The sequence below is a fragment of the Amphiura filiformis genome, chromosome 8 (genome assembly GCF_039555335.1).
Source record: "Amphiura filiformis chromosome 8, Afil_fr2py, whole genome shotgun sequence".
NCBI classification, from domain to species: domain Eukaryota; kingdom Metazoa; phylum Echinodermata; class Ophiuroidea; order Amphilepidida; family Amphiuridae; genus Amphiura; species Amphiura filiformis.
Genome location: NC_092635.1, coordinates 56,002,547 through 56,127,526, shown reverse-complemented (window position 1 = coordinate 56,127,526; position 124,980 = coordinate 56,002,547). Strand labels below are relative to the sequence as shown.

Genomic DNA, 124,980 nt, shown 5'->3' with positions numbered 1-124,980 from the left:
AAATTCTTCACATACCGTATTTCGTCAAATAAACGCCCCCAGGGGTGTTACATTTTCCCGAGGGGGGGGGGGGGCGCTTATTCAGGGTCAATTTTGGAATGATAATTCCCGTTAACATCATTAGGTAAACTTAAAACTCACGCTAAAATGATGAACTATGAACTAGAAACACTGACTTCTGGTTCACTTCCGGGTTTCCAATCCAGATTTTCGCCAAAAAGTGACGCTATTATCGACCATGTGGGCAACTTGGTAAGCTTACTACACAAGATAGCATGGAAATATCAGCATTTTTGAAACATCTTGGCTGAAAAAGTGGTGGGGGGGGCGCGTTTATTTGGGGGGGGTTTATTTGAGGGGGGGACTATTTGACGAAATACGGTAGTTGTCTGTTTTTCAACCAGATTGAATCCTCTTTCTACAGCAGAAAAAGGCAAAATAAGAAGCTTGGACAATTTCATTTTTCATGCCAGTTTTCTAAACTTGTTTTAAGGGGCATTTCGTGATCCACAGCCGCATACCCCACTTTCCTTAAATAAAGTTGAGATTTTTTTATACCACAGGAAACCTCTGGCTTAATGGCTACATAATGTTTATGTATAAAAAAATTCTCGCAGACTAATTCCTTTAGCAAAAATATCACCAAATTTGAATTACATTCTGGTGTACCAGAACGAAATTACACACAGTGGACTATGTAGCAGTGCATTACACATAATCATGCATGTTGGAAATAACCTTTTTGCATGGATACCTACTGAAAAATGTCATAAAAAGTGGATGATAGGATCACGGAATACTCCTTTAATTTCAATTTGGAAGTTTTTACATGTTGGTTCCTTGACTACCATCTTTATACTCCTGCTAGTTCTAATGACTACCAAATCAATTGTATTGGTCCTAACAAATTTATTTGAGGTTCATCATATAGAGGTTATCCGTGATCTATAAGCTGCATATCCTATCAGCGACTGCTATACCTTGTTTAGGACTTTCAAAAGAAGAACCTGCATGTGCAACCATGACTGCTTCAAAATAGCCCGCTAAAGTCATGCAGGGAACTCCGAGGTCGTGCATTGAATTGGTTTGAATGAGGAATACTACGGGAATCAGCGCCTTTTGTTAGAAGTCACGCATGAGTAACATGGATGACCTCTATTCCTGCTTGTAAGCTGCTGATAGTCTATTATACAATAAATTAAATGTCATATTCTAGACAGAATTGAGTATACCTAAGCACAGGAGGAAATTACGACTTAGGAAGCCAAAAATGCACCACGATTTTCCAAAAAAGGCAACCCAAAAAAAAAGGGGGGGGGGAAGCACAAAATTGTTCAAATTTATTAAGAAGTTATAGAAATTACTTGTTACTCAAAGGTTGGAACCACAGAAATACTACTTTTTCGCAGCTGGATGAAGTTGTACATTTTAATACTTTACTGTACTTTTTCTTCTATTGAACAGCTAGCACTGCATGCTAATTCAATGGTCTCTGGCTGTTCAATAGACACAACAGTAATTAAAACGCACAACTTTATCCAGGTTTGTGAAAAAAAACTTGGAATTTTTAACTTTTAAAGATTTTTTTACCAGCAGTATTTCTTCAGTTCCATCCTTGAATAACAAGTAATTTAGGGTCTATAAAAGATTTTAAAAAAAACACCCACAATTGCACCAAAAAAAAACCCCGCAATTGCGACTGCTAATACCGCAATCTTATTTTCCTCCAGTGCTTAAGTATACCACTCATACTCATTTTCTAATAATATAACAATTGTATTTTGTAGTTTTGTAAACAGTTTGTATAAAATGGAAAATTGTGCCAAATTTATGTTGTAACTACTCTGTACTACACTGCAAAATTCCTGGCGACATAGTGACTATATCGCACTGGAACTCTAAAGTCACTACCGCCGTCACTCCAGAATAACCTACCTTATGGTGGCCGACGGAGTCACTACAGGAGAGTGACTACATCGGAAACAAGGCAGTAGGGTATTATGCAGCAGTGTCATCACGCAGTGACTACAACTGCTAGCCTCCGATGTGTTACCTGCTCGATGCCGCATCAGCGACGCATGATGTACACCACTGAGTAGATTCCGACAGTGGTCCACATCTTGTAGTCACATCAAAGTGACTTCCGTAGCCAGTGCCCCCGTGCGTCGCCTGCTCGGTGCCCAGTCGGCGAACTTCAAGGTGACTACACTGCCAAAAGGTCGTTGACCGAGCCCTGTTATGAGTTCGAACACTCTGGGGGCGCAGCAGTATATCTACAAAATACTGCGTTGATGATGACAAAATCGCGTATCATGCTTGTTTACTGCTTGCATACGCTCATGAATGGAATGAGTTGGTTTTATAATTAATTGATTGATGCATGCTGTACACTGGGTCCGTGGCTAGCTGTACTGCCGTCTTTGTGTTTTTTATCGTGCTTTTGCATTCTTTATCATTTAGGCCTATATTTCAACTGTGAGACTTCCGATTAATTTTGTTTCGTTTATTTATTGTTCTCTTTTGTATATTTTAATTCTTTTCGTGCTGCATGTTTAATAATCTCATCAACTGCGTGTGTTTTATTTGCAGTTCTTGTTCTTGGTTTATTTGTTTGTTTCATTTCAAACGTTTTTATTTCCTTTATTTGTTTGTTTGTTTTCACACAAAACTTATATCATTGCTTTGTTTACTTCAGTGGTTAGATGGCATGTTTTGCAATCAAATTAGGCCTATTTTTCATATTTTTGCATGATAACGTTATAGGCCTATTGACACTTTTTTTTTATTTAAAATAAATTGTGTTAAAAGCGATATTAATTTTATTTTCAGCGAAGTTAGCAAAAGTAGGCCTATGCCTATAGGCCTAGCATTTTCAATTTATACATTTTGATTTGCCAAAGCTTCACTTATGTTGAAGCAAGAAATTTTCTGTTAATTGATTTATAGGCCTAGCATGCATTTTGTTTTACTTCTTGTCACTTTCCTGAATAAAGGCCTACTACAATTTATACTTTTACTGCCGTAAGTTTATGCAAAACTTTGGCTTGTGCTATTTTCTTTTTCCGTTTTTCAAAATGGTGTTTTTTATAGGCTTATTAGTTTGATTTCTTTTTCATGTTGATTTTTTTTACGTTATCAAATTATGCGACTCGTAGGTAAACTTTTGTTTGCTGTGTATTTTTGTAAACTTGATGCGTGCACTTTTTAAAAATAGCTACGGTAACTTGTTTTTGTTGCTTGAGTTTGATATTCACTTAAATATATTTCACTAAATTTTGTTTTTATTATTCACATCAACATAGGCCTATTGCAGTGTTTGTTTGAAACTGTGTCTTATTTTTTATCACGCAAATATTAATGCTTGTTACAAATTATTATTGTTATAATTATTATTATTAATTTATTTTACACATTTAGTATTTTAATTCATCAATAGGCCTACATGCTTCTTATAATATTCCTACTTTTAACTTCTTTAATTGCAATTTTCCTCAAGTTGTTTTCTTTCAAGTGTTTCTTTGTTTCTTCCATTCTTTGCATGTTTATTGGTTTCTTCATGTTTATTTATTTCTTATTTTTTTTATTTATTTAGTTATTCAAATAACTTGACCACCAATTAATAAAAATGTATCTTATTCATCATGTTAGTTTATTGAATTATACTTTGTTTACTTATCATGTTTATTTCTTTTACTAACAAATTTATTTTATTCATCTAATATTTCCTTATTTTTAAAGTGCAGTTTGTAATTTCCCCCCTAATCCCTTAAAAAGCAAGAAATAAAGAATATTAATTGAATAAATCAAGAGAATATAAAAATATGGCAATAAAAGCAAAACCGGCAACCCAAAACCCCGGTACTGAGCACCCAGGCACAGTCGCGTAGTCACACCGGTGTGACTCTCCTGCGAAGTCACCGCGCCGCGAAGTCCCTCTGTAGAAACCTGGCTGGCTAGCTGGCTATTTCGGACCGGCGATATGGAAAACCGAGGTGTAGTTTCCGATGGAGTGACATTCTGGTGACATCGGCGTCACACAGATGAGAATCTTGCAGTGTACATGTACAATGTATATTGCTGATATGTAGAATGTTATTTTTGATCATATCAATATTTGATAATAAATATTTTGGATGTACAATAATTGTGTTTTATTGTTAATTCTATGTATTCTAAACTGAGCTCAAAAAGAAACTTATAATTTTTCACAAGGTCATATCTTGAAATCCTGTCCATCAAATTGAACCAAAATTACACACAGATTTACTTCAATACTCTACTCTTAACACATGTCAGTAACCAAGCAGTTATCCAACTGACACAACAGCAAAATGCACTGACATGGGACAGCTTCCTGGACCACATTCACAGCCCAGCCGTTTCATGAAAAAAGTGTATGAAAAGCAGAAAGCAGCACCGTTTTATCATCTGTGCAAGGATCTTGTGTGCATTCTCACAGATTTTTTGTCCTGGGTGCCAAATGTTGGGCTGTGAAAGTGAAGGAAGTCCAGGAAGCTGTCCCATGACAGTGCATTTTGCTGTTGTGTCAGTTGGACAACTGCTTGGTTACTGACATGTGTTTTGAGTAGAGTATTAAGGTAATCATGTGTGTAATTTTGGTTCATTTTGATTGACAGTATTTTAAGATATGACCTTGTGATTCACAAGTTGTAAAAAAATATAAGTTTCTTTTTGAGCTCAGTTTAGAAGTAGAAGGAGGCAAGAACAGGGTAAACAAAATTATCTACCAATGACATACTCCACACAACAGTGAGTGTACTTTGCAAAAATAATAGTGAGCTCTCCAAATGTAAAATCTACAATCAAGAAAATAAATAGTTGGCACATCTTGACAACATGTTGGAACTTTTCATTGCGCTCCGATACCATAAAAACTTGATAGTTAGCATATGTGCTTACTATCGAGCGGTTTTAAAACATGCAAACATGAAGAGCCCCATCCACAAAAGTGTAAAGGGTTTTGAGCAAATCATCGATACACATAGTTATATACGAACAAGTAAACCTGCAAATGTGTGTCTCAACCCCATTAGCTCAGTTGGTAAAGCGCCAGACTTTTGTACAATTTCATGTTTTCAAAAATACATATATGCTAACTATCTAGTTTTTACGGTAGTTCAGTGAAATCAGTACAAGTATTGTTGATGAGAAGCAAGGCATTAGCCAGAGGGGTGTCTTTAGGGTGTCCAAAATACCTGATTCTACAAAATCAGGGTGTCCACTTCCTATTCACTATATTATAAAAATCAGAATTTGAGGGTGCCCAAATTAAAAACAGGGCGTCCAAATGACACCTAGATACCCCTCTGGCGCCTTGATGAGAAGTACAAACCTTCCCCTTTCCTCCTCAATCAATGTTGGGGAGACTGGAGAGCCCGATGGAGAAAGTGCTTTCATCAACATTGAACTGATGAAGAGGGGTGGCCATTTACATTTAGTATGCCAGAGTGTGCCAAAATTAAGTTCACTGATTGTAGTCTTTTGTACAGCACAGACAAGGCAAATTTTACATGCATAAGTGTGTGCGCACTTCTGTTAACTTCCGTACGCATATACGCTGTCAAAGTGTGGATTCATCACAGATTAACAACGGTTGGCTCCTGTACAAAGGTCTAGGAAGAGTTGTTGAACATAATATGAAACTGGCAATCTACTCAAATGTGCCTCATGAATCTGTCACCAAACGTAGTCTATCATCGCATTAGGCCAAAAAAACCTGTAGCAGGTCAAAAAAGTCAAATGCGAAATCCGTTTTTTTTTAAATCCATGTCTTAAAATGACAAAAATACCTTTTTGCTGCAAATTGGAATGGGAATATACAGTGGGTCTCTCCAACACACACACACACACAAAATCATATTCTAGAATGTTTATGATCCCCTTTCAACCTGCAGATTAAAAAAGTTTTTCACTATGCTTGTTTGTTGTGTAATGTGTAAATGTTTACTCCAGTAGTGTTTTATATTATTTTTGTGTGATTTTTCCGTTTTGTTTTTGTTTTTTTCTTTGAAAAGTAAAAAAAAAGCCATCAAAACGTAATGCTTGCCGCTAGAGGAAACAAACTTGTTTTTTTTTTTTCCTTACTGAAAACAGACTAAAGCTGTTTAATTCAATCAACTAAATGTGACTACAACATGTGAGGCTCATGTGATGAGATTACGCCTAATCAGAAACAAAAATAAAACAGATACATTCATTTGCTTTTTAGTTATTTTTAATGTGCTTTTTTATGCAACATTAACCAGAAAATATTGGTAAGCTAAGCTTACCGAACCATTATGACATTCGTTTTTTGTAAACTTTGCAAAGAACATGTAAATATTACGCATTTCACACAACTGAAATTCCCCTGCCCTTTCTCTCCACAGAACTGACCCGAGTTCCGATTTTTTTTGAAATGTTAAAAATAAATAATCTATTTCAACTGGTTTTATACTAAAATGGTTTGTCAAAAGCAACCATAATACAATTGTAGAACTCCCAACTATGGAGTAAATACACAAAGTTTGGAGTGATTTTGTAAAAATTAGAGGGAAATTTAAACATAAACCATAAAATGCAGATTTTAGTAAATGTGTTTCATACATTTTAACATTGGCAGAAAGAATAATAATGTATTGATTATCACTGTATTACACAATGCATCCAGAGGAACAACTGTTTGGAATTTAAAGAAAAGGTAGGTTCAGGACCCGAATGTTGAAGGAAGGAATCTACAGAAAATCATGAATTTCTTGTTTCTCTAGATTCTGTTGGCAGCTTTCAAATGAGTCATTCGAGTTTCAGTTGAATGCAAAATAAAAGTTGATGTCACTTGCGATACCCCAGACAATGGTCTGATGTTGTAAGAATAAAGAGGAAGCCCCGCTAGAGCAGTTCTTCTGCAGTGAACCAAACCTGCCTGGTTATCAAATTAATCAGTGACAAGGTTAATTGATGTTTTGATGTTATTGCATCAATTAGCACCTATCAAATTCAGAAATAACTTTGACACTGATTAATTTGATAACCAGGCAGGTTTGGTTCACCCCAGAAGAACTGCTCTGGTGGGGCTTCCTCTTTTAGTGTAGATGTTCAGTATTAACATTGCTACAGTGACTAAGTTACACAAATACATCCCAAGGACCAAATATCACAACCACACACAACCACCTGGTACACATGGTACAAGCTAAAAAACACATCATAAGCCTCACACATACCCACACAAAACACTTGACCGGTTTAGGGACTTGTCATGAGTGTGGGTGCTTACAATGTGTACCAGGTATTTGTTAAAAACATGGCCCTATTCTTGTTACATTATGATATGCACATGCAATGTTATGGCTTTGGATAAACTAGCAGCAAGTGGCCTTATTGCATATTAATGTATTTCGAGGGATTAGTACCAGAAAATCCTATCTGCAATAGCTGCCCTATAGGCATTTGACCATTTCTGCATTCTATATTGTACACAATCTAAAAATATGGCACTTGGCAGCTATTGCAGATAGGGCTTTCTTTCCCTAAACCCTCATTATGTATTTGTAGCATAAAATAATATGTAGGAGAGAAAGTAGACATCGGAGGTTTGGAGCAAGAAAACTCTATCGGCAATAGCTGCCAGGTGTCAGATGTGTACAATATAGAATGCAGAATTATCCAAATGTCTATGGGGCAGCTATAATGGTAGATAGTGCCTTCTGGTCCTAAATCCACAATTTGAACTATTCTCAATTTAGAAATTGAATGACCAGGCAAGGACTGATGTTACTTGAGGCATCTTGCAGTTGAGATGTCCAACTACAAAGGTGGACAAGCTGAAGATGTTTCTATTGAGTCAAAATATGGTGGCCAAGTTGAAATCCATACACCCCCTATGGAAGACATGACCTACCACACAGGGGTGTAGATTTCAAATGGAGTCATCCATTCAGGTCACCCCATTTGAAATTCACACTCCTTGTGTGGAGGATTAAGGTCATGTCTTCCACAGGGGGTGTATACATCTCAAATGTAATAGCATATTCTTGTGTTCTCCTGGTGATAAGGATCAGAATGGAATGCTACAAGTATAGTACTGAGAAAGTAATATTTCAAACATTGCATGTTCTCATACTAACAAGAATGAATGTATACCTGTATACACTTCATGACACAATTGGGCTATTCCATTTGAAATCCACACTACCCCTGTGTAAGATTTTGGAAATATCTTCCACAAGGGGAGTATGAATTTCAAATGGATTTAACACATTAGCAGCACTATTTGAAACTCACCCTCCCTCTGTGGAAGATTCATGTTGAATCTTTCTCAGAGGGTGTATGAAATTCAAATGGAGCTGCCTAAATGTGCTAATTACATTTGAAATTCATACTCCCCCTGTGCCAGATATTTCCATAATCTTCCACAGGGGGTGTATGGATTTCAACTGGAATAAGCTAAATCGGCATTAAAATTCGCAGTGCATTGTCGAACAGTTTTTGCAGTTTTGGGACACTTCGCCCTCTGACCTATCGGAGAAATCAAATATTTCCAATGATAAATTATTACAATAATATATGAATGAATAATAAGTAATTTCCCTGATAGGTCAGAGTTCAAAGTTCAAAACTGCTCAGCGAAAACCGGAAGTTGCAATGCCGACAGGGTTATAGCCCAATGTTTTGGATCTGTAACAATTTGTTGATAACATGGCTCCTGTTGTTTAGTAAATTACAATGGAGTACTTTTTTGGTATCTCAGGTTTGTCACTATAAAACTGAAAAACCCAAGACAATGAGGCCAACAATTTCACAATAAACAAATAACTCAGTTGAAAGCTGCACAATTATCACAGATAGTGAGATGTACATCGCCACTACAGCAAAGTTGAAACAATGGAAGGCTTGAAATAATAACATGGCTATTTGTGGTGTGATTAAGCAAAATCAGTCTGAAATTGGACATATTCAATTATCAGTTTCTTATAGGATTGTAGAAAGCATTTGCAAAGCCACATTTTGTAGAAAACACCATTGAAATTGGAAAACCAGTTCAAAAGATAAAACAGTTAAACTGATTTTCCAAAACAATAGGAAACGAAAAGAAAAATATTTCCTTTGTTTGGTTATATCTTAAAATCAATATTTCCTAACTTCTGACTGATTTTGCTTGATCACATCACATTTGTTATCTATGTTGAATAAAGGATATAAAAACCCAACACAACACATTTTTGTGGGGGCCAATGGGGGGTGGGGAATAATATTAGAAATAACTGCTTGGAATGGTTTCTGTCCATTTTAAGTTAAAGTGAATGAATCCCACAGGCTGTTTTCGCTATTTAACATGGAGTTTAAAGTCATAATATGACTTCTTGTCGAACTTTGCTCTGTAGACCTACAAACACAACAACTTTAGCCGATTCCATTTAGGTCCAAGTTGGGACTTGTGTAAACATTATAAATATGCCAAAAAATCAGGTTTGAAAAAATGATAAACAAATTTCCTATTATAAGATCATACATATTGCTGTAAGTCCAGAAAGGAGCAATTAAACAGGTAAGGAAAGCCCACAGGGGGCACCAATTAGAAGAAGGGTGCTAATTTGGTAGCCTAAAGTACTAATTCACCTTTTTCGTAATTGACCACTTCGCGTTTGACTCTGCTAACTCCAATTATGCCGGAGTTAGCTAAGCAGAAAACTGAAAGCGTGGCCAAAGATGTAAATTACATACTCCCAATTACGCAAAGTTAATTTGCCAAGTAACTATAAGGACTATCTAGCTGAGACTTGATACATGTAGTACAAGTACAATAGAAGTACCGCACTGACGCGAGTATAGTCCCACCCCGTTTTTTATTTTTTCGGTTTTGTAGTGTCCCTGGACCTAGACCTAAATGCTAGGGTCATTCATGGTTGACCTAAAAAATAAAATAAAAAAAATTCAAGATGTTTTGTATTTTTAATATGAAAATTGATAATTTGTTTTCATGTCATACTCTATGAATGATTTCAAAATGCATTGAATTTTAATGCATTTTGAAATCATTAATAGAGTATGACATGAATACAAATTATCAATTTTCATATTAAAAATACAAAACATCTTGAAATTTTTTTTTTTTTTTTTTTTTAGGTCAACCATGAATGATTTTTTTTCTCGAAAATTTGGGGGTGGGACTTTACTCGAAGGTGGGACTATACTCGCGTCAGTACGGTATATTAGGTTTAGCATTTTGCTAATTTTAATCTGCATCATTAATAAGACGCTATTAGAGTTCATTTTAATTTTTCAAGAAATTATCCCTAAATAATTATGCAGATTAAAATGAGCAAAATGCTTTGTACCAAGTCTCAGCTAGATAATCCTTTTAGTTACTTGGCAAATTACCTTTGCATAATTGGGTGTATATAATTTACATCTTTGGCCTCGCTTTCAGTTTTCCACTTCGCTAACTCTGGCCTAATTGGAGCTAGCAGAGCCAAATGCCGCCAACGGCAACAAAGTGGTCAATTACGAAAACGGTTTATAAAGATAATGTAGACCATTATTCCAACTCAGAAGACACAAGCAAACTTGATAATTACCTTCAAAGTTACTATTAACTTAAATTTGGTACCTTATATGCCATGTGAAAAAAAAAATTACAAATGAAATAAAATGACAGGAATAGTTGGCCGGTAAGAGAAAAAGGTCAAAGGTCAGATACTGGTAGGAAAGGAAGGGAAAGGGAGTAAACAAGCAACAGGGTAATTTCTACAACACATAGCTATCTTTTACACAGTACTTTGTGTGCCACTTCCGGATTTCAAACAATTTTTATGTACGTGCTTTTTTACCGATGCAATCCATCTTGTCAACATATTTATATAATACTGTACTCTTACTTTATTGGAGTTACAATTCATACACATCGTTATAATTTCTACATACTGCTGAACCCTTGATAACTATAGACCGTCCCTTTGTATTATATTATCCATAGAGGGCAACATTACCAATTTCTGTACTGTGCCGTGCTGTTTTTAACATGTTCACTACCCATAGTACCCTCCTTCAGTGAATAGCTTAAGCTGCTTCACAGGTTTAATACATATAGGGATGGTATCTAGTTATCAATTATTCAACAGTATATGAAGAGCTTATTTCCAAACCGTGTTAAGTCCACAACCATAAGTTTCTCATTTACTTGTGTGACACAATCACAATTTATACTTTGACAAGTTCGACATTAGCAACAATAAGTTGTACCAACAACAAGCCATTTACCACAACAATGCTGGTTAACAATATGCAGACTATTGTTCTCATTTGGGAATCAAAGGCCTGACACAGTACTGTTACTGTGCATCCATCCACTGTTTGCTTTGTAATGGTGCATCCAACTGAAATTATAATACCTATAGCATCACAACCCATAGCAATATCGCACAGGTAAATCAGACACATGTGTTTGTGGACTTAACACGGTTTGGAAATAAGCTCTTCATATGGATATCACAACGATATGAATACTGTGGTGTGTACCACTGCAGCACACCATATGCTATTATTCTCCAGATTATGATAAATCATTTCTAGCAAGAAAATGTGCATTTTGACCAATTTCCTTGCAAAGAAACTGAGAGAACCAAAATGTTTTAGGTAGTGTGCACATATTTATCTGACCTTAGTTCCAAAGGGCTATTCTAGTTGATATCCATACACCGTACCACATGACCTTAATCTTCCACACAGGGAATGTGCATTTCAAATGGGGTTACTTGAATGGGTGACTCCATTTGAAAATTACACCCCCTGTGTGGGAGACTACGGTCATGTCCTCCATAGGGTGCATGGATTTCAACTGAATAACCCAAAGCCTGAACTACTCTCCATAGCTTGTAGTTCAGCACACACTAGCTAACATATAAATACATTGCATCTGATTACAGATAGAAATAAGAGAAAATCCAGACTCCCTGCCATCTTTTTTTGCAGTTATGGAGGAAAATTTGTGGGTATTTGTGTTTGCCCAGAGTGAAGTTGGAACTAATCGCTACTTAGGCGTGACACTCACAGAGTAGAGGTATATGATAATACATCATGGAGTTGCAAGCAGCACAAATGCACATTTATCGGAAGATACCATGCAGAATTGTTTAGGTTTGTTTTGTTGGCAAGGATCCAAGTACACTTTCTCCATGGCCGATGGCTTTATCACACAAGGTGCAGGGCCTAGAAATCCGTAACAGTGTGCACAAATCCATTTGGATTATCACAAAAGAATTTTGATACAATCCTCGATTTGGGGGGATTCAGTTGCTTCAAAAATGAGATGTATTATGCATCAAGTAGGCAAACCATGGTCAAACACAGCACTTTATGCAAGGCAATTTTTCCTTGCTCTGGCCTCTGTAAACTGTCCCCAGTATCTGAATGTTTATGTGAATCCACATGGGTCCACGCAATTAATGTTTTATGTGAATCATTGCGCGAATCGATTTGCGGATTCGCATCGGATTTCTGAGCCTGGGGTGGCATAGGGAATCCAGATTTCCATTATTATCTATTCCTGTGTCTCGGATACAACAACATTTTAGGGCTCTTCCATTCAAAATCCACACTCTTCCTTGTGACACTGCTATCTCATTTCCAGCTGAACTATATATGGTCAATCCCAGTGTATTATTTTGTGTGATTTCTGCTCAAATCCAGCTGAAAATGGTGCAAAGTGTTGAAATCCAATTGGATTTAACACCAATTGGGCCCCAAATTAGGAAATTCTATGCCAAATTCAAACATCTTGCACACCTTTTCCATTGTTTTTGACAGAAAAGTGTTGGCTCTGGAATGGCTCAAAAAATTTGGTTGGAATTCCAATTTCTTTATGGGGAGTATGGTTTTTAAATGGAATAGCCCATTTCAGTGTTAATGAGATAAATATGACATCTACTAAATCAGAGTTGCCAGTCAGTGTTGTCAAAAAATCCTGAAATGACAAAAAATTTCCTGAAAAATGTACTTTGCCCATACATTTTGTACAGGATCGTCCAACTAAAATTTCCTGAAATCAGGAAATTTCCTGAAGACTGGCAACACTGCTGAATGTAATAAATACTTCTAAAAAATTGCACCTTCAGTAACCAGATGACTCAGTTATCAACTGAGCTTAAAACAGTATGTATGCTAACGATGTAAGGCTTGAATGACAATTTCTAACCAGATAATGCTAAACTTTATCCTGTTAAAGTTTGAAGAAATCTTTCAAATAAAACGTGGTTTCGACGGACTGCAACCCAAATTGGATCACCACCCTGTTTGCATGGAAGATGAAACGGGCAAACAAACAAACAAACAAAACAGCAGACTTTTCTTTCTTAAATAGCAACAAACATAACCTTAAAATAGTACAGAACCAAACCAAGACACTTTTGACGAGAGACAATTTCTGTCTTGGGTCAAGGGTCATCTTGGAGAACTACAAGAACGCAGTAATTGAGCACCTCATTTGATATTTTGGAAGATATTTTGGCGTTTTAAAACTGCACCACCAGAGAGACAATACAATGCGATGACGAAACCGGTATGGTATAACAAAATTGACATGAGCACACTGTGTTTTGTTGTAGTTTTATGTATTGTAGAGAACATTGTTACTTCACAGTTAATATATGCTACCAACTGTTGAACAAGATGTACTTATTATTACCAAATGTCCTTTCATCAACACAGAGCGCACTGCCAAATTTTGCATTCCACACCTCAACCATTTCCGTAAAAACTGGGAAGGCCAATCTTCCAATGTTAGCTTCTTAATACAGTTTAACTCCCAAAAAATTGTTTGTTTTAGTCAAAAATTTTACATCAATATAACACTGACTTAGGACCATAGCACCTAAGACTATCTTTTCAGGAAGAAAAAACTGGTCGTTACATGACCACATCCAAGAATCCACAGATCCTTTTTTCGTTGATCACACGACGACTAAGTAAACATGCGATTGGTCAATTTTTGGTTGACCTAGGCATTTGATTGGTCGGTTAGAGTCTAGTAAGCTGCTGCCAGAGACTTGCAGGTACAATACTTTCCAGTTTTTCCAAAAGAAAACTGAATGGTGCCGACAACGACGACAGGAACTGTGTAAAAAAAAAAGGCAAAATAATTGGAATTAGAATAAACACACATATTCAATCATATAATAGCTGAGTCCTGGTTCCGGCTAAGTTCCAGCTTAAGTCCTGCTACCAGCACTTTAGAAAGTCCTGCTGGAACCAAGACTCAATCTGGCCTTACCAGACTTTTTTTCCTTGATTTTAAGAAAATTATAAAAAATTTCCTGAAAATACTCTTTAATAACACCATTGCCAAAATTCAAGACGGCCTTCTTCATCTTGATCGAGACATGTACACCCACACCAGAAAACAAGGCAAAATACTGTAAAAATTATGACCCCGAAGTCAAATTACAAGAAAAGTTGGCGAAATATCAGGAAAAAGATACGATATGGCACTGTATTTTGTTGAAAAATATACTGAAACGGTCAATATTTTGAGTGAAAATGAGCTTGCATTTTCACAGATACAATGATGTAGTATTTTCTGTTTAACTTTCATACGGCAGTGACGCTGTGTGAAGGACGACACATTGGGACAAAAATTATTGCCCGATTCCTGAATTTGTATCCTCAACAGGTCACATTATGGCACTCACGTGCGTGGAATGACACCCGTTGCCCGCTATATTTCACCCTTGGCTACTAGCCCCCTCTGACTTGCATGCCCTGGATTACTTACTGCTTTGGCTATGACTCCCATGGGTTCAGGGAACTGATGTGTGAGCAATGCCAGTAATGCTGTAAACGTACAAAGACCAGCTGTAAAAAGGATGAAGAAAGGCAGCTCCTTTTTGGGATATACTGAAACTTCATGGAACGCTGTAATAACAAATGGTGATAGATAAAATCGCAAGTTTTTAAAAAAGAATTTAAACAACAGTCATAACTCATTATACAGTTACACAGTGCTATGAGGACAAATGGACATTTACACAAGCAGGGTTGTGACCAACCTAAATTTAGTGCCGGGTAATTTACTTACAAGGAAACACCTGTCTGGGACATGTGTTAGTGCACCACCTATTGACCAAACTGCGATACAACAATGGCTGTCGTGACCGATCGACTGAATGTTACGACGGCGTTGTATGTCGCTGCAAATTGTAGTTTTACATGCATTTTTTATATTTTACATTTTTCAATTTTGTCCTGGTCGGAAGGAAGCTTATTTTGATTGAGTGCTGGTCAGCAACTGCTAGTGGAGGACACTACCACCCCCCCCCCAAAAAGGTTTGTCTAATGCAGTGTGATTATCCATATCTACGAGGGGTATCAAAAGTTTTAGAAATGCCCAGAAGTGAAAGAGCTATATCAATGAAATTTTGTCAGTGCAATCACTGGTCCTTATGTACACTATGATGCAAAAATGGTCTCATAAGAATGTTTACTTTTTTTAAAGGCGCTAGATGTCAGTACCTGCCTATGTAACCACATAACCAGCAAAATGGAGAAAATTGAGGCATGTAGCATGATTAAGTTCCATTCTAAGGGTTACAGTGCCCAAAAAATCTGTGATGAAATAAAAAATTCATTTTCCAAAAAGCAACAGTGACAATATCACAATCACCACCGAAGATAACTTTCATTTCATCATCGATTTTCTGGGCACTGCAACCCTTCAAATGCAGGATCTTAATAATGCTGCTTGCCTCAATTTTCTCAATCTTGCAGTTTATGCGCAGTAACTGGGGCAGCAGGTTATTAGCATCTAGCGTCTGTAAAAAAGTAAACATTCTTATGAGACCATTTTTGCATCATAGTGTAAATAAGGACCAGTAATTGCACTGACAAAATTTCATTGATATAGCTCTTTCACTTCTGGGCGATTTCTAAAACTTTTTGATACCCCCTCGTATATGTGGTCTGCACTTTAACCCTAACACCCAAAAATCTTACAAAATCTTACGATGAAAAAATCTGCGCATGCATGAATCCCAGGGTCTGCGATGACGCAATCACCCTAAGTGTTATATGCGTACGGAATTGCTGGCCGGGCAGCAATAACCCGTGTAGCTACCGGTCCGTGATCGTGTGCTTGGCATGCGAGGGGTCAAAGGTTCGACTCCCGGGGTGCCAAGTCAAAATTCTTCTTCTCCTTGACTTTTTCGGATCTTCTTTGACTTCCGATCCCAAAAAGCAGGGTCCAGTGTTAGGGTTAACGGAAGAAAGCAAGGAAGAAACCCCCTTTGTTTACCTGGCTTCTGATGAAATTGATCTAGTTAAGCATTCTTGGAGCAGCTACACTATTTTTGCAAAGACCTTTCAAACTGACTGACCACTTATCCTGATCATCATGCACAAAGAACTAAACCACACATACATAATGCAATGCTACACGGCCTGTTTGGCGAATGAGGTGCCATATCGAGCAGTGCGAAGGGTCTTTACAAAATACTGTAGGCAAACAATTTTGTACTTCTTAACAATTAAGCATGTGGTTTTGATTCAATGGTTTGTTTCAGTTGAAATCCTTACATGCCCTTTTGAAGATATGACCTTAATCTCCCATACAAGGGATGTAGATTTAAAATAGAGTTACCCATTCAGGTAACCCATTTGAAATCTATACTCCCTATTTGTATGGGCGTTACCCATAGGGTAGAGCCATACTTCAATTTTGTTTTGCAATATTTGTTCGCACGTTTAACGGGTTATCTAGCCACTGTGTAGATTGAAAGTTGCAGGGTATATAGTATGTATGCGAATGAAGAAGTAGATAGATTTTCTATAATAATATGTCTTCAGGAGAGGAGAAATGTAACAAAAACAAAAACACCTAAGTCCGTCAAATGCACGAATAAAAATATGTGTATAGTATAGGCCTATGCACCATTGGGGAATTGCCGCAGCTGATTAGAGTCGTTCATTTCGTGCGGTACATGATTAGAGTCGTTCATTTCGTGCAGTAAATAGCGGGCAATGGGTGTATTTTTTGTTTGCTTTTGTGTTGCTTTTTGGAAATGCTCACGCTCTCTATAAAGTCGTTCATTTGTTTGCACAGACCTAGTCTCCTACACAGCCAATTTATGTTGGGCGATCCGAACAAACATTGTGATAGCCACATGTTACAGCCTGGCCCGAGGCACAGACTATCAAGTGTTTATTTACCAGTGACCTTCAATAAAATCAATACTGTAGTACAAACATGCTATATACAGGGTGTCCCTGAAAGAACTGTATCGTCGGAAACTTTGTTTGGGTATTTTAACGCCACAACTAAACAAAACTAAATACTGGGTGCAGTTGAGCAATAAATCAGCTATCACATACTTTTTGAATGTTGACAAAAAGACAAAATATTAAGATTAGAAATTTAATAAGATGGCATAATCACTGCGCATCATAATTTTTACTTCATTTACGGTATAAAACATACATCTTTTGACTCATTATGACACCAGATTTTTTTTCTTTTTATGAGAAACAAAAATCCTTCCAAACTTTACATAGAGCCAAAAATTTACAAGATTAATTTTTTTATTTTGGCATAACAATTTAGGGAATTTGGTTTTTTTTTTTTTTTGTTTGTTTTAATACGCAATCACTCGGGCACACCTTTCCAACGAAAAATGAAAACTTTAATCTCAACATTTAATTTTGAGCATGGAGAAAGGAAATCATAATTTCCTCTTTGCCTGTTTCTCCCTCCCCATTTTCCCCTTCTGTTTTTCTTCTCTTTTTTTTTTCATTTTGCTTTTCACCTTTCCACATTTTTTCTTCTCAGACAACCCTTGTTTACCAATAGTAATAAATTTTATTTAATTTATGACGACACAGCATTCTGTCATCCCTGTCTAGCCCCGCTCCAAAGGTCTGACCTGGTTGGTTAAACCGGCGCAGGCCAGATGTCAGAACTGCAAATCAAATGCAGCAAGGTAGAGGTTGTAATATCGTGCACATAGCTACCTATACCTTGCTGTGTATAGTGAACAGAGCACGTGTATTTTGCTCACTGGCAATTGATACAAACCAAAGGTGTCAATAAATGGGACAGTATGAATGGATCATTTTCGAAGTTTATGTTGTGATGAAGTTTGGAAGTCAACATGTGCGATGAGTATTTAGGGTCTACAGGGGTTTTAACAACATGGTGTTATCGCCTAAACTTGGTCAGTTGTATTTGTAGTTGATGTTCTTACAGAGCTGAATAGATTTCGGGGTCATCCAAGGTCACCCAGGGTTCTTCTGAGGTCAAATTACTAAAAACTGTCATATGGGCACGAAACTTGATGGGTATAGTCAACACTTAGAGTCAAATTTTGGAAGGTCATTTTGGGGTCATCCGAGGTCACCCAGGGGCATCTGAGGTCAAATTACTAAAAACTGTTATATGGGCACGAAACTTGGTGGGTTTAGTCAACATTTAGAGTCAAATTATTGGAAGGTCATTTCGGTGTCATCCGAGGTCACCCAGGGGTCGTCTGAGGTCAAATTACTAAAAACTATCATAACAGCATGAAATTTGGTGAGTACAGTCAACATTAAGAGTCACATTTTTGGAAGGTCATTTTGGGGGTAATCCAAGGTCACTCAGGGGTCATCTGAGGTCAAATGACTAAAATCTGTCGTATGGGCATGAAACTTAATGGGTAGAGTCAACATTGCTAGAAAACTGTCTATACATACAAAAACTTCCAACACACGGCTCTGGTTGTTTTGGTAAAGCAATACCAACACCTGTTGTGAACTCGACACCACGAGGGGATATCCCATATCCCAACCTGTGCTCTGGGCATCTTGTAAAACATAAACATTACACAGCTGTGCGGCCTATTACATTTCCATATTATTTCCTTCTTTAATCACCCCACACTTCGCCCATACATGGTTCTGAAAAGAAACTCACATTTAAACACAACCACTACCATACCATCACCCAACAACCTTACACACCAACCGCGTATGCCGAAAACCGCGCAACCCAAGAACCGCTCTATTTTGGAGTTTAAGTTCATGTCTTCCAGAAGGGGTGTAAGGATTTCAACAACTGGAATAGCCCATTTGCAAAACAAAACTTTTGAGTATATCACTGACTTGTCAATGATCATTGTGATTCAATGCTGTCACTAATATTATCCATTTATATTGTAATCAATTATCTTAAAGGTGAACCTCATTGAAAATAAAGTTATATATCAATGGAAAGCTTATAATGTCAGGATACTAAAAATTATTTTTTCCGATCTTTTTGATGGCCAATAAAGCTGAATAATTAAAAAATGATTGAATTTTTGGTCTTTTTAAGGCGCCCAAAAAGCACCCAAATCAATCGCTCTATGACCTTGAGAATGCTCGTGACGTAAGCTCAGGGTTCGCAGATCACGTGATCCTACTCGGAAACATGTAAACAAGACTTGCTTCCTGTACTTTGCAAGCTGCCCGGCAAGTCTGATTTTCACAATAAAGCTTGAAATTAGAGGAATCTTCAAGTTGCTGGTTCCTTCTATATATATTAGAAATAATAGAATTATCGTCAACACATAAATTTTTCCATAAATTTTTGACAAAATCAGTCATAACTGCCTGGGTATAATTGGGTAATTGAGTTTGAATTTCGCGCTGGGATCAATCCCATGCGCAAATGCTTGCTGCTACCGCTCATGTCACGGACTGAATAAACATGATCGAATAACAAATTAAATACTTGTTTGTGACATTCCCTATTCTTGATTCATTTAAAATATCTGATTAAAAAAAATATCGTCTTGCAGTAATCAAAAAATAATAAAAATTACCGATTTCATCAAATCCAGCCCATATAAAGGTTTTCATATTTAGCGATTATGTAATACATTCTTTCCACAGAATCGCGATTGAAAGAAACAGCTACTCGGGCAGATACTTTATTATAAAATAAATACAATTTAGGCTTAGTAGACCGTTATTTGATGGAATTCTGAAATCTGAATAAAATTAAAATATTGTCACTTGTGTCACGATTCTTTAATGATAGTACAATCAGTGTACGGTACTGAAAAAGTGAAACATTCATGTTTTATGGATTACCGAACACGATGCGTAAATAGCTGCTGAAGTGCAGGGACGGATATGCACAAACACAGCGACTCGCTTCGGGGCTTAGTCCTCTGGTAGCACTTGAGCTGCATGGGGTGTTTCAGCAGATTTGATCAATCGCTCCCTTATATTTGGAACATTTACAGGAATAAATTTTGCTGATGAAGTAGCAATAAGTTGGAAATATCAGAATGTGAATATCAAATCGGTCATTTTGTCTGCAAGTACAGTACAGTCGCGGATACTGAACACTCGGCGTAGTGAGACTCTGGTGAGACTCAGTCAGTCACTGAGCTCATCCCGTATGTATCTATATACGAGTTCGCCTATCATACATGACCGGCCATGACCGGTTGTAAAGCTAAGAAATAATTAAAAAATCCTGTACATGTACCTTATTCTATTCCTTCATTTTCTCATTGTGATAAGTTCATCTCAACTTGGTGTGACGATCTGAACTGGTAGCACTAGCAGTTATTTTTTGCAATCTGTTTTCATTCCGGCTCTTGGTGAATCTTCGTGCTTTACTGCAATATTCCCTATGCACATCGTGGATGGCTTGGCCTATCCCAAATCACCCGGCCAGCACTTTTACCATTTTAAAATCCACACACTTTATTCAGGAACTTCATTCTTGATTTGATCATGATATTTCCTTCATGTTATTCTTATTTTATTGAAGATATTTTTCATGTAAAGTAAGTTGACAATGACTGAATTCGTGCATTGGCCCTATGCATGCCACAGTAATACACGGACATTGTGTTTACAATCAAACCCGGGAGTAACTGTGTGTCCCTGGGCTGAAGGCATCAACGAAAGCGCCCAATTTTAACGATTTCGTTTTGTAATTTAGGGGGGGGGGGGTGCCAATATCCAATCTTTGCATGGAGATTATGTCTAGCCTGGTACGCTATGCAAATAAAAAATATTCTTTTCTGCTTCCTGGCATCATACGCTTTCCATTGATATATAACTTTATTTTCAATGAGGTTCACCTTTAAGAGTTTTTGGTAAACTCAAAAGGTAGATTATCACTAAGTCCATTCTCTGCCATGATTGTGTATTGCCAGACACATGGCAAACTTTGATTTATAACGATAATGCGCGGAAAGAGCTTCCATGTGCAAACATATTTCGTAATATTCAAGCTTACAGACACTAATACCAATGAATGCCATTTATTCCCTCATGAATATACACGATATGCACATGATCCAATCATTTTCTGTTATTTGTAAAAATGCAAATGGAGGTCATTAATATGAATAATATCTCACAATTGACAGCAAAGTGCGTAATTGTTAAAATATCGCACACAAATAAACCTCATTTGCGTATCATTTCTTAACATGCAAACAAGCACGGTCATTGTGTGAAATCGTCTGGGTTTGTGTTGGGCCTCGGTATGTTTCCTAAGGAGTATTACCTTGGCCCAAAACAAACCCTTCCGATTCTCACAATGACCTCAAGATGGTGCAAAGTTATTATTGTGTAAGTGGTAGACTATTTTGGTCCCATGTATCCCAATCCAATATGGCAGATTTATCATGGAGTTACATACAGAATATTTGTAGCTTGGGCTCTCTTTAGTGCACCTCATCTCAAGTTGAGAGCAATGCCATGTGTGTATTTCGCAGTGGCAGGTTCGAATCACACGCTAACCTTATCGGCAGGGTGCATACATATGAGTAGAAGGGCCGTTTGTCCGCACCTGGTAATGCAACCGCGTAAATGTGACCTGTCACATCAAAAGGACCCTTATGTCGGTGCTACATGTGTCTCTTTTCCCACATTGCTGGGAATGAATATTAAACAATCATAAGTGGCGGCCAATTCAAACCATCCTCATGTCAACAAGGTTCAGGAATGCCCTCTCATTGTTAATGATTGGCTAATACATACCTAGACAAAATACAGTGCTTTGTATCCCACTAATTGAACAGGGTGTAGCTAAAGCAAGCAAAATCTTGAGGTTTAAACAAAGCTACAAGCTTATTATCCTCTTCAACAAAAGGATTAATGATCGGTTTCAAATGCATTTGACTGGGACTATCAAATGAGATATATGTAGCACCGACTTATAGGCCCGTTTGATGTTACAGGTCACAAAATGCATTGATGACGGCAGTTTCAACCTAGGAGAAAAAGAAGACACAGTATAGTCTAACTAGTTCTTAGGCATTACTCTGACTTACTTGGTAGTAGCTCTCTGTCTACACTTTCTGTACAACTTGGATAAGGGTAAAAGAGATGCCCTTTTTCCAACGGATACGGGATCATACGAAATGTGCCTTCCCATGTACAGTGGAGAAGTTGGAGAGCGCCCTCCACTCTCTTCCAGTGTGGCAAGTGGAAGAAGCTATATGCGATGGCTTCGCTGTCCCCTCGCTTCAAAATATGCTCGGGCGGCAGGATAAGGCTCTTCATTTCCAAAAGATACTGCGGACAGAATGCCAACAAACAAAATGGTTAATTAAAAATCTCACTATAGAATGACTACTGCTACACGTAATGAGACGTGATGCATAGAGAGCATGTTGCCAGACCTACAACAACTACCTGGCAGACTTAGTGAGTCAGCTGAAGGAAACAAAAAACTTGGTGCATTGGTAAAGTCTAAAAGATGTGACCAATTGGGCGTGGCACCAAGAGATAAGGATTAAGTTTTAGGGTTAGGATTAGGGTTATAGGTAATAAATTAGGGTCAAGGTTAGGATTATAGTTAGGGATGCTGACCACAAAAGTTGCTCCAAAATCTCCATATAAATGTTTAAGTGATCAGAGATGCCAGTAACTTGCCAAAATAATAAACTCATAACATAAGCACATTTCGTGGATCCCTACTGAACCACTCTAAAAAGAGGATGCTAAAATTACAATGTCCCTTTTCAGTAGTAAATGTTTGCCCTGTGGACAACTCTTGTATCGCACTTCATCTAGTCGTATGCCTATACGACGACTGAAACTTATCCTCCTCTCCATCGAAATTAAAGCGGAAAAACTTGCTTACCTTAGGTACATGTGGATTGAACTCAACAGCCCTGTGTATAGCTTCTACAGCATTCATCTCAGCTGTTGTTAAGCCCCTCTTGGACGCTACTTCTGGAGAAAATCTGTGACAGTGACAAAATATAAAAGAGAATTCCAAGTTTGACCATGTGATACAATCGATGAATGCAAAAAAACCATTTCTGTATTTATTAGAGTATCTCTCGGATTAGTAGCATCATGATTATTATTATCATGATTATTATCATGAATTTCATGATTATTATCGCTGCTAACCAAGAAAAAAGTAACTTTTTAAGCAAATGATTATTATCGTTTTCAGTTGTTTTGTTAACCATGCAAAATAGTATTGCTTGAAAATTCCATGCTTGGATTTTGGACACCTAATGCGCATAAAATGGATTAACATTATATTCAATCACATCGTATGTATTTTAAATGGAACTGCCTGACGTGTTCATTCCATTTGAAATTCAAACTCCCTCTGTGAAAGATACTTCCAAAATCTTCCACAGGGGGAGTGTGGATGGAATAGCCCATTATAGGAACTTCATTATGCTTATTCTGTCTCTCCTATCAACAGACATTGAAAATAAGCATATATCTAGGCTATTCCAGTTGAAATCTATACACCCCATGGTGAATTTCAAATGGAGCTACCCATTCAGTGTCGTCTGCTCCAAAATGGGCTGTTCTAGTTGAAATCCATACACACCCCATGGAAGACATGACCTTAATCTCCCACACAGGGAGTGTGAATTTCAAATGGAGCTACCCATTCAGTGTTGTCTGCTCCAAAATGGGCTGTTCTAGTTGAAATCTATACATCCCCTATGGAAGACATGACCTTAATCTCCCACACAGGGAGTGTGAATTTCAAATGGAGCTACCCATTCAGTGTTGTCTGCTCCAAAATGAGCTGTTCTAGTTGAAATCCATACACCCCCTATGGAAGACAGGACCTTAATCTCCCACACAGGGAGTGTAGATCCAACACTGTAGATCTCAAATGGAGTTATCCATTCAGGTAGGTCATCCCATTTGAATTTGTATGTAGAAAATTGAGGTCATTTCTTGATAGAAGGTGTATGGATGTCTCCTGGAACAGCCTATTCTGCAGGTGGGGAGTGAAGGTCAAGGTTATTCAAGCACAGTAATGTCCAAAAGAATATGATGAAATTGCACCATCCTTAAACTATGACAAATTTATGCAAATTGAATTGTTATCAATTTTCATCTTATATTCTTAAGCAGGCTGATGATGTCATCATATTTGGCACGTACCCACTCCCTTACTTTTATCTATTTTCCCCTTGCCCTCCCCATCTATTTACTTGTCGCACACTGCTCTTGCTTTCAGTAGAACTGCTGTGTAGCAAATAGTAGCAGACTTAAGCAGGCTGATGTCATCATATTTGCAGTGGTGTAGCTAGGGGTTGTGGCGCCCAGGGCTAAGGATACATAATGGTGCCCCCATCCATGAAACAATTTCGCATAGAGCGTGAAGAAATTTTGAACAAATAGGGCCTACCACTGACTAATTTTGGTTCAATATCGGTCTTAATTAAATTGATCTTTCAAATGACTACTTGTGCTGAAATTTTGACTCTCATCGCTTGGAGGGGGCGCAGAATCGATGCTGAATTGGTCAACGCCACTGCATATTAGCAAGTAAAGCCCCTCCCTCACTTTTGTCTTTGCCCCCTCCTCCTACTTACTTGTCACACACTGCCCTTGCTTTAAGAAGAGCTGCTGTGTAGCAAATCGTAGCAGACTTCGGCAGGCTGATGTCATCATATTTGGCAAGTAAAGCCTGCACATCGGCATACAACTGCATTTCTAAAAGAGATTCTATGAGATTCTCATGAATCTGAAACATGCTGACAACAGGAAACTCCTTGATGAGCTGAAAATAGAGAAAAGTAATGGGCACATAAAAGTTATAGTTAATCTTTTGCTCATTGGTGACATCAATTATGAAATTCCAGGTGTTAAAATTGCATGCCTTTAACGTCATGCATGATATATTATATGTGACATGATCAAGGGGAATGAGTCACATGTCGACCCTGGTCGAAAATGAGTTTTACATATGATTCTAAAGAGGATATTTAGAGCTTTCAGAAACTGAAAACCCCAAGTTTATACGACTTTTCTTTGCGAAGTTATGTCACTTTATCAATCGCTGAAAACAATAGAAAACAAAAGAATTTTAGCACTTTCTTTGCCAATATCTCAAAATCAATGTTAGCGACATCCGACTCATTCCCCTTGATCGTGTCACATATGCTTACACAATTTTGTCCTTCACTAAATCACATCAACGCTATAATAATTACAGCTGTGCATATTTTAATTACCAAAAGAATGTACTTTCAGATGCTAGTTTAATATTACATATGCCACAAAAGGCCATGGCTGAAAGAACAAGTGACATTTTGTATGTACAACATATTAAAGTAAACTCTTGAATTTTGGATCCCATTAGCAATATAGTCACACCTGCATGGTTGTAGAGCACTTAGAAGCATGGATAGGTGACTGTCATGTGCATCATAGTAATTATTTCCCCCCAAGATATAATAATCATAATAATAATTAATACATGTATACTAAGGCTATCATCTGAGCATACAACTCCTCTTTCATCAAACGTTTGACAAACATTAAGCGATCACAAATGTTTACCAAACGTTTACGAAAAATATTTTGTGATCAGAAATTGTTTGCCAAAAACGGCTGTGTAGTAGTCATATTGAGAATACTGCTTTAGTTGTGATTAGTAATACAGTTATTCCCACACCCAACTCTGCATAAAGATATACATTAAAATTGAAGAAAAAAAATGTCCGACCCAAACTTTCATACCCCCTTGAAAATCAAATGGTGCACCCCTTAGATATTTTACTGTATCAGATATCATCATACTTCAACATGGAACTTATTGCTCTATAATATAAAATTCAGTCACCTAAAATGATGACTACCTTTCACAGGGATGTGCAACAAATCTGGGTCACTGTGAATTCACAGTGACCCAGATTTGTTGCACATCCCTGCATACATCTATTATTTAAAAACATAGCAATGAGCACAATGAATTGGGCAATTCCAGTTGAATCCATACACCCCTATGGAACACCCGACCTTAATCTTCCAACCAGGGGGTGTAAAATTCAAATAGAGTCACCCATTCAGGTAATCCCATTTGAAGCTCACACTCCCTGTGTGTAAGATTAAGGTCGGGTGTTCCATAGGGGGTGTATGGATTTCAACTGGAATTGCCCATTATCTATAGATGGACAAAGTGACCTTGATCTGGTCTCATCATAGATCACTTAATTCATGAAAAGAAAATGGGACAAAACCATGTCTTTGATAAAGAGGCAGATATCTAGTTGCGTAAAAGCACGAAGCAGAATCTCTGGCTAGCTGGCTAGAATCACAGCTGCCTTTTTCCCAGCGAACATGAGACTTCCGAGACTTCATCAGAAATGAAGAACTTCACAGTCCTACGAAATGATTTTTATCTGAACTTTATGTCAAATTTTTATTGTGATGTTTAGAGTATGGTTTGCAGATTCACTGAAATGAATGTTTATTGCTTGTAGCTTTTATATCATGAAATTTGATTTACATCACTCAAAAATCAAAATTTATTCATTATGCATTAAAGTCTACATGTCAGCGTTATAAAGAACAATTGTGATGATTGGCTGAAATACCAATATATGAATATTTACCTCCAATCAAAATTATCTTACTTCTGCAATTAGCAATGATTGTTTCTAAAATGGTCAGTGATTGGATCTTTTTGCAAGTGGCCCTGATATATTATGATAGTCTTTAAATTTCCGAATTGAATACAGTTGTATTGGTGGTCTAGTGGTATGATTTTCGCTTGGGTGCGGAAGGTACCGGGTTCAATTCCCGGTAAGCCAAGTAGAATTTTTTTTCTTCTTTTTCTGTCTATTTTTAACACAAAATTGTTTACTTTCATTTGAAAATGTACATATTGCACTGGAAAATATATTTTGTGGCCTTTATTTTTTTGGAAAAGGTACTGCATGGATGCAAAAAAGAGCCAAAAATGCATCTCAGATATTTGCTAATTTTTTTGTTGACAACTGGTCCATGTTTGTCGACAACCAGGAAATTGCTATGTCGACAATATTGAAGACGACAGCCTTGCCGACAACAGGTCTTGTCGACAACATCCCTACAATCAAGCAGGATAAGCATGATGAAGAACAAACCCGACACTTACATCCCGCATCATTTTAACTGCTTCTTTTGTCCGCCCTAGTCTGCGCATGCACATAGCTAGTCGCCGCTTGACATACACCAGGACATTAAGATCTCTCCCTGCAATGATAAAATAGGGAACAATAAAAGAAATTGAGTTGATAAAATTCTCACGACAAAACAGACCAAATGCTCTTCAGACATGGTTTGACCAGATTGGAAGCAGTAATCAGGTTGTGAAAATGACACATAAATATCATCGAGTGCCAGAAGTGGATAAGTGCAATAGCTGCTATGTGTAGCTGCCATGTGTAGATGAGTACAATATACATGCCAAATGCTCACAGGGCAGCTATTGCACTTACCCACTTCTGGCACTGAGCAGTCGTAATGCAGCAACGGTGTCAATGTCATCAAATGCTTGCTGTTCTATCTTATGGCATTTTTGGTCATATTTGTGACCAAAAAAAAAAAAAAAAAAAAGAAAAAAAAAAAAGCGGAAATTGTTCACAGGGCAGCTATTGCATTTACCCACTTCTGGCACTGTACAGTGGAAATGTTCTATAATGGTTAGTTGTTATTCATCAGCACGCATCCACATGCCGTTATCTCGCCACATAATGTGATTTTCATTCATATGCAACACATTAGTCCCTCTTTAGTGCAGTGGTTAACACAGATGCTGCACCCAGGGTGTGCTATTTCCTGCCATGGAGTAATTACAACTTTGTAGGTCCTGGCAGAAAGCTATTGCGTCTTTGTTACGACGACACTGAGTGTGTGATGGACTTGATAGTGTTCACACTTACTCTACTTAATTATATCCGTTTCACAAAGTCTTATAATTACTGAATGTGTGATTTAATAACATATTGGTCTATCTATTCCAATTGAAATCCATACACCCCCCTAGGAAGACATGAGCTAATAATATCCCACACAGTGGGGTGTAGATTTCAAATGGACTCGCCCATTTCAGGTAACTCCATTTGAAATTCACACTACCTGCGTGGAAGGTTACGTCTTCCATAGGGGGTATGGATTTCAATCAGAACAGCCCATTCTTAGTCTGAATCAATAAATATCATGACATTTGGAAGGTCGGGTATTGTAAAAACATTTCAGGGCAGGTTGTAAGTCCTTTTGAACTTTTCAAAAAGCAACATCATGGACATTAAGCAAACCATCACCTCTAGAGTAAAAGTTCACATAATGTATCTGCATTTCACATTCTGATCAAATATATACACCAATCCGACTAGGCCATTACTGCGGTGTCCCCGACGTAAAACTGCAGTGTCCCAAGGTCGGGGGTTCCATCAATTACTTGCTAGTGTGCTATACAGAATTGTACACAACAGTGATTGAATTTCAATAAACGATCATGAATTGATTGAACAAATTAAATCTCCCGCACTGGTACATCTGTGGTTCCGTCAATAGAGGGCCAGATACAGTAAACGCTTCTTGGATTGGTGTAATATGATGAAAGTTGAGACATGTAAACATGCAAGTGCCAGTTGCTTTGCACTTTTTAAATAGCAAAAGATGAAGCTGAAACGGCCATAGGGCCAATAAGCCACCTTTATATTGCAACTAGGTTGAACATTCTAGTTTTTAAAATGTTATATGAATGTTATATTCATTAGGGAACAAATCAAAATTTGACGACATCCTATGAATGAAAGTGCTTTTGTTTTGAGGCTGATCCCCTCTCCTCCCTGTAAAATTAGTGTGAAATATTGACAACCCCAACATATCAACTTCAGTCAATATTTTAAGTAGTTTTTACAAATGTGTTCAGACTTTTTGATCCACCCTAACGAAAGGACCTTCATTTGGATGCTATCAACCTTTTGGTTTGTTCCCTCAGTGACGAGGCCTAATAAATCAATAAAATAAATAGTTCCAACTTACAGGGTATCACCCTTATTCCATGGTACATTTTCAAGTCTGTATCCTCAATTGAAGGAAAACACACCCCTGTTTTTCACCCTAAACTGCGGACTTACCTCCAACCGAGGACAGTCCTCAGTCTCAAACTGCTGCAAAAGACCTCAAATGCATGCTAAATGCATAATAGTGATATTTGCTCAAAACCGCGGACCATGCGTGTAAAAACTACAGTCAGCAGTTGATGGATAAAATTCCGTTTCGTAAAAAAATCTGCCATTTTAGTCCACGGTTAGGCGATGAAAACACAATACACACGTCCGCGGTTGATAGCAATTACACACTCGGTTGGCGGCAAACACACACAGGGGTGTGTGTCCACGTGCATATACTCACATCCCACACATGCACATACTTACTATGTATCTTTTCATGCGTAGGACTGTGGTGCTGTAGACCCTGGCTTTTCTTAAAATTTGTGTCAGCAATTTTAAGTGCTTGCCGAAACAATTTTTCTGCTTCTACAATTGTGGTGGATTCTTCCTCAGCGAGGAGAATCAAAGCGGTTGCACAACTGCAGAGAGAGAATAAGAATGTCAAATTTACAGAACTTTAGAATGTTGTTGCTCAGTGTAAGAATCAATCTTGATTCTTGCAAAGGAACTTGGGGGAATCATTTGATTCTCACAATGTTTTTGTGTAATCTTTGAAAACTAAGAATCAATTTTTATTCACATGTATTTATTTTAAATTGTTACAAGAATCAATTTATGAATTCTTTAAGAAATGCAAACTATTTTATTTATTTCAAAATTACTATGAAAAATATTTTGCTTCAAGAAAACATTTAAATGCAATACATATTGAGACTTGTGAGTAAGTTAAATCACTAGGATATTTTGGAGCATTAAACATCAAAATTACATTCCTGGTGGTTTCTTGGTAAATGTTTAACAAACTGTTTAGGCGCCGTTTTTGATTATTTTGGTATTGTGTTCTAGACATTATCCTTTTTGAAAGCTTTTCTTCGATTTCTTGGAAACTAGTGAGAATTGTACATGCATTTCTACACCACTATATACCATTGTACGCCCGGGGTGGGGGTGGGGTTACTCTCACACTAACGTGCTACCCACCCGCGTCCGACCACCTCTGAAATGCACCCTAAATGGTGAATTTTCAAATAACTAAATTGCACCCCTTAATGGCGAAACACATGCAAAATCTAACCTATACCCTAAATGGCGTAGCACATGCAAAAACCATAGTACCCTAAATGGCGTCAACTGAGAAATATCTAATTTATACCCTAAGTGGCATAAACAGGTAATTTGATACCCAAGGTGTCTTTTACATGCACAAAGGTAACCAGAATCACTTAAAAAGTGGTGATTTTTATCAAATTGGTGCAAACTCACTCAAACAATAATATTACTAACCCTAAACGTCTTAGGATTTGGCTGAAAAAGGACCCTAAATGGCGATGCCTTCTGAAAAAGTACCCCTTTTTCAAAAAGATGTCGACGATGCTGTGTGGTGAAAAACATACCCTTTTAGAAGTTTTTCTTGGACGTAAGCGCATAGCAAGTCAAGTAGTGACTTCCCCCTGGGGCCCGGGGGGATTGTACGCTCCAAAATCACTGACATAACTGCCTTGGGGAAGTAAAAACTTACTCTGTTCCTTTTTCTAGAGCTTCATGTGCTGCTTTGATCCTATTCTGTGGATTTCTTTCTCGCCATGCTCTAAGCATTACTGCAATGGAGAGAAAAATAACAGGAAAAAGTGAAGATTAATAGTACATTGTACATTATAGAATAGAACAGGAAATCATCCGTATCATTCAATCAATATGGGCTTCATTCTTTTCAAAGAATTTCCTTCTCCACAGCATGCTCATTATCTAAAATGGAAAAGGAGAAATTAGGTACCCAAATAAAAAATACAAATGACAATATGCACATGGTTAAAATGTTACTGCCTTTTCCATGTGGAATTCATTCTCAAGCTCTAAAGAAATACTGCAATGGACAAGTGATCCTTTATGATCCAAAGTGATCATTAACCCTTACCCTACCCATGTTTTTTTTGCTTTTGGAAGGGAAAGAAGAAATGAAAAAGGAGGGAAGGTGAAGAAAGAAGTCACTTGGTACCCCCGGGATTCGAACCCGGGACCCCTCGCATGTCACGCACAGTCGCACACGATCACCGACATGTAGCTACCGAGGTTTGGCTGCCCTGGGCAGCAATTCGCTGGGTACATATGACTTGGGCTGATTGCGTCAATAAGTCAAGTGGAATGCATGCACGCAGAGTGGTTTTAATAGTGAGCTTTAGTGAAACTCAGTTGGGTTAGGGTTAGGGTTAAGGAGGCCTAAATCTATGAAAAACATGCATATTAACCCTAATCATACCCGTGGTTTTTTTGCTATTGAAAGGGAAAGATGAAACGAAAAAGGAGAGAAGGTGAAGAAAGAAGTCACTTGCTACCCCCGGGATTCGAACACGGGACCCCTCGCATGCCACGCACACGATCACGGACATGTAGCTACCGATGTTTGGCTGCCCCGGGGCAGCAATTCCCTGGGTACATATGACTAGGCTGATTGCGTCATCAAGTCACGTGGAATGCATGCACGCAGAGTGGTTTTATAGTGAGTTTTAGTGAGACTCAGTTGGGTTAGGGTTAACCCTAACCGAACCAAACATCAAAAAAGCTCAATTCACAAAGCATCTGCAAGCGGGTATCCCACGTAATGCGATTACGTCATCATGAGAACAGTCGTATGTTCACATAAAGCTTCCCCAACCAAGGTAGACCCCTGTGGCAAGGTATGGCCGTGCCCATGTCTGGCACCCGAGGGGTCCTTGGTTCAAAACTGCACAGAGAAAAAAGTTTTCTCTTGTTCTTTGTTTCTTCCTTCCTTCTTTCCTCCCCCTCACCAAAATAGGCCTGGGGCGTTAGGGTGATCATTACTACATGCAGTAGAACTGGCTCAGAAAGAATACACATCAAAATCATACTGAAGCTGCAGTGTTGACAATACCGGCCGGACGGGTGCACCAGTTATATTAAAGCTCTGAATATCACATAACACCAAATCTCTTCATGTTTGTTGGGATTGTAATAGGGGACATTCCACCTTAGAGAAATGCTACCGATGACAACATACCTGACAAAGTTTATACACAATCAATGACCTTTCAAAATGGCAAACCGACCACTGGACAGTTTTGCGCTGCATTAATTTTCACAATTTTCACACTCCAAACAGCTACCAGGAAAGTAGCAACGTATGAATATATTCCTTTTGTGTGTACATTTATGTAATGAAATTTAATTATGCAAATTTTAAAAACGAGCGAAACATATCAAATTAGACAAAGTACAAAAATTCAATCACATGAAAATGTCCGCTTGACAGTTCCACTATCCCATCTTCCCTGCAGTCACACACCTGAATCACTGACACTATTGAACCGATGCAATTCATCAACAAAATTTTTTGCATCCATGTCACTTAGAGCATGTTTATACCGAACACCTTGCATTACCATGCTTTCACCTTCACCCGCATTTATTCACCGGGTCGTCTCTACTGCGCTGTAAATGCAGGGTAACGATTCACAACTCATGTATTTACTTTGTTATGTTTTTTATAAATACAAGGAAAGAAAATCCAGATTTATTAACTCTAACTGCTCTATTTTATGGATTTTATTTCACTCGTTTCCGCAATTTAAAAGGACAGAAAATCTTTGCAGTCGCACAATTTGTTAATGCACAGATACGCTACGCATACGCAACGCTTATCTGCATGCGCGGTGCATCTTATGGAAGCACCACGGAAGCATTGATTTCACAAAAACCTAGCAGTCAAATGGCTCCGTTTTAGCTGATAAAATGTGAATTTTTTCAAGTTCTTTCCCCCGATTTAAACATCAAGATATGAAAAGATTTCGCCCAAACTTCGCAAGGGGCTGTGGATTTACACGATGTTCACGTAATGTAAGGTAGAACTAGAAACGTCGCGGTTTTCCACGCAAGGCGTCGAATGGGATGCCTCCACCCTGATGACCCCAAAATGACCTTGCAATGACCCCTTGGAGACCCTGAAATGAACTTCCAAAAATTTGGCTCTAAATGTTGAGTGTACCCACCAAGTTTCATGCCCATACGACCAATTTTATTAATTTGACCTCAGATGACCCCTTGGTGACCCCAAAATGACCATCCAAAAATTTGGCTCTAAATGTTGTCTGTACCCACCAAGTTTCAAGCCCATACAACCAATTTTATTAATTTGACCTCAGATGACCCCTTGGTGACCCTGGATGACCCCAAAATGACCTTCCAAAAATTTGGCTCTAAATGTTGTCTGTACCCACCAAGTTTCAAGCCCATACGACCAATTTTATTAATTTGACCTCAGATGACCCCTTGGTGACCCCGGATGACCTTCCAGAAATTTGGTTCTAAATGTTGACTGTACCCACCAAGTTTCATGCCCATAGGATTTGAACTGTCCATATGAGACCAAATTTACAAGTTGACCTCAAATGACCTTTGACCTCAGTATATGACCTTGAACCCCACCCAAAAAAAAGTATCCAGGGTTTCTGACCATGACCAACCTATCCTGAAAATCTGAAGTCAATCCGCCCATCCATGCCCTAGATACAGCATCCGGACGGACGGAAGCACGGAAGGACGGAAGCTCGGACATTGTAAAACAGTATGCCTCATGGTGGAGGCATAAGAGGCATAAAACGACCTTTATTTCAATGTTCATTTTCTCGGTAAAATGACGATTTAGGTACACGATAACTCAATAAATACAGCATCTATAGGTAAGCAAATATGGTCATCATAAAAAGCATGATCGACTTTAGAAACGGTTTTCTCATTTTTTTATATTTTGGTCTTTTTTATTTTTTATATTTTGCCTTGTTATGGTCAATATCTCAAAAAATAAGGTCAATATCAAAAAACTAAAAAAAACTTTTTGGAATGGTGCCTCAAGACTAAGAAAAAACAAAACAAAACTTTTTGGAAAGAGTGTTTTTTTGTTATGATGTACCGAACAAAAATTGCCAAAAAATCACTTTTTTGTGATTTTCTTTTCATAATTGTTGTTTTTACACCAAATCTGTATTTATATTGTGATTCATTGATGTCTTGCCTTTATAAAAATGTATACTTTTATATGTCTTGCGTGAATAATTACAAAGTTATGGCACTTTTACTACATGCATGTCTGAGAGTACACAGCCTCCTTAAATTGACTGTTTTACTTCATTCTTAATGCTTCTACATCTTTTGGATACAATTAAAATACCTCTATGATGTTACTTTATCTATTGCTAAAAATTCATCTTCAAGGTGCAGAATTCAACAGGTTTGTTTCCCATGATTTTACCAATTTTTTTCCGTGAAATTTTCACATGTAAAAACATGTTTTGATTTTTTGTAAATATCTGGTAGAGTTGTGCATATGACTAGCATTCCACTGGTACTTTATCATGGGGTATAGCATTTCTTGGAATTAAAAAAAATCAATTTAAATAAAAAAAAATTTAAATTAAAAAAAAAAATCCGATTTTCAACAACCCTGTCAGAAGATCTAATTTATTCCCGTACACAGTCTGTAGACAATGCAACACCATGTGAATGCAAATGTACACTTGTCATGTCCACAGCATCCGCAATCTGTTAAACGACATCTTAAAGCTGAAAACCGTCTCATAAAATCTATCAAAAGGTGACTTAGAGTCAAAACGTGAGCGACTCAATTCTAATCAAAGTACGCGTTGAATATTTGAGTCAACAGTCTTTAGTCATGCCCAGACTGCATTGTCCCCCTTTAAAAGCCCTTCATCCACTCAAATAGATTTATTTCTGTCGCATGCTATACATGTACTTCTCCGTGTACTTGTTATCATGGCAGGCAGGCAGCAGACACTAGCCGTCCTATTCCGTTGTATTTCATTGCCGATTTTGATTCAGTGTGTTCACCACGGGCATTCTTCATCTTGCTATGTTAATGTAAACATGACGAGGTTTTCATATACATAACATGCGGCAACATGTTACAATGCGCTATAGTACCGATATATTTAAAAGCGTATATTTTTTGCGTAAATGTTATTTTACTAGTAATATTTTGTCTATTATGTGAAAATTATGATGTTTAAAAAAAGCAGCGGATTTTTCAAGTAACTTACAGTGTCGTATAGTAGGCTCAGTTGTCAAATACATAAATTGTCAATTTGAGGAATAATTACATAATTTATTTTGCCATAGGCGGCAAAATATCTGAAAACGTTTTAATATCACTGGTACACCAGATGTTATATTTAGAAAACCAGTTTAATTGATTTTCTATTATTTAAGAAAAAAAAATACATTTATAACAGAAATTAAATTGCTGAATACAGTTTTCATAAAAATCAAAAGGTTTTAAGTGAAACAAGGCACTAACTGCAATAGCTGCCAGGTGTCACTTTTTGTAGATTGTGTACAATATAGAATGCAGAAATTGTCAATGTCCACAGGGCAGCTATTGTAGATAGGTCTTCTTGCTCTAACCGCTCAAAATGCAAATGAGTTGGAATAAAATTTCATCTGACGGGAACTTCTATTTATACTTCATTTAAAGTGTGTACAGATCATTGAGCTTTTATGGGGTGTTGTTTTACCAGAATAATCCAAAAATATTACCGTATTGGTCCGAGTATAGTCCCATTCGTTTTTTAGGTGAAAATTTTTCACAATTGGGGGGTGGGATTATACTCGAATTTAAAAAAAAAATTCAAGATGTTTTGTATTTTTAATATGAAAATTGATATTTTGTATTCATGTCATACTTATTAATGATATCAAAATGCATTGAATTTGAATGCATTTTGAAATCATTAATAGAGTATGACATGAATACAAATTATCAATTTTCATATTAAAAATACAAAATATCTTGAAATTTTTTTTTTTTTTTTTTTTTTTAGGTCAACCATGAATGATCCTAGCATCTAGGTCTAGGTCCAGGTCCAGGGACATTACAAAACCGAAAAAAAAAACTTAAAAAAAAAAAAAAAAAAATTTTTTTTCCAATTTCTGGAATTTTTCGAAAAATGGGGGGTGGGACTATACTCGAACGTGGGACTATACTCGGACGAATACGGTACTCTTCTCACATAGTGTAGCTCAGGGGTTGTCTTTTGACAGTACTGCATTTGAATCCTGATTGAAATTTTGGGAAAATGAGGCACTGTTAAGAGAGGTAAAACAGGCAAGATGTATGGTACATGTATACAATGTAGATCCAATGTGTATATACTGTATTGTTTGTATTAAATGCCCCCTCTAATAAATGCCCCCTCCCAATTTGAAATTGACAAAAATGCAAACATTTCCATGCGATGTCATCATAACTGTGTGAGTAAACTTAAAACTAGCATCAGTGACGGTCGCTAAATTGCATGGACAAAACCTATTATGGCTCAAACTTTCACCCAGTTCACTGCCTAATTAATTTATGGTAGAATTGCACTAAATTCATCAGATTCTTGTTTGCAGTGGCGTAACCAGTGGACACAAAAAAACTGGGAAGAAGAGCAAAAATAGGGAAGGAAAAGGGTGAAGGAGAGAACAAGAGGGAAGAATAAAGGGGAAGGATGAAGAGAAAAAAGGGAAAGAAAGAGGTAGAGAAATGTTTTTTCACACTTTTGAGTTTTGACAGTCAAATTGCAGTGAGTTCTTGAACCTTGTCATAATAGCCTCTTGTACGTATTTCAATAGAGTGTTTTTTTCAAAATCATATCAACTGTTTTCTATACTAAATTCAAAGCCTGGTCACTCAGTGACATATATGTCACATTACAGTCACCAGTCACAAATCCCATCTTTCATACCACACTCATGATCTGTAATATATTCTATCGGGAAATTTGTGAAGTGCCTGTAACAACAAGTATTATTTGATTTAACAAGGCAAATAAACTTGGTGGACCACAAGCTCATTTCCATTTAATTACAATCTAACCCATCAATGCACCTGAGCTCATCAGTAGCCAGCTAGCTAGCCGGCCGACAAACAAATTTGACATGTGAACGCATGACATGGTAAGGTTGGTACAAGTACACAAATCCGATTTGGAACATGACGGCTTAATCAATATGTAATCACGGGTAACACGACACGATATGTCCAAGCATGTCTTGCTCACTATAAAATGGACAAGGTTGCTCTACCAGTCAGCGGTTGGAGAGAGTCGAGTCATTTAATGTATGTCTACAGTTGAGTCGAGTCAAATGACTCGAGTCACTGTACAATCTCTATGGGGAAAATTTGAAAATCTGAGTCGAGCCATTTCATTTTTGAAAAGTCGAGTCTCGAGTCATGACTTGTTACAAGTCTGGTAATTAATATTGTTTTTATTATTGAACTACCATTCACTGTAATAAGTAACACTGAATTAAAAGAAGGATGGAAGAAAGATACAAAAGGGTTGCAAGGAAGAAAGATGGAAAGGAAGAAAGAAAGAAACAATGAAAGAGATAATGAAAGAAAACTAAATGAAAAAGTAAGTGGGTGTTGACTGTTGAGATAATTTGATTTCTTTTTCTAGACTCCCACCCACTAGTACTACCAGTGACTGAACTTTATCGCCATATAATACTAACACAACAGAGTAGAATGGATATATAATGTCAACTTTAACATAAAAAATCTATCTTCAAGGTTGTCTGTTGTTTTCATAAAGAAAACAGAATCTTCTGAACTTGGCTTTTATTCTTATTAAACATTATTCAAATTATTTCTAAGCACATCCTGTCAGCCAGGTGAACAGATTGTTAATTACACTTTCTCAAAAATATCCCTTGGGCTAATTCATCATTCAAACTAAAATCCCAAATCTGTCCACACAGATATCGTGTGAGTTCTATCAATACCTTTTCATCACCCTGAAAATCAATGATGAATCGTTCCAATTATAATGTGAAAGGTGAAGAGGAGACATATAGTTTTAACTCAAAGCTTTTCTTGTTTGTTCATCCATTCTTGATGTTATTCGAACTTGATTTTATTTTATGTTTTCTCAGAAGCCATTGCCTTTTTATTTGGTTAAAAATTGTTATTTTAATTGAAAACAAGCTTCATAGGTTTTAAAGTAATATTGATAACATTGAACTTAAGGTAGAATACATGAGGATATTTCTGGAAATTAGCAAATGCTCAGAGCATGTTTTAGATAGATTACTTGAGTAGGGCAAAGTACACTGATCAATATGCCTTTTGTTTGAAGCAAATCGGACATACAGTCTCATAATGCATCAATTTAAATTTTCTTTGTATCTCATTGCTTTTGGTCATGTGTCATATGGTGGGACCCCAAAATAGTGGGAGGCGTTACATTTTTCTCTCCTCTTTCAGATTTAACTTGTTGGTACAGAGCTATTCTTTGTCCAGTTGCATAAAGTTTGGGCTCATTATACAGCTTGATTATTCTACTTTTCAAATATGTTTCACAATTTGAAATTATCATTTGTTTAATTAGTGAAAAATATTAAAATGTTAACGAGGATAAACCTGGAGGATAAGCGGTGGAGGATAAGCGGTGGAGGAGTATGTGCAATCTCTATGAGAAATGTTGTGGAAACATGATATCTTTTTGAATTTTAAATTTTATCATTGCCAAATTCTGTGCTATACATGCAAATTGTATCTCAAATCAAAGCTTGTTTATTCATTATTCATATTCAACTATTAGTTTGATCTATTTCATGTTTACAAGTATTCACTGAGAACCGCAAGTCACAATACCCACAATTTTTCCCTATTCACTACACACAAATGCCAAGATTTTCAGTAACAACATGCGTTTTGGCTTTCAATTGTTGTATCTTGAGAATTATACACCCTAAGATAGGAAAAGTATACATTTTTGGAAAGCATTTTACCTCAGGAATCCAAATATGCAGTTAAAATAAATGTAGGATACACTCTAAAGAAAATATTTTCAAAAATGTAATCAACATTTGGTGCGTAAAGTTACGTACATTTTTACACCCTGTATCACCACTTTGGTCAATCATAACATAGCAAAAGTATACATTTTATTAAAGCTCATAGTGTTGCCTGCCACAAAATTAGATTACATTAGAGATATTCCATATCAGTAGCAAATGCAATAAATTATCAATTTTCTAGTAAAATTAATTTTTTTCATGATATCACCCTATACATTTTCTTACACACCCTGTATACCAACATCAATTTTGTATTGTTGGATTCCTTGGAACATAAGCTTTCCAAAAATGTATAGTTTTGTTGGTGTGAGATGTATAGTTTTAGACATGTATCAATTTAAGTGAAAATGAGGATAAATGATCAAAATCAGTGCTTGTAACGCAAATGTGCCCCACCATATGACACATGACCTTTTATCAACTTAATCAATGTATAGATTGATGAGCTCGTAGTCAGCGGCATGGGCCCGCATGGCCATCAAACCGGCCCATTTCTTGTTCTTTTCAGCCACTTTTTGACAATTCAGACCGATTCTCCCCACCAACATTTCAAGCCGCACACTACCATGCTATTTCAACAAAATAATAACTAAAGCCAAACTGCTGCACCACCATAATATAATGTACAGTCATTTTATAAGTGCTGTTTTCCCTTCTCTTTCCCTGCTGACATAGGATGCCCAATTCCACACATATCACTGATGGAAACAAGATAGATACAAGCAGTTTTGTTTTTGTGCAAAATAGAAATCCAGATACAAACACTATGCTGCAGTATCCAGACACATGAGACCTCAATTGGGCTATTCAATTTCAAATCCACACTCCCCCTGTGGAAGATTTTTAAAATATCTTCCACAGGGGGAGTATGAATTTCAAATGGAATGAGCACATTAGGCAGCTCCATTTAAAACTCATCCTCCCTCTGTGGAAGATTCAAGTTGAATCTTTCTCAGAGGGTGCATGACGTTCAAATGGAGCTGCCCAGTGTGTTAATTCCATCTGAAATTCATACTCCCCCTGCAGAAGATATTTCCAAAATCTTCCACAGAGGGAGTGTGGATTTTAAAGGGAACAGCCCATTACTGTACAGCGGGATATTTGGGCACTACATTGTATTCATTTTTCTATTTGAAGTGTTCAGTACAGTTTCTGGTTCTTTTTATTGAGTTTCAAACAGCGTACACAAGCCTACGGGGTTAAATATGTGACGTGTCATGTCAAAAGCAGACACTTTTGGGTAGGTTATCAATTTTGAGGTTTTTACATATCTTAAATATAGAGATATTTTGCTCCACAACGCTGTTTTCCCCAATGAAATCGGACATTCCTAAGCGAAGATATTGAGTTTGCAAGTTATGGTATTATAAAATTCGAAATTGAGATATCGGCCTTTAAATATATTATTGACAATGTTGAGAGTAGGAATTACCTTGAACAATGTCTCAAAAAATACAAGATGCCAGTTATATTCTGGTCTGAAACTATCAGACAATATTTTAAACATTAATAACATCACAAATTTGCAACAAACCCAAATTGTGAAAAAAATCAGTAAAATCACCCGCAAGCAGATTTTTGGCTATTTCTCCATTTACGATCCTGCCCAAAAGTGTCTGCTTTTGACATGACACGTCACATATGTTCATGGGATTTTACATTAGCAGCTTTGTAATAACCCGTGATGGATGCAAAAATAAAAACCTTTGTGAAAATGTGGCCCTATAATAGTAGAAGTCACACAGAAACACACCTGCCTTATTTGATTTTAATCTAGGATATTATTATGGATGGAACACATGCCTAGTGTCACAACACACACTTCTGCTCCGCTCTATCTTTGGCAATTACTGTTGAGCGGGAATTTGTGTGACATTTTATTTTCATTCTTTTCGCAGTTAACCTAACTCTCTCCACACGAGTGTCGACTGCAGACGACAAGTTTCAATTTCTTTTTAAATTCAAATATAGCAGAATTGTTTTCATGACCATTTTAGGAATCGGCATGAAAAAATGCATACAAATGAGTACAAGCAAGCCCAGTAATTGTTTCAGTGATTCTTGAAATAGCTCTTGATATTTTGAGAAAATATCTCTTTTAAGTTGGGACTTTTTATGCACACAGAGCATTAAGGACCTTAAATCTAAAGAGGTTGTGAAAATATTTGAAACCCATCTGGTTTAATGTGTACATCTTTGAAACCGAGAATAAAACAAATTGCACCACTGTTCCGGATGGTAAAATATGTTTCATCTTCCTTATAATACATGTGCAACAACACATTTACAAAAGCTCATTATGCAATTAGTTGCCTGAAATATACACATGTATACTAATTACTGGTTTGCTACTTGCAAGATATAACCATTTTTCAAACTATTTGATAAATGAATCCAATACTGTGTCACTGTCCGAGACCTGCCGTCCCTCCTACCCGTCCCTAAACTGTATTTGGACTGCACTGTGGCAAATGGTATAAAAATCACATGGAATATGCTCAGCTATTTCCTGGCCAAAAGACTTTGCTAGCTGTTCATACACCCAGCACTGGACACCACAGAGTACAGAATCTGACCCCAGGTTAAATATTAAAGTGGGAAAAATACAAACATGACAATAGGTAATTACCGTATTTCAAAATCATCTATAATAATACGGTACCCAAAGAAATCAGACTGGGAAAACTCGCACTCCATACATCTCATGTGTCACCATGGTGTAATTATATGAATCATCTTCCATATTATAATAATACTAGTATAATAAATAATTGATATTTTATTACAGAGCGCATTTTAAAGTAGGCCGGTTGCAGCCAAACCCGGCGCAAACCTGTCCACGCTTAGATTGTAACACCCACCAATTACAAGTTTTTCATTTTATAACTAAACAACTAGTCACCGATTTTGAAAGCAGGAGGAAACCAGAGATCATGCAGAAAACTTGCAAGAGCGAGCATGGATCAGGATAAACCAAGTGCACATAAAGTCCCTGGGCACGGCCAGGGCTTGAACCTGGGACTCAGTGGTGCAAGGTAAGGGAACAAATGCTGTGTCAACTCTCTCACCTATTGGATTGTCATTTATAGGAAACAAAATAGTATAATTCCTTCACTTTATAGCTAATGGGAATCTTAAAGCATGAGCATTGCAAAGGTTTTGCATGTAGCCATAGCTTTCTTATTCAGCCCAGACCATTTCTGGTACATTCAGATCCCAAAATAAGCATGCACTTAAAAATCACAAGTTTTCCCTGCCCATAGGAAGCACACTGTGCATTTCCTTCCACGAGAGCCAGGAAAACATAACAGAGTATAGGCTCTCCTGGTCTTTAAATCAATATTAGTACCACACACACTAATGTCCACTTGACTTACTTTCATCTGCCGGTCTAGTTGAATCTGAGTCGCATGTAAATAACGTTTGATGATCTTGCGCAGATTGGTTCATGTCATAGTATGTTAAAGGATCTTTCCCCGTCACCCACGTATATCGATTGTACTCCGAGCCTCGAAATAGATTTAACGGATTTCGCCATGTTTTGCATTCTGAAACAGAGAAGATTAAGTTGAGAAAAAAACAAAAACAAATAAATTTACAAAAAGAAACTGGATGCTATCACAAGTAAGTAGTTTCTTTAAGCTCACCTGGAAAGTTTATCGAAACTTTTATACAATTCCAACAAACGCACATGATAATCACATTATTGGGTATTCTAGGTCATCAACCCATAGCTGCTTTTAATAAAGAATCTTCACTGAATAAGTAACACCCTATATTTTTTCTGGTTTCCCCATTTGAAGACCTCCATTTATTGATCTTCTTTTTAGCATTTGCTCCCAAAAGACCAAGATCCAGAGGAAAAAGAAAATGTGTGCACTAAATATTACACAACACATGACACAGTTGAAACAATTCGCTACGACAGCAAGCCTCGAAATAAGGAGATCTGGACCAGGAGCCACACACTTGGAAAAAGTGGCTCCTGGTCCTGTGATTATCTAGTGGACCATGATACATTTTTAGAGAGCTAAGAGTCGTTTAAATGTTAATTGTACACATAAAATACAAAACCCGCTTTAACTACCAGGCTCTATTCTTTAAAAACATTTAGAGCCTGGTTAACATTATTTTGGTGTGGACCAAGAGCCAAATGTTATGACCATTGGGTAAATGGCTCCTGGGTGCCTGCTTATTTCGAGGCTTGTACGACAGGTTGACAATCTGATGCCATTGCCAATAGCTTGACCTTTTACCATGCTAAGAATCTTGAATCTAATATTGACAATTGACAAGAGAAGCATATTATTTAAAATGGCAAGTTGTGATATTTTCCAACAATAATTCACATACTGCGTTTCGTTTGTTATTCTATTTCTGATGCAATTCCCAAATGTTCAAATCACACTTATTGTTATACACTGTACATGTACCAACAAGTGTGATAACACATCATGATTCCATATTTTCTCTGCATAAACATGTAAAATCACAGCGATTACATACAATAAAAGGCCTTGCTTAACCTGACAAGACTATAATAATTCTATATGACAACAACAAAATTTAATACAATCCTCAATTTACCATTATGTCTAATACTCTAATGGCTTTCGGCTGTAAGTTATAAATATACCCATAACTACTACTGTCAATGCCTTACATGTGCATCTGAAATGGCAATGCAGCCACTCAATGTATGGCTGTGTGTTGCAAAATAAGCAAGTAGGAACTGAAAGACACAGGAGAGACGTCAATATTTGGTATGATGAATCTTTTTTTTTTTTTTTATCATCTGAAAAGGTACATGTGTCTGTAGACTGTAAGTCCGGGCTGTAAAGCTGTAAATATCTCATGGTGGTGCAGCTTGATTTGAAATTCTTGACATGGAAGTTTTGGCCAAATTGGAAATACCATCCATTGACTGCAAAATAAGCTACAAATGTTGCGGAAAAATGGGGATTCCGGGACATTTTGAAGGACATTTTATTGCTGTACATGTAGACTGTAACGTATCTCATTGTAGTGCAGCTTGATTTGAAATGCTAGACATGGACGTTTTGGCAAAATTAGTAGTACCATCCATTGACTGCAAAATAAGCTACAAAAGTTGCTGGAAAAATATGTTGCCATCTAAAATTGGCTTATTAATATTTCCAATTAATTAAGCTTTTTTTGCCAGGCCTGGCCATCTTTATAGGTTTAATGCTGATCAAATGAAAATTACTAACAAACCAGAAACCAAACTAGTTGTGGTATCACAGGGTTGTATAGACAAACCAAACTTATGACATTTAATGCTATACCATTTATCACCCTTTTATCACCCTGAAGCCTGAAATCGCTAGCGTTTGCTTAAAGCGCTGGCGTACAAACCCATGGCGTACACACGCATGCACTTAAAGACGCCGCAGAGATAGTACTTTTCAATTTATTTGTCTGTGTTGACAGCAGAGCTGCCAACATTGGAATATATGTTATGCAGAAGATTTCTGCAAAGTGTAAAAAAAGCTTAGGATGTGGCGCTCTCGCCGTCCCGCGCCAAGGGCAGCGGCTTTTGTGTGGGATCAGCTCCTGGATGTTAGCTTTTTGAGACCCTTAAAAATGCCTTTCCAAGGCTACTCAACCTTTTTTTGTGCAAAAGGACAGGACAGTGGGTGTATAATTGATTTTGTTTTGATTTTTATTAGCCAGATGGCTGTAAATGCATAAGATTTATCCATATGACTGCACTTGCAGAAGATTTAATATGTTTTACAGAAGACAGAAGATTGTCAGCAAATGAGGAAGTCTTCTGCAGGATCAAGAAGGGTTGGCAGCTCTGTGACAAGTTCCAGCTCCAGATGTAGTGTAATGACACAATACAAATGGACTAAGCATTATTTTGCTAGGGGTGGTAGTTCATGCTCCTGAGCCCCCTCCATTAACTGTGCATCACATCAATGTGTCGCCTTATTGTGAACCAATATGACAAAGGCTGTGCATGGTTGATTTGAAGCACCTCTGGAGTCTGGAGTATATGACCAACATGTATTCCATTGTTATCTGTTGTTTCATAATGGGAGGGAAAGGGAGGGAAGGAGGGGGAGGGAAGGAGGCAGGGAAGGAAGGAACAAGGGAGGGAGGTCATGATCCAATGGAACCCACTCCCTGATGCTATTATGTAATGTGAACTGAATAACTTGTTGTAATATTTGTTCAAATCCATATGCATGCTTGCTTGCTTAGTGTCATGTCATCTGTCTAGAGCATCTCATATAACATATTGCACACATCATTATACCCGCATGCGAAGCATGGACGGGTATATTTATCTATGCCTGTGGAACAGGGCATAGATATTCTGCTTATGCTCTTTAGTCTTCTCCTTTTTATCTATGCCTGTGCAACAGGGCATAGATATTCTGCTTATGCTCTTTAGTCTTCTCCTTTTCCTTCTTCTCCTTCTCCTTCTCCTCCTTCTCACCTCTTCCTATTGACAGGACTATCTCCAAAACTACAAGGGCCCCAGGGCTCATATTTGGCACACTTAATGGTCCTACCCCATAGATGTGCCTTTTGCCCATTTTGGCCCCATAGGTCAAAGGTCACGGGCCCCAGGGGCCCAAATGTTAAAATACAAAACATTCAGTTTCTCTTCAATTAAAGCAGCCTCAGGGCCCTGAGTTTGTACACTGATAGCCCTTAGGCATAAGACATTCACTAATATGCATGAGCTCCATAGGTCATTTACTATGGGCCCCAGGGCCCCAAATGTCTAAATGTATCTAGGAATGTCACCATCTCTACGTAAAAGGTATATATAGGATGTTAGCCTTGTGCTCATTGTGCTATTGCCAAGGATAATAAAATCAGGGTATGACTATAGCTGATTAGCATGTGTCCAATTAATTCTTATGTATAGGTATTGTTATAAAGCTATTCCCAAGGGAGTATGTAAATTAAATGGAACAGCCCTTAAAGGGACACTCCGTTTTGGGATTAAAGGGCTATTCAGATTTTTTTTTCATTTGATTTTTTTTGTATGGAACATGTTTGTTGCATTATTTAAGGAGGAGCGCCCTCACGCGTTTACACAGCAAATGCAATTAAAGGGGTATTTCTTGATTTTCAATTTAATATTTTAGTCAGTATATTGATAGTCCTTTTAGAATCAAACATATTACGGAGTGTCAGGGTAGATTAAAGGTGTCATGGTAGTTTAAGGGGCGAGGGGGTGTTAGGGTGATGGACCAGCCATTAAAGGGACACTCCGTTTTGGGATTAAAGGGGTATTCAGATTTTTTATTTTTTTATTTATTTTTTTGTATGGAACATGTTTGTTGCATTATTTAAGGAGGGCGCCCTGGCGTTTACACAGCAAATGCAATTAAAGGGCTATTATTTGATTTTTAATTAATTAATTTTAATTTTTTTCGTTGGTATACTGATAGCCCTTTTAGAATATGGGGTGTCAGGGGGTGTTAGGGTAATGGAACAGCCATTAAAGGGACACTCCGTTTTGGGATTAAAGGGGTATTCAGATTTTTTGATTTTTTTTTTTTCGATTTTTTTTGTATGGAACATGTTTGTTGCATTATTTAAGGAGGAGCGCCTCAAGCGTTTACACAGCAAATGCAATTAAAGGGTATTATTTGATTTTTAATTAATTAATTTTAATTTTTTTTAGTTGGTATACTGATAGCCCTTTTAGAATATGGGGTGTCAGGGGTGTTAGGGTAATGGAACAGCCATTAAAGGACACTCCGTTTTGGGATTAAAGGGTATTCAGATTTTTTGATTTTTTTTTCGATTTTTTTTGTATGGAACATGTTTGTTGCATTATTTAAGGAGGAGCGCCCTCAAGCGTTTACACAGCAAATGCAATTAAAGGGTATTATTTGATTTTTAATTAATTAATTTTAATTTTTTTCGTTGGTATACTGATAACCCTTTTAGAATATGGGGTGTCAGGGGGTGTTAGGGTGATGGAACAGCCATTAAAGGGACACTCCGTTTTGGGATTAAAGGGGTATTCAGATTTTTTGATTTTTTTTTTTTCGATTTTTTTTTGTATGGAACATGTTTGTTGCATTATTTAAGGAGGAGCGCCCTCAAGCGTTTACACAGCAAATGCAATTAAAGGGGTATTATTTGATTTTTAATTTATTTATTTATTTTAATTTTGTTTGTTGGTATACTGATAGCCCTTTTAGAATATGGGGTGTCATGATGGATTAAGAGTGTCATGGTGGGTTAAGGGGGTTAGGGTGGGAAACACAGGCATAGATATTCGTGTTTGGTCAAACACAACTGTGCCATCTAGTCCTTCTTCTCCTTCTCCTTCTCCTTATCTATGCCTGTGCAACAGGGCATAGATATTCTGCTTATGCTCTTTAGTCTTCTCCTTTTCCTTCTTCTTCTTCTCCTTCTCACCCTTCATATTGACAGGGCTATCTCCAAAACTACAAGGGCCCCAGGGCTCATATTAGGCACACTTAATGGCCCTACCCCATAGATGTGCCTTTTGCCCATTTTGGCCCCATAGGTCAAAGGTCACGGGCCCCAGGGGCCTAAATGTAAAAATACAAAGCATGCCGTTTCTCATCAAATAAAGCAGCCTCGGTGCCCTGAGTTGGTGCACTGATAGCCCCGGTAGTGCTCTATATTTACAGTATACATGAGCCCCGTATGTCATATATTATGGGCCCCAGGGCCCCAAATGTTAAAAGAAGGGGCAACAGATTGACAAGGTTAGCTGTAAAGTTACAAAGGCACTAGGGCTCATGTGTGGCACACATATGAGCCCAAACTTGTAGCTATGCATTTTGCCCATTTTGGCCCCAGATTGTTAAGGCTAGGGGCCCCAGAGGTTCAAATGTTAAAACAAAGGGCCAGCCTTTTCTCAGCAAATAAAGTAGCTACAGGGCTCAAATTTGGTACAACAATTATAGATCTTTAGCATTATATTAAATATGAATAAATGAGCCCCATATGGCACATAATATGGGCCCCAGGGCCCCAAATGCTAAAAGATAGGGCGGCCGTTACTCAGTAAATAAAGCAGCAACAATGTTCTAGGTTGGTATACTGATAGCCGTTTCAGCATTAAACATATTACAGGGTGCCAGGGTGAGTTAAGAGTGTCATGTGGGTGGGGTGTGGGGTTGGGGGTTAGGGTGGGAATCACAGGCATAGATATTCGTGTTTGATCAAACACAACAGTGCCATCTCCTTCTCCTTCTCCTTTTCCTTCTCCTCCTTCTCACCCTTCATATTAACAGGGCTATCTCCAAAACTACAAGGGCCCCATGGCTCATATTTGGCACACTTAATGGCCCTACCCGTAGATGTGCCTTTTGCCCATTTTGGCCCCATAGGTCAAAGGTCCCGGGCCCCAGGGGCCCAAATGTAAAAATACAAAGCATGCCGTTTCTCATCAAATAAAGCAGCCTCCGGGCCCTGAGTAGGTGCACTGATAGCCCCAGGGATACTCTATATTTACAGGTATACATGAGCCCATATGTCATATTTTGTGGGCCCCATGGCCCCAAATCTTAAAATAAGGGTCAACAGATTGACAAGGTTAGCTGTAAATCTACAAGGGCACTAGGGCTCACGTGTGGCACACCTATGGGCCCGAACTTGTAGATATGCATTTTGGCCATTTTGGCCCCAGATTTTTTAGGCTAGGGGCCCAGAGGCCCAAATGTTAAAACAAAGGGCCGGCCGTTTCTCAGCAAATAAAGTAGCTACAGGGCTCAGATTTGGTACACAGATAGGTTTTCAGTATAGGGTGATGGAACAGCCATTAAAGGGACACTCCGTTTTGGGATTAAAGGGGTATTCAGATTTTTTGATTTTTTTTTTCGATTTTTTTTTGTATGGAACATGTTTGTTGCATTATTTAAGGGGAGCGCCCTCAAGCGTTTACACAGCAAATGCAATTAAAGGGCTATTATTTGATTTTTAATTAATTAATTAATTTTAATTTTTGTTGTTGGTATACTGATAGCCCTTTTAGAATATGGGGTGTCAGTGGGTGTTAGGGTGATGGAACAGCCATTAAAGGGACACTCCGTTTTGGGATTAAAGGGGTATTCAGATTTTTTTGATTTTTTTTTTTTTTTTTTGATTTTTTTGTATGGAACATGTTTGTTGCATTATTTAAGGAGGCGCCCTCAAGCGTTTACACAGCAAATGCAATTAAAGGGGTATTATTTGATTTTTAATTAATTTATTTATTTCAATTTTTTTTTTAGTTTATACTGATAGCCCTTTTAGAATATGGGGTGTCATGATGGATTAAGAGTGTCATGGTGGGTTAAGGGGGTTAGGGTGGGAAACACAGGCATAGATATTCGTGTTTGGTCAAACACAACTGTGCCATCTAGTGCCATTCTGTGGTTTCATCTCCTTCTCCTTCTCCTCCTTCTCCTCCTATCAAACACATCATTCTGTCAAGGCTAGCGCTAAAACTACAAGGGCCCCAGGGCCCATATGTGGTACACTTATGGGCCCTATCCCGTATAAGTGCCTTTTGCCCATCTTGGCCCCAGAGGTTAAAGGTCACGGGCCCCAGGGGCCCAAATGTGAAAATACAAAGCACGCCATTTCTCATCACATGAAGCAGCCTCAGGACCCTGAGTTGGTACACTGATAGCCCTAGGGGTGCTCTATATTTACAAATATACAAGAGCCCCATATGTTATATATTATGGGCCCCAGGGGCCCAAATGTTAAAATATGGTGCAACAGATTGTCAAGCCTAGCTCTAAAAGTACAAGATCACTAGGGCTCATATGTGGCATATGTATGGGCCCTAAGTTTTAGATGTGCCTTTTGCCAATTTTGGCCCCAGATGTACAAGGCTGGGGGCCCCAGGGGCCCAAATGTTAAAACAAAGGGCCGGCCGTTTCTCAGCAAATAAAATAGCTACAGGGTTCAGATTTAGTACACAGATATGTCTTTAGTATTATATTGTCGTATGTATATATAACCCCCATATGTCACATAATATGGGCCCCAGGGCCCCAAACGCTAAAACATAGGACCGGCCGTTACTCAGTAAATAAAGCAGCTACAATGCCCAGCTTGAGTCTACTGATAGCACTTGAGAATCATACTTCAACATATGTACATGAGGTCCATAAGTCATATATATTGGGCCCCAGGGCCCCAAATGTTAAAACAAAGGGCAGCCGTTTCTCATCATATAAACCAGCTTTATGGCTCAGAGTTTGTACACAGATTGCACCTGAGAATTACATTGTTATATGTACATATGAGCCCCATATATCACATGATATTGGCCTCAGGGCCCCAAACGCTAAAACATAGGGCCGGCCGTTACTCAGTAAATAAATTAGCTACAGTGGCCAGCTTGAGTCTACTGATATAACACTAGAGAATTATACTTCAACATAATTATGTACATGGGCCTCATAAGTCAAATATTATGGGCCCCAGGGCCCCAAATGTTAAAACCAAGGGCGGGCCGTTTCTCATCAAAGAAAGCAGCTTCTGGGCTCAGAATTTGCATACAGATAGCACCTGAGAATTATATTGTTACTAACACCCACACACCCATCCACCCCACACACGTATGACTAAACAGACATATCGTATTATATCATAATTGGAAATACCAGCGTGAAGCGTTAAGGCTGTCCCAGTTAAATTACATACCCATTGGCTGTTCCATTTAATTTACATACTCCCTCTGAAATAGCCCCCAAAAGGCTGTTCCGTTTAATTTACATACTCCCTCTGAAATGGCTGTTCCATTTAATTTACATACTCCCTCTGGAGACTGACAACAGCAACCTATGGAGAGTAAGAGAGCGACTCCCCTGGGAGGGACTTTTTACAATTTCTTTATTTCAAGTGCTACGACAGTGCAACCTACATTCAATTAAAGCTTGTGACTTGGACTTTCACTTTTACACATTTTCTGCCCAATTGGGCGACTTTTTACAATTTCTTTATTTTAAGTCCTCAGCAAAGAAGGACTGTAAGTTTAGGTACACCGATAACATGCGGGTATAGCCGTATTTGTGTGCAAATATATAGCCTTCTAGTATGATACTTCCTTCCCATCCCTATATAAAACAACCAAAAAAATCCTATAACATATTATGCAGTAGGGTCTATCTGTCAACTCGGTGAAAAAGACTGTTATCTAGCTGCTGGGAAAATTATTGTTTTCCAAAGCTCCATCTGCGTGCCGTCTGTGTTTTTGAATACATGTATACATACATATGATGACTTTGGGGATGTAATGAAATTTGAGGAGATACTCACATTATAATTATGTAAATCGACCATGTTTTACAACATCTACTTTGTGTTATAACAAATAGCGGTAAAGAGGCAACTTTATTCAGTGTTCACCACGCCATATTTGGTTCCAAATTCGGCACCTTAAGTTGATTATCGTGTGCCCTATCTCCCACAAATGTTCCTTCAGTAAGAGAACGCCAACATTTTTCAGCAGAAGAAACTCTCACAAAATTCTTATATATTTCAAGAGCTCAAATTTTATTATTATATTACACAATAGAGGCCCTGCTTGCTTTTATCGTTTGGCTCCAAACAAAGGATTTGAACCGGTGAAGGACACCGTAATCATGGCGCAGTGCAGTCCATTCAATCAAATGTTGTCATCAACCTATTTGTGTGTGAGACGAACTGTCGCAGTACTTAGATTGCAATCATGCTTTTGTTGAATGCATTTGAGTAGTCCGCCATATTTACGGGATGATACGTCACTAGTATGCACAATATTGCACAAGACTGTCCAGGCATCAAAACAAGCAATTTAAAGAGAATTTTTGACAGTATTTTTTTTATACTATAGATACTGACCTGGTGGGGATTGTTGGCCAGAATTATTGGCCGCTCCATTGTCAGTACCTCCTAACCATGGTGATAAGTGATTCAAAGACACCTGCTCGATAAATGATGTACCGTACTTACGGAAATACCACCACTCGAAGATCTGAAAATACAGAACAAAACAAAAATAGCTCATCAATAATAAATGAGCTATTTATCAGGTGCATGCAGTACGTACAATGCATATAAGGCTAAAAAAAATGTTTGGTTGCCCTCAACCGACCGACCCAAAAAATTGGAAATCTTGGAGTGTTTTTTTTGTTTGTTTTTTGTTGTTGTTTTCAATCACTTTTTTAGAAGAAACCTTAAATTTGGACAGAATCAAGGACTTTTATATTTGTTATGCACTCATTGTATTTATTAAATACATATTTGATTGAAAACAAGAAGTATTTCCATTTAAATCCAGTCCAAAAACACACAAAAATTTTGTTACCATAAAATGATCAAGCATTTGTCAATACTAGCCTTTTCAAAATGGAGGAAAAATGGAGGAAAAAAAAGGATCGACCTACCGACCCTCCAAATTTTTGTCTCGGAAGGGCAACCAAACAATTTTATTTTTTGGCCTAATGCATCTATTTTCAACGTGTTCAAAAGAATACAGGAAAAATATTTAGTACATATGTTAAAATATAGCAATAATACATGTAGTAATAAAATTCCCTCAATCAAGAATTTACTTAGTTACATAGCATATACAATGTAACACTATGCACACTGATACTGCAGGCTATTTTGATTCTTTAAGGGCTCAGTCACCCACCTGTGCACAGTATTTTGTGGGACCTGAGAGCACCATCAGACACACCAAATTGCATTCTGGAAATGTCCTTCCAATATCAAATAATTTGTGGATATTTTGAAATTTGCGATACAAAATAGACATTTTTGACATTTAACAGTTTTTATATGATAATATTTTCTTTAAAAATATTTTTAAATATGAATATTTCGTATCTTATCTTGTTAACTGTAAATCTGTAACTTAATTGGGTACTTATTTTCATATACTTTTTGTTTTAGAAGTGTGTTTGAGGGACCCGGCTTGTGGGGCAGTTTGGCCCGTTTATGGTTTCCCTTTTGCACCACATGTTGGTTTTTGATGTATTTTGTGCTGTACAGGAAATAAACTTAAACAAAATTAATCTAAACAAAATATTTTCAAAATTGTCTGGTTAAGATAATTTTACAACAAAACAAGACAGAAAATTATTAAGATGAAAACATGCAAATGCATTTAGAAAAAAAAAATTGCTCAGAAATTACCCATCTACTTTACTGCTAGAGTTGACATTTCTGCTGTGTGTGTGCATGTAGAGTTGGATTTTATACGAGTTGCATGATTTTAGGAACCACTGATAGGAAATGGACAGAGTCTGAAAGAAAAACACTCGAAATTGAATACCTTAGGTAAGTTATCTCTTTCAATTTTGTTGTTGAATCAAACGTAAAAGGGTAAATTATTAAATGAATCGCTATGATGACAGCTTGAGAGAGTACAGATTTAATCAAACCTCTCTCACAAAATAAATGATTCTCTAAAGATTAAATTAATATTATGCATGATACACACAATTGTGATTTGGTCATTATTACAATTTAAAATTCACTATCTAAAGTGAAGTGATCTCCAGAGATTATTTTCTAAATGAGTTTTTTTTTTTATCACCTGTGACCAAATCTTATCTGATCAGGCTAAAGTCGGCTATAATGAAACTGAGATATAGGCAATAAGGGGCTATGCAATAATTATGAGCCCTGAGGGAGAGTAAAATTTGGGGGCAAGAAATTTTTGGTGAGCCGAAAAGGAGGGGGGGGCAAGCAATTTTTTGCCAGCCTAGGGGGGTGGAAAGCGATTTTTGATTCATGGGGCGCCTTTTAAATAAAACGCTCTAAAAAGGCTTAGGAAAACAGTCTGGAAACGCTTTAATATGCAAATTTTCCTGCTCGCTGTGCTCGCAACATGTATCTAGACCATTTAAGGTTTGCAAATTTGGATCCCAAAAATTTGGCATACTTGTGTGTGTAAATGGGGGCAAAGATTTTTTGGTGGGCCGAAAGTGGGGCAAGCGGTTTTGGGTGGGCCGAGAGGGGGGTGGGGCAAGCGATTTTTGGCGGGCCATTAGGAAATTTTACCCTCCCCCAGGCTCATAATTATTGCACAGCCCCTAAGTGAAGAATAAAAAACAATTAAAAACGTAAGAAAATGGATATAGAAGGTTCATAACTTTGCAACCAAGTATTCAAGAGACCTGGGGATTCAACATCGGTCAATGTAGGTACTGACTACTCATTTAAACTCAATTTTCACCCTTTCCGACTTTGGCCTGAGTGGATCAGATCGGGTCTCATCGGTGGATGTTCATTTGTTTTTCTCATTTTGAATATTGTTTTGTCAATCTATCTTGAGCAAAGGAAAAGGCACCTACTTAAATTGCATGGATGTTTGACTAAACAAAGATATCAGGGGAAAATGTTCAAAAATACAAGAGGTGAGTGACTTTACAATTTGCATACAGCACAACACTGCAGGATATTGTACACAAAACCCATTTATTGCATGAATATCTGTCAAACACGCTAAAAGAAGAACGTGAGATCTAACACATTTCACTCTTTTATCTCACTGTTTGGTCTGATTGCATTTTGTCGATGCAAATAATATGCAACATATTTGCATACATGAAGATGTATAACTGCTTCAAACCTGCTGAAAACTTGAGTCCATCACTTGTACTGTTGTGTTACTAAAAGGTATGGGGAATGCAATTTTGTACGTTTTCTTACATTCAAATTCCATTTTGTAGATTACACTTGCGCTTCTCCTATATTAAAACATCAGTTTTCCAATAAAACAAGTCTGCTAAATTGCAATAAATTAAAATGGCGCATTGTGTACATTTTGATGGGCAGACCAGAGCATACACACAAATTAAAGTGCAGTACAGGGTTTGAAATATATGGGCATCTTGTTTTGAAAATATCACATCAAGGGGGGGCACTCCTACTTATTTCGAACCCTGATGCTGTAACACCTCAAACATTTACTTCTACATGGATCTTTTAATGTCTCGTTGCAATCTTTGCCCATTTTAGTGCAGTGCACACTATCTTAAACAGAATGCTGCATGTTCAAATAACAAGCATTAACTTAACATCAATTTCTGTATAATTTTCTAGTCTTTGATGAAAAAAGTGAATTGTAATTTATTTTGGTGCCCAATAATTAAAATCCAATATGGCAGATTTCAATTATGTCGCATTACCCACGAGGCTATGCAAAATCTTGAATTCTCCTGGTTTAATTTCTTTGAAATCAACACACTCTACTCTCCCTGGGCAACCCTGTATGTATGTTGCGTAGTCATCAATTCCACCCTATATGTCTGCCGCGTCCTGATATTATTGAATTTTCCATGTTAAAACCGGCATCCTTAATGTAAATAACCGAGTATGTTATTTTTACGACAAAACTATTCATCATATTATCTGCAGGAAATGTAACATTATTGATCACTTATCTCAGGAAATGTATGATTATTGATCGATGGATTCAAACATGTACCTTGAATTTCCTCAGTTTCTTGTACTGTGATAATGTACATTCCCCAGTGCTTGGGACTAAAGTGGCAAGTATTCCGTTTTACGGTAAACATATTTTACAGAGGAAAACAAGACCCTATTTGTTCCCTAACTACTTTTAATCAACATTCACATTGTAAGGCCAAAAAAACAAAGTTTGTTTCCCGAGCGCAATTCGTTTTGACGGCTTATTTTATAATATAAAACACTACTGGAGAAAACATTTACACATTACATAAATGCGTGTAGTGAAAAAGTACTGGAGAAAACATCACACATTTTTTTAAATACCTTTTTTAAATTGCGGGTTGAAAGGGGATCATAAAATTATTCTCGAATATGAAGAAATGTGATTTTTTTTGTGGATGTCGGAGAAACCCACTGTAAATTCCCATTCCAATTCGCATTAAAAAAGTTCATTTCAAGGCATGGATTTAAAAAAAATTAAAATAAAAAACCGCATTTCGCATTTGACTTTTTAGACCTGCTACAGGAAACAAACATGTTTTTTTTGGCCCGATACAATTACATACACCCACCATCAATGCAGATTACATATCTATGACCGATTGTAATTTGCAGACGAGTGCCTTATTTTGCTGAAAACTTACTTTTAGCTGTCAATTCTAGATGGGGGAGGGGGGGGGTTACCCAATACCCCCTAGCTACAGCCCTTAGCATGATTTTGTAACCAAGGTAACTATACTTACCAAAATCAGACCTGATATCAAAGATGAAGTTCCTGTAAGTGCCACATAAAACTTGGGGGTAAGTGTATTCAGAAACATGGCCACTGTAAAAATGAAAAGAAAAAATGAAAAACAATGAATTATATGAATTGAAATCATCATATGTAGTACTAAAGCTGTAGTACTCTTTCGACATTTCGACTGCTTAGTGCCAGAAGCAGGTAAGGTAAGTACAAATAGCTGCCATATGAACATTTGACAATTTCCTCTCAGTACATTGTACTCATCTAACACATGGCAGCTATTTCACTTACCCACTTCAGGCACTATGCAGACGATTTACAGAGTATGATTCCAGCTAAGCTGTGAGCTTGAAAATGAAATGCATAACATTAACAACCATTATTTGGACAAGGCAGATTCAAACCTAGTGCTGTTGCCATCAAATTCTCGGGACACAGACGAACCCGGCGTAGCGCCAATGCATGTGCGTACTTTGCAGCAGCTCCGACCTTAGTGACTGGCAGCTGGCTGCTTAGTAACAACATGGTGCATTTCAGGCTTCCCGTTAGTGTGCGTCATTGCGTCCAGACGCGTATTTTACAAATTTGGACGCAAATTCACATGGCTAATCAAGTATTTTGCGTCCATGTCACATGCATTTGGACGCAGACAAAACTTCGAAATTTTATCATTAATTGATGATAAAAATAAGAAATTTTTATTCTTTTATATTTTTAAGATAATAAAAGCCCCAAAATTTTGACCCACCTGCTGAGAAATGAAGTAAATTCCGCAATATTTGTAAATGCAACGTCAGGAAATCGTGCACTTTTTGCATGCTTTCCGAACGATCGCTGTACAGCTGTTTAATCACATGGCCTGGGGAAGTCCCGATTGATTTGTTTACAAGCAAGCACGTGCCGCTAGCGTGCGGTGTTTATTTAATTATTTATCACAACCTGACAATATTAAATTTTTAATATTTTAAGTTTATTTTCTCAAATAATCTAGGTTTCCTTTATTAGTATTATTGATTGTTACGATGAATAAAATCAATTTTAAAGACAAAATCCAAATAATAACCCTTTTTCGTATTATTTGTGGCAGCGGGTGTTTTAGTTTTTGTAGCATCAACAACACGTTAATTTAAAAATAGAATGCGGAAGTGAAAGTACGAACGAAAATTGCTCAAGATTGACAGACTTTGCTCATGTTTTTGCACCTGTTTTTGACCACGTTTCGGACCAAAACTGACACAGAAATGAGAAAAATTATCATAGCGAATGGAGATGGAATATCACGGCGAAAATGCACTTCTATTTTTTTTAACAATCAACATTAGATGAGGTGTAGACCGAGTGCGTGTGTATCGTCATAATTGTGAATTTCAGATGGGCCTTTAAAAATCTGTCTGGGCGCAAGTTTTGCAACCTCGTCAGCAAACTTGCGTCATTACGGACGCACATTTTTAAAACCTTAACGGGAACCCTGGTGCATTGTGATTGGTTTGTGAATAGCTCATAACATCATATACCTGTGGAATGCTTGTGTGATGCACGTGTTGCTTTCAAATGTTCATGTCGTGTCCGAGAATGTATAGGAACTGTAGAAAAGGTAGGATTTCCAGCTTCCTTGTGTAGCCAGTCACCCTCATTGCTACAGGGGGTATCCTCACTTCCCTATCCCCTTCTCTTTCCCCATTGACCCCCTCTTCTTCTCTTTGTCCATTTTTATCCATCTTTATTTCCATTTTCTTTCCTTTTTTTTTCTCTTTTGATTTACATTTTGTCTTCTTCTTTTCCTTTTCCCACTCTCTTTCTCACTTTCCCCCTTCTTCCCTTTTCCTCATTTCCTCTTCTTTACTAATTTGTTATTATTTTCTTGCTCTGTGTAGGCAGGCAAAACTGGGAAAACCTGGTCGTTCCACTGATCTGGTCTAGGATAGCACTTTGTTCAGTGCTTTACCATGACAGGCCCTCTCTGATATTATGAAATCCACCAGTCTTAACAGCAAGCATGTTCAAAGGCCGCTTCGCGCACATTCCACTCTCATTTTAGGCTGTTTTGAGAGTATACAGACTACTTTTTTCAATCCTTTTAGAGTGAAAAGTTTCCACTCAAAAAGGGGTTGTCCTCCATTTCACTCTCTCACTCTTTTCACTCTCTCACTCTTTTTCCCACTCTTTCCACTCAGTGTACATTTAGAGAGGATGGACACCAGGAACTGGAACCAGTTGTAGTCTACGATCCACTAAAATAATAATAAACAAAACACATGATGTTCATTCACAGACCATTCAACATTGCTTACTGTACGGGCCAGGGTTGCCAAAAGATTTCAGCCCGAATCGCCGGTCAAATAATCGAAAAGTCACCCAATTGGGCTACCAAATCGCGGGCCAGACATGATTCCATCATAATTGAATTAAGATTACCTCAAATAATATCTAGTTTCAATAGAATAGCACCCACATCCAATATCAATGCCCTGCAACTCGCCTTTTATTAATTGGATCAAACTATTGTACACACACTATGGACCAAAATGGCCTCATCCCAATGGCATAGTTCAATAACCTCAATAAACAATAATAGTGCAAAATCTGACCGCAAGTTGCAGAGTATGAGTTTTTGTACCCAAATTTTCAAAGGTCATTCAATGAATGTACAAATGTATATAGGAGTTAACGAACTGTGCCCTGATAGATGGGCATGTTGTGGATCCTAGTGAAGTCCGACTCTAAAATGCATTCAAATATTCACACATGTTGCCACCATGTTATTGAATCTATAATGTCAAATCATGTTAGTGTCAACGACCTGGAAGATACTCTTTACAAATCCATAGTACCTAAAAACATTTCACTTTAGTTTTTCCAGCTTTACCATGGTTTATTAAGGGGGTACTACACCCCTGCCCAATTTTGTGCCTATTTATGAATTTTTCTCAAAAATTATAGCGCATTAGTGACAAGTAAGATATGTATATTATAGGGCAAGGACTACAACTACTGCACTGGAAATTTTATTTCAGCACAGACAACAGTTGTGGAGTTACAGTCAAAAATGAGGAAAACCAATATTTAATCAATAAATCAATAACTACTTGTCTTGAGTTGCTGAATTTTCAGTGCAGTAATTGTAGTCCTTGCCCCTATAATATACCTATCTTACTTGTCACCAATGCGCTATAATTTTTTTGAGAAAAATGCAAAAATAGGCATAAAATTGGCCAGGGGTGTACATAGTACTAGTACCCCCTTAACATTTACAAATTCCAGCATCCTCCTACATAAGAACATACCTGTGAAGTCCCTAGATGGGAATGATTTACCAAAGGCAACTTGAGGTCAGCTTTAGATCAAAATTTGCATTAAGGGCTCAGATAGCGACGTTTTCAAGTATTTTTTGTGGGCCCTGAGAGTACATCAGACATATCGAATTGCATTTTGAATATGATGAATGTCCTTTATTATTTGATATCATCAGGACATTCCTCATATTAAGAATGCAATTCGATATGTCTGATGTGCTCTCAGGTCCCACAAAAAATACTATGCAAACGTTGCTATCCGATTACTTAATACAATGTATGCACTCAATACAAAAAAAACTCCTGAAATTGAAATGCCAAATTAACATCATGAAACATGCTTCAAAACTCAGGGGGAATGACACTTTAGTGATTTTGAATGTAAATGTCCAATTACAATTCTATGAATCCATCTTGATTTAGAAAATAAAAAATCAATCTTAAAATTTGATTGATTTGGGAATTTCACCAATAGATTTAAAATAAGTTACTATCTGACTTTACTTGTAAGTAACTCAGTAACTTATGAAACAGCATCTCTAAACACAAATCAATTTAAATAGTGAATTGAGATTTACACACGAAACAAGTATCATCTAACCAAGTTTGATCTCTAAACTTTTCAATGAGGTGGGTGGGGTGGGGCAATGCTTATTTCAGGGGTCAAATGAGGGGGAAGCAAGATTCCTGTGAAGCTTACATCATGTACACTATGTAAGCTACCTTACATACCATGATTTTAACGGTTCATAATATTATTATTGGAAAACGTGGCTTTTCTGGACTGGATTTGACCTTAATTAAATAGATGTTAGTAGGCATAGGCTAAACAGCCTGAAAAAAGGGGTGATGTTTCAGATAGCTTAGGGGAGGGTCTTATTTTAAGCGGCTCATCCTCCTGAGCATTTTGACACCTTTAAAAAAAAATTGGTTGAAAAATGAGGTGGTGCGGGCCAAAAAACGATGTAGAAGGTGGTTTGTTTTTGACCCCCCTCTTTTACACTATTTTGAATATTATGGCAATTTTCTATATTGTTTGATGGTTTTTAATGATAATTTACATAGTTTGGCGACCACTGGACTAATTTATGCAATTTTTGCCAAAATTGTATCTTTTATTTTGCGTTGAAGCTCCAAGTTAGGATGTGAGGGCGCTGTTCAGCCTAAAAGCTGTTTCGCATACATCCCTATTAAAATTTTGTTCTTTTTTATGACCAAATGAAGGCTATTTATAATTAACAAAATCTCCCCAAGTTTTAACTTTCTAGCTCATTTTGTTTTTGCGTAGTACCGATTTAAATATTTGAATAGCCGCTTCCATTGAATTACATGTAATTCAAAAGTTCGTTGACCCTTGTATGTTCCTATGGGCAGGTTTCCCCTATATTAAAAATGAGCGCTACAGCCACACCAAATGTGATAAAAGGCTATAAATTTCAGAATGTGTGTAATTGATGATTATCTTGAGTATGATGAATCAAAAAAATAAAAATATGCGCGAAAAGGACCATTAAATGACAAAGCGCCCTCACAGACTGATTTTACTCTAAAACGTCAATTTTAAAGACACCGAAAATTTTCTTTCGACACGAATTGCATAAATGACCTTACTGGACCTAAATTCATCCATAAAATACCAAAATATACAATACATAATCTTTAATGTCACAAGATTCCCTTAAAACTAGAAAATTAAGGTCAAAATTACCCCCCCTCCCCTTGTATGACATTTTTGGCCGGCACCAACTCATTTTTCAACCGATTGTTTTTTAAAAGGCGTCAAAATGCTCAGGAAGATAAGCTGCTTCAAATAAGACCCTCCCCTAAGCTATCTGAAGCATCAAGGTTTTATAGCCAATCACTAATGTTAGAAAATAAAATTTGAAAAGTGGTAGGATGGGGGATCCTCCCAGTGGCACCAATTGAAGCCATTTGGGGCATCATTTTCACACTATTCAGGCCTTGCCGTTTAGATTTTAAAGGCGAGTGGTTAATCACTCGCTAGCATGATTCTAGGCGAGTGATCGAATTTTCACAAATATCACTTATTTAGGAAATAATCAAGTAGAGCTTCTGTCATAAAACGGTATTTATTTATTTATGTTGAAATGTGTGCGAAGCGCGCTAAAATTTTTCACTCTCTACGCTTGGAGGGGGTGCAGAATCGATTAAATACTGAAATGGCTGATTTTGGGAGATTCGCAGCGAGTGTCTATGGCGAGTGGAAAATCGCTCACTAAAATCGAGTTTGGGCGAGCGGTGGGCGACGAGCGAGAGCGATCGCTCGCCTCAAACGGCAAGGCCCGACTATTTATATCATTGCCTTTTAAAAACAAAAAAGGGACTGAACTCAATTTGCAAAATTTTCAATGTTGTTAATACACTGGTTCACGTAAGACTCACAATTACTGAAACATCAATGGATTGATGTTGAAGTCAACATTGAGTCCATAATACTGACTTTTGGTGACAAAATGCAACATGCCCTGTATATCGGCGGGCCTGCAGCAATTTTCACATGCTTTTGGGCCAAGGACCCACCTTCAAGAAATGCCTCAAATAATCAGCCCTATAATTATACTTACGATAAACCCGACTGTGGCTTTTTTTAGGCATGGGCCTAATCAATTACGTGCAATTTAACTTTTTCTCTTCTCTTTTCCTCTTCTCTTTTTCTCCTCTTCTAACTTTCTCTTCTCTTCTCTCCTTTGTTTTTTTGGAGGAGCGGGCGGGCCCATCCCCCACTCCCCTGGCAATCTGCACCTGGATCCTCCCAGATCCTTAAATACAAAACCCTGAAACAATACATCAAAAACAAATAGATCTGTTATTAATCCATTTACATTGTCATCAATTTCATGCAGCTGCAGCCCAGCTCTGGATTTCTGAAATTAAAATCTAGTGTTGTTTTATTTGGCACTAATGTTTAGCCATGAGTCTCCTCAATCCAGTAATACGAAAATACGTACTAGGTCCAAACATTCCCCATAATGCCACTGCAATGTGGTACCATAGTTGGCAGTGGTGATACAAACCCACCCTTTTTATTTCAAACCCACCCTTTTTATTTTATACCCTTTATACCAAAACTCTGAAACCCACCCTTTTTCTAAGCGTGGTTACTGATCATAGATAAGTGGTGAAATGGTGGTCCAGGAGGTGCAGATTTTCATCCAAAGAGAATTACATATTGAAGTTTTAGATGACCAAACACTACAGAATGGGATTTCAATATTTTTGTGTGTTTCATTTAGTGTCATTCAATTGGAAATTGAAACACTACACTTTTGAGATTGCAATTGTTGACTTCTAAACCCACCCTTTTTATTAGTGACCACGCTTTATATTTGGACATGCATTTTAACCAGACATTTTTCAAACACACCCTTTTAAGCATTTTGTGGACCCTTCAAACCCACCCTTTCTAAAGCGTGGGTTACCAACAGTGAAGGCCTAAAAAAAATTGTTTGATTGGCGTAACCCGACCGACCCTAAAAATAGTCCTGACCCTAGACTTTTTTTCTTATTTTTTTGCAAAAAAATTAATTAGAAAAAAACAAAAAACCTTAAAATTGAAAAAAAAGAAAGAAAAATGTAATTAACAGCATGAAAATTGAAATGTAAAAAAAAATTAATTGCCCACCGACCGACCACAATTTTTTCTTTATGTTACGCCAATCAAACAATTTTTTAGACCTTATTCATTTTGTGGTAAATACTCCATAATAAGACCCAGATTACTGTATCACATCTCCCCTAGTTGTTATTCATATACTCATTAAACATCATCTCATAATTTTTTTTTTACAAATGCAACCCTTCAATATATCCGTTAAGATTAATCATTTCTTCACAATGTGTATCGCATTCATTCATTCCTCACTGCCATTATCTATGAGTCATACCATGCATACACTGATTCTCATCATATTTTACAGACATCCAGCGAGTAATTCTGTCGTCAGTATCGAGTTAATGAATAATTATACTACTGGTACTTTATCCTTCATGGCAGTTAAACCATCCTTCTTTTTATAAACTTGAACATTTTAAAGCATAGAAATCTTTAGGCACGGAGGAAGGGGGTGCTCAGTACAAATGACCAATATATGACCATATACATGTACAGGGACGTGCTGCAAACATGGGTAGCATTTTCGGCCTTCTGGTATATCAATGATGACCCTTTTTTTCCCCCAATTTTGGTACATGGATGAGTCCTTTTTTCAAAATGTTCTCAATTTTCTTTTGAAAATAGCCCAATTTTGCCTTACTGTGGCCAAAAAATTTGAAAATTAAGACAATTTGTGTTAAATTTGGCCGGAAATTTTGGTATATCGATGGGTCCTAATTTCTTGAATTAGTATATTGATGGGTCCACTTTCAAATTCTCAGCGGCACACCCATACCCAAACCAAACTTGAATACCCCCGGTCTTTAGGAAGTCAGAAGAACCACAGCAGCTGAAGGGAGTATCCCATTATGCTTTGCGGTACCATAATAGAACTGATGTGCCATAGAAAATGTACACAAAATCCCTCACTTCAACTTTCAATAACTGGCTAAATCAGGGGAGGTTAAGACTTTTGTTTGCAAAAATATGACCCCTAAGTATTGTGAAACTATCCATAGCTCTCAATATCTAAGCGGTTCTTGTTTATATTTTGTATACATTTGCTATGGAGCACGCAGCTATACTGCAATGCTTGCTGGGATACTCCTTTTAGCTGCTGTGCAGAAGAACATGTTCATGTAGTTCTTTAACCTCAATATGTTTGAACATCCATACACTAACCTTTGAAAGTACTGGGAACAAAAAATCATACTCACAATTAGAGGTCAAAGTCTAAGCTATGATTGCTGAATGGAGGTTTTGTTGGACTATGCCCCAGGGAATGAGACCATCTTGGCTCATCAGTGATAGTACTGATACGTAAATAGCATGACATTTTTTCCACCAGCATGTTGTCATCTTGAACATTTAAGGGCGTTGAAAATCTTCGGAGGTCAGGCCAGGCATTCAAGTATCTTCAGGGCAGCAAACGTGCCAGGTTTTAGCGAACTCTTAAAGCAACTTGATTTTAAAGGAAGCGGATGAATTTTATGTATCAATTAAAAAGGTAAATATTTTGCAAAAACAAAGTAGGAAATATCATTTAGTTTGAACCTTGTGTCAGCCATGTAGATTTTCTGTCGCAAAAAGTGGAACATTTTGTGACAATAAGTCGACTTGGCTTAGAAGGCTGAAACTAAACCCTATTGATATTTTGGTCACAAAAAGTGGACCATTTTGGCGACATTTCTTTTTGTCTAATTATAGAATTTTAGAAACGTTGTAGATTTTGACACAAGGCGTTGATTCGGATGCCTCCAACATGGGCTATAATTTGGCCAATGTTGTATGTGGTTACTTATGTGTGTGTAAAATGCTCCGTCAGTTTTGATCCAAATCTCGCCAAATTCACATGAGAGATCAAGAAAAAGCAATGTTATAACTTTCAATGAACAAACATTATTGTACACTAAATTAAGTGATGAGTTCTTTACATTTAAAATCCAGTAAATCTGCCTACACACCTATTTATATAACAAAACTATGCATTTAAAACTTCCTTGGGACTAGGCCTTGTTCACCTTTTGTACACCTATGCATATCAGATATCCAACATGTGCCAGTCAATAGGCCACATGGGTCTGCAAGTATTAAGTCAAAACATACCTACTGTTTGGTAACTAAACCTGATTGAGTAAAATAACGTCCGAGTCGTGAAATTTCTGTTCTTGAAATTTTAGCCAGAAGAAACACTGATAATTTACTAATTCTTTACTATAGTTTTGATCAGAAAGCGTGTTTTTAGGATGTGGATTTTGCTACATATATGTCTATAATAAAAGTCTGAATGTGATCTACCATGGTAAAGTAAAGTAGCAAATTGGTCATACTGAAAAGGGTCTAAAATGTAGAAATATCAAATTTGCCTGCACAAATACATCATCTCCGACACTGTTCTCATTTTATAAGGTGGGTGACTTTAACAAAGCATGGTGATAATGGAAGCAGGTTGAATTACATGTACGTATAGTGCACATGTTGTTTTGGTAGGTTTCAGCTATTGTAAATATTAAATATTAAATAACTAAATCATGTGGGGATTTTTATTTTCAATTACTAGTAAAAATACTAGTAATTTCAATTCAATCAACATTGTAAACATGCTAACTTCTCTAGGCCTTTGAAAGGGGCGTGGCCCGATTTTTTTCACGTTCCGTTTTCTATCGTAAATTACATTGAGGCCAAACATTACAACAATGTTTCCAAATTTGAGTTGTATCACTCCAGGCGTTCTGATGAGAAGAAAAAATGTTTATAACAATGCCCCATACATGCAGGGGTAGCGTTAACCCCTGATCGGGGGTGAATGACCCCCTAAATTTAAAAAATATTAATTTTTCACTCTCTATATTGGGAATATGTGCAAGCTCGGGGGTGAATTCTGACCCTCTACTTTTGGACCATACTCCTACCCCTGACTACACTGCAAAATATTTTTCACCCCCAAGATTTAATTTTCACCCCATATATTTGGATTTTCTGCAAGCTCTGGAGTGAAAAACACGGGAAAACAACCCCCGACTTTCGGGCCTTAATGCTACTCCTGCCCTGCATACATGTAGGGTAGTCCATACTTTTGGTACTTCCCCCCTGATAATCAGAGGTGTAAGTGAGGTAATGATCCACTCCCTGAAAAACATGCGAGCCAAAGGAGAGTACCTCGCCAAATTTCCGGAAGGGCACGGGAGCTTGTCCGGGGATTAGGCTGCAGGGTATCACCCCCCTCAAAAAAAAAAATTTTTTTTTTTGGGCCACGAATTTCCGGAAGACTTACACCTCTGGATAATACTGTAGCCCTAATGCACCAGCACATACTGGATCAGAATTCTGCAGTCTGGCAATATTATTATTAGTCACTGTTCATTACATCTTGAAATGATTTGAAGTTCATCCAACACGTCACTTCGAAATCATCACAAACTCCAGCTGTAGAGCTAGACATGACTAGTGTTGTATACCAGCCATGCTCTGAGTCTGATGGCAACAATATTCTCTGACACATGCAACGACTATCAAAATCATGACACACAGACGATGAACTTCTATTACTATTCGGGAAAGGTGAGTGACAACTGACAAAAAGGCACAGAAAGTCAGATTCAGTAAATCGGTTTTAACACACAGCTGATTAGCGATTATCATATCATCACCCTGCTACGATAATTGCCAAATTCATTTGTTGTAATTTTGAGAACAAAGTACAAAATATGGTAATTGAGTAATTATTGTAGTAGGGTGACGATATGCAAGATATATACGTATATTTCTAACCATGATCAGAGATGTTTCCATGCTAGCTGCAGACTGTCATAACAAAATGGCCATGGAGGTATACTGTCTCTACCAGTAGAGAGATGATCGTATTTGCCAGAACAGGTTTGGGTTAGGCCAGGTAAGGGTTAGGATTACGATTAGGGCTAGGGTTAGGGCTTCCGGCAAATAGTAAATAATATGTGACCCCTCGGCACAACTGAGCCCTGAAGTCGCCAATCATCATTTTTGAGATATTCAACCAAAATATTCTGCTTGAAATTAGCTTTAAAATGATGTTTATCATGTCTATAGTACTTGACATTTAAGTAGTAAAAAATCAATAAAACAGTCAATAAATCCTTTGTTTCCTATTGTTTATTGTTAAGTTCGATGGAGCATATCTCAATAGTGGCGCTGGCAACATCCGGGCTCAGTTGTGCAGAGGGGTCACATATGGTCATCGTCACTCTCCTACCCGTGCACTGTGACCTGGGGTCCTGACATTGCCCTTATGAACTCTCATCCTCCTGATATCGCTATGGACCACAATAGCCTCATCCCAATTGCATAGTCCAGTAACCTTAATTACATAATCATAGTGCAAAATTTGACCTCAAGTTGCAGAGTATGAGTTTTTGTACCCACATTTTCAAAGGTCATTCAATGAATGTACAAATGTATTGGGGTTTAAGAACTGTGCCCCTGATAGATGAGCATGTTGTGTGGATCAAAGTGTATAGGTTTAAAACATGGTTAATAATAGAGAGCTTGCGAAATGACGTTACGTTAACTTTAACTTTAACTTCTAGAGGATTATAGAGGATTATGTATTTAAAACCAAGATGGGTTTGAATACATAATCCTCTATAATCCTCTAGAAGTTAAAGTTAAAGTTAACGTAACGTCATTTCGCAAGCTCTCTATTATGACCTAACTGTGCACTGACCTGAGTATACTAAATGATGGAGCTATCTCCATGGCTCAATATCAATATATCAAATATCTTCTGACCTATATATTTATCCAATAACTTTCATATGCCTCCATGTTGTTATCTATCAGCCATCTTATTTTTATCTCACAAACAGCCCTAGTATTAAAACATGCTATACCCTGAGAAACGCTAAAACCCAGTGACCCCTCCATCCGTAAGGGGGGAGTGGTCAATGGGTTTTAGCAGTTCTCAGGTTATTTTTAAAGATTGCCATGGTCAAAAAGCTCGATCAGGAATAGCATTCTGATAAGTGATTACTGGTTCGAGTACAGCCAATATTATATACTGTAGAGCTAGTCATATTTTACAATTAAGGGGGTACTACACCCCTGATCAATTTTGTGCCTATTTTTGCATTTTTCTCAAAAATTATTGTGCATTGGTGACAAGTAAGATATACATATTATAGGGGCAAGGACTGCACTACTGCACTGGAAATTTTATTTCAGCACAGACAACAGTTGTGGAGTTACAGTCAAAAATGAGGGAAAACCAATATTTGATCACTAAATCAATAACTACTTAACTTGAGTTGCTGAATTTTGAATGCAGTAGTTGTAGTCCTTGCCCCTATAATATACTTATCTTTAAATACTTGTCACTAATACGCTATAATTTTTGAGAAAAATGCAAAAATAGGCACAAAATTGGCCAGGGGTGTAGTACCACCTTAATACCAGATCCTGTCATTGTCAACTAGTATCCAGTCCCACATCTACCCAACTGCAATTATTTCCAACCAACAGGAATTGGGCACTTTCAGACATTTTTGACCCTACCCCTAAAGAAGACAGATTTGACACATCAGACCTCAAAATTTATACTTAAGACAAATAAAATAAAATAAAATGAACCAAATGCCATTTGGCTAAGGTAAAAACAAACATAGCCAGCCCAGCAGTACATAGAGTATCCTGCTTAAGGAGTTCATGATCACAGTCTTAGTGATCGATAGTCGATAACCAATAATCAATGATCAATCAGCTATCAATATTCAGTTGGATTCTAACAAATTATTATAATGATCACTGACTCTTATGTTAAAAAGTGTAAGGGGGTGTAATTGTGTTGATGCTCGCAATTGCTAGGGACGATTACCCCTATAATAAAAAGAAGACATGGGAAAATTTGATTTTCCCATGTTTTCTTTAGGGTAGGTAGGTGCCATTAATATCTGGAATAGCCCATTGTCACGGACCATTGAGTGCTTTCAGTACTTCAATATCTGACTACATAATCGGACAATAGCGGAAATGGCAGCCCTTTCTTAAGTGCATCGTTTACAATAAACTGAATTACTAATGATACTGCTGGTCTGTTTAACATGTTGAATGGAGGATCCTTGAGACTGTTCATTTAGTAAGCCTGCATGCTATGGACCGTTAATATAAATCCCTGTCAAAAATGAGACGAATTTGTGTTGGAAATTCGATGCCAGCACTGACAAACTCAGAACTATGATACTTAAAATTTGATCCATTTTGAAATAAAATACATATATATTGTTATAAATAAGCTTTTACATGTAGCGTTGGACGTAAGACATTTTTTATGCGTATCATTATCAGCTTGTACTACTTGATATTTGTTACAATTTGCACACTTCACTGTAAAAGTATAAGTCTATGGCATAAAATTGCTACACATTTCCAAAATTGAGTAGCATTTTGCTCTGTGATACCGGCTATATAGCCAACGCTGTTTACATGTAACAACAAATCTGTTGACTGCAGATTTAAATTGACAAAAATTAAAATAAAGTCATTTAATATTTGACAAGATCCCTAGTCAGAGTGCATCACGTGGATGTACTCACATGCAGAAATCATATCCCACCTGCACGCTGAACTTGAAACTCCCTAGCAATTAATTATTAACAGTACAATCAACACAATCAGGAAAGATGTATTGCTCTTCCAATTAATTCACAATTTCTTGTTCCAATTATGGAAACTTGCTCCACAAGCAGCATAAACAAACAAACAAGCAACATCGAATGAATAACATATGTGTAAACAGAATCCGCTCCTCACCGTTCATGATATTCCAAAATCAACAACTTAAAGGCACAGTGATTAAATCACATTAACATCATCACGGAAGGCGTGTAGACAGATCTTGACACTATTAAAGCCAGTACTACCACAAGTAGACTAGTGGCTATATCGAACAGCAGACATGTAGAGGCTAGCCCTTCAAGTATTCCTTGTTTTTTCTTACGTATCCCTGTCAGTCCGTTCAGCCTGATTTATATATATCCACTCCAATATCGTTTTCCAATGTATTCTTCAAGGTAGCAATGTGTATGTATATCCTTTCTCTTTCTTACATGTAATCTCAGATCTATGTAGGCTATCTATGCATGTATGCCAAATCTAAATGACACTTGGGTTTATCAGATGGGCCGGTTATAATTGAGTCTCGAGCATACAGCATGCGTAGCCTGTGGCTTATGCTGTGGCATATGTATTATTCCAACCATTCACACTAGTCATACACACACATATGGCAGTGAGCAGCAGCTAGCCAATACACATGGATGGATGGATAACTCAATATCACACACACACAGGGAAACCCACACTGCACGACTACTACATCATATAGGTCACATATTACCCACGGTACCTTGCAAGCTGATTAATATGCTAATACGGATGCACCAACTATTCACCTCCTAACAGCTTCAGGTGTTTATCATAATTATTCTATCAAATAAGGTTACTGATTATGCAAAATAATTAGAAATATTTATTTTATGTAATTTTCTTAAGGGTTGAGTGATCAAAAACCAATGGGCAGACAGAACTGGTGGTAGCATTCATACTGTGATAATTAGCATTTGGCATAATGCAATTACTGGGTGAAAACCAAGATGGTTGGGTCTTTGTTTCCAAGGTAAATGCACACTAGTAATAATAATGGTTGCTTCATTATGATTCTTAATCTAGATGATAAGAGTGAATTAATGTTGGGAAACGGTATCCTGCTGTGGATAATGACAATTAGATTTAATTGGCATTTCATCCAGGTTTCTTCCTGGGAAAACTGTACATCTTTCTTTTATACTGTTATAAATATATGATGTAACAAACAAGGGAACTTTACTTTTTGATAATTTTCCACATTTACACCATGAATACAACGGAACATTGAAGTCATTTATTTTAATGAAATAGAATTGTATTTTTCCCCATAAAATTTTAGTTTTCACTGATAGATATGTCCTCTTTTAATTTCGGCCCAAACAGATGCTAGGCAATACTTCTTGGTTATTTGTGGCGCAATTCACATTTGAGTTCCAAGTGTGTTTTTTGACATATGGGGAAAAATCTTTAATAGTGTCCTGTGGATAATGACAATTAGATTTAATTGGTGTTTCATCAAGGTTTCTTCCTGGGAAAACTGTACATTTTTCTTTTATACAGTTATAAATATATGATGTAACAAACAAGGGAACTTTTTGATAATTTTCCACATTCACACCATGAATACAATAGAACATTGAAGCCATTTATTGTAATATTTCCATAAGAAATAGAAGCATATTTTTTTTTCAATAAAATTTTAGTTTTTACTGTCAGTTTTAATTTTGACATTTGGGGAAAAATCTTAAAAAAATTGTTCTTATTTTTTTTCCCACAGATTTGGAGAGCTCTTAGACCTAGAGTGAAGTACTGCAATCATTTTTGGTTGATTAAAAAAAATGGAACAAAACCACCAAAAAATTACAATTTTGTATCCAAATGGGGCAGATTTGTAACTTGTGTTCACTTCAAATTCTATTTTAAGATATATACCAACTGCATTTTTAGATCTTTAATAGATTATGCTGTGAACACAAGTTACAAATCCGCCCCCTTTTGGATACAAAATTGTAATTTTTTGGTGATTTTTTTTCCCCAATTTCTTTTCAATCAGTCATGATGAATGATTGGCATTTGGCAAAGGTTCAAGGTCTCTCCAAATCTGTGAATTTTCAGATTTTGCATTTTTGGTGGGAAATCACATGTTTTTATGTTTTTTGGAAATTTAGGTGCGTTTTTGGCCTCCAAAATCGTGTATTCCTAGGAAAACATTCTTCATATTCAGAATGCAATTTGGTGTGTCTGATGTGCTCTCAGATCCCACAAAATGCTGTGTAAAGGTGGGTGACCTACCCCTAAGGTGACAGAATTTAGATTAGTCCACAAACTAAACAGTCCAATCTCCAATGGGTCAGTTGCCTGATGAAGTCTGGTGGTTCCAGGCCTTACATACAGCGTGTTTATACTGAGCACCTCGCATTACCGCGAATTCACCTTCACCCGCATTTCAATCCTCTCGCATTCACTGGGTCATTTCTACTGCGCTGTTAATGCAGCCTCAATTTACTACCCACATATTTAGTAGGGAAGGCGGAAGTCCAGCAAATAGTTTTTGTGACCTTTCAAGGTTAAATTTTGAATGCTCACACTGTATTGTGATAGGCTAACTTCGGTGTCACCCGCAAAATCGTCACCCGTACTGTTTCTACTGCGAGCGTTACAGATTAACCACTATTAACCACCTCAATAGGTGGTTGACGGATTCACCTGCATTACCGCGCATTAACCTTCACCCGATCTGTTTCTGCTGGGGCCGTTACCGCGTATTCCTCACATTACCCCGAATTCACTCGAATTAACCCGCAACCGTCTGCTCAGTAGAAACACGCTGAATGTAAGTCACAAAAAGTAGGTTCCAGTATTAGATTTATTTCCAACTTCACATAATACATTCCTTCCTGGTTTTTGACCTAAGTTGCACTCTTGCGCAGACATTTATAACATTATGGTTTAGGCCCAAGGCAAAGAATGAGTTTGTGGTTGATGTTTCAATTGACAATGAGGTTCGGTATAAATGGAGATGTGCACAGGGTGGAAGACCCCACCTGAGCATGCTGAGGGTGTAATGTCAGCTAACTAAATCAATAACCTGACAAACAATGCAACTCATTCTTCGATTTGCAATTACCTTTTCCTCTCTTCCTTTTTTGGATGTATCAATAAAAATCACTAGTTTTACTCTTCAAAATACACATGGGCATGTCCTGAATTTATATATCAAATAAGGTGGAGTAGTTACAAAAGTTTCAATTTTTTGTGTTAAGACAATGTTAAGATAATGACCATGTATGCTTTTTTATCTGTTTATCACAAAAACCACATAAAACATATGCACAATTATATTTATCATGTATCATTGCATGTATCTGATGTTGGTAAATGTAAATCACATGTGGCAGGCCAGCTAAATTGTTCAAAGTTTGAACACAGGAAACTATGCTTCTCAGGTTTTCGGAAATTATATTTTATCTTAAAGTTTAGTAGAATTTACATCTTACATCCTTGTAAATGATATCAATTTCAGTTACATGTACAATCATATAATTCTACAATGAAACTGAAGATTCCAAGTCTACCAAATAGTTGAAAATAATCTTATTTATGTGCAAGCATAGAAAATCTAATTTGTCAAATCAATTCCAAATGATTATATAGCATGGGAAGGGTCAAACTGAACCTATACTGTCCTCACTCAACATCTTCATTTTATTTTCACTCTCCTCCCTTACATCTTTATCCAAATTCACCTTATTTTCATATTCAGGAGCTTTCAGGCAGGCACATCGCTGAATAATTTTTACCAAAAGTAGAATACATTGTACAGGCACTGTGCACATATGGTGACAGTTCCGAATCAGGCAAAATGAGCATACATAATGTCAAATATGCATTTGAATACTACACAATACTTCATATTTGAAAAATTATAATTATTTTTCAAAAAATTATTTTAAAATTGTTGCTATGGCAATACTGCAACAGGTGAACCCTACATGCATGCATAACAATTATTTTTCTCATTTCCGTCCATGAACCTGCTACTAGACGTTTCTATGATTATAATAATATAGCCACACTTGAACAACAGAGGGCGACAAACCATTTTCCTCACTGCAGCAAATCATTATCCAATCCTTTGTACACTACCAATTTTAAGAAACAGTGTTTTAATATGTTTTATACAGCAGCGTGCACTCTCTCCAGAATTTTGGTGTGATCAACTATGCAATATATGCATATGCAGTATGTTTCCCAATTAAAATGGTCCAATTTTCCCATGGAGAAAATATCAATTCATTTGCAGATATGATATGTATACATTTGTGACCTCTATCAGGCCCGAGAGTGTCTTTGAAAAAATATCTGTTTTTAGCTAAAAAATCTTAAATAATTTTTAAACCATACATACTTTTGTGCAAGTGTAGAAAAATATCTGTAAGTTGAAAATAAAATCTGGAAACAGATAAATATTTGGTCTCTCACACCCCTGTTATAGAGGGGAATGATATTGAGGTGGTTTGAATCCTAACTTTGTGGGCGCTCGATCTCAGGCAGTGGGGCCGCCGGGGAGGGGGGGGGGGGCATGCAAATGCCTCCCACTCGCAACTCTTGCCCTTCAGTCCTAAACTAGGGCTGTTATTGAGTTTCAAGATCCGATGTCAACAAGTTGACAAAGCAATACATCAAGAAGTCCAGATACCATGTTATGCGTTGTTAGTAATATTACCATAGGCTTATACACACCATCAGTAATGTTTTTGCTGAACCATGAAATGGTATCAGCCTATAAGAGTGAATGTTACTAGCTTACTTACTAGCTTACTTACTAAGTTACTAGCTTACTGACTAACCATTTGGTCTGAAATGGACATATCTCTAAATGCCACGAAGGTATGACCCCATGAGTGGTGTCATATGAAAGAGGAAAACATAAAGAATATAATAAAAATATTTCCAAGCGTCAGTGGTCATCCAGGGGTCACAGGGGTCAAAAAGGTCATTTTAACTGAAAATGCTCCGATTGAGCTTAAATTTAAATGCAATGATCCTTGTGACATTCTAAATATGTTTCAAACATTTAAAAATTTCTTTAAGGTCATTAAGGGGCCATAAAGGGGTCAAAGGTCAAGATTCTCAAAATGCTCCAATTGAGCTGAAATTTAAATGCAATGATCCTTATGACATTCTAAACATTTAAAAAATATTTTAAGATTCATTTAAAGTCATTAAGGGGTCATAAAGGGGTCAAAGGTCAAGTTTTCCAAAATGCTCTGATTGAGCTGAAATTTAAACGCAATGATCCTTATGACATTCTAAACATGTTGAAAATATTTTAAAATTCATTTAAGGTCATTAAGGGGCAATAAAGGGGTCAAAGGTCAAGTTTTCAAAATGCTTCAATTGACCTGAAATTTAAATGCAATGATCATTATGACATTCTTAACATGTTTTAAATATTTTAACATTCATTTAAGGTCATTAAGGGGGTCATACAGAGGTCAAAAGTCGAGTTTTCAAAATGCCAGCTTCTCACGATCAAGGTATATTAAAACGGCAATTAATGAAACAGTCTTATTAAAATTAATACTATCCTGCACAGTATTGCTGCTTGCTCAGATCGTCACAGTCATCGCCTATACCTTACTTCGTGCCCTTGCAAAGGGCACAGTTGCTCTAGTTTATTTTATATTCTTTACTTTTCCTCTTTCATTAACACCACTCGGGTGGTCATACCTTCGTAGCATTTCGAGATTATGTCCATTACAGACTCCGGGTGACAGTGGTATAGGCCTACCACAATATACTGCCAAAGCCACATGGTTCAGCTATGGTGCGGTTATCGCTCTAGTTTGTATAAAAACATGCTATAAATTGTGGGAAATTTAGCTTGCTTCTCTGGAAATAAACATTTTTTCAAGCCCTGATCAGAATACTGGGATTATAATGGGAAGATAATCTGCACTACTTGCAAATGAAAATAGAAGACTTAAGACTAATTATATGCAGTTATTTCATCGTAAATTTTGACCCCATCTACACTTAAAAGCAATCAAAACTTTCGACCTATCCTATATTGACTGCACATATTCAATTACAGAATACTGTATGCCCGGGAGTTTCCCTGTCACAGCCACGTGTGTTGAATATTCATACAGGTAGCTGCTGTACTCCAACGCTACACACTCCATACACAGGGTGCACAGTGTATGTTTTCCAGGAAGTCCCCATCAATCCATCATTCATGATAAATGCATTCATAGCCGTACCTTCGTATCATTGAACGCTTTGTTACGCAGGGACTGCCTTTTGAGGAGAGCGAGAGCAAACGCACTCTTCTGCTCTCCTTAAATCTGATATAGGAGAGTGATTTTTAGCTCTCCTTAGTTGACCATGTTCTCGAACTTACATATTACATTCTATTGTAAATGCTCTAAACATCTCTCCTTGAAGGCTCCAGAAGAGCTATTTAATGCTCTCCTGCAAATTCCAAAAGACAGTCCCTGAAGTTACGTACATTTTGCATTTGCATGGATCGCCCTTTGACATATGAGGTGAATGCTGTGTGCATGCACCGTCTTTTGTTTATCATGGTGATGTGTGGCATGTGCCGATGTTGTAATGTATATTATTTTACAGCAGTGAGCATGCATGACATGTATCACAATGATACTTTCCTATAGACGAATCCAACGAGCCAAGTCATGGTCAGGATTTGGTCGGCCATGACGGGTCCCCGCATGCACCACACTGGTGTAGTGACTGCCCAATTGGGTGGATTAAAGCCGCTTAAAAATCGATGTTAGATTCTTTTGTGTTGTAAACTGTCATCATTCTTTTGTCTACGTGTAACACGGTGATAGAATGCAGTTTAAAATACCCTCCAAGGCTGCATTATTTCACATTTTATGTGAGATTAAGCCGACGGGGACCCAACTTTGGCAGCCATTAAGGTATAGGAATGTGTGAATTTGGATTCGTCTATTGACGGCAATGACAACAATTTTGTCATCCTTATTGTCTGTTTACAGAGAGGAGTATGGTACAAAAATATGATTCTCGTATAAATTAATAAATTAGGCTAATGAAATGAAATGATTAGTTTCCAGTCACATTTTTTTCCAGTGAAATATGAGGTCATGATTTCATTATTCATTATTTTGGAAAGTTTCATTATTGTCAAAACTTTCATTTGCATGGCTATTACCTATATTGTTGATGAAAGACCATCTCAAAACAGGTATTAATTATTAGATCATCATTACAGACATTTTGCAACAGATTGAGAAAAGATTTGAATTTGTTGTTATTAAAATGAAAAGAAATTTGTAATTTTTGTAATCACTAGAAACATGATGAGGTAATCCGTAAATTTCCATTATTTACCACACCCTCTACCCCTACAACTAAGAAAAACTGCTGATTAGGATCAGTAGGGGATGTCACACATTTTGAAAGTTTCAATTTTGATTATTTCCATCCCAATTTTCAGATAATTGACTTCTTCATGAAAATAATGAAAGTTTTGGTCAAATTGAAAAGGTGATGCGATGCGGGCGGGTGACGGGAAACTAATAATTTCATTACATAGGCCTTATGTTACACAAAAGATGACCAATTCATGACATGCGACCATACCAATTCATGACATGCGACCATACCAATTCATGACATGCGCCCAAGGTCTTAGCCAGCCATACGTCTGCCCGTCTAATTTTAGACGGGTAGATTTAATGGATTTTACAGATGTGATACCGGGTAGCTCTAAAACAGACGATTTTAAGGGTATAGACCCATTCCATGTCAACTCCAGGGATGTGCACCACAGCACCTCTTCAATTTTTTTCTTTTTCTGTGTGGTAGTAGATATTGATGAGAAAGTAAAATTTGAGCTTCATACTCCATTAAGTTTTCCTGTGGCATCAATTTGAAATTTAGGGGGGTCAGCGTAAAATAATGTGTCGCAACGCCGAAGACGACGCTTGGAGGTCCATAAATGGAACCCTTTACAACTTTGAAAAGTATGTATCCTGGGGTACTTTTTTGTGTAGAATTCAAATCTGGCATCAGAAAACTTGTAACTCCTTTACCGTAAACCGGGGCTACTTTGCCACATTTTTTGGATGTTGTGGTGCGCCCTCTTTTTATGTTTGCATGAATTGTTACATACAGGGGTTATTAGGAAAGCTATATGCCAGTGCATTTTGCATATATGTAGTATGAAAACCATTGGGCCACTCTGTGCCCCATTTAAAAAAAAAAAAAACATTGGGTGGCAAAGTGCTACCTATGATTGTAGCTTCTTTGCCATCCTTTGGGGTTTAAAAAATAACAGCAATGATAAAACACCTATCTGAACAATCTAGAAGTCAATACATTGGGTGGCAAAGTAGCCCCATGGTACTGATCTGATCTGCTCTGAAATAATAAGAACTATTAGTAGGGGGGTCACACATTAGCTCATTAGGTGTCTGCATACGACCCATAAATGAACAACGGCATGTTTTGAGCATAAAAAAATATCAAATTGTTTTCTTCATAGAGACCTAAACATTTTCAAATATTTATTTAGTATATGTGTAGTTACAAAAAAAATATTTTTAGGTCTATTGACCTTTTGAATTTTACACGGCGGCTCTGTGAAAGCACCAGATTATTTATCAGCAAAGACCAGTGTCTGGATCCGCAGAAGAAATTAAGAAATTGCCTTTAGAAAGTGAGTTTTTCGACCCCAACGATGTAGTGAATTTTAAAGTTACTTTTTCTGAACCATGAGAAATGTATCTTTATTTTGGCACAACTTGTTTTTTTCTACGATAAATTTGAAAATTTGATGTTTTTTTGCCCGAAACGTGTGTACTTTCCCATAGGAAACGCTGTCCAAGGGTGAAATTTTGATATGATGACTGTAGATGATGAGTTACCCTACTGTGTGCCTCATGTGCAATCAAATTGAGACTCCTTTTTCCTGAATCTCCACAAAAATATCTTTCTTTTGACGTAAACAAGAAATTTCTAGGATGTTGGGTTAAAAAATGGCAATATATTGAAACATTTGTTTTTGGCCATTTTCCTGTGTATTTTCCCATAGAAATTGTTGACCTTACTTGTGAAGTTTTCATATTTTTCCATTTCTGGAGTGTAGTTATCAACATATTATGACCAACTTGTTGTTTTTATCTACTGCAGTGGTCCAACTTGAAGTCCTAGAGTTGTTTTACCTTGAATATGGATGTACAAAGTTGATATTTTTATTCGAGGGTGTCCGTAACTTGCTGTTTCATTCTGTAGCACTTTTTTTACATTGAGCGGCAATTTCCTTGATTTTCTAGATTTTCCCCACTTTGGAGGCAATTTCTCACAATATTTTGATGCACATGAAGCTTTTGTTGTTGTTTTTGTGTTTCAACCCAAGGGTTAGAGTTGGCTTAGTGTAAATGCAGCCATTCACAATTCATATTTTTAATCTGAGATTGTCGTAAATCTGCAATTTTATTCTGCAAGGGGTTAAAATGAGAGTGCGACGATCCTTGATTTTGGTGTTTTAGTCCATATTTGGAGTAATCTTTTTCAAAAACTGAAGCAAATGATGTACCTCTTGACATATCTATGTTGAAAGACTCGGTTATACAGCAACTTTAAGTGAAAACCGGACATAGGAAGCATATAATTTTGATTTTTTAAGTCTTCAAACATGCCATATTGTCGAAAACATGCGTTTTTATCAAAATCATGCTGAAAAACAGCCATTTTTCGGAACTTTTAAATTGGCGTAACTCGAAAACGCTTTATCCAATTTGAACCATTTAAATTGCTATCTTCATCATTTTGCAAGATGCTTCTGAAAAACTTAATGCCAAACATTTATATTGTAGATAAAAGAATGATGTGACCCCCCTACTATTAGTATGGGTGATTCTGGAACACTTTTTGAACCATCTAACTTGTAGATTTCATTCTGGTTTGAAGGGTATTCCAGAATTAATCAATATATATACGAGGGGCAGTCAGTATGTTTTAAGAGTTGACTCGTGACGTCATATGTGGATTGTTTTCATGGCATTTCTCAATGATTACATTGTCATGGTGAATAAGATCTCAATACAAGTCTACAGTGCTTTAATATGAGAAGTTGAGATAGACTGGAAATAAATCTTGGATTCCTTTGTTATAATTTGTGTGTGAGCATTCAAGCAAAGAAATGATACATGGATAGCTAAATCTCTCCATGGAAAATTCCGGGTCTGAGTTTTGTTCTATTCATGAACCTTGAATGAAAAATGCACCTGTTATTTGAATGAATATTGGATGCATGCTTTTTGTAGAAAGCCAACCTCACTTGCTATCTGGACACCAGGGTGACAACATCAATATGTAGAGAATTCACAATTTACCCATAGGGTTGTGACACCAATATTTTAATTTTCCACTTAATTGCAACTTGGGTGCTGAGATCCAGGCTCTGCAGGAAAATTTCATTTGTGCTTGCTTGCGCGTTCATCTTCAATTATGTTACTGACGAGAGTAAATAACCAAGTATACTTGAACTTCGGCGAAGATGTGAGGAACGGCAGCCATGACAGACATATTGTTGGTGTGATGTTACAGAGTCATCTCCGGATGCAAGTCATATAATTTCAAGTTTTATCCCGTTTTACGTTGGGTTTGGGAAAATCATTGGCATCGAAGTCTTTTCAACATCATGGGAACCTGGAATCTACCTCAATCTTAACAAGCTTCAGCTTCAACATCTTCAAGGAAGACCGTATGGTGTGAACTTTTATATCACAGATTTCGTCATATGAACATTTGCGTTTACATAGAAAACCGGTAACAGGAAACTGTGCACAATTATTTTTTTCATCAAATAAGACAGTATTTTGGACGTTATAAAAAAATTAAGAGATCTCTGCCAAATTCAAAGTATATATGTATCTTTTAAAATTAATTGTAAGATTATCTTTTTGAAAGTCATTAAGACTATTTTTTTTTAAATAAATAAATACATTCTTGATTTGTTATAAAACTTAATCTGGTCCAGTTTACATTTATTCTTAGCATCATGGCTGAGTATATTGGGTAAGGTGACATACATAAACACTGTACCTTTGTCTTTCAAACAACACATGTAAAAATTATATCATACACATGATTACGTAACAGCATTAGCATAAAATCAATATACTAAGGACACTGCCAAATCACGCAAAAAGGCGGGCCTTTTAAATTACAGATAAAACATGTGTTTACATTTTTTTTGTACAATGTCCGAAAACAGCAAAAGTACAAGGTGCATATGGCTAGTTTTGGGCAGGAATAAACACTAGGTCCTCTTTTTGCATTTGGTAAAATATGAGACTTGCCATTAAACGTTGGTGGAAATGGGACGTCTGGAAACTTCAACAACTTTAGGGCTTGAATGGAAGCAAAATTATTCTGCAAAAATGGCGAAAATGAAAAAGCAGTTATTACAAATGATAGTAATTATCTCCAAAATGAAACAGACTAAAATATAATGACTGGTCACGTGTGAGAGCTGGTACTCAGTGCGATGATAACTGGTGCAAATGAAACAACATCTGCGCATGCGCAGGTGGGATGACCGATACAACATGGTGGAAATGCATGAAAATTGCAAAATTCCATGTAAATAGGGCCTAAAATATTACAAAATGCTATGAAAATTGTAATTTAAATATTCATATGAATTTTTATGGATGATCTCAACCTGAAATGAACAGAAAAGTTTTAAAATAAATTTCTCATTCAAACGATGGCCTCTCTCTTTGTACCACTACTTTTTGTATAAATGTAACAATGGTACAATAACAGTTATATTTTAATCACGGATTCAAATATTTTCTAGGAGACTCCGCTTTAAATGTTTGGAGATTAGTCAACAGAACTGGCAAAAAATTTAAATTTCCACGCTTTGCTATTTTTGGCAATATCAAGATTTTTAAAGCAAGAAAAGCCTTGTTTTTGTCAAAAATAAGACATATTTGACCACACATTTTTAAAAATAAACTAAAACCTTTACAGCCCAACAAACATGGTTTAATGAACTGGTAGTTTGTGTACTATTACTGTTCCAAAAGGCAGCATTCTCCATTCTTTAATTCTCGAGAAAATATAGAAAATACAACAATACCTCATTTCAGCCTCTTATTTCCCGTAACAAAAACGCCTCAATTTCACCAGGTGACTCTAGACCATTGATTTTATGCTAATGCTGTTACGTAATCATGTGTGTGATAGAATTTTTACATGTGTTGTTTGAAAGACAAAGGTACAGTGTTTATGTAATCATTGAGAAATGCCATGAAAACGATCCACAAATGACGTCACGAGTCTACTCTTAAAACATACTGACTGCCCCTCGTATTCGAAAGTGTCGGCCTAACATATGAATTAGGGTGGCAAAGTTACCCCGATATGGGGTGGCAAAGTAACCCCAACACTTCACTAGGCTGTGAGGGTACAAATCTACAGACTGAGGGTTTTGATATTTTATCTCAGTATTAAGGACATAATAAAGTATCAAAGTATACATTGGGTGAATTTGTAAAGTCAGTACTTACGGCTGTGGGGTCGATATTTCGCAAAATTTAAAAAACGTGTAAAAAAACCCAAATGTTAAAAATGATGTTCCAAAGTTACTAACCACCATCTACATGAACTACATATATAAAGGTATATGGCACATAATATATTTTCACATGGGCTAATTGGAATCCTTGTGTTATTTTTGTGTACTCTGCACTAAAGGCATATCATTTTACCGGTCGGGTGGCAAAGTGACCCCGGTAGTGGCAATGTAGCCCCGGTTTACGGTACTTTAAAAGATATAGGGCCCTCAAAATGCAACTTCGTCCATCAAGGACCAACTTCAGGGGGTCAGAACTCCAAAAGTAAAAATAATTTTACTGTCCATTTTTTTGCCAGTCAGAGCCCTTTGGTAGTACATTACTCTTATCCAATATTGAGCCTATTAGAATACTTTTAGCTGAGATATTACCCATGCAAAACCCCAATTGTAAATTTTTTGTACATTTTGACCCCCCTGAAAACCAATGTCAGACATTTTGACCCACCATCAACTTCAGGTATGTTGAAAATATGTCCTTGGACAACATTTCTGAGAGATATTGGCTTGGGGTCTTGATGGCTTCAACACATCAGTTAGGTTTTAATTTTAATTTTCAAAAAATATTTTTTGCCAGAAATGAGAAAAGCAAGTTATAGGCCCAAAATGACTTGTTATTCAAGGTTTGAAACCAAAGAAATACTGCTACTAAAAAAAAAAAAATTAAAAAATGCCAATTTTTTTACAAAGTTGATACAGTTTTTAATTTTAATTACTTTTGCTTCTATTGAACAGCTAGCAATGCTGACTGTTCAATAGAAGCAAAGGTAACCAAAATATACAAATTTATCCAACTTTGTATCCTACCTTGAATAACAAGTCATTTTGGGCCTATAACTTGCTTTTCTGGGTTTTTTTTGATGTCGACATGTCGGGATACGTGCCGATGTCGACATTATGTCGACATAAGGCATGTCGACGACAGCACTAGCGCCCATGCATGTTACTCCCCCGGTTGTAATACGGGGTGTGTGTATGTGTATGCCGCACGCCGTGTACGTACTGTGTATATGTGTTCGACTAATATTTCCATCGTAATAATAAAATGCAGGTTCCATTGTTTTATTCAAAATCTCGGATTTTGACACAACCACAGCACCAACCAAGTCTTGATTTTTGCAGAGTATCTTTATTGACTAAAGTACATTACAATCGTGTAAAAACCAGAATTTAAAATTTTTTTGAGGGCGTTCTCCTCAGCAAATATTATAATATGGCTTAAATCATACATATTAATTGATTCAGCGAAGAAGTAGGATATAGTCGCTGAACACAGCGCTCATCAAGATGTGAATCCGTTTCATGACAAGAACAACATTTGGACGCCATAAAAGTACAGTTATTCATTAAAATGTTTACAGTAGGCTACAGTAGTAGTTTTTCACAATTTGTATAGTTCACGTAATGTATCAACTTAATGGAGAGAAAAACACCGGACTTGCATGTGTTATGATAGGCGCAGAATTCGGCGGACTTGATTTACTTCGAACCAAATTGTGTGACTTCATCAAGTAGCGGAAAAAGCAAAAAGTGGTATAGATTGGACGGGTGGTTTCTGATTTCTGGCCAAGACTCTGCATGCGCCCATACCAATTCATGACATGCGACCAAAACTAAGGTACCCTTTAAGGACAAAAGTGTGTGGTATTTAAGCCTTTGTGTGGTCTCAGTTGGAAGCGTGATGCGCTGCACTATCAGTGTATTCACCGACATATCGCTGAATAGGCCGGGACGGAGCTACGTCACACCGGTGAAAACAACCATTGTAGTACCAGTGAAAACAACTTGCGCAGATCAATCAAATTAGATCACTGGACCGTGCGCCCACTATGCATCGTAAGCGTTACACTTTGCGCCGGTGCGTGCTTGGAATGTTTTGTTTTTTGAGCTGCAAGTTGCCAGGAAATTTGCTAAAAGTCAGCTGACTCCGCACCAACCTTGTTGAATTCACCGACACCATTATGCCCGTACTGAATGACTGTTAAAGAATGCAGAACAGTCAGTTCTTATAATCTTAAGACTTAACAGTACTGTACTGGTGCATGATTTTTTGCAGGACATCTTGCTATTGTGGGATTTCAAGTACCCTACTTTGTCCTATACTACTATTGTTGGACAATCCTTCAATAGCGAGACTTTATCCCACTTCAGCTAATTTTCTCAAATTTTGTTGTCCTACTAAATAGAAGGATGTCCCTTAATTTGACTGGAGTAGTTTTGGTCCAAATTCTTGATGTTTGCCAGCTTTCGGCAACTAATAATGCTATATTCTTTGAAAGTAAACATTTAGGCCTACACTTAAGTTGGTACTACACCCCTGACCCCTTCATAAATTTGTGACTATTTTTGCATTTTTCTCAAAAACTAATAAAACACTGGTAACAAAAGGTGTACATTGTATATTTCCGGGCAAGGAATGCAGTTTATACTACACTGGAATTTCAGTGACTCAAGACAAGTAGTTATTGATTTATTGATCAAATATCGGGTTTCCCTCATTTTTGACTGTAACTCCACAACTGTTGTCTGTGCTGAAATAAAATTTTCAGTGCAGTAGCTGTAGTCCTTGCCTCTATAAATATACATATCTTACTTGTACCAATGTGCTATAATTTGTGAGAAAAATGCAAAAATAGGCACCAAATTGTGCAGGGGTGTAGTACCCCCTTAGCCCTAACACCCAAAAATCTTACAAAATCTTACGATGCAAAAATCTGCGCATGCATGAATCCCAGGGTCTCGATGGCGCAATCACCCTAAGTGTTATATCTTGCACGGAATTGCTGGCGGGCAGCAATAACCCGTGTAGCTACCGGTCCGTGATCGTGTGCTTGGCATGCGAGGGGTCAAAGGTTCAATCCCGGGGTGCCAAGTCAAAATTCTTCTTCTCCTTGACTTTTTCGGATCTTCTTTGACTTCCGATCCCAAAAAGCAGGGTCCAGTGTTAGGGTTAATACCTTCCAATTTTAAAGAATAGTGGTCATGATTTCATTGCATTTTTACAACAAATAATCTTGCTTTTTCTACTTGGAACCTTTCGCAAGCTAAGATGTACTGGCGCAAGCTAGGTCTGGGGTAACATTACATGGAGAATACAATGGAGCTATTTAGAACATGCACCAAAGCTTGGTTTAGTGCTGGTAGGCTGGTTTAGGGATCATGTCTGACTATTGTAGGATTAGATTATCCTACTATTTGAGGTCAACTTTGTCTGACTATTATAGGAAGTCCTACAATAATAGCATGATGTCCTGCAAAATGTCCATGCACCAGTTACTCGAGAACTCATAGCTTCGAATTTGCACACGATAGTTCAGATTTTTTCCATGACGTGTTACGATGTGTGTTAGTTTATTCTTTACATCGATCGTACATGAGTGACATCATTATTTATCATGCATAATTGATTGAGCGAAGAAGATAGGATATAGTCGCTGAACACAGCGCACGTCAAGATGCGAATCAGTTCATGACAAGAACAACATTTGGACGCCAAAAAAGTACAGTTATGCATTAAAATGTTTATTGTACAGTAGGCCTACAGTGGTTTTTCACATATAATTTGCATTGTTCACAATATTAATGTATCAACTTAATGGAGAGAAAAACATCGGACTTGCATGTGTGAAATAGGTGCAGAATTTGGCGTACTTGATTTACTTTGAACTGCGTGTGACTTCATCAATGTACCGGTATACAAAAAGTGGAAAAAGCAAAAAGTGGTGGGGGTCAGGAATTTTCAGTATAAAGGGTGCCTCAGTAAAAAGCGTGGGGGTCAAGAATTTTCAGTATAAAGGTGCCTCAGTAAAAAGGGTGGGGGTAAAATAAAAAGGGTGGGGTCAAACCCCACTGCCGAGTATGCAGTACTGCTTAGTTCCAATAATTGGAACTCACGGCTCCGACCGTGAGTTCCAAGGAGCTACATTGTATGTGTACATGTATGCGCCGCCACGATTTAGCGTGCATTCATCACCATTCACTATGACGTACATAGTCGTGGAGTAGTACAAGGAGCTTATACGATGTCCTCATTCACAAACTGATACTATCTGTCCATCGTATAAGGTTATTGCCGTACGGCAGCGTGGTGAAGGAATATTACACAGTCAAGAATAGGCTCCATCATTTTTTGTTCTGATCCTCCCAGTCTCCCAAAACATCAAAAGCGTTGCACATTTACTTACTTAAGACTGTCCTTTTCATATAACGCAGACAAAGTAGGGCCAAGCTACCTAGAAATTAGGCCTGACATTTTCGGTAATTTTGTACCGGTACCGCTGCGTTTTTTTTTTTTTTTTTGGTTTTGTAGTGTCGGTGGACCTAGACCTAAATGCTAGGATCATTCATGGTTGACCTAAAAAAAAAATATAAAAAATTTTCAAGATGTTTTGTATTTGGCCATGCGTTTTGAGTTGGGCCGGTAATGCGTTATATGTTTTCGCGAGTTGAAAATTGCATGTTTTTTCATTTAAATTTCCATATCTTTCACATATCATACCCATCATATATAAAAGTTTACATTTTCTTGCTGCAAATGAACTGAGGAATCCAAAAATGCACTTAAAAATGACATAGGGTATAACACTAAGGAGTTATGAAACTGAAAATACCAAATATTTTGGGGAAAAAATTGAAAATTTGAAAAATTAAAACAAAAAATAGGTGCACCCCACATATTTAGAAGTTCCATATTTGAATTCCTCTCAGTCAAAGCTTTTTATACATGTATATATAACATCATAGGGTTCAATAAAATTAAAATCATTTTGCGCCAGCCTCTTTCTAGGCATATTTTCCCATTGACTTCAATGTGTAACTTTCGAACGGAAAATAAAATATGCAAAATTGCTAATCAAAGCAAATTAAATTACCTGGAATAAGATTGTATGGTGTTATAGTATGTAGTTTAAAGTGAATTGTAAAAATATGAAAAAAGAAATGGACCTCTTGCATCATATGACCCTGGGGTCACTTTTATTAAATTTGCTCCTCCTGATCCTCCTCCTCCTGATCCTCCTCCACCCCGCACATTATGCTAATTGGAGGCTAATTATCATGTTCACAAAATTTTCAAGTAGGATATTTCACATGGAAATTATTTTGTTTAAAAAGGTGATTATTTAACTTAAAAAATGAGGGGTCAACCATATCTGTAGGTCAAAAATTAGCGAAGTTATGGGCAAATGTCTGTTTAAAAAAAAAAACATGTAATGCATCATTTTTCACCACGGCGATCCATTTTACACAAAGGCGATTTTATTTTATGAAATCTAACTTTCACTGCATGCTGACTTCTGTATCAAGGATAAAGTACCGGCACATTTTAGACTACGCTGTCAAGTTTCTGGTGTCCAAATTTCAAATTTTGTATTTCCTTTTGGATTGAATGTCGCCTCTATAATAAGGAATGTGGACATGTCTATGACAAATGTTAATAACTTTTTACAACATTTATTATGTTTATTGTATTGGTATCATCACAAGCTTTAATTTGACACCAAATTTAACTACATAGGCTGCATATTAACTGAGAAAATGATAAAGATGAACCCAAAAATGTCGCGCGCATGTAACATCTCCACCTATTTACTGGCCCAAGTCAAAACGCATGGCCACTTATAATATGAAAATTGATAATTTGTATTCATGTCATAGGCCTACTCTATTAATGAGTTCAAAATGCATTGAATTTGAATGCATTTTGAAATCACTAATAGAGTATGACATGAATACAAAATATCAATTTTCATATTAAAAATACAAAACATCTTGAAATTTTTTTTTAATTTTTTTTTTAGGTTAACCATGAATGATCCTAGCGTTTACTTTAGGTCTAGGTCCGGGGATACAAAACCGAAAAAAATAAAAAACTTATCATAGAAATGGTCAAATTTTGGCAAGAAATATCTCTGTGTAATCCTATGTAAGTCCCATATCACATCGTTATCGGCGATCATGACTTTTTTTCCCCTGAAGCTGGTACCCACTAGCGTCATGCACGTGACATGACACAGCTAAAATAATCGACCGGAAATTGGGCTCATTAAAACGTCAACAAATTTCAAAACACAGAAAGCAGTAAACTTAATGGCGAGCGGTCCGAATTTTGAGCCATACAAGTTTACGTGGTGAACTAGTCGTGGAGTGGACTTTTCGCTGTTCATAAAAATCGTCTTTTTAAATATTTCTTTGGACAAAAGTTGATGCATAGAATAAGTTTAGCAATCACAGTCTGACATACATCAGTAACAAAGGTTTTTAAAGTGAGTATTTTACCAGATATACTAATGCAAACTTGCCAAAATAAAACCCTGGACTGGAGGCACCCTAGGCTACGGGAGAACCTACAACTTGAGAACAAGTCCTCAAACGTTCTAAATTTGTAGTGGGAATTCCAATTGAATGAACGCAGCTTTCAATAGTGTGGCGAATTTTTGCGTACACTGCGCGATGTACGCCAGCGTGTGCGACTGTGCGTGAGTAACGCGGAGGTGAATCAACCACATGACCATGCCAACGGCAACGCAATCGTCTTGCCCTGATCGTGATTGGTTAGCATCATGGCATTGTATCCAAGGTATGCGATCACGGTTGGATCGAGTGCAGCTGTTGAGCTGCGTTCATTCAATTGGAATTCCTATAAGTACTGCTTTAAAACGTTGATTGTCATGATTGTAGTTGTACACCAAACTTACCATGTTCATGATTGTAATAACTTCTGCTAAAGACCTTCATCTTAGAAACAAACAAGTGTATAAATCAATTAGTAGCATGACAGAGAACTTGACCTAGTTCGGACATTGACCTAGTCCTAGTTATGAACTTTATGCTAGCTATGCACAAATACAGTATAGAGGCAAAACTGCCTAGGTGTCAACTCTCTCACTCTGAACCTGACTTTCTAGCTGAATGCAATGCTTGTAGCTTAGTAGAATAAAACATATAGTAGATTGTACAACATGACTTCAAGTGTGTTTCTTCATGAACCCAACCAAATATATAACAGTGGCGACGAGGATGTTTCAACCTATTAACTACAACTTTTCGACTTGACAACCAGTTTTGTTTGGTGCCAAGAAGTTTTCAGCTAATAAAGACTTGATTTACCAGTATAGTTCTGTACTTAGTTCATCATAGCCATGGCTGGCTACATGATAGGACAAATGGGTCAATTTGACAGTAGTATGGAGGACTGGAAATCGATATGGAACGTTTTCAGCAATTTCTTATTGTGAACGGTGTGGAAAATAACAAGAAGGTGGCAGCTCTCATCAGCCTTGTTGGGCCAACGGTATACAAACTTCTTAGGAGTTTGACAGCACCAACAGATCCAGCTACCAAAACATTTGATGAATTAGTTAAATTGTTAACGGATCACTTGGCACCAGCACCACTACGAATTGCTGAACGTTTTAAATTTTACAAACGGGATCAACAACCTACAGAGTCAATCCGAGAGTATGTTGCGGAGCTAAGACGACTTTCAACCACTTGCGAATTTGGTGATTTTCTAAATCAAGCCCTTCGTGATCGCCTTGTTTGTGGGCTTCGTGCAGAAAACATTCAGAGGAAATGTTTGACAGAAGACGACTTAGATCTTCAAAAAGCAATTAACATTGCTGTAGCATCAGAAGCAGCATCGAAAGACACAGATATGCTCCACAAGGGTGGAAATGTGAATAAAGTACATTCCACACCTAAACGATTCAACCGGAATCGTGGTCAACAGCAACCCCGAGTCAGCATAAACCGCCAACAAGTATGAACAGTAACCCAAAGTATCAAGGAACTACCTGTTATCGCTGTGGTGAACATCACAATGCCAATGTCTGCAAGTATAAAACTTACAAATGTAACTACTGCAAAAAGGTAGGACACTTGGCTAAAGTATGTAGAAAGAAACAAACTTCAGGAACTAATTATGTTGATGAGCAAAGCATGGAGGAGGTGGAAGATAATAATGGAACTGAAATGCATGAAACCTGTAACTATCTCCACACTCTTGGAATTCACAATTTGCCTGGATCAAACAGCTCAGACCCTATAATGGTGACTGTGGTCATAGATGGAAAAGCTATTCCAATGGAAGTTGATACTGGTGCAGCCATGTCCATCATACCGCAAGATGTATTCAATGCAAAGTTTCCACATGTCAAACTGAGTAAATGTGAAAGCAATTTCTCCACCTATGGAGGTGACAGGTTACCTGTTGTCGGTCAGGGTGAAGTGACAGTGACCTATCGCTCGCAAATAGTGACATTACCCTTAGTGGTAGCAAGGGTAACTGGTCAACCACCTGTGTTGGGTAGAAATTGGCTCAAAGTCATACGCTTGAATTGGAAAGAGATTTTTGCGACATATGTAACATCAGTGCCATCATCACAATCAAGTATGCGGGAAGTGTTAAACAAACATAAAGCTGTGTTCCAACCGGGATTAGGAACCATGAAGCATCACACAGCCAAACTGCATGTCAAGTCAAATGCTCGTCCCAAGTTTCACAAAGCGACCTGTGCCATATTCACAGCTTGCGACTGGTAGAAAAGGAGATTGATCGCTTGTTGGAGGAAGGCATATTGGAGCCAGTATCGCATGCTGAATGGGCAGCCCCAATTGTGGTAATTCCCAAAGCAGATAAATCGCTGAGGATTTGTGGGGACTATAAGGTAACAATAAATAGTGAAATAGAAGTGGACAAATATCCACTACCTAATCCCCAGGACATGTTTGCAACGCTTGCTGGAGGGAAAATTTTCTCTACCCTGGACATGTCACAAGCATATCAGCAAATGCAGCTTGACCCCGACTCCAAGAAATACTTAACTGTAAATACACATAGAGGGTTATTCCAATATACAAGGCTAGCATTTGGAGTTGCCAGTGCACCTAGTGTATTCCAGAATGCAATGGAACAAATCCTACAGGGACTTGACGGAGTCATGTGTTTCATTGATGATATTTTGATTTCGGGAAGACGGAAGAGGAACATTTACAACGGTTGGAAGCGGTACTATCGCGATTGGAGGAACATGGAATACGTCTAAAGCAGGCAAAGTGTCATTTCATGCAAACGCAAGTGAAATATCTGGGTCACATTATCAGTGACAGAGGAATCGCCGCTACACCTGAAAAGGTTCAGGGAATCGCAGAAGCACCTACTCCTCAAAATGTACACCAGTTGCGGTCTTTCCTTGGAATGCTTCAATATTATGCCAAGTTTATTCCTAACTTGAGTGAGCTATTAATTCATCCACTGAATAAGCTTTTGTGTAACAATGTTCCCTACAAATGGACACCCGAATGTGATCAAGCTTTCAAAGCAGCCAAGGAAAAGCTGATGTCTGACACGGTATTGACTCACTATGATGTGAATCGTCCACTGAGATTAGCCTGTGATGCATCTCAATATGGCATCGGTGCCGTATTATCGCATATCATGGAAGATGGGACTGAACGTCCTATAGCCTTTGCTTCGCGTACGCTTACCAAAAGTGAAAAGAATTACGCACAGTTACAGAAAGAAGCATTGTCGCTGATTTTTGGAGTGAAAAAGTTTCACCTGTACTTGTATGGTCGACAATTTACACTGATTACTGATCATCAACCGCTTCTCACAATCTTGGGTCCAAAGAATGCAGTACCGACGCTCGCATCCCAAAGGTTACAGCGATGGGCTTTGATATTATCAGCATATCAGTCCGATATTGAATATCGCAATACATCAGCACACAGTAACGCGGACTTTTTGTCTCGATTACCCCAGGATGTGAGTGATCCTAGCAATGAGGAAGCACTTTTCAATGTTTCGCTTGTTGGTGAATTGCCTGTGGAAGCTGCTGAAGTGGGGGCAGCTACCCAACGTGACCCTGTGTTGTCTCGCGCATGGGAGTATACAGCTTATGGATGGCCAAAGCAACTTGACGACCCTGTATACCAAGGGAAAGTAACATAACAATACCCGAGGTACTCACTTCAGTGCCTCCCACTAAAACTTTTTCAGTTGTACCACCTGTACCAACACCACGTAATATCGCACCCGCCACTATGACGCCAACCGTCGCACCCGCAACGCCAACAGTCGCACCCGCGATAATCATGCCAGAACAATCCGCGTCTTCTGAACGCCGGTACGTGAACGCTATCCCCCAAACCGCCTGGACTTATAACTTTTTGGAACTATTTTTATAGATACTGATCTTGGAACTATTTTTATGGATAATGATCTTGGACTTGAATTTGACCATGGAACTCTTGATTATAAAGTTAATATGTTAAAACAAAATATGCTTTGTGTATCATCATATATGCTTTATCATAATATTAGCTAAATTTGAATTGAGTTGAGTATGAAGCTAACATAAAATTGTGGACATCTGTTAGTGGAAATCTGTTAACAATGATTGTTCATCTCAAAAGCTAAATTTTAGAATTAGTTATAGTAGGCAATTTTATTTGAAAGTTATTTCATTTTTGTGTTTTTCAAAATGCATCTGTAGTTGCCATATTATTTGCTAAATTGCAAACCAACCTAGAAACCAAATTATAAAATTAAGGTCAACAAAGATAAAGAAAAAAAAACATCTGGTTTATATAAAATTTGTACTTTCAAACTTAGAAGGGAGGAATGTAATAACTTCTGCTAAAGACCTTCATCTTAGAAACAAACAAGTGTATAAATCAATTAGTAGCATGACAGAGAACTTGACCTAGTTCGGACATTGACCTAGTCCTAGTTATGAACTTTATGCTAGCTATGCACAAATACAGTATAGAGGCAAAACTGCCTAGGTGTCAACTCTCTCACTCTGAACCTGACTTTCTAGCTGAATGCAATGCTTGTAGCTTAGTAGAATAAAACATATAGTAGATTGTACAACATGACTTCAAGTGTGTTTCTTCATGAACCCAACCAAATATATAACAATGATGTTTACCTGTGTCCTGTCCCTTGCCTTGCCTTGACACAAGCAACAATTTCATGATTTGGAGTATGTTACATATAGCTATGTAGGTAAGACAAGTGCAACTCAAAAGTGACATGTATGATGTACTGTTAGTGTTTATAAGATAACCGATTCAGTCCCTAAACATGCTAAACAGAATAATGTCAGCAAGTGAATTTTGTACCGTCCATGGCATGGGAATGATTTATTGAGATCATGGAAGGGTTCCATGTTGAGATGGACTACCAAGATTACGGGGTCATTTAACGGGATTGTTTACTCACCTAGGTTCATGTTCTCACTCAGTTTAAGCGGAGTTCTCAAAACGTACACAAGGAACACAACAAGAACGAACCAGATCACCCACAAATATGTCCAAATCCAATTAAAAGCGGCTTTAAATTTATCTGAACAGGCGTTCCAGAAACCCGCCATGTTACCTCGCCCGACCAACAGGGCAACAATGCCCTCTAAGCTATTAATATTTGATGATAATAATAATGCATTTAATAATTTTACAGTTCCGTAATCATTATTTTTGTCAAAATAATAAGAATATGCAACGTAAATAGCATATATTTAAATTATTCTAAACTAGAAAATGGTAGCAAAAACCAATACTCACAAGAAAAATCATGATACATTTTTTTAGTAACTTGCACGTTCATAATCCATTCTCCGTTGTTGGCTGCTAGAGGGCGTAAATTAAAACTAAAGTTACTGTAGGCGGTACAGGACACGATCTGTACAAATTTTGAATTTGCCATTGGATAAACCTATATAAATGTGATTTTTAACGTTCTCACACCCTCATCAGTGTAATCATGTACGGGCCTATAGCTTTGTTCATACTGCAGTTACTGTCCGTTATACATAATACACAGTGCTCTTTCCCATTGACGGGTGACCTCTACAAATAGCCTACGTTAAAAGTATGGGGATATGCCTAGTTAACGTCGCTGTGTGAAAAATAACCGGCCAATATTAAAAGTAGGCCCCTACTCTTCTAAAGTTCTAGAAAATATAGTTTTGTAACATGTCCTAAATTTTTAGTTAATTTAGATGTTTGGAAATATTCGCACTTTGGTGTTTTAGTTAATGTTATAGGTAATAGTACATTGGCTAGTTAACGTCGCTGTGTGAAAAATAACCGGCCAATATTAAAAGTACTCTTCTAAAATTCTAGACAATATAGCTTTGTAACATGTCCTAAATTTTTAGCTAATTTAGATGTTTGGAAATATTCGCACTTTGGTGTTTTAGGAAGGATATGTAAACGACAGATAACACCAAAAATATGAAGAAATTATTTCCAAACCGTGTTAAGTCTGCAAACCACCATGTTTCTCATTTTCAAGAACGCTGGTTAACAATAAGCACGTATTGCCTCATTTCGTAAACACACAATTGTTCTCTAGCGCTCGCTTTATAATCGTTCACCCAACTGAAACTATAATCCCAGCGCATTGCTCCATTGTACGTGTAAAAGCAGAAACATATGTGTAACCAGAGAAGATATGATTTAATCAGTTGAGCTGTTTTCAATGAGTGTTATCTTGGTTTAATAGCTTTTAATGGGGTTTAAGTCCTGCAAAGGTCGAATTGAATTCTACTGTAGACATGACTGCATCATGTTGACAGAAAGTTTTAGCCACTGTGACAGATGCTGTAGTGGAACATTAGCAGCTGCATCTGCCGCATCCGCAACGTTGTTGTCCGACGTATAAACTAAACGTTGTTTTACGTCAGCCTATCATTTTATATAAGGCCCCATGCCCGGGGCCCCATGTCACATGGGGGAAAATGGGATCACACAAAAACAGCCAGATTTCCTAAAATAACGACAAAATCTGTTAAAACAGGCTGCGGAATTCTGCAAATTGTGATAAATGAGGAGAAATAATGCTAAATACGTGTGATTTTCCATTTTCCCCAATGTGACATGGGGCCTGATAATTTGTTGATTTGTTTTTATTGATAAAATTGCAAATTACCACAGAAATTCAGTTGTGAATATGCTAGGTATGTTGAATTGAGCAATTCACATCGATATTTTTATTTTGAAAAACAATAGGAACAGTCCTATGGCGTATTTTTGCTCCGTGAAATCATTTATTTAATATACAAAAAGTTGTTGGTTGCCCATCCATCCAGCAGCTGACCATGCACGATCGACTCAACATGCTCAATGTTGGTCAGTGGCGTAGCCAGCACTTTTTCAGAGGGTGGGCGAAAGGGGGAGGCCAGTTTCAAAGCCCGGTTTCAAAGTGGGAAAACTTGAACGAAAATGGGCTAAAATGTACAAAAAGCCTAAAAATCGTAAATATCAGGGCAGCCATCATCCCACGCGGGGTGGGGTGGGGTGGGGGGGGGCAAGAAGAGGGGGCAAGAAGAGGGGGCAAGACTTCTCACAGAAGCCACTGATGTTGGTGCTATGTGGTGACCCCCTGGAATGAATGAATGAATGAATGAATGAATGAATGTGTGAATGAATGAATGAATGAGTGAATGAATGGATGAATGAATGAATGAATGGAATGATTAATTACATAGAAAATGAATGTTTATTTCCATAAATAAAAAAGAAGTAAACTACATTAAAATTACACATCAAATAATTATAAAATAATACAAAGACAATTACGGAGGAGATGGTCGAAAGGCCAGCTGATTCATCCAATGAAACCTTCCGATATCAGCAGTAGGCCTAGATAGCTTACTTATAATCAAATAGTTCTTCATTATCGATATCAGCTTAGCTGATTTATTCAATGAAACCTACTTCATCAAGGCAGATATCAACAGAAGAGAGCTTACTTATAATCAATCAAATAGTTCTTCATTATCGATATCAGTTAATAGCTGATTTATCCAATGAAACCTACTTCATCAAGGCCGATATCAACAGAAGAGAGCTTACTTATAATCAATCAAATAGTTCTTCATTATCGATATCAGTTAATAGCTGATTTATCCAATGAAACCTACTTCATCAAGGCCGATATCAACAGAAGATAGCGTACTTATAATCAACCAAATAGTTCTTCATCACCGATATCATCTTAGCTGATTTATTAAATGAATCAAGGGTATTAGCAGTAGATAGCTTACTTATAATCAATCAAGCAGTTCTTCATTTTTGATATTAGGTCAGCTGATCAAATGAAAACTACTTCATCAACACCGATATCAACAGTAAATATCTCACTTATTATCAGCTTAATAAATTAACAAAAAACAAGTAGGGTATCAGCAGTAGATATATAGCTTACATGTATTCACTCAAATAGTTCTTCTAAACCATTATTAATTACGCTCATTTATCTAATGAAATCCACATCATTCCATAAACCATTTGACAACACATCCGGGACTTTAATGCTTAGAAGCGCACACCCTAGATATTTCACAATTTACCATCACAGCCAGAATCAGCTCCCGAGTTTCGTACAGGTTACAACTAGACAACTTAACGTTTCCACGAGAGCGTACGCATAACCGAACGACTTATCAATTGAGCTAACTTGACTGCTAAAAACGCCTATATCAGCTGCAGTAGACAATCCATATAACAAATTACTTATAATCAATCAATTATTTCTTCATCTTCGATATCAGCTCAAATGAAAACTACTTCATCAACACCGATATGAGCAGTAGATACCTTACTTATTATCAGATATTTGGAGCGGCCTTTAACTGATTTGTCAAATGAAGTCTACTTCAGCAGTAGATAGCTTACTTACAATCAATCTAATAGTTCTTCTTCATCGATATCAGCTTAGCTATTTATTAAAATATGCAACCTTCTTCATCAAGGCCGATATCAGCAGCAGATAGTTTACTTATATTCAATCAAATAGTTTTTCCTTTTGATATCGGCTCAGCTGATCAAATGAAATCTACTTCATCAACACCGATATCAGCAGTAGGTAGCTTTAATACTTATTAACTGTTAAATAAATTAACAAACAACAAAATAGGATATCAGCAGTAGATATATGGCTCATTCTCCGATAAAGCGTCCAAGTTTGGTCTCGGTAATTGCAAAATTCCAACCACGAAGAATTCATGAAAATCATTCAGAATCGTAAACGAAGCAAGTAGGGTATAGCTTACATTGGCTAGTTAACGTCGCTGTGTGAAAAATAACCGGCCAATATTAAAAGTACTCTTCTAAAATTCTAGACAATATAGCTTTGTAACATGTCCTAAATTTTTAGCTAATTTAGATGTTTGGAAATATTCGCACTTTGGTGTTTTAGGAAGGATATGTAAACGACAGATAACACCAAAAATATGAAGAAATTATTTCCAAACCGTGTTAAGTCTGCAAACCACCATGTTTCTCATTTTCAAGAACGCTGGTTAACAATAAGCACGTATTGTCTCATTTCGTAAACACACAATTGTTCTCTAGCGCTCGCTTTATAATCGTTCACCCAACTGAAACTATAATCCCAGCGCATTGCTCCATTGTACGTGTAAAAGCAGAAACATATGTGTAACCAGAGAAGATATGATTTAATCAGTTGAGCTGTTTTCAATGAGTGTTATATTGGTTTAATAGCTTTTAATGGGGTTTAAGTCCTGCAAAGGTCGAATTGAATTCTACTGTAGACATGACTGCATCATGTTGACAGAAAGTTTTAGCCACTGTGACAGATGCTGTAGGGGAACATTAGCAGCTGCATCTGCCGCATCCGCAACGTTGTTGTCCGACGTATAAACTAAACGTTGTTTTACGTCAGCCTATCATTTTATATAAGGCCCCATGCCCGGGGCCCCATGTCACATGGGGAAAATGGGATCACACAAAACAGCCAGATTTCCTAAAATAACGACAAAATCTGTTAAAACAGGCTGCGGAATTCTGCAAATTGTGATAAATGAGGAGAAATAATGCTAAATACGTGTGATTTTCCATTTTCCCCCATGTGACATGGGGCCTGATAATTTGTTGATTTGTTTTTATTGATAAAATTGCAAATTACCACAGAAATTCAGTTGTGAATATGCTAGGTATGTTGAATTGAGCAATTCACATCGATATTTTTATTTTGAAGCACAATAGGAACAGTCCTATGGCGTATTTTTGCTCCGTGAAATCATTTATTTAATATACAAAAAGTTGTTGGTTGCCCATCCATCCAGCAGCTGACCATGCACGATCGACTCAACATGCTCAATGTTGGTCAGTGGCGTAGCCAGCACTTTTTTCAGAGGGCGGGCGAAAGGGGGGCCAGTTTCAAAGCCCGGTTTCAAAGTGGGAAAACTTGAACGAAAATGGGCTAAAATGTACAAAAAGCCTAAAAATCGTAAATATCAGGGCAGCCATCATCCCACGCGGGGGGGGGGGGGGGGGGGCAAGAAGAGGGGGCAAGAAGAGGGGGCAAGACTTCTCACAGAAGCCACTGATGTTGGTGCTATGTGGTGACCCCCTGGAATGAATGAATGAATGAATGAATGAATGAATGTGTGAATGAATGAATGAATGAATGAATGAATGAATGAATGAATGAATGAATGAATGAATGAGTGAATGAATGGATGAATGAATGAATGAATGGAATGATTAATTACATAGAAAATGAATGTTTATTTCCATAAATAAAAAAGAAGTAAACTACATTAAAATTACACATCAAATAATTATAAAATAATACAAAGACAATTACGGAGGAGATGGTCGAAAGGCCAGCTGATTCATCCAATGAAACCTTCCGATATCAGCAGTAGGCCTAGATAGCTTACTTATAATCAAATAGTTCTTCATTATCGATATCAGCTTAGCTGATTTATTCAATGAAACCTACTTCATCAAGGCAGATATCAACAGAAGAGAGCTTACTTATAATCAATCAAATAGTTCTTCATTATCGATATCAGTTAATAGCTGATTTATCCAATGAAACCTACTTCATCAAGGCCGATATCAACAGAAGAGAGCTTACTTATAATCAATCAAATAGTTCTTCATTATCGATATCAGTTAATAGCTGATTTATCCAATGAAACCTACATCATCAAGGCCGATATCAACAGAAGATAGCGTACTTATAATCAACCAAATAGTTCTTCATCACCGATATCATCTTAGCTGATTTATTAAATGAATCAAGGGTATTAGCAGTAGATAGCTTACTTATAATCAATCAAGCAGTTCTTCATTTTTGATATTAGGTCAGCTGATCAAATGAAAACTACTTCATCAACACCGATATCAACAGTAAATATCTCACTTATTATCAGCTTAATAAATTAACAAAAAACAAGTAGGGTATCAGCAGTAGATATATAGCTTACATGTATTCACTCAAATAGTTCTTCTAAACCATTATTAGTTACGCTCATTTATCTAATGAAATCCACATCATTCCATAAACCATTTGACAACACATCCGGGACTTTAATGCTTAGAAGCGCACACCCTAGATATTTCACAATTTACCATCACAGCCAGAATCAGCTCCCGAGTTTCGTACAGGTTACAACTAGACAACTCAACGTTTCCACGAGAGCGTACGCATAACCGAACGACTTATCAATTGAGCTAACTTGACTGCTAAAAACGCCTATATCAGCTGCAGTAGACAATCCATATAACAAATTACTTATAATCAATCAATTATTTCTTCATCTTCGATATCAGCTCAAATGAAAACTACTTCATCAACACCGATATGAGCAGTAGATACCTTACTTATTATCAGATATTTGGAGCGGCCTTTAACTGATTTGTCAAATGAAGTCTACTTCAGCAGTAGATAGCTTACTTACAATCAATCTAATAGTTCTTCTTCATCGATATCAGCTTAGCTATTTATTAAAATATGCAACCTTCTTCATCAAGGCCGATATCAGCAGCAGATAGTTTACTTATATTCAATCAAATAGTTTTTCCTTTTTGATATCGGCTCAGCTGATCAAATGAAATCTACTTCATCAACACCGATATCAGCAGTAGGTAGCTTTAATACTTATTAACTGTTAAATAAATTAACAAACAACAAAATAGGATATCAGCAGTAGATATATGGCTCATTCTCCGATAAAGCGTCCAAGTTTGGTCTCGGTAATTGCAAAATTCCAACCACGAAGAATTCATGAAAATCATTCAGAATCGTAAACTTTAATAGTTTCAGAGCACAAAACAATGCATGGGTGATTTTTCAACATACTTAATTTTTGAGAAATATTACTTGTACGCATTGGTGGTAACGTATCAGTGGTAACGTATCTGTGAAGCCCTTTCACACTTTTGTCTTAATCGTGCAAGTGTAAAAACTTACCGACTTAATACTCATACTTGATCAGTCATCACCCAATGTACTAAAGTCTGGTATGGTATTTGGCTTCATTTATCACAGCGTTTTTTCCGAGGGGAGTAGAATTTAGGTAACGTATCTGTGACGACATGAACGTAACGTCAGGATTTTTTGCCATTAATAGACCTGATTTGTTTTACTTTGAAACCATTGTGTTATGTACCACATATATAATATAACTATGGAGCCTGCTTGATCCATCACATATGAAAACATTCATATAGCTAGTTATTTTGACAGATTGCTATCCATTAGAAATATGGTAACGTATCTGTGAACAATATTGGCGACATAGTCTCAAAGCCCTGTTGGAAAAGTTTAATAACCTGCGTTGTGATGTTTTATACTTTATAATTAGGGCATGATACCAGCTAATGAAAAGTACCTATAATCCATTATTATGCGCGCATGTATAGCGAACAGGGACACATTATACGGAACGCACCTTGGCTGGCGACATGGAGGAAAACAATGGATATGTATAATCAGCTTTATTGTTTTATACTTTCTAGGCATGTTACAACCTCTAGCCCCACACACTTTAGAAAGCAACTCCTAAGTATCAGTTTTTTTAATAAAAGTCATTTCTTTCTGACGAAACAAGTCTGAATACGACTTGTAACTATGGGCGACACAGATTTGGCTTTTTGGACACTTTATCGGAGAATGTGCCATATAGCTTACATGTATTAACTCAAATAGTTTGTCAGCACCGGTGTTAGTTAAGTTCCTTTATCAAATGAAATCCACCTCATCAACGCCTATATCAGTAGCCATATATCAACTTACTTATAATCAATCAATCTTCAATATCAGCTTAGCAAATTTATCAAATGAAAATTACTCCATCAACACCGATATCAACAGTAGATAGCTTACTTAGTATCAGTTTAACAAATTAAACAAGAAGCAAGTAGGGTATAGCTTACATATTTTCACTAAAATAGTTCTTCAACATCGATATCAGCTTAGCTGATTTATCAAATGAAATCCACTTCGTCAACGCCGATATCCGATATCAGCAGTAAGCATATCAACTTACTTATATTCAATCAAAATAGTTCTTCATCTTCGATTTAGCTTAGCTGGATTATCAAACGGAACCTACTTCATCAAGGCCAATATCAGCAGTAGATCGCTTACCGTATCTACTGCTGATTATTGGGATAATCAATCAAATAGTTCAAAACACCGATATTAGCTTAGCTGATTAATCAAATGAAACCTACTCCATCAAGCCCAATATTAGCAGTAGATATCTTACTTATAATCAAACAAATATTTCTTTAACGCCGATATTAGCTTAGCTGATTTATCAAATAAGACTTACTTCATCAAGGCCGATATCAGCAATAGATAGATTACTTATAATCAATCAAATATTTCTTTAAAGCCGATATCAGCTCAGCTGATTTATCAAATGAAACCTACTCCATCAAGCCCAATATTAGCAGTAAGATAGCTTACTTATAATCAAACAAATATTTCTTTAAAGCCGATATCAGCTTAGCTGATTTATCAAATGAAACCTACTTCATCAAGGCCAATATTAGCAATAGATAGCTTACTTATACTCAATCAGCTAGTTCTTTAACGCCGATATCAGCTTAGCTGATTTATCAAATGAAACCTACTTCATCAAGGCCGATAACAGCAATAGATAGCTTACTTATACTCAATCAAATAGTTCTTTAACGCCGATATCAGCTTAGCTGATTTATCAAATGAGACTTACTTCATCAAGGCCAATATTAGCAGTAGATAGCTTACTTATAATCAAACAAATATTTCTTTAAAGCCGATATCAGCTCAGCTGATTTATCAAATGAAACCTACTCCATCAAGCCCAATATTAGCAGTAGATAGCTTACTTATAATCAAATATTTCTTTAAAGCCGATATCAGCTTAGCTGATTTATCAAATGAAACCTACTTCGTTAAGGCCAATATTAGCAATAGATAGCTTACTTATACTCAATCAAATAGTTCTTTAACGCCGATATCAGCTTAGCTGCTTTATTCAATGAAACCTACTTTGTTAAGGCCGATATCAGCAATAGATAGCTTACTTATACTCAATCAACTAGTTCTTTAACGCCGATATCAGCTTAGCTGATTTATCAAATGAAACTTCATCAAGGCCAATATCAGCAATAGATAGCTTACTTATACTCAATCAAATAGTTCTTTAACGCCGATATCAGCTTAGCTGATTTATCAAATGAAACCTACTTCGTTAAGGCCAATATCAGCAATAGATAGCTTACTTATACTCAATCAAATAGTTCTTTAACGCCGATATCAGCTTAGCTGATTTATCAAATGAAACCTACTTCGTTAAGGCCGATATCAGCAATAGATAGCTTACTTATACTCAATCAACTAGTTCTTTAACGCCGATATCAGCTTAGCTGATTTATCAAATGAAACCTACTCCACCAAGCCAAATATTAGCAGTAGATATCTTACTTATAATCAAACAAATATTTCTTTAACGCCGATATTAGCTTAGCTGATTTATCAAATAAGACTTACTTCATCAAGGCCGATATCAGCAATAGATAGATTACTTATAATCAATCAAATATTTCTTTAAAGCCGATATCACCTCAGCTGATTTATCAAATGAAACCTACTCCATCAAGCCCAATATTAGCAGTAGATAGCTTACTTATAATCAAACAAATATTTCTTTAAAGCCGATATCAGCTTAGCTGATTTATCAAATGAAACCTACTTCATCAAGGCCAATATTAGCAATAGATAGCTTACTTATACTCAATCAGCTAGTTCTTTAACGCCGATATCAGCTTAGCTGATTTATCAAATGAAACCTACTTCATCAAGGCCGATAACACTTATACTCAATCAAATAGTTCTTTAACGCCGATATCAGCTTAGCTGATTTATCAAATGAGACTTACTTCATCAAGGCCAATATTAGCAGTAGATAGCTTACTTATAATCAAACAAATATTTCTTTAAAGCCGATATCAGCTCAGCTGATTTATCAAATGAAACCTACTCCATCAAGCCCAATATTAGCAGTAGATAGCTTACTTATAATCAAATATTTCTTTAAAGCCGATATCAGCTTAGCTGATTTATCAAATGAAACCTACTTCGTTAAGGCCAATATTAGCAATAGATAGCTTACTTATACTCAATCAAATAGTTCTTTAACGCCGATATCAGCTTAGCTGATTTATCAAATGAAACCTACTTCGTTAAGGCCGATATCAGCAATAGATAGCTTACTTATACTCAATCAACTAGTTCTTTAACGCCGATATCAGCTTAGCTGATTTATCAAATGAAACCTACTTCATCAAGGCCAATATCAGCAATAGATAGCTTACTTATACTCAATCAAATAGTTCTTTAACGCCGATATCAGCTTAGCTGATTTATCAAATGAAACCTACTTCGTTAAGGCCAATATCAGCAATAGATAGCTTACTTATACTCAATCAAATAGTTCTTTAACGCCGATATCAGCTTAGCTGATTTATCAAATGAAACCTACTTCGTTAAGGCCGATATCAGCAATAGATAGCTTACTTATACTCAATCAACTAGTTCTTTAACGCCGATATCAGCTTAGCTGATTTATCAAATGAAACCTACTTCATCAAGGCCAATATCAGCAATAGATAGCTTACTTATACTCAATCAAATAGTTCTTTAACGCCGATATCAGCTTAGCTGATTTATCAAATGAAACCTACTTCGTTAAGGCCGATATCAGCAATAGATAGCTTACTTATACTCAATCAATTAGTTCTTTAACGCCGATATCAGCTTAGCTGATTTATCAAATGAAACCTACTTCATCAAGGCCAATATCAGCAATAGATAGCTTACTTATACTCAATCAAATAGTTCTTTAACGCCGATATCAGCTTAGCTGATTTATCAAATGAAACCTACTTCGTTAAGGCCGATATTTTATTAAATCAGCCAGTTTATTCTCATTAATTACATATACAAAGATAAATAATGATACATGAATAAAATAAATATAGCAACAATAAAATACATATAAAGTAGTACAAACTGGCAGTGAAAAATCTAGGACACGGAGATACCCGACCAGCGAGTCTCCGGCAAGATAAAATATTTATAAAAAAAAAAAAAACAATTGTTAAAAGACATTATAGTTTAAACAGTGGTGGATCAATCCATGATGGTTCGGATTTGGAACAATATAAACTAAAAGATGTGCACAGGACGATTTTCATAAGATTATTCCGAACGTTCTTAAAAGTTTGAGTTGTACCAGAGAGATGTATAAGGGACTTAAGAGTAGATGTGTTTTCAGGAGATAGGTAACCTCTACTACCAATTTCAAAAGCATGAATATTGACTTTGAGCCCCTTTTCGGTAAGATCATTAACAAGACTTGCATATTTGTCGAGTTTCCTCTGATGGGCATTAACAATGTTTGTTTCGAAGGGTATGGTTAACTCAATAATACAAATCTTGCTGAGATGAGGCCAATGAATGACAAGATCAGGGCGCTGGGAGGTAGGAAGAACATCGGGTGGAACTGTTGTGACTGTTTCTCCTTTTTTACCTCCGAGATCAGCATAAACATGATAGTCATTAGTATTGTCAGAGTTCTTAAAAAGAGACACCAAATAGTTCAAAACCGAATCATGGCGCCATGTGTACCTTCCTTGATCAAGTTTTGTTTTGCAAAAGTTCAACACATGATGGAGAGTTTGGCTGTTTTGACACAAAGGGCATTTGACATTATTAGCTGATCTTAGGCGCCACCTCCCCAAGTTGGTCAATGTAGGGAGGGAATCTGTGGCTGCGTTGAGCGCAAATTGTAAGACACCACGTGGAAGCGCATACATTATATGTTTCCAAGTAAAACAATTCTGTTCTAAGTGAATAAGCTGGAGAAACCGGCCTTGAACCAGCAATTCTTTAACTTTAGAATTCCACAGGTTACGGATTTCATCAGTGACAAACTCTTTGATCTTACCAACAATACCTTTTTTTTTTTTTTTTTGATTGCTACGGGTCGGATTATTTTCCAGAGCTTTAACAGCTTCATTGTACAAGTTCTGACTATAATGAATTATGGAAAATTTACGAGAAAATGATTCTTCTCTAGCCAGCTTTGATACCAACGCATCCTGAACTCTTGAGTCGAAGCTTCTTTTAAGATGCACAAACTTAGAAGCATGACCTTCTTTATACAGCTGGGAAATGCTGCGAATTTCGAGCGAACCAGAAGAGTAAAGACCAGCCAAGGTACCCGGTCTAGGGATCTGCAGCCATTTTTTGACAAATGAGTTGCAGAGGGCATCTAGTTTAGGAAGGTCAGACCCGTTGAGTTCATGGACCGTAAGGTGGTATCTAAGCGATGGTAGAAGGTACCTTATATAAATGGCAAATTTAAACTCATTTCTGATCAATGTACTATCAATATTCTCCAGTCTTTGTTTGAGAATGTTGTGCGTTTCAGGGAACACTTCAGCTGGTTTCCCCAGCTTAGTTACAAGAGCACCAAGATACTTATGGTTGGTATCATGCAGAGTTTCAATTTCCGCATCACCAACTTTGAACATGATTGGTTGAAAACTACCATTAACAATTGAAAGAGATTTACACTTTGATGGCTTAAGGGTTAGACCCAGTTTTGTTATAATATCATCAATGTTCCGAAGGATCCTCTGATGGGTATCTCTCCTTCGAGTGGCAAGTTTGAAATCGTCAGCAAATGGATTAACAATATGGCGAACATTTGAGGCCTTATTAAGTAAATAACCATGCCTCTCTTCCGATTTAATGTAGTCAATGATTGGGTTGAAGGCAAGGAGAAATATAAGAGGAGATAATGGATCTCCTTGAAACACGCCCGTTTGAATTGGAATAATTCAGAGGACCAGTTTGGAGTAACAACTTGACCTTTAAGATTACCATAAAGGTTAGAGATATAAGTGACTATTTCTTCCGGAAAGCTGTTGCACTTAAGCGTATGAGAAATAACATCATTTGAAACAGACCCAAAAGCATCCTTGAGATCAAACCAGGTAAGGTGAACTGTTTTCTGAGCAAGTCTGGCGTGACGCATAATTTCAGAGACAACAAATGTGTGATCTATTGTCCCACAGATATGCTTCAAGAAAGATTTTTGTAATTCAATGTCAAGGAGTTCGTTATCCTTGATGAAACGATCGAATCTATCAGCCAAGATCAGATGGTAAATTTTACCAATAGAACTAGTCAGCGCAATCATACGAAAATTACCTGGGTCGTCTGTAGGAGAGTTTGGGTCTTTATGAATTAATTTAACACGACTTAAGGTCCACATTGATAGCTTACTTATACTCAATCAACTAGTTCTTTAACGCCGATATCAGCTTAGCTGATTTATCAAATGAAACCTACTTCATCAAGGCCAATATCAGCAATAGATAGCTTACTTATACTCAATCAAATAGTTCTTTAACGCCGATATCAGCTTAGCTGATTTATCAAATGAAACCTACTTCGTTAAGGCCGATATCAGCAATAGATAGCTTTGTTATGACGCTATTTGCTTTCCATAGCTAATTTAAATATATCGCTCCGCGAGTGGATCTTCACATCAATTTCTGAGTCATATTAGCTTACTTATACTCAATCAACTAGTTCTTTAACGCCGATATCAGCTTAGCTGATTTATCAAATGAAACCTACTTCATCAAGGCCAATATCAGCAATAGATAGCCTACTTATACTCAATCAAATAGTTCTTTAACGCCGATATCAGCTTAGCTGATTTATCAAATGAAACCTACTTCGTTAAGGCCGATATCAGCAATAGATAGCTTACTTATACTCAATCAAATAGTTCTTTAACGCCGATATCAGCTTAGCTGATTTATCAAATGAAACCTACTTCGTTAAGGCCGATATTAGCAGTAGATAGCTTACTTATAATCAATCAAATAGTTCTTTAACGCCGATATCAGCTTAGCTGATTTATCAAATGAGACTTACTTCATCAAGGCCAATATTAGCAGTAGATAGCTTACTTATAATCAAACAAATATTTCTTTAAAGCCGATATCAGCTCAGCTGATTTATCAAATGAAACCTACTCCATCAAGCCCAATATTAGCAGTAGATAGCTTACTTATAATCAAACAAATATTTCTTTAAAGCCGATATTAGCTAAGCTGATTAATCAAATGAAACCTACTTCATCAAGCCCAATATTAGCAGTAGATAGCTTACTTATAATCAAACAAATATTTCTTTAAAGCCGATATTAGCTAAGCTGATTAATCAAATGAAACCTACTCCATCAAGCCCAATATTAGCAGTAGATAGCTTACTTATAATCAAACAAATATTTCTTTAAAGCCGATATCAGCTCAGCTGATTTATCAAATGAAACCTACTCCATCAAGCCCAATATTAGCAGTAGATAGCTTACTTATAATCAAACAAATATTTCTTTAAAGCCGATATCAGCTCAGCTGATTTATCAAATGAAACCTACTTCATCAAAGCCGATATCAACAGTAGATAGCTTACTTATAACAAATCAAATCGTTCTTCGTCATCGACATCAGCTTCGCTGATTTATGAAATGAAATCCACTTCATCAAAGCTGATATCAACAGTAGAGCGTATAACAGCTTACTTGTAATCAATCAAATAGCTCTCCATCTTCGATATCAGCTTGACAATTACAAATGACAATTACTTCATCAACGCCGATATCACCAGTAGATAGTATACTCATAATCAATGAATTATTTCTTAAACACCGATATCAGCTTAGTTGATTTACCAAAGAAAACTACCACTTCAAGGCCGATATCAGCAGTAGATAGCTTACTCATAGCCGATTTATCAAATGAAACATACATCATCAATGCCGATATCAGCAGTAGATAGCTTACTTGTAATCAATCAAATATCTCTTTAACGCCGATATCAACTTATCTGATTTATCGAATGAAACCTATACTTCATCAAGCTCGGTATTAGCAGTAGATAGCTTACTTATATTCTATCAAATAGTTCTTCATTTTTGATATCGGCTCGGCTGATCAAATGAAAACTACCATGATCAACACCGATATCAGCAGTAGATAGCTTACTTATTATCAGTTTAACAAATTAAAAAAAGCAAGCAGGGTCTCAACAGTATATATATAGCTTACATAATAATTCATACAAATAGTTTTTCAACATCGATATTCAGCTTTAGATGATTTATCGAATGAAATCCACTTCATCAACACCGATATCAGCAGTAAGCATATCAACTTACAATCAAAACAGTTCTTGATCTTCAATATCAGCTTAGCTGGATTATCAAATGAAACCTACTTCATCAAGGCCGATATCAGCAGTAGATAGCGTACTTATAATATAATCAATGAAATAGTTCTCTAACACCGATATCAGAGCTTATCAGCTTAGCTGATTTATCAAATGAAACCTACTCCATCAAGTCCGATAGTAGCAGTAGATAGCTTACTTATAATCAAACAAATATTTCTTTAAAGCCGATATCAGCCCAGCTGATTTATCAAATGAAACATACATCATCAATGCCGATATCAGCAGTAGATAGCTTACTTGTAATCAATCAAATATCTCTTTAACGCCGATATCAACTTAGCTGATTTATCGAATGAAACCTATACTTCATCAAGCTCGGTATTAGCAGTAGATAGCTTACTTATATTCTATCAAATAGTTCTTCATTTTTGATATCGGCTCGGCTGATCAAATGAAAACTACCATGATCAACACCGATATCAGCAGTAGATAGCTTACTTATTATCAGTTTAACAAATTAAAAAAAAAAGCAAGTAGGGTCTCAACAGTATATAATTTATATAGCTTACATAATAATTCATACAAATAGTTTTTCAACATCGATATTCAGCTTTAGATGATTTATCGAATGAAATCCACTTCATCAACACCGATATCAGCAGTAAGCATATCAACTTACAATCAAAACAGTTCTTGATCTTCGATATCAGCTTAGCTGGATTATCAAATGAAACCTACTTCATCAAGGCCGATATCAGCAGTACATAGCGTACTTATAATCAATTAAATAGTTCTCTAACACCGATATCAGCTTAGCTGATTTATCAAATGAAACCTACTCCATCAAGCCCGATAGTAGCCGTAGATAGCTTACTTATAATCAAACAAATATTTCTTTAAAGCCGATATCAGCCCAGCTGATTTATCAAATGAAACCTACTTCATCAAAGCCGATATCAACAGTAGATAGCTTACTTATAACAAATCAAATCGTTCTTCGTCATCGACATCAGCTTCGCTGATTTATGAAATGAAATCCACTTCATCAAAGCTGATATCAACAGTAGAGCGTATAACAGCTTACTTGTAATCGATCAAATAGCTCTCCATCTTCGATATCAGCTTGACAATTACAAATGACAATTACTTCATCAACGCCGATATCACCAGTAGATAGTATACTCATAATCAATGAATTATTTCTCAAACACCGATATCAGCTTAGCTGATTTACCAAAGAAAACTACCACTTCAAGGCCGATATCAGCAGTAGATAGCTTACTCATAGCCGATTTATCAAATGAAACATACATCATCAATGCCGATATCAGCAGTAGATAGCTTACTTGTAATCAATCAAATATCTCTTTAACGCCGATATCAACTTATCTGATTTATCGAATGAAACCTATACTTCATCAAGCTCGGTATTAGCAGTAGATAGCTTACTTATATTCTATCAAATAGTTCTTCATTTTTGATATCGGCTCGGCTGATCAAATGAAAACTACCATGATCAACACCGATATCAGCAGTAGATAGCTTACTTATTATCAGTTTAACAAATTAAAAAAAGCAAGCAGGGTCTCAACAGTATATATATAGCTTACATAATAATTCATACAAATAGTTTTTCAACATCGATATTCAGCTTTAGATGATTTATCGAATGAAATCCACTTCATCAACACCGATATCAGCAGTAAGCATATCAACTTACAATCAAAACAGTTCTTGATCTTCAATATCAGCTTAGCTGGATTATCAAATGAAACCTACTTCATCAAGGCCGATATCAGCAGTAGATAGCGTACTTATAATCAATGAAATAGTTCTCTAACACCGATATCAGAGCTTATCAGCTTAGCTGATTTATCAAATGAAACCTACTCCATCAAGTCCGATAGTAGCAGTAGATAGCTTACTTATAATCAAACAAATATTTCTTTAAAGCCGATATCAGCCCAGCTGATTTATCAAATGAAACATACATCATCAATGCCGATATCAGCAGTAGATAGCTTACTTGTAATCAATCAAATATCTCTTTAACGCCGATATCAACTTAGCTGATTTATCGAATGAAACCTATACTTCATCAAGCTCGGTATTAGCAGTAGATAGCTTACTTATATTCTATCAAATAGTTCTTCATTTTTGATATCGGCTCGGCTGATCAAATGAAAACTACCATGATCAACACCGATATCAGCAGTAGATAGCTTACTTATTATCAGTTTAACAAATTAAAAAAAGCAAGTAGGGTCTCAACAGTATATAATTTATATAGCTTACATAATAATTCATACGGTTTACCCAATGATCGTAAGTGAGGGTATTCCGTGAAACTTTAAGTAACGGTTGCCTTGCCAGAGGTCTATACTTTGAATTTGTAATAATTCATACAAATAGTTTTTCAACATCGATATTCAGCTTTAGATGATTTATCGAATGAAATCCACTTCATCAACACCGATATCAGCAGTAAGCATATCAACTTACAATCAAAACAGTTCTTGATCTTCGATATCAGCTTAGCTGGATTATCAAATGAAACCTACTTCATCAAGGCCGATATCAGCAGTACATAGCGTACTTATAATCAATTAAATAGTTCTCTAACACCGATATCAGCTTAGCTGATTTATCAAATGAAACCTACTCCATCAAGCCCGATAGTAGCCGTAGATAGCTTACTTATAATCAAACAAATATTTCTTTAAAGCCGATATCAGCCCAGCTGATTTATCAAATGAAACCTACTTCATCAAAGCCGATATCAACAGTAGATAGCTTACTTATAACAAATCAAATCGTTCTTCGTCATCGACATCAGCTTCGCTGATTTATGAAATGAAATCCACTTCATCAAAGCTGATATCAACAGTAGAGCGTATAACAGCTTACTTGTAATCAATCAAATAGCTCTCCATCTTCGATATCAGCTTGACAATTACAAATGACAATTACTTCATCAACGCCGATATCACCAGTAGATAGTATACTCATAATCAATGAATTATTTCTTAAACACCGATATCAGCTTAGCTGATTTACCAAAGAAAACTACCACTTCAAGGCCGATATCAGCAGTAGATAGCTTACTCATAGCCGATTTATCAAATGAAACATACATCATCAATGCCGATATCAGCAGTAGATAGCTTACTTGTAATCAATCAAATATCTCTTTAACGCCGATATCAACTTAGCTGATTTATCGAATGAAACCTATACTTCATCAAGCTCGGTATTAGCAGTAGATAGCTTACTTATATTCTATCAAATAGTTCTTCATTTTTGATATCGGCTCGGCTGATCAAATGAAAACTACCATGATCAACACCGATATCAGCAGTAGATAGCTTACTTATTATCAGTTTAACAAATTAAAAAAAGCAAGTAGGGTCTCAACAGTATATAATTTATATAGCTTACATAATAATTCATACAAATAGTTTTTCAACATCGATATTCAGCTTTAGATGATTTATCGAATGAAATCCACTTCATCAACACCGATATCAGCAGTAAGCATATCAACTTACAATCAAAACAGTTCTTGATCTTCGATATCAGCTTAGCTGGATTATCAAATGAAACCTACTTCATCAAGGCCGATATCAGCAGTACATAGCGTACTTATAATCAATTAAATAGTTCTCTAACACCGATATCAGCTTAGCTGATTTATCAAATGAAACCTACTCCATCAAGCCCGATAGTAGCCGTAGATAGCTTACTTATAATCAAACAAATATTTCTTTAAAGCCGATATCAGCCCAGCTGATTTATCAAATGAAACCTACTTCATCAAGGCCGATATCAGCAGTAGATAAGCTTATTTATAATAAATCAAATCGTCCTTCATCGACATCAGCTTAGCTGATTTATAAAATGAAATCCACTTCATCAAAGCCACTCTATCAAAGCATATACCAGGATTCGAACCCGCAACCTCTCGCATCATAGTCGAACGCCTTATCAATGAGCTAACTTGAATGTTAAAAACGCCTATATCAGCTGAAGTAGACAATCCATACAACAACTTACTTATAATCAATCAAATAGTTCTCCATCTTCACCTGCTCCTATTGATCTGAATATTTTGTGCCATTCTGAGCAGTGCTGAACGCAGCTACTGGCAATTAAGCGCACTGTGGCGATGGACCAATTTTGACTCGCACTTACAGGAAAACGAAAGAAGTTATGTTGCTGTAATTTGCAGGATAGTTACAAAATATAATTGGCATTAACTTCCCTAATTTTTACAGAAAAATATTTAAAAAATAAAAGAATGAGCTCAATTTAGAAATGCCTGTGCAAGCAGTGCACATCTGAGCTCCCTGCATGTCTATGGGAGTGTTCTAATCAAGTTGGTGGTTCATTGGTCATCAATCAAATTTGTCTTTAACGCCGATGTCACAAACGAAAACTACGTCACCAATGCCGATATTAGCAGTATACTTATATTCAATTAAATAGTTCTTCATTTTTGATATCGACTCAGTTGATCAAATGAAAACTACTTCATCAACACCGATATCAGCAGTAGATAGCTACCTTATTAATCAGTTTAACAAATTAACAAAAAGCAAGTAGATATATAGCTTACATACGGGTATATTCACTCAAATAGTTTTTCAACATTGATATCATCTTTATCTGATTTATCGAATGAAATCCACTTCATCAATGCCGATCAGTAAACATATCAACGTACTTAAAATAAATAAAAACAGTTCTTGATCTTCGATATCAGCTTATAGCAGGATTATCAAATGAAACCTACTTCATCAAGGCCGATATCGGAAGTAGATAGCTTACTTACAACCAATCAAATAGTTCTTTAAAGCCGATATCAGCTTAGCTGATTTATAAAATGAAACCAACTTCATCAAGGCCGATATCAGCAGTATATAGCTTACTTATAATCAAACAAATATTTCTTTAAAGCCGATATCAGCCCAGCTGATTTATAAAATGAAACCTACTTCATCAAGGCCGATATCAGCAGTAGATAGTTTACTCATAATCAAATATATAGTTCTTTAACACAAATATCAGCGTACTGATTTATCAAATGAAACCTACTACATCAAGGCCGATATCATATCAGCAGTTGATAGCTTACTTATCAAATAGTACTTCATCATCGATATCAGCTTAGGTGATTTATCAAATGAAATCTGCTTCATCAATGCCGATGTCAGCAGTATTATATAGCTTATCAATCAAATAGTTATTCAACATGTTCAACTTTGATATCAGCTTAGTCAATTTATCAAATGAAGCCTACTTCATTAACGCCGATATCAGCAGTAGATAGCTTACTTATTATTAATCAAATATGTCTTAAACGCAAATATCAGTTTAGCTGATTTTCCAAATGAAACCTACTTCAATCAAATAGTTCTTTAACGCCGAGATTTGCTTAGCTGATTTATAAAATGAAACCTACTTCATCAGCAGTAGGCCATATAACAACTTAGGGGCCTACTTATATTCAATCAAATAGTTATTCATCTTCGATATCAGCTTAGCCGATTTATCAAATGAAACCTACTTCACAAACGCCGATATCAGCATAGCGTACTTTTAATCAATCAAGTACCGTAGGTCTTAAACGCCGATATCAGCTTAGCCGATTTATCGAATGAAACCTACTTCATCAACACCGATATCAGCAGTAGATAGCTTACTTATAATCAATCAAATTGTTCTTTTATTTATAGGCAAATGTCCCCCTTATTTTTTTAAGTTTTATATAAAAAGACAGATTTAAAGGCCTAGACCTACAAGTATAGGCCTAATGATTAATCATACATACCTTAAATAGTTTGCACCTATAGGCCTATGTACCATAAAAACAGATCAACTACAGGCCTACCAATAGGCCTATTAGGCCTGCACCTTTACCGACATCCAGTATGCGTTATGTTAGAAATGTACAGAATAATGAAGAAGAAACTCACCAGACAGATGATTGTTTCATATCGGACAGATTGCTCGTGCATAATGAGAATCGCATGATGCAGTCATGTCTACAGTAGAATTCACCTCGACCTTTGCAGGACTTTTAAGTTTAAAAACCCCATTAAAAGCTATTAAACCAATATAACACAGCTCAACTGATTAAATCGGATCTTCTCTGGCTGTGCACATGTGTCTGTTTTATATATGTGCGATATAGCAATGAGCTGCTATAATACAGCTTCAGTTGGGTAACCGATTATAAAGGAAACGCAAGGAAACAATGGTAGTGGACCTTTGTTCACGAAATGAGACAATGGCCTGCTTTTTGTTAACCAGCATTCTTGAAAATGAGCAACATAATGATTGTTGACTTAACACGGTTTGGAAATAATTTCTTCATATTTTTGGTGTTATCTGTCGTTTACATATCCTTCCTAAAACACAAAAGTGCGACCCTTTGTCAATCACCTACAGTACCCAATTTCGGCATACTATATAAGAAACTCATCATGATGATTGCCAGAGAATAGTTTAAATGTAGCTTGTACCGTTTTTTGAGCGGTCCGATACCAATATTTTCGGTCAAATCTCCATTCAATTATCACGGGGAGTTGGCTAGCTGTGCCTTGCCCTCACTCATATTTTACAAAAGTGCGACTATTTCTGAACATCTAACCTAGCTATAATTTTAGGTCATGTTAGAGAAATATATTTGCTAGAAGTTTGGAGAATAAGTTAAATATTGGCTGGTTATTTTTCACACAGTGATGTTAACTAGGCAAGTGCCCATTCTTCCAACATACATCATTTGTAGAGGTCACGCGTCAATGGTGAGAGCACTGTGTATTGTGTATAGGAAAACGGACAGTATTAAACTGCAGTATGGATGCTCTGCATTCTACGAATACAACACCTATACATCTCATTCTCATACGGGGATGACCGTATAATTATTTTGTCTTACATCACTATCACTAGTATCAGCCGCTCATGCAGAATATTGCAATAGACGCGTGAAGTTTCCGCACAGAAAAAGTTAACAAAAGTTGCGAAACTGGTGTCCCAAAATTCAACTTGGAACATAAAAATGGCTTGTCAAGCAGGTTCTCAATACTGGTCAGTTATTAACTTATTGTACATAGGTGAGAGAGTGGGTATAGATAATTGGCTTATTAGCCTAAGATGCTAGTCAGGAGTGCGGGATGATACGCACCCTCACGCTTTAACAAGACGTCTACTTTTCAGGAGCAAATGTAAAAATTCCACATTCAATAAACAAAAATTAATTTGACTCCAATAGCACTTTCAAATATGTCAAATTATTCGCCTGGCCCCACAGATCCCAGAAATGTAATGTTTGTGCGTGTGCGACATAATACTTAAGCAGTTATGGGGTACAAAAGGTCTAAAGTCGATTTGCTTGTTGCGTACTTGTCAAAAGTCAAAGTTGCTCTGATTTTCGTAAACGTTGAGGCAAATTGCTCGCCTAGCTTAGGTTTCAGAAAAAAAGAATAGTTTGCACTATCTGCGGTGGCTAGTTATATCACCCCTGTTACTGTACAACACGCAAGTTGACATTGGACCTATTGAGCCTCAAACTTGGTCACTGAGTAGGCCTAGGCCTATTATGCCCTACGAGCAAATACGGTATGTTATATTCATGTCCTTAGGCCCAGACGAATAATTTGACATGCTTTTTAATGAATTTTGAGCATGTTTAATTTTTTCCCCTTGTATGATCATGTAGGTTTTTTTTCTTTTTTTTGGGGGGGGGTCTTTTATAGGGTCGCTTGATTCAAATAAAGCTTGGCAGACAAAATTTTTTTGAATTCAGCTTTATACCTGAATCAGCCAACATAACTGAGTTGTCAGCTTTAATTACGCGAACTTGCCACTTGATGCTTAAATAATGCACATATTTCCAAAATAGAACCAGTCTAATCCTCCTAAAATTTACTTTTCGGGCTAATTTGAACGGTTGAAAATAGGCCTACAGTCCGTTTGTTAATTTGTCTTAATCATTTTCTTGGGTAAAATTTGAACGATTGAATAAATGGTCCATTTGTTAATTTGTCTTAATCATTTTCTTGGGTATTTGGGTGAGTGCGTCTTAACGGCCCGGGAAAGGGGGGGGGTGATAGGCATGTCTCGGGGTTTACATGCATGATTTGCCTTACCTTAGAGTCTTTCTTGCCGATGCTGCTGGGGGTGGCCGTACTGCAATGCCGATTGGGTCCTATTCTCCTATATCAGGCTGAACAATTCCATAAAGATTCCTTGCATATAGAGTAGGCCTATAATAGGTCCTGTATCCTTTAGTGATAATATTGTGAATAGTATAGTAGCTGAAATAGAACAAAATACTCATGCAAATTATTATATAGCAGAGGCTCCGGAAGATGTTAAATATTGGTGGGGGGGGGGGGCAATTGTACCTGGCCAAAATTATTGGGGGGGCAATGGTAATTTTCATAGGCATCCAAATCCCCCCCTGGTTCCGGAGCCACTGTAGGCCTATAGGCCTCAAGTACTGGGCGGTTACCCGTATTTTGGCTTTTGCAGATCTCAAAATCAGGGAGTGCCCTTTATTTGGCAGTTCTCGGCTGGGCGCGATTATTACCTGCCTGATGGTGACTGTACCCACCAAGTTTCATGCCCATCCGACAGTTTTTACTAATTTGACCTCAGATGACCCCTAAATGCCCTTCCCAAAATTTTGTTCTAAATGGTGATTCTACCTACCTAGTTTCATGCCGACAGTTTTTTACTAATTTGAACTCAGATGACCCCTGGCGACCCCGAAATGACCTTCCAAAAGTTTGTCTCTAAATGTTGATTGTACCCACCAAGTGTCATGCCCATACGACAGTTTTTACTAATTTGAAATCAGATGACCTCTGGTGATGACCCAAAATTACCTTCCAAAAGATTTTGCTCTAAATGTTGACTGTATCCACCAAGTTTCATGCCCATACGACAGTTTTTAGTAATTTGACCTCAGATGACCCCTGGGTGACACCGGATAACCTACAAATTAATGACCTTCCAAAAATGTGGCTCTAAATGGTGATACCAAGTTTCACATGACCCTGGTGACCCCGAAATGACCTTTACTTGGGGAGCCAAATCACATATTTTGTTAGCAAGTGACATATTGAGTTTAAAAAGTTGGCCTATTTAGGTGTTTTCTATGGGTCATGGGCAATAACTTCTGGGTGGCCAACTAAACAGACAGATTCTGGTGAATTGTAGTAGGACTAGGCGGTCATCCGTAATGACCTCGAAATGACCTTCCAAAAATTTGGCTATAAATGGTGATACCAAGTTTCACATGACCCTGGTGACCCCGAAATGACCTTTACTTGGGGAGCCAAATCACATATTTTGTTAGCAAGTGACATATTGAGTTAAAAAAGTTGGCCTATTTAGGTGTTTTCTATGGGTCATGGGCAATAACTTCTGGGTGGCCAACTAAATCAATCCTCTAGAGGGAGATACCAACATGGGGTCAAATGTCACTTGGGGTCAAATTTCAAAATTGCTCGAATTTTAAAAGCCCACCACAGTATTCCTCTGGTCATAAGGATTCAGAAAAAGTACAGTTTGACCTACCTGTGACGTTTGTATCTTGAGTTATAAGCAAAAAGGTCAAAGGTCAAATTTCGACCTCCACAGGGGTCAACATCGTAAAAATGCTCCGATTTAAACCAAAGATGTCTCAAATTGTTACCCTTTAAAAAAACATTTCATAATAAAGAAACGTTTGCCATCTTAAATGTTTCTTACCTAGGTAACGGAGTGAGAGGTCAATCCCCTGATGACCTCTATTGACCCTGACATATTTTGCTACGTTACCTATAACAAAACATCCTAGATGGTGCAAACTTCTTTAAATTTAAATGGTTTTGTAAGATGAACAATTTGAGATATTTTTGGTTAAAATCGGAGCATTTTTACGATGTTGGCCCCGGTTGAGGTCAACATTTGCCCTTTTTGCTTATAACTCAAGAACCGTACATCACAGGTAGGTGAACCCTTATGATTAGAGGAACACTTTGGTGGGGGTTTAAAACAAGATTCGAGCAATTTTGAAATTTGACCCCACATAACCTTTGACCCCATGCTGGGACCTCTTGTAGAAGATTGATTTAGTTAGAAGTTATTAACCCAGAAGTTATTGCCTCTGAAGTACGAATGTCAGCGGCGAATGTCAGGTTATTATTTCCCAGTCTTTAAAAAAAATTGCAGGCAGAGGTGGGAATATTTATTTGATAATTTTCTAACCTATATTTTCTTTAGAACAGGGACAAATATTTCCCCTTTTATCCAATTTGACCGCTATATAAGAATCTACTTCTTTTATTACTGATTTAATTCCGCGATTTGTTCCATTAAGCAATATCAAAGATTAATGTCACACATCTCACAACAGATATTTAGTTGGCTTAGTGGTCTTGCACAGTGCTGTTTAACCGGGAGGTACCGAGATCGATTCCCACCTCTGCCTGCAATTTTTTTTAAAGACTAGGAAATAATAACCTGACATTCGCCGCTGACATATACTGCAGAAGCGGAGTTATAACTTGTTAAGGTTATTAATTATTTTAAACTGTTGTGATTTGGTAGTTCACAGCATCTTACGAATGGTAGTGAGCTTTGGCAAAACTGCATCGCTCAATTCATAGCGAGCGTGTAGAAGAATTAAAATATCACAGATATACTTTTATAGGTGTGGTGGTTCTTGAGTTACGTTGTAAAGAGGACTGAAACAACAACACTTTTGTAAAACGTACATAACTCATTAACAACAATAAATTAAGCAAGTTTGCAAAGTATACGATTTGTAGAATGAACTTTTTCAAAACATCAAGGTGTTAATTTTCAATAATATATTGATCTGAATAATGAAAATCGATTTTTTAGGTTGCTTCGACCAACAATACCTCGTCTACCCTTAAGGTAATACACTATTTTAAAGTGTTGCGATTTGGTAGTTCACAACATCTTGCGAATGGTAGTGAGCTTTGGCGAAAACTGTATTGCTCAATTCATAGCGAGCGTGTAGAAGAATTAAAATATCACAGATATACTTTTATAGGTGTGGTGGTTCTTGAGTTACGTTGTAAAGAGGACTGAAACAACAACACTTTTGTAAAACGTACATAACTCATTAACAAAAATAAATTAAGCAAGTTTGCAAAGTATATGATTTGTAGAATGAACATTTGCAAAACATCAAGGTGTTATTTTTCAATAATATATTGATCTAGATAATAAAAATCGATTTTTAGGTTGCTTCGACCAACAATACCTCGTCTACCCTTAAACTTTGCTCCTTCCGTAAAAGGGTACATTATTTTGGCACTACATTATTTCTTTTTTTCACATTGCTGGTATTAAGGGGAGGCGATCTTTTGTGCGTAATTATAGAGGGCCAGGGGATTCACTCTATCATTGTAAAAAATTATTTGAAGAAATCAAAGAGCCCTAGGAATAAAAGCTGTAGTGTAATTCACGCCAGACATAATTTCTTTTTATGACAAAAATTAATTTTTGTGATCGATCAAAAAACAAACGTTTTATACCAATTTTAAATTTAGCCTGAATTCGTAAATATGGCACCTCTCGCCCTTTTTTAGGTCAAGGCTGTTTTTACCATTATGCATCGAACCAGTGTTGAAGTTATTTCACATACATGTACAAAACACTCTAAAGAAAGAATGAGGCCATATAATGTTGAAATAATGTCATGGAGTCGTAAATTTTAAGGTCAAATTCCTAAAACCAAAAAAAAAACATTACGACGCAGATATTTCCTGATTTACGCAATTTCATCATCATATCAGTGTCTTTATTATTTGTTTGAAACCTTTTCCAAACGTTCGTGGTATTTATGCATAAAACGGCCAATCTATCTTTACAAAACACGTCATTTTTTGGTAAACAAAAGGCTAAAGATGGCATTATGAGATTTATGTTTTATTATTACGCTCCACTGCTCAACTGTCAATGTGGCGGAACGGTAAAGCGCTAGACGCGGAATCAAAGGAAGTTTCGAATCGCTGGTTCGAGTCCCATCCAAGCCTGTGGGAACTTTTTTTCTTTAAAATTCATGATCGCATTCCGAAATGAGTCACTTGTCGGTAAATCGTGTATCGTATCCTTAAATATCAAATGGTCATAATTGGCGGTCACTTCAAATCATCCCCAACTGAACGAGGTTCAGGAATGTCCTCTCATTGTTAATTGTTGGTTAACCCACCACTTGAGAATAAAGGACTATGAATAGGTGCAACAGGATTACCTACGGGATTATCTCAAGGATATAATTATGTTCTCCATCCTTTTCTTACATCTTCTCTGATATGTGCTAGTGTCATTGGTTATTGTTAAAAGGCAATAAGGTGTGTAATTGCAATATTTCCTCTGAATAGGAAAGACTCTCTACATCGAACTATGGATGCTGGTGGTTCGCAATACTGTTATTTAAGAGAAGGTATCTTCCAAATCCAAATCGAAATGATGACCGAACTTGGATTGAGTCTACAATGAGAGACTGAGCCCGCCAGGCGCCAGGCCGAGTAAAACTGGCCATAAAGACCGTTTCGCGCCTTTGGTGCGGACCCCTCTTGAACGAGACCCTCTCCCGAGCGCGCCTTCGGAGCGGACCCCAATCCCGAGCGTCTTTGACAAAGACAGTCTAGGCACTGCGGACACCATAAAGTTATACCGGTATTGAGCATTTTATTTTGTTGTTTATCATGTCCCACTGGTCTGACCAGAATAGGGCTATTGCAATCGGTCACAGGGTATCAGGAAAACTTGCATTATAATCGGGTAACTATATCAAGGAGTGCACTTGGATTATAATCGAGCACCCGATATTAGGAAAATGTGCATTATAATCGAGTACTTGATATTAACATTTTGCAACTTTTGAATCAGTGAACTCTTATGTGTGCTCATTCAAGCATGTAGTCAACTAGGTCTTAAGCATGGATGCCGCCACACCCATCTCTGATAGGTATGAGACCTTTGAAACAGCGGTTCGTGAGAAAGTTATTGGAAAGCAAGAGCCATGCGGATTGCCAAGTTGGGTATAAGATTTCAAAGTCTCGTCAATCTAGAGAGAGCATGGAGGAACTTGAACTCCAGTCTTAACCACTCTTATAAATCTGATGAGCTTGCTACCCTCAACAAGCAGATGGAAGACCTGAAGCTGGCCGACGAGATGGGGAATTACACCACCACCTGGAAAATCGCACACTCACTTTCTGGGAAGAACTCAAGGAAAGGGGTGACAGTCAAAAGACTGAGGCATGGATCAGCCCCAACCAGCGACCATGAACTGCTAGAGGAATTGAAGGAATATTTTAGCTCACTCCTTAACAGCGACAGTGGCACAGCAGCTTCAGAACTTTCTGCACCAGCTGTTGAAGATCTTCCTATCACTGAGCCCCAACTCGTGAAGAAGTAGTCGAAGCAATAGCAGTCATGAAGACCAACAAGGCAGCAGCATTGGACTGTGCTTTAACTGCGGAAGCACTTCAGGGAGAAGGGGACATAATAGCATGATCGCTATGATTCTCGAATTCTGTATGGAAGTATTCTCAACGCTGACACCACGCACTTGAAGTATATGGTATAGTACTGTAAAAGGAACGGGGGGGGGTGGGGCTGGCTGACCCTATTTTTATTGATGGCCGAGCGGATTTGCCACAATTTTTGGAGCAGCGCCACCCCTCCTTTTAGGGTAAAAAATAAAGTAGCGAAGGCTGGTTTCTAAAAGCGCAGATTTATGCGAACAGAAATATTGCCACCATCCGGGTAAGTTGGTGTGGCAGAACACACCGAGGTATCCGTCAAAGGAATCCTGGTCAGGCTTATAAAACACAATAAACAATGAGTATTATTATTTGTTAACAAGTTTTATTAAATGTTCTTACTCTACAAAATGCATCTTACTCTACTACATGAATAACAGTTTATGTCACAAATGGCTTACCATACCTGGCTGAAAGGAATGATTTGATTTTAAAATGCACAGCTGTTTAATTGAACAATTAGCAACAGTGCGTTTTTATCTGCTGTTATGACGCAAATGGCCTACCATACTTTATTATGACGCAAATGGCCTGCCATACTTTATGTTGTTTTAACACATTACATCATTTTACACAAGGTTTCACAATTTACATTACAAAGAATACTTTTTATATGATTCATCAAAGCATCCTACACAATGACAAGTAATACATGGTACCTTTTTTTAGGATTCATCAAAGCACCTGACACAAGTTAATACATAAACAAAGGTCACTGCACTATTAACTTCATGCACAAACTATTTAAAATGCCAAACATCACAACCATTGACTTTTTACCTTACTCCTGAACCTTAATGTCTCTACTACAACTGTACACTATTTCTTTCTACTGGTATCACCTGAGCACCTTTTTACCATGAACTCGCCAATTCTCCAACTATTTTAATCTCACACAATCCTGAACCATACACGACTCTAACATTGTACACAAATGTTAACTCGCAATTTGAGCGCCTCAAACCTCCGCGTCCCTAAACTCTCACTAAAGCTCTCTCACAACTCGCCTAATCTGCAACTCCTAAATGCATAAACCATAAAAGCGCAATTGCCAACATTAATATTACATTTACAATTATTTCACAAAAATGACATTATGAATGCACACTGCAAGCATTATTTTTGAAACCATATTACGCCTACACACTGAACACATATTTAGCGAATGTCCTCATGGAGATCTATGTTGTGCACAACCTTCGGGAGTTGATGCTGGGAGCCACATCAACACATTCTGCACCACTTCGCAGATTTCCACTTGAAAGACAATCTTTTTATATAAAAACAAGCTTTTTATACAATGACACATTATGACCACTGCAGACTTCAAAGTGCACGAGGAGTCTGCATGGGCCTAAATAGAAGTCAGTGAAACTTCCGGTATAGGGCCTAGCAGTAATACGCCGTAGCCACCCGTCAGTGTTACTAGTATCTCTACTTCGGGTTTCTTCTGTTTTCTGCGTGCCTTTAATAAAATACAACCTGTTTATTCATCAACACACATTTTTGAGTTGGTACACAAATCCCGTGTAATTTTATCCAATACTCAACTTGACATATTTCAACACACACAAATACAAGGTTTCAATAATAACTGCATCACTTATCACATAATGTAAAATGATCTATTTTTGTCACACGCCAATCATCAATTTCAATGCTAATTTTGTCAACAATGGCTTGCCATAACCAACTTATAAATACACAATCGTATTTACCAGTGTTTTGCCAAAGTACACAACATAGTTTCTTACTTCTACAAGTTATTTACAAAGCATGAATACACATTTTTATCAAAACATATTTTTATAGGCCTACAAATCTTGAATCAAATGATGCAATAATATACCTCTACACAAAGCATTTAGCCAAACCTGAAATATGATTACGCAATTAGCATGCACAAATCTGGTAAATTATGCAACTACGTGTTATTTAAAGTCACACATTATTTCAACCTGGCCTACCTTTTCGCAAAGTGCACAATATCTGAACCATGCTCAAAATCGCAATTATGACGCTTTTGGCGCACCATACTTTAGCCACCAAATGTCAATCAACATGATGAAATAGCTTCAAATATTTATTTACACAAAGTTTGACTTTCTGTACACAAAATGTCATGACAATTTGCAATCATCTGTGCTGCTTGTTCTGCAAAAACATAATATTTTAACCCATTTTACTTTCCACAAGGTTTTGACCCAATCCCT

The 124,980-nt window shown here is 37.0% G+C and overlaps 1 protein-coding gene across 2 annotated transcripts; it reads right to left on the bottom strand.

Annotated features, from left to right (window-relative positions):
- Positions 1 to 10,167: 10,167 nt before the first annotated feature.
- On the bottom strand, positions 10,168 to 94,009 carry LOC140159254 (suppressor of tumorigenicity 7 protein homolog). 2 transcript variants are annotated; one of them, XM_072182663.1, is made up of 12 exons: positions 93,846 to 94,009; positions 56,453 to 56,535; positions 52,128 to 52,260; positions 42,659 to 42,829; positions 30,928 to 31,006; positions 29,673 to 29,827; positions 27,383 to 27,480; positions 24,834 to 25,021; positions 23,117 to 23,219; positions 22,302 to 22,545; positions 14,768 to 14,907; positions 10,168 to 14,109 (listed from the first exon to the last, which is right to left on the bottom strand). In XM_072182663.1, exons 1-12 carry the CDS (start codon positions 93,994 to 93,996, stop codon positions 14,014 to 14,016), a joined length of 1,641 nt encoding a protein of 546 aa, XP_072038764.1. In that variant the 5' UTR covers positions 93,997 to 94,009; the 3' UTR covers positions 10,168 to 14,013. The 2 variants fall into 2 exon arrangements, with proteins under 2 accessions (XP_072038764.1, XP_072038766.1); XM_072182665.1 differs by lacking the exon at positions 93,846 to 94,009 and adding an exon at positions 70,141 to 70,325.
- Positions 94,010 to 124,980: the final 30,971 nt, after the last annotated feature.

What these genes read in the sequence shown, in the direction of transcription:
- LOC140159254 (XM_072182663.1), bottom strand. Translation starts at nt 93,996, where the DNA reads ATGGCGGGTTTCTGGAACGCCTGTTCAGATAAATTTAAAGCCGCTTTT. An exon ending in GCAAGGGCAGTGTGTGACAA is followed by an intron (nt 23,220 to 24,833) that starts GTAAGTAGGAGG and finishes TCACTGTCACAG; the next exon opens with ATTTTCTCCAGAAGTAGCGT. An exon ending in TGGGAGTCATAGCCAAAGCA is followed by an intron (nt 14,110 to 14,767) that starts GTAAGTAATCCA and finishes TTTTTTACACAG; the next exon opens with TTCCTGTCGTCGTTGTCGGC.